This window comes from Cornus florida, unplaced genomic scaffold (genome assembly GCF_030987335.1).
Source record: "Cornus florida cultivar Cherokee Brave unplaced genomic scaffold, ASM3098733v1 CherokeeBrave_3.0.0_Hap2_Chr01, whole genome shotgun sequence".
NCBI classification, from domain to species: Eukaryota; Viridiplantae; Streptophyta; class Magnoliopsida; order Cornales; family Cornaceae; genus Cornus; species Cornus florida.
In genome coordinates this window covers 5,492,859-5,637,037 of record NW_026775571.1, presented here as the reverse complement: position 1 = coordinate 5,637,037, position 144,179 = coordinate 5,492,859, and the positions used below count along the sequence as shown (strand labels likewise).

Sequence of the window (144,179 nt, the reverse complement as noted above, 5' to 3'; positions counted from 1 at the left end):
AAGTGTGTGATTTAGGGAAAAAGATTATTGTCTTAACCCGAATTCTTAACAATGTAAAAAAGTCAATAAAGTTCTACCATTTTTTTAAGAATTGCGTAGGGGCAATTGATGGAACTCATATCCATGCAAACGTGCCTGTGGAGCAACAAATACCATTTTATAGTAGGAAGGGGGATACCACATAAAATGTAATGAATGTTTGTTCATTTGATATAATATTCACATACGTTATAGCAGGATAAGAGAGTTCTGTTAATGATTCTAAGATATTGAACGAGTGCATTAATAATGAGGATATGCAATTCCCACACCTTCCAGAAGGTAAATGTCATACTAGCTACAATTTTTTTAATTTATTTTAAATATAATGATACAATTGTTAATAGTTTGTAAAATGGCAGGAAAATATTATTTGGTGGACTCCGAGTATGCCAATCAACCCCTACAGGTGTCAACGGTACCACTTACAAGAGTAATGTAGGTCTTCTAGGCTACCCCGAGGTAAAGAGTAAATATATAATTATAACCACTCGTCTTTGCAAAATGTCATTTAGTGTTGTTTTGGGATGCTTAAGATGAGATTCCCCATCTTGAAGCAAATGCCCCCATTTAAGTTTGAAACTCAAGTTGATATTGTTTTAGCCTGCTGTACACTTCACAAATTTATAAGAATGGAAGCGCAAATAGATGAAATATTTGATGATGAAACTATGGAGGCATTGATAGATGAAATATTTGAAGATGAGGATGATGATGTTCAGGTTAATGTGCCGCAGTCTCAGTCGCGACCAATGGATAATCTACGTGATCATATTGCTAATACTATATGGAATACAATTCTACACCCTTGATATTGCATTTAGATGTTTAACATGTTTGGATAACTGTAATAACTATTTCATTTTAACTCTTTTTTATGATTTGGATAACTTTAATAACTACTTTATTTTAACTCTCTTTTAGAATTTAAAAACTGTAATAACTTGTGCCAAATATACATTACACATTTTACCACTTGTATATGCAGTCATGTATGAGATATAGGGTGACGGGCCACCTTATGCATGTGGAAGGGGTCGAATGAATCTTTGTACTGCTGGAACTTCAAATAATTATGGACGTTCAGCCTATAGATGTCCAGCTTGGGGGGATACAATCCTTTACATTAATAATTTTTTATACATACATGTGATTATCACAGGGGCATTGTGATACCCCTGGATTTTCGAATGCGGGTTAGCCAGGTCCACGCCCGAATACCCGAGGATATAAAAAACAAATTGGTAATAATCAAATACATAATACAAATATGATAAAATAAGAATAACTAAAATGTTGATAAGAAACTAAAATGATAAATAAATCCTCAGAATAAATTTCCATTAACAGATTCTTCTAATACAAATAATCCTTCAATTTATATAACTCGAGAATCCATTCTATGTGGACCCCTGGAAAACCAAAACTGAATAATCAACGGTCTACAATTAGATACTGAATCATGAAGGAAACGCCTATGTAGACAATCCAGAAGAATGAAGTAGATGATCCCTGTTCAGCACGAACAATCCTTACTCTTGACGAAACTTGAAAAATAATGGTGGGTCAGGCCCACAATCAAGTTTTACTCTACTACAATTCCAGCAGAAATCTGATACACGTATATATCCTAGTCAATCCAACAATAACTAGTAGTCCGTATACATATATAGATACACACTATAGGACGCTCACTGGACTATAGGTCTGTCTCAACCTAAATAGAAGGCAATATACAAATCGCACATAAAGTGGGCATGAGTACCTAGACCTACCAAGGCACCCAGATGTCTACTATATCTAATTATCCATCCTAGGCAATATACGCACCCTAACCATGATCCTGAGACTCAAGCTCATATCATGGTACCATAAGTATATATATATAATCCATCATATCCATCCATAAGTATCCAAATAGGTCATTCAACTTGTTTAGTTGACCTGACACGAATATAAGTAGGACTTAATATTTTAATTAATCCATTCCCTTATACAAAAATGGGTAAGACTTAACTTCTTTGGTTAATCCGTCCCTAGAATTCCACCGTCCCATACCTATGCATTAAACCACACAATTCAATATATGATGTAATAGATAAAGTAGTACATCAAATAATCCAAAATAACATGATAAAAATCATATCTATCATCCTTACACATACTTAAGCAAAATAATAACTCTAAGTAGTATGCATTAAATTTTTACACTAATAAATTAACATGCATCTCAAATAGATTGTTTTAACCTCCAGGACGTAATTAAACTATTTAAATTTGATTAATTGATTAAATTAGTTTAATGCCAATATTCATCCATTTAAATTGCTAAATTAATATTAAGCAATTAAATCCTTAGTTAACAATATGTAAATTTATTTAAAACTTCATATTGTTCAAGTCCATAGCATATAGTCATAAATTGTGCGTTCCGGTTATTAGTCTAATTTATTTAACTAATATAAATCATCCAAACTGAATTAAACATCATTAGAACCACCCTAACAGTCGAACAAAACCTTTAAAAACCAAAATCTACAAGTTCCCAGCAGAGCATGCTCTCGTTTTGAGAGAGTAGGCTCTATCCTCAATGGAGCATGCTCTGTTCTCAATGGAGCATGCTCTCAACCTAATGGAGCATGCTCTTGGCCTGAGGGAGCCGACTCCCTCTTCCATGGAGCCAACTCTCACCCTAAGAGTCGTCACTTTTCATTGGGGAGCCGGCTTCACACCCTTGGGAGCCGACTCTCAATCTGCTTCCACTCATCTTTTTCGTCTCCGACGGCCTTTGATCACTCCGACCACCTCCGTTAAGGGTCCTAAACCTTTATTCTATATCCCAAATCAATCCCAATAATTATAAGAACTCTTTATGCATCTTTTACACGAATTAAAACAAGTTTCTATGCAAGAAATTTCAAGATCAAACCATAACACATATCCACAACTAAAATCAGTTTTAATTTAATTTAAGCATGCATACAATGTCAATTTAATATCTGATTAATCCTGGAATTAACCTAGGCATGTATAGAACACGAAATCTAAGGTAAAGAGTTAGAAGAAGAACTTGCCTCAGAGTTTCGGATTGAAACATTCTCTTCTTCTTCCTTAGTTTTCCAACGATCTTGGTTACCGTCAAACCCTCTCTGTTGCTCCTAGTTTTACCCATGAACAAACCATTTTCTTTCCTTCTTGGTCCAGCCTTCAATCTTTAGCCAAAAATCCTAGCTTCATCTCTCAATTTTCTCTCAAACTCTCTGTTTCTTCAAGAACGTGAATAGGGTTTCTAAACCCTTCGCAGACATAAGGCACATATATATACATATATGCCAAACACTAAAATCCTAATCCTAATTATACCCCAAGATTAATATAATAAAAGGACAAGGAAAATAAAATATAAATATAAATACATATACTAAGTCTGATAAAATGTGACTATATATACATATATAATATAATTATAACTATATATATATATATCACTAACTATCATAATTGTACTATTAGTAATAAATAAATACTAATAATATATATATACACACACACAACCATCCATGAGTAATGATCCTTACCCATCTAGCCTCCTATCCAAGTAGTCCATGGGGCCCATTGGATAGTCCATTAATACTATCCAAATCCAACTCCTTTTTAAATTAAAATTAAAATTAAAAAATATATATAATTAATCATTTAAGACACACAATAAAATCACATATTTCTCATATATTTCAAGTAAACAATTAATCAAATAAACTCAAATAAACTCATAGCCACATAAGCACATAACCACATAATCAATTAAAAATGCACATGAAATAAATAATTAAATTTCAATTATATCCTTTTAAAAATTAGAGGTATTACAGACATTATAATAATATACAAGTGTTTGGTGTTTTAGTCACATGCTTATTCATTTATATGGTTGGATGACATGCACTGACATCTACAAGTGGGTGGTCATGTGGATCAAGGGTTGAAGGATATAGTTGTTGTTATGCAAGCTCAACAAAATAGCCAAAACTACATTATCTATTATGGTTATTGTTGTCTTACTATAACTATATTATTTATGTTATTGCTCATGTTGTTGTTGTTGGTTATTGTAACTGTTGACAAATAATGTAATATATTAGTTCAATTTTACTTAAACACTTTTATTGTAGCTATTGACAAATGATGTAATATTTATGAAACTCATGTCTGTAATATCTTGAAATTCATGTAATGTGTAATATCTTGAAAGTTTATTTCAGTTCGATATTGAAACAGTATCTTCTAGAATTGTCAAAATAATATCCAGCATTCATAAGGTTTTACAATTTATAATATATTTTATTAGTTTTTATAGATTAGTTAAAAAATATTGTAAACTAAAAAAAACTAAAAAAAAAATAAAAATATTAAAAGTTATATCAATTGTATAATAAAATTAATAAATAATAAAATTTTACCAAACATATTTAATGTTTTTGTTTCAGTAATTTTAGCTATAGTTTCACTCTGTCAAACATGTTTTGTTCTCATATTTCTTCAAACGAAATACCATGTCAAACATGTTCTACCATGTTTCTGTTACAAAATTCTTGCTGAAAATTTTCGTCACCAAACATGTTTTCGTTTTCAACTCAGAACACCCCATAACAAAACATTTTTTTTTTTTTGTTTTAAGTTAAAACAAAACGCCCGGAAACACAACGCATACCAAACGGGCCCTTAGTTCCACCTAGGGGTGTTCCCGTAAGAAGGGATAATGGATGCCTGATGGTCCTATAGTTAAGCAATTACGGTTGAATGATATGAAAATTCTTGAACTGGATACATATGCCACGATTGATAGCCTAATTTTCAATAATCATTGGAGGGTACAACCCTCACTACATTATCCATAATTCTTTTAGTCCCAGAGATTCACTAATCAATTGTTTTCTATGCCTCCACCATCTGAGGAACTTGATAAAATTATTTGGTTACCAAGTCCCACAGAATGTTACTCGTTCTCTAACACCATTAGCTACTTCATCCCTCCATCCCCAATCTTTTCCTGACAACATTTAGTATGGTTTAAACACCATATCCTAGCACAATTGCATCTCCTGATTAACTATGAGAGGAAGGTTTTACACTCTGGACTCCAAACTAATGCTCCATAAGCATTATGTCAACATATGTTACCTTTGTCTAGTAGAAAATTAATCTATGGACCATTTGTTCTTTAAGTGCATTTACAGTTCTCATGTATTGGGATTCATTCATAATATTGCTAGGCTTTATATCCTCCCCAACTGTAAGTCAGATTAGATTCAATGGTGCTCAACTCATTCAAACACATCAGATTATAGGATACACAAGCTCCTCTGGTCAACTGCAATCTACTTTATTTGGCAGGAGAGGAATACAAGAGCATTCAGGAATGTTGCATCTCCTCCACATCATAAAATCTCATAGATTTAGTACTGCATCAGACCAAGGTTGTAACGACCTGAACCTGGTGGTTATCGCGGGCACCAACGTTTAAAAATGCACTAAGAGTGTGAGTGTGCAATGTGGCCAAATTTTAAATTTATAAAAGCCACTACTACCTCTAACTAAAAATATAGCTAGGGTGAGTAGGGATCGTCCCAAGAGATTGTGGGCGTGTTTGCAATGGAAACAATGTATAGGGTTAGTAGGTCGAATGATCAAAAGGTTGGTTTGTTTGGTTGATTAAACCACAATGCAATTGAAATTAAAACAAGTAAAAGTAACAATTTAGAAAGTAAGGAAAAAGATATAGAGGAGAGGACTTAAGGTACTAGAGCGCACCATTAAGCTTGACTTCACTAGACACTAGCAATTGTATATCAATGGGGAAATTGAATTGTAACTTGTGTGTGTGTGTCATTAATTAAAACTAAGCATAGATGGCAAATAAGTATAGATTGTCTAGCCAATTCAAATGGAAAGCACAATCTATCAAATGAGACCAAAATCCATTCAATGAAACCACAATTTATGCACACACAACTATCTAGAAGCATACACCATTTGCATTCATAAGTATGGAACACCAAGGAACAAGAATAGATTGTCCACCTATCTATGAATCTAAAGCAACTATATTACAACTACACTAAAGACATGGAAATTAAACTAAGTAAATTAAAGGTGTGGCACAATCCATCAAGAAACAAGTGTGAACCATCAAATAAATTACAAGAGTGTTCAATTAACCACTATGTTTTGATCATCACTAGATTAACTTCATCCATATACATAGACATGCATAAATTCCATTAAATTTAGAGAAATGCACATGAATCATCCATTTTAGCATACATAGACATATGATTAGAAATAGACAATCAATTGAAAGCATTAATCCATACACGTCAAGTAGAAACCACAAGATATATATATATAAATCCAAGATAAAACATTTGTTACAAGTAAATCCCCTAAAATCTACAAAACACTAGGTCTAGGAAGCAAACTTAGGGGCTACTCTAGCCCCAAGTAGATGTCTAGCCACTCATTGAAGTAGTCATCCAACCCTCAAGGGCTATCTCCATGGTAGGAATGACCTCCTTCTTGATGGAAACCCTAGAAGAATGGAAGAACTACCAAAGATGTGTAAAAGCTCTCTAGTCTCTAGCCTCCTCTCCAAGATATGAGATATGATATGTGTAATGTTCAATCTTTTTCTTAAAATGACTCCAAATCCTTATATAGGAGGCTCAAGTGTCACACCTAATGTTCAGGATTCGTGCACTAGGGTCCTTGCAATGATTGCACCATGAGCCAACTTTTAATGAGCTGGAATTTGTTTCAACTTGAACTTGAGGGGGTTCGATCGATCGAACATTGGTGAGATCCATCGAATGCTGTAGAGATCGATCATCCTTGGCGGCGCCTTTTTGAATAAAGACAAATCTATGATATATTTTGGAATATTTTGGGAAAGAGATAAGAGTGCTAGGTGGGGTGGTAGGTGTGGATAAGATCGAATAATTTCGATCGATCTGAGGAAGGTTAGATCGATCGAAGATGGTGAGATCTTTTGGATAAGGACTTTTGCTTGGATCCATCTTGATATGTCTAAATCGATCTTGCTCTGATCGATCGAAGGAATGTTGAGATCGATCGAACTTATTATTTTTCCACACTTTGCTTCCACTTTGATCCTTTCTTCCATTCAGCTTGAGATTGCTTCTTTTAAGCTCTTATTTGGCTGAATTAACTTATTTTTGGGATACGTGCCTGAAAAGGGCAATAACACAAAATTAGTCTAAGACGGAAAAATAAAATAGATAAAGGTTCTAGAATACCTAAGCTTAAAGGGTTTAAATGCGCACTTTTCGACGCTCAACACACCCCTAAACTTAAATATTGCTAGTCCCTAACAATGAACTACGAAGTAAAGGAATGAAATGAACGACTATACAACTATGAATCTAGAAAGCAATAAATGGATAACACCACTTTCGTAGGGAACGCGATTGCATTTAGCACATGTAACAAGCTTTTTAAACCCCTAGGTTACCTCTAGTGGACGAGTGAAGTCCCGTGAGGGTTTCCAGAAATGATACCCACAAACATTAAGCTCATTATCACAAAAGAGGCACCAATATTACAAACAAGCATTGGGAGAAAACTACCTCAAATATGCAATTTTTCAACTATTTTGAAGCAATCTCCCAAAATTTCAACATCAAACAAACAAGTATGGTCCTCCACACATCAAGAAAATGATCATGCAAATCAAAATAACTCTAGAATCCTTTTTGAGTGGACCGGCATCAAATATGTTGCTATCTAAGTTAACTAAAGAAATGATCACATCCTTACCCTCAAACTAGCACACAAAACTAGTACCGATCATCAAGACATAGAGTGGACCTTTTATTAAAGCTTTATTGATTTAGGTGCACTTATTCTTTTCACTCGATATTTATTTATTTATTTATTTTTCCTAATCCTAAGGATCAAAGATGGAAGCATAGTGCAATGCGTTGACCTATTAAGCTTTCTAGCGATCCATGAGGTCGAGCGTTAAGTCAATGACTCCCAAACCGGACGGCTTTAGGGCATTAGGTGTTGAAACACCCCTAAGGACTTACGAGCTCAAATTAACTAGGCTACAAATCAAAATAACCTCCATCTAATCATTTCCCACTTCTCACCTTTTGGGAGAAGTCCTCACTTTTTTTATTTGCTTTTGCAATAACTTCTTCTTCTTCTTCTTCTTTTTGTCAAGTTATTAACTTAGAGTTTGGGCCTTCCACCTTTCGGTGCGAGAAATTCAGTGCTTAATAAGGCTAGAATCCCGGCTACTTAACGAAAAGGATTTGTTATCCACCTTTATCAAAATGAAAGCTTTCAATGCATTACTAGCTCAATTGGGATATAACCAATTCAATAATCAACAAAGCATGTAGCACACAAATGAATGCTAGTGTACGCCTATGCTAGTGTAAAATCCTAGAGTGAATCTTAAAATAATCACAAAATTAGGATGATGTAAACCACAAGTGCAAGCATGATATCAATCTTTCGAAAAATTTACTCCTAAATGGCATCCACAAGGCATACAAGGAGTATTGGACTCTTAAGTCGAGCAATTTTTAAATTTTAAGCAATATAGTCCTCAAAAGATCAAAATTACAGCTAGTTATGGACCAATCATAGAAAATCCCTCAAATACACAAGTCATGCTTAAAATTTTGAATTGAATGCAAACACTGCAATTAACACCCATTACCCCCAAACATAAATGGCACAGTGTCCTCAATGTGCAAAGAGAATAAAAGGAAAGAGTATACTAGTGCAACTAAGGCAAAGAATGGCCAGGACACAAATATCAAAAGTGGGTGGTACAATCCCCCCAAACTTGGAATTGACTACAGTCATGAAATTATGGCACTTGGATAAAACTCATTATATAGCAAAGGGATAATAACAGTGCACAGTGGACATACAAGTGTAAATGGGATAGTAAATGAAGTAAAGAGAGGGGAATAAGGATGTTCTTGAAAGAAAAATTTGGGAAGCACTCTCTCTTACTGAAGTCACTGGGATGTACCTGATAAATGGAGTCAATCATAGATAAATGTATCAATATAAAATCCAGACATCCAAAAATATTATGCATAGAAAAAGAGAAACAATGTACAGCACATCACAGTATTAGGGCCAACAAACTGGCCGCAAAAATATCATAACAGTAGCAAAAGAACAGTCAGATATCACAGATATATATAATAGATAAAAGAGAGATAAAAATATTAGGCAAAGGAGGTAGGGCGAGCGGGGCATAATCCCCGGATATCTTTGGATATGTCACCCAGCACAGCTAAAACATCCGCACGGAGAGTAGAAATGTCTGCTCTGAGAGAGACTACTGCATCCCCCAATGACTGGACACGCTCTCCTAGGCCGGGTGTCGAAACTGGAGCCTCAGGTATGACTGGTCATGAAACTGTAGTATATCCTAACCCTGCTCCTGGAAATGAACTGGTGACCCAACTGGAGAGTAATGTTGTAACTCCTCTAGAGGCTGCTGCTCCAGGTCTATATCCATATGTGCTGCAGCCACTGGTGCGTCTTCTAGATCGTCCGCTGCTGCTGCTATCTCTGCCTTCTCAGCTTCTGCAGCCTCCTCTGCTGCTAAGATAGCGTCCTGCTCCAAGCTCTTGATAAGAGCATTGTAGCTCTTGTTCCAGTCCTTCTTATCGTAGTGACAAACCCCTGACTCAGAATACTCTTGTGGATGGAAAGGGTAGCGCTGGTCCCGGAGGATCTGAGTAATAAGATGAACGAAAGGGAGATGCTTAACCTATTTGGGCTTGGCCTTGTTGATATAATCTGTATAAAGCTTCATCATGACACTCCAATAGAGTGTAGGAATGGAGAACCAGTACCCGGTATAAAATGCATAAAGAGCTGCCAGAAAGTCTGAACGTCTCTGGATCTTATGGCCCGCCATGAATACATTTCGGTATAATACCGAATCGAAAAACCATAAGTTATTTGGCAGATAAGTCCTGGTGGCGAAAGTCTCACCATCTGCGTAATGGCCAGTAAGGGCAACAACCATGTCTGCATTAGAAGGCCTCCTTAAAATAGGATAATCAAGACCTGGAGGGCAGACTTGGGGGCACCGAGAAGATGTGGCCAATGTATCAATTGTAATGCAGATGGGATAGCCATCGATGGTAGTCTGCAGCTCTGATAGGTTACCCAGGGCCGGCCGGAGATTCTGGTAGAACATCCGAACAAGCCGCTGGAAAACAGGATAAGTAACTAGCACCAGCTAAAATGCCGCGCCGCTCAATATCGTCAAAAGTTGCCCGAGTCAAGACTGACTGGGAGAAGAAAGTTATGTCAAATACAAACTCATGTGACACTGAAAGGCATCTGAACTTCCAAATAAGTCTATCTCGGACCTGGTCTGGCTGTGCTGGTGGTGGAAAAGGAGAAGATATATGCTCATCCTCATCAGAATGGGATAAAGATGCAGAGGCGGTAGAGCCAGAGTGGTCAGACTAAGCCGGAGCTGGCTCCTCATACTCCTGTAACTTCTCAGCCTGCTCAGCCTGCTCTGGAGCTGGATCCTAGGCATAAGAAGGCTCAGCTGGATCCTCTCCTTTCTGTCGCACTCTCCGCTCATACTGTCGATGGGCGACTGTCTTAACCCGTGCAATGGCCTGCAAAACAGAAAAGAAACACTTGCAATAAAAGTCAGTAACAAATAATAGAGAATTGAAGCACAGTATATAGAAACATGTATGTTAAGTAAGATAGACAGCTCAGAATAATCGACATGAATCTATAGAAGTGATGACACAGCCAAGTAAACAGTGACTAAGTGAAACATGCAAAATATGACAAGTATGGAATGCATCCAATGTGGAAAACACAGGCATTGGGCATAAATAAAATAGCATGGAACACAAAAGATGGTGTGTGAAGTATGCATATACAAATCTGTGAAGTTCGATCGATCATGACTTGAGTGAGATCGATCTCTCTCAAATCGATCAAGACTAAGTTCGATCGATTTTTCTCTGATCGATCAAAGAAAAATTCGATCAATCGAACTGCTATGAAGAATTTGAAAAGTCACAAATCTGTGACGTGGATGACACGGGGGGCACCCAAGCAATTTTGGGTCCCTCTACACCTCAACAACACAAGAATGGTCACTTGAATAGGCACGTGACCCCCAAAATCTAAATTGAAATCAATATATATATATATATATATATACATACATACATATATAGACATGCTCAAAATCATCAAAAATGGTAACAAATCCAACATAGAATCTCAGATTTGGCATGGAAACATGGAAAATATCAAGATGAAGCACGGGATCTAAAATAAAACTCAAACTTACCAAATCGGGGAGAGAAGTGGATCGAGAGAGAGAGAGCTAAGATCTGAGATGAGGAAGAGGGATTCGAAGCTCTGGAAGCTCGCCGAAGGTTGGGAAGAAGGTGTGCAACGGCGAAAGGGAGCTAGGGTTTGATATCGATGTGTAAATCGATTAAAATGACCCTTGACTTCTATTTTTAAAAACTATTTTCGACATGTTCGATCGATCTGGAAAAATCTCATATCGATTGAACATAAATCGATCTTAAAGGAACGTAAATCGATCTAAGCTTCAAAACGACATAGTATTTTTTTGAAAATTTTTGAATTTTAAAAATATTTTTGGATTTTTGAAAATAAAAATAAAATATTTTTGGATTTTTTTTTAAAATAAAATAAAAATAAAGGGAAAATATTTTTATATTTTTGAAAAATTCCTTAAAACTAAAAAAAATATTTTTGAAATTTTTTTTGAGAAATAAAATAAAAATTGAAAATATTATTTATTATTATTATTATTATTTTGAATAAATTCAAAATTCAAAAAGGACAGTCAAAGTCAAAGTCAAAGTCAACAAAAGGACACAGATCGATCATCCAAGATTGATTTGGAAAAGACTTTGATCAATTCAACAGGTGAAAACTTGCAGACAAATTCAACCGATACACAGAGAGGCCTTTTTCATGGATTTCAGAAAATTTTCTAAGTATAGAATGAAGATCGATCTGAGGAAAATCTCAATCGATCTTGGAGCACTCAGATCGATCTGAACTGAAGTTCGCTCGATACACAGAGAGCTGAAAATATGCAGAAAATTCTCGATCGATGGAACTGAAAGATAATTGGATGCAGAGATGGATGTTCGATCTATCGAACATCTTCTGAGATCGATCGAACAAGTGCAAAATGCCTATTTTCATAAGGGAAGTGCATGCATTCTCAATCACAGTTCCTAGCTATGTGTATAAACCAAGAGTATATCTAGACAACGCAAGAAATGAAAGGTAAAATAGAAATGAGGAAGGAATAGGGTTGTAAACCCTACGAATTCACTAGTCTTTAATGACTCTAGCAAGACGTTGGGCTTTTCTAGCCTGGATCAAATATCTTGTTATGCATCCCCTCCTTGACAGGGTGAATGGATTTTTGAATCCCACCCAACAAATAGTTCTCTAGAGAATTTATTGGATTTGATTCAAAAGACGTTGATGGTCCTTGGTCTATGCAACTCATGGGCTTCCATGCCCTTAGAAACTTTGCTTTTGAAACAACATTCTTTGCTTTCAAGTTTAAAGATTGATCTTTTGAAGTTTTATGTTCAAGCAAAGACTCGACTTTATCAAATTCATTGGCTATGCATTTTTCAACAACACACACTTCTTCATATTTGTCTGTTGAATTCGGGGTTGGATTAAAGATGTTCAACTTCACCTTCATATAGCTAAATGAGATTTTCATTATCCCCGTCCTACAATTGATGTTGGCATTTCCGGTTGCCAAGAAGTGGCGGCTAAGGATTACTGGAATTTGGCTCTTGGGATTCGGAACCGGTTCCGTGTCTATGACAACGAAATCAACGGGGAAGAAGAACTTATCAATCTTAATCAAAACATCCTCAATGATACCCCAGGGCTTTTTGATGGATCCGCCGGCAAGTTGTAATACCACCGACGTCGGTTTCAAGTCTCCTAAGCCCAATTTGACATACACTGAATATGGAAGAAGGTTGACACTTGTTCCTAAATCTAAAAGAGCCTGATTAATGACATGGTTACCTATGATGCAAGAAGCAGTAGGTAAACCAGGGTCTTTAAACTTTGGGAGAGTGTTGTGTTGCAAAATGGAGCTCACTTGCTCGGTTAAGACCACTTTTCTTGGTGTTTGGCTCTTGTCCTTCCTCTTTTGGGTGCAAAGATCTTTTAAGAACTTAGCATAAGCCGAAATTTGCTTAATTGCATCCAAAAGCGGAAGATTGATCTTCACTTGCCTAAACATTTCAATGATTTCATTGGTCTTGGTCTTTTGTTGGTCAAGAGAAATGGATCATTTCAAGGCATCCGGAAATGGAGCTTTAGGCTCAAAAGTTTTTTCAAAATCTTTCTTGGAAGAATCTTCAACAGAAGAATTTTTAGAATCATTTTTCAAATCATGCTTCAAATCATCATTTTTCAAAACTTTCTCAATAAGATGATCATCCACATGCAATGAAGGAGGAATAAAATGTGAAACAGTACGGGTGTCAACTTTGGGTTGCACCGGTTCACTCTCTTCATTGGAAATACCTACTTGGTTATCAACAATTCTCCCACTTCTCAAGGTTGTCACCCCATTGACATGCTCAATTGTGTGACCTTCCGATAAGGAATGAGTCTCCACAACATATTGTTGCTTTGGTGGGGCATTCAAAGGCATCTTCCCTTTCTCTCTAGCATTCAAAGTACTAGCTATTTGCCCGACTTGGGTTTCTAGCTTAGCAATAGATTGAGAATGAGAATGAAGTAATTGAGTCTTCGCCTCTAAAATGCCTAGAGCGGCCAACACTTTCTCCTCAAAAGGCGGAACTCCTTGAGTTTCCTTGAGAATTCGATGATTGGTTAGGGAAATGAGAATTAGCGAATTGATTACCATGTGATGATTGAAAAGAAATCTATAACCTTGGGAACCTTGGTTTTGCATTGGAGGTGGAACATACTTGTTTTGAAAACCACCTTGGGGAGGGTTTGCTCCTTCCCCTTGGCTTTTCCAAGAGAATTTTGGATGGTTGGTCCACCCTGGATTATAATGAGTGCCATAGGGATTATTCCCTTGGTTAACAAAGACAGCATTTGCTTGTTCATGGTTCTTGCTTTGCGCATGTCTATGGGGACAATTGCAAAGAATGCAAGACACTTGAATAAGTCATACATGATTCATTAGATGCATGATGATGAACATGATTAGGGGAGGAAGATACTTGATTCGCCAAATTTTGGTTGATCAAGAATTGATCAAACCTTTGAGATAAAGATTTCATCTCGGCGGCTATGTCATTGGAATTGTCAACTTGATATAAGCCAACATTCTTCATTCCACCTAGGTTTCTACCAGTTTTAGAGGACAAAGATCTATGCATTGAATTCTCACTCATGCTTTCATACAATTGCCACACATCATTTTCATGCTTGTCAAGATAAGAACCACCCATAGATGCATCAACCATACCCTTGTGATTATCCGGTAAACTTTTAACGAAATATTGCACTAGTTGCCACTTAGGTATGTCATGATGTGGGTACTTCCTAAGCAAGTCATTAAACCTTTCCCATGCCTCATGAAACATTTCCCCATCCCCTTGAGAAAATTCACGAATGGAAGTTCTCATGCCATTGGTCTTTGATACCGGATAGTACTTTTTCAAGAACTCTTGTTGCATTTCTGCCCAAGAAGTTATCGAAAAAGGTCTAAGATTGTTGAACCAATATTTTGCCTTGTCCTTAAGGATAAAAGGAAAAAGTTTAAGTCTTAACACTTCTTTTGGCATGTCCGTGTATTTCACGGTGGAACACACTTTAAGAAACTCATCCAAATGCTTGTAAGGTTCTTCACTTGGAAGTCCATGATAGTTGGGAAGCATTTGAATGTTTTGTGGTTTAATCTCATAATGATGTGCTCTAAATGGGGGCAATTGAATGCATGTAGGTGCATTGTATTCATTAGGCACATAATGGTCTCTTAAAGTAATGGGAGGATTCATAACCGGTAGTGCTACATAAGCACCTTGATTGCATTGAATTATGGGAGGTTGTGGAGAAAAAATTGGCCTAGGCATTCCTAGTGGAATTTGGCCTTGCTGTTGTGGTGGGATGAATGTCTTGGCATGCCCAATGGTACTTAAATATTTTCATAATACAGATTAAGGTGGAGGATGCCTTGTTGGTCTATGTGACCAAGGTCCTCCACATGTTCGTCATTCAATTCCTCCATTGGTGAAATTGAGTGATGCTAACTACCTCTTCCCCTAGGATTACGCACAACCAATTCAAGATGCAAATTATGAGGGACAAGAGTAGGATTCAATAACCTACGACCATGCATGCACTAGCAAACCAATTAATAAGTAAATAGCAATCACGTCACCCCCACAACAAATCAATCAACAAACATTCTCCACATACATTGGTCCCATACTCCCATGTTTGATCAATATGCTTAGAAAAAGTAATTTGCCTCCACACAGGCTCATGATTTATCTATGAAATGAAAAACTTGCCACCACGCGGGCCGACGATTTAACTAGAGATTGAGTTAGAAAGATCTCACAAAGGGTCCTTAAGCAACTTCAATTCATTTTCAATTTTCAAGCCTTGCTATGCTTTGCAAATTTTAGATTTTAGCTCCTTTTTGCTTTTGCTTAGCTTTACTTGGCTTCCTTGCTTCCTTTGCTCTACTTCCTTTTGCTTGACTCTCTTAGCTCAATGCACCTAGCCAATCAAGAACAAACACAATAAGTATCTAAAAAGAAAATAAAGTAAAGACACAATCAAAAGAATATTAATTCCTATTTGTTTCCAAAACACGGCGTTGCTAATTCAATCCAAGGCAATGGCGCCAAAAACTTGGTGGTTATCGCGGGCACCAACGTTTAAAAATGCACTAAGAGTGTGAGTGTGCAATGTAACCAACTTTAAAATTTATAAAAGCCACTACTACCTCTAACTAAAAATATAGCTAGGGTGAGTAAGGATCGTCCCAAGGGATTGTAAGCGTGTTTGCAATGGAAACAATGTATAGGGTTAGTAGGTCGAATGATCAAAAGGTTGGTTTGTTTGGTTGATTAAACCACAATGCAATTGAAATTAAAACAAGTAAAAGTAACAATTTAGAAAGTTTGGAAAAAGATATAGAGGAGAGGACTTAGGGTACTGGAGTTCACCACTAAGCTTAACTTCACTAGACACTAGCAATTGTGTATCAATAGGGAAATTGAATTGTAACTTGTGTATGTGTGTGTCATTAATTGAAACTAAGCATAGATGGAAAATAAGTATAGATTGCCTAGCCAATTCAAATGGAAAGCATAACCTATCAAATGAGACCAAAATCCATTCAATGAAACCACAAATTATGCACACACAACTATCTATAAGCATACACCCTTTGCATTCATAAGTATGGAACACCAAGGAACAAGAATAGATTGTCCACCTATCTATGAATCTAAAGCAACTGCACTACAACTATACTAAAGACATGAAAATTAAACTAAGTAAGCTAAAGGTGTGGCACAATCCATCAAGAAACAAGTGTGAACCATCAAATAAATTACAAGAGTGTTCAATTAAGCATATGCTTTGATCATCACTAGATTAACTTCAACCATACACATAGACATGTATAAATTCCATTAAATCTAGAGAAAAGCACATGAATCATCCATTCTAGCATACATAGACATACGCTTAGAAATAGACAATCATTTGAAAGCATTAATCCATACACATCAAATAGAAACCACAAGATATATATATAAATCCAAGATCAAAACATTTGTTACAAGTAAATCCCCAAAAATATACAAAACACTAGTCTAGGAAGCAAACTTAGGGGCTATTCTAGCCCCAAGTAGATGTCTACCCACCAATTGAAGTAGTCATCCAACCCTCAAGGGCTATCTCCATGGTAGGAATGACCTCCTCTCCAAGATATGAGATATGATATGTGTAATGTTCAATCGTCTTCTTAAAATGGCTCCAAATCCTTATATAGGAGGCTCAAGTGTCACACCCAATGGTCTAGATTCGTGTACTAGGGTCCTTGCAATGATTGCACCATGAGCTAACTTTTAATGACCTGGAATTTGTTTTAACTCGAACTTGAGGAGGTTCGATCGATCGAATTGTGTTGAGATCAATCGAACATTGGTGAGATCCATCGAATGCTGCAGAGATCGATCATCCTTGGCAGCACCTTTTTGAATAAAGACAAATCTCTGAGATATTTTGGGATATTTTGGGAAAGAGACAAGAGTGGTAGGTGGGGTGATAGGTGTGGATAAGATCGAATAATTTTGATCGATCTGAAGAAGATTGGATTGATCGAAGATGGTGAGATCTTTTGGATAAGGACAATTGCTTGGATCCATCTTAATATGTCTAGATCGATCTTGCTCTGATCGATCGAAAGAATGTTAAGATCAATCGAACTTGCTGTTTTTCCACACTTTACTTCCACTTTGCTCCTTTCTTCCATTCAACTTGAGATTGCTTCTTTTAAGCTCTTAATTGGCTAAATTAACTTATTTTTAGGATAAGTGCCTGAAATGGGCAATAACACGAAATTAGTCTAAGACGGAAAAATAAGATAGATAAAGGTTCTAGAATACCTAAGCTTAAGGGGTTTAAATGCGCACTTTTCGGTGCTCATCAGAACCCGTAGGTCCGAACCGATAACCGGGTCCCTACCCGAACCCAAGGTAATCTGAGTTAATCCACATCATGTCTAGTGTCCACGCATTATCCTTACGTCATAAATACACTTCAAAAGGGGTCAAGTAACTTTTCAAGGCTCAAGGTTTATTCATACAAGAAGAGAAACAAAGTGCACAAAATAGCTTCATTTCGGTCGACTGAAATGTAGCTTCGGTCGGCCGGAATGAAGTTTGTACCGGTCAACCAAAATGGCCATTCTGGCCAACCGGTTGTGGCCCAAACAGTAAATACAGCTACTGGAATGATCGGCCGACCGAAATGCCCATTTTGGTCAGCCGAAATAGCCCTGCGAACTGGGAACTTGCTACTAAATAGTTATGAATGTGGAAAAATGAAGAAACTTTGGTAGGGACTTTTATAAAAAAACTGATTTAAAACCTGTCCCAATGCATTATAAAATGACTTTCTACATTCCGTGGTTACATACATCAACAATTGGATATAATACAACATCATTCTTTTCAAAAAAATACATCATTTCCCTTTCGTAGCTAGACTTCCATCATAGTTTCAAGTTTACAACAATTAGTGTCATGAAGTTATGTTTACAACCCACAAGCTACAAAAAAAAAAAAAAAAAAAAAAAAAAAAAAAAAAACCATACATGCTTCACAAGACTTTACTAATGGGATCTAATTATAGACGAAAACCAAAAGCAGTCTTTTAATCCAAGCTAAGGCTGTGGTGGATTGTCGTCCGCTACTTCTTTTTTCGAACCTGAAAAATGTTAAATAATGGGGTAAGCTAAAAGCTCAGTAGGAAGTGTCTAAGACACACCTTTTATGAACCCGTGAATCCACATACAGAATAGAAATCAAGAGAACGGGATCATACTATACCAGGGATGTAATCCATAACTACAACGTCAAATATAAACACAAATGTCATCCAAGTCACAATTACACCATATATGCCAATGAAGTGCAATACCATGCCCATGTCGTTCCTCATTTCCGAAACATTTCCATTTCAACTTTCAAACCGTTAGTGTAATTCGACCTAATGCACCTTTAAGGCGTCACGAAAGGAGGATTGGCTAACCATCCACGACCACAAGGCACATCCAAGGTGTCGTATCCGGCCTAGTTAGCTCAACCACACTAGGGTCTCTCCCTAGTCCTCTCTAGACCACACTAACACCACGGACCACTAGGCGCCTCCTAAGCATCTGGGTTTTCACAAACACTGTTCCAAAGACTTTTTCCCAAAAATAATTTCATTTGTTTTTGAAGATGCAATAATTCTCTCTCTCTAAGTTGACAGAGTTTCATTACACTTCAAATCTTTCGATCCTCTCTCTTCTTCATTTTTCACCTATTTATAGATTATTTACAATGTTCTAGAAGATTCTTAACTAAATTCTTCCGTTAGGCTCATCTTTGAGGCTTTTGCGTCTATGGATCCACTCATCTTTAAGGCCTTCAGCTTCACTCTTCGGCATTGGGCTTGCCTGATGACAGCTTGATTTGGGCCCAGGCCATTTGTCGGGCCCATTCTTCATCATGTGGGTTAGATCCGGCCCATGCCGCCTTTAGTATCCTCAACTGCCCCCATAATCACTCCCTCATTAATTAGGGTGTGATTATCAATTGACCTAATGATGACTTGATGGCTAATGATGATTTGACAGCTCGAGACGATGACGTGGGCCATTGAGCGGTCAGCCTCGGAATTAATGTCTTTGAAATTTGAATCTTCTTAACTCCCTGACGTCTTGGTTAACGGGACCACTTCCCTTTTATATATCACTCCTACACATCCACATCTTCCCTTGTCGTACCCCTCACAAATCACTGTCAATCAATTTCAGTTCGTTCTCTCAAGGTAACTCAGATTTTTTCTAGTCAAACCAAATATTCTCCAGCGAATCCAATGAAAGGTTCTTCTCTCTCAATTCTTTTGCAACATCCCTTGCTGATCTCAATCTTTTCAAGGTTAGTTCTGCTTTTTATTCTTCTTAAAGTATTTGCATATTTTCCCCAAGGACCATAATCGTTGGCATCATGCCTATAGATTTGGATATTCTGCATATGAAACTTCATCTCTCTTTCAATATTTACCTTAGAGAATGTCCCAAAGACATTAATATCAGAACTGGTGCCGGTCTTCTTCCCGGTGACACCTTGTTTTCCCTTCATCACCTCAACATTATTAGATTCCCTCTTCACCCTTTCCTCTGCTATGTGTTCAATAGCTTAAAACTTTCTCCTCTTCAAGTTAACCCCAATTTTTTTAGGGTTCTGTCCGTTCTGCTGCTTCTGAATCGTGATAGAGGCCTAGATCTTGACTTAGTTGACCTTTTCCTCTGTTACAAGGTCAGCAAGATCAGGCTGGAGGACGCATAATACCATTTTTACCCTATTGAAAAAAGATTCATCTGTACGGGCAAACTTAACTCCGAGAAGGGGTGGAAAAAAGGCATTGTTGGCGTTCGGGGGGCTTGGTTTTCTCCGGCTGCCCAGGATTATCCTATTCCAACTGCCATCGGTGAATTCTCAGTGTCTTCTTATAAGAAATTCAAGACCCATAAGACAGATTGTGTAATGACCCAGTCATTTCCTTCCTTTCCTTTTTCCTTAGAATTTTACGGATGAATTTTTTCGTTGAAATTCCTTTTCTAAGTTCGGTTTCTCGTCACTTAGTGTCGTCTTGAGTGCTCGAAAATGGTTTCTAAGACTCTTTCCTTTGGATTGACAACTTTCTTTGAGGACCGAGTCATTTTCACATCTTTCGTTTTTTGACACTATTCACTTTTCGTCCTTTTTCCTGTTTTGTCCTCTTCCCTATTTTGTCTTTTCCCCGTTTGTCACTTTGTTGGCATAACCTCACTCCTTGTGTATGGAGTTGGTTTTTGACTTCACATATCATCATTCTAAGTGGTTTCCACGAAATACGTATCTTTACTTTTGTATAAAAGTACTCTGGTTGCTCTCGGTGTTCATAGGGGCATGGATGCATAGTTCTTTGGAATTATTTTCTTTTCTTGGGGTGTTTTTCATAAATATCTTTTGAAGTATTTTATTTTAGGGGTTTTTAAGAAAATATTTTTGGAAGATATTTTCATTCTGGAGCAGTTGTGCAGTTTTCACTTTTTGGAGGGGCCATTGATTAACAAAAGTTATTACAAAATACCTCGTCTGGAGCCTGGATCCTCGAACGGGATTCATTTTCACATTTCGTCGAGTCGTGTACTCATGAAATTTCCTTCTGATCATTTTTCTCCAGTTTTAGGGTTTCTGGCCCAGGTTGCCGCCGAACTTGTTTGGGGCATATCTTTCTGCTCGGGACTCGTTTTTGACGCTGTTTCTTCCGTTGTTCATATTTTCTTATTTAGAATCCTTTTTGTTCATAGAGTTTTGTCATTTGAGCGCATTTGCTTAAAATTCACTTTTTCGAACCCGGCGGAACCCTCTCGGGGCACTTTTTGAGATTTTCTATAAATAGGGGACTTAAAGAAGAAAAATCAGATTTTCTTCTTCTTCCTCCTCTCTTGGCCGGCAGCTACGAATGCCCTTGGGGCTGCCACCTTTTCTTCTTCTCCTCCACTTGATTTTCTTAATGAAAAGTCTTCGGTCTTAACGTTTGTTGTTCCCCTCAACGTGCTCTACCTTTCCCCCTTATTAGAATTCATTTCTGACCATTTCTTGAGTTTGGGTTTGAAGTCAAGTTGTGATTTTAATGGGGCTTCTTGGGTGTTCATGTAAATCGTGTTGTCTCCGACAAAACCTAGGAGTTTCGTCGGATTCGGAGCAGTTCCATTTTGGTGGCCTTTGAGACTTTCATCTCAAATTGAGGTAGGAGATGTATTAGGATAATATATGTGTTGTATTGATAGTTTTATGAACTTATACAACTTGTATGCATGCCTTGTATAAATTCTAGAATTTAATTTAATTATTTTCTTGTATATGATTTAATTCTAATGGATGCATGTGGCTTAGAATTGAATTGTGGCATGCTTGATATATTGAGTAACATATAATAAATTTGGATTATTTGAATAAGAATTACAAAACTTATTTAATATTTATCTTTTATGAAAGTTTAATTCATATAGTTGAAACAAGCATAAAATCAACTTATAATGTGAGATTAAAATAGGCATTGGCATGTTCTCTAACCTATGTTATATTGAGAGCATTTGGATAAGTTTAAAAATCTAGAGATTTTGAATTAAACGAATTAATTAAAGTCTAATTAATGGTTCCACTAGTTTGATTGAGTTTTAACTTGACAATGGTAGTGACTTGGGCTTGTTCAATTGTATACATCCATTTGGGGCCATTTGGGGTTGTTTTAGAAAATCAAGAGATTTAATTACCATGTTTCAATTAAACTCTATTTTGTTGTCTCAATGATCCAATTTAGTTTTTGAGTTGGTTTGTGTAGTGACCATACCATGTTGTTTAACATAATTGAATTAGGAATCGTTTGGATGAGATTGCATTTTAGTGTTGAAATGAAATTGTCATAGCGTGTAACGAATCGCACACTGAAGATTCGACAATGTGAATGTCATTGTAGACTTGAACTCTATGACATGGTTTGTGTGGATTCAACCTTACTTGTGCATGTAAATTGATTCCTAGACATTATTTGAAATGTTTAAGTTTGGTTTAACTTATTATTTTTGGAGGCTTGTAAGGATCATGTTCATGTGATGGCTAGGGTCTGGCCCTAGTATGGATTCGTGAGTCTCCTAAGTCATATAAAGTGCGCAGTAGGTAGTACCTTGTGGGTCGTAATTACCCGGAATAACTTATACATGTGCGCACTAGGTAGTACCTTACGGGCTAGTAACCCGGAATAACTTGATTGGTCTGCAGCCAAGGATCCTAGCCTTTCCACTATTTGATTTCGCATTTAATTTCAAGTTGTTAATCATGGATTACTTGTAGCTTGAGAATTGATGCTTACTTGTGTATTTAGATCATATTTAGTATACTTGAAACTATATACTTGTTTTGGGTATTTAGACCTCATTTAGTATACTTGAACTAGTATCCTTGTTGGAATGTCTAAACTCTATTTAGTATACTTACGCTTAGTATGCTTGTTTTATGTATTCGGATTTCATTTTTTTATACTTGTGCCATGTATACCTGTCTTGTGCATAATTGTTTAGCTTAGTATACTCATGTTTGTATACTTGATTTATGAGTACTCTATATGTATATCGAATACTTATGTAGGTATGTTGGATATTGTTTTTCTTATTTAACATGATTTAGAGTACTTGAACATATATGCTTGTATGTCGTGTATCATGTTTCATTACGGTTTAGTGTATTTGAGCATGTATACTTCTATGCCGTTGTTCAATTCAATTGCATGAGTAGCTTAGGATGCTTCCTGAGTCTCATTTTGGCATAAACGTTATGTGACATGAGCCCCTTTAACAAGTTTCACCTTAAGGTGATAGAATTGTAAAATGCTAGGTCGATGCATGCTCATCTCCTACGAGTAGCTTTATGTTACTCACCCACGTAGTGGGGACATTTTTCAGGTACCAGGATCAAGATTCGGGATTCACATCATGCTTGGATGATTTGTAGACTTGAAGTTCTCATTTCTTGTAAATGTTGGCTTGGAATGCCATTTATAGCTTTATATGTCCAAATGTGTAAATTTGATTCTATTTTTGTAAAGTGTACATAAGTACACTCTTTTCAATGTATTTGACATGCATGAGATGAGATCGGAGGCCAATGACATTTATATTGTATACTATGTAACTTTTAACTTTATGAAATATTATGAAAATATTAGAAAATGTCAAGTCATTGCTTCACTATGCTTGCATCAGGTGTGGGAATTCCATTTTTATTCTTTCATAGGGTCTCATTAATCATGTTTGAAGTGTGGCCAAGGGTCAAACGGTAATTTAAAATTATTTGATAATTTTGGTTTTCAAATTTCCCTTTTTTTGTTCATTTTTGCCTTTTTGCCCGTTGGGTGATCGGATTTTGCATCAGGGGTATTTTTAAGCCATGGAACATTGTAGCGCGTCCAAATAGGTAAGTTGCGTTTGCGTGCATGGTCATTTCTAGGCAAACCTTCTTCTTTGGTGAAATGAGCCTCCTATGGACTCATTTTAAAACTTTGTTGCATAATCTGATCTAGGGGCATTATAGACTTTTCACAGTGGTTTTATCTTCTTCTTTTGATATGTTCGCTTAGAAAATGTGATTTTAGGGGGGGTTTCTTCTTCGTATTTTTCCAGAAAATGTCATCTTGGTATCAGAAATCGATTGTAAAGTTCAGCTTTCTATTTTTCAATTTAGCAGCTTTTTGGACCTTCAGGACTAGATTTCATGGAAGGGCATTTTGGGCATTTTACAGTGAGTTTTTTTTTTTTTAATTCTCTCAAGATTCACATAGAAAACTCAATTTTGAGGGGGGTTTCTTCTTTCCATAAAATGTCATCTAGGGTCTCAAAAACTCATTTTTTTGCCGAAAAACCCCCGCTGCCAGGTTTTTGGGTTGAGCGTTCTGGTCTTTGCCATCTAACCAGTTAGAAAAGGTCATCTAAACGGTTAGATGAGTGTGGGCAGTGTTTTGCTCATCATTTTTGGCCTTCTAATTGGTTAGAAAGGCTTGGTAACCGGTTAGATGACCTAGGGTTGACTATTTTGACCGTTTTACCCCTGTTTCTTCCGTTAGCCATATCTTTCTCATTCGGACTCCGAATCAAGTGATTCTTGAGTCTAAAGTCATTAATTTTTCGTTATTTTCCAATGGTGTGCTCGGTAGTACCTACCTTTACCTTAGAAATGACCATTTTGCCCCTAGGTTCCTTTTTGTCCGTTTTTAAAACGTCACTTCCACATTTGTTTTTCTTTGGGTTCCGTGACCTCATTGAGGGTCACATTGGTGTCTTAGAGACGCATTGTATCTCTAGAGACCATTGTTTCACCTTTTACTTTCGCATCTGGATCCGTTATCGAGTCAATCTTCGGTTCATTACAGGACACTGGGTTGAAAAAAATCCAGGGTCAAGACAGATTGCCCTTGTGAAACTTGCATTCCTCGATTCTATTCGTTTCTTTGCAATTCTTTGGATATCCCGTAGGATAACGAACTTAGTTATAACATTTGCAGGGATAGGTTCAATTATCTGAAGGACTACGTTCTGAATGACATCCCTTCTTGTTCGGAACTCCTCACATCCGAGAATTTAAGTGATATCTCTCTCTTCGGCACCACAATGAGTCAGCCTTGGATTCCATCCTTCAGCAGGAGGAATGATCCTCCCAGGGTCATCGCTACTTCCGCGGATTCTTCTTCCCCAGCTTCGGCGTCTTCATCTACCACCACTTCCAGCACTACCCCGAATATGGTGACTGTTCGTCCAATTGTCACCGCTCTACCTATCAACCAGAACTCCGTCCCTCAAGCTCGGAGTACCATTACCCCCATTGCATTCGTTCAAGATAAAGAATGGGGAAAAAGGCCTCAGCCTGAAAGCGAAGGCAGCCCTGATAACATTCCTCTAACCCGAAGGATTCGAACCTCCAGGCCAGGTTTGCCTATCCCTCCTCAGGTTAGGCCAACTGCTCCTTCCAGGTCCGGCAATGCCACCGGTTCCTCCTCTGGAGCGGCTCCGTGGACCCCCAAATTGGTTCGAGCTAACGGATCGGAAGTGAAGCCAAGCGAAACCATGTTCAAGAAAGGCCCAACAACCATGGCTTACTACAAGAACATGTGGTCTCCAAAAGACATTGAGGTTGCCAAATCTCTGTATTAGAAGGAGGTCTTCAGCCGTTTTCTCCTTGCGGTTATGGAGGTAATTCCCTACCCTCCTCCTTATTGCATTTGAAATGTTTTTATATTATAATTCCTCCAGACATGCGTTCGGCTTAATTAGTACTCATGTGTTGTTTTACAGACTCTCTTTGGCATGATGGCCATGCAAAAGCATGTCGAGGCTGCCAACGCCAAGGCGCGCAAGTTCGCCAACAGCCTTGAAGCATCCACCAAGGAGAATAACATCATTGGCTCCAAGAATGCCGAACTAATGGTGCAGCTGATCGAACCTTGGACTTAGATCACTACATTGCACCATGCTTCCATCTTTGATCCTATTAAAAAAATAATAATAATAAAAAAATAAAATAAAATAAAATAAAGAATAAGCGCACCTAGAATAATGAAGTTTTAATAAAAGGTCCACTTTTTGTCTTCATAATCGATACTAGATTTGTGTGCGAGTTGAGGGTAAGGATGTGATCATTTCTTTAGTTGGCTAAGATAGCAACACATTTGATGCCGGTCCACTCAAAAAGGATTCTAGAGTTGTTTTGATTTTCTTGATCATTTTCTTGATGTGTGGAGGACCATACTTGTTTACTTGATGTTAAGATTTTGAGAGATTGCTTGGAAATGTTTGAAAAATTGCATACTTAAGGTAGTTTTCTCCCAATGCTTGTTTGCAATATTGGTGCCTCTTTTGAAAGAATGAGCTTAATGTTTGTGGGTATCATTTCTGGAAACCCTCACGAGACTTCACTCGTCCACTAGAGGTAACTTAGGGGTTTAAAAGGCTTGTTGCATATGCTAAGTGCAATCGTGTTCCCTACGAAAGTGGCATTATCCATTTATTGTTTTCTAGATTCATACTTGTATAGTTGTTCATTTCATTCCTTTACTTTCTAATTCATTGCTAGGGACTAGCAATATTTAAGTTTGGGGGTGTGATGAGCGTTGAAAAGTGCGTATTTAAACCCCTTAAGCTTAAGCATTCTAGTACCTTTATCTATCTTACTTTACCATTTTAGATTAATTTCGTATTATTTCCATTTTCAGGCATTTATCCCAAAAATTAGCTAACTCAGCCAAATAAGAGCTTAATTGAAGCAATTCTGGGATTAAACAAAGAAAAGAGCAAAGTGGAGAAAGAAAGAAGAAAATGAAGCCAAAGGTGGGAAGCAGCAAAGTTCGATCGATCCAACTTCAAGGTTAGATCGATCGAACAATGATCGATCTCAGTACTTCAAGATAGATCCAAACCTTGACCCAAAGCAAAAAGTCCAAAGTTCGATTGATCCAACACCACCCTTCGATCGATCAAACACTTTTGTCTTTATCCAAATGATTGATCTTATCCACAGCTGTACCACCCACTAACCACTTTTGTCCTTTTCCCAAAAATATCTCTCAAAATATCTCGGATTTGTCTTTTCCCAAAAAGCTCAACCAGTTGGATCGATCCAGCCTCAGTTCGATGGATCTCAGCAAGTTTGATCGATCCAAGTCCAAGGTTCGATCGATCGAACTTCCTCCAGTGTGAAAAAGTTAAAAAGCCAGCTTGTGCAATCCGTCCTCTATCTAATCATTAGAGAATATTCTTTGCACGACCTCAGCTCATTTGGTATGTCACTTGACCTACCTATAAAAGGAATATGATGCACTTTTTAAGAGGAGGAAAAGATTTTAGCATTTGGTATATACAATTCTAGGGATTATTCTCAAAGGAGGCAAGCTTAGAGGAGGAGGAGGCTAGAGACACCATTGTAGACTCTTCATCAACAAGGAGCAGATTTCAACTATGGAGTTAGCCCTTGAGGGTTGGAGGAGCATTACCATGAGTGGCTAGACATCCTCTTGGGGCTAGAGTTGGCCCCAATCATGCTTTTTATATCTTAATCTTGTGTATTATTAAGGGATTAGTGTTGTAATTAATGTTTTGACACTTTTACATATATAGATCTTGTTTATTCAATGATTTATGTGGTTTAATGCTTCCAATTGATCATTTCATTCTATCCATATGTCTATGTATGCTAGAATAGATGTTCATGTGCTTGTCTCTAGATTTAGTGTTATTGATGCATGTCTATGTGAATTGATATTATAGATTTAGAGATTGTCAAAACATAGTGCTTAAAAGAATGCTCTTGTGATTTTCTTGATGGTTCATACTTATTCCTTGATGGATTGTGCCTCTCCCCCAATTTATTTTCATGCTAGTAGTGTAGATGTAGTGTAGTGGTAGTGTAGTGTTAAATGGGAGGACAATCCATGCTTGTTGTTTGATGATCCATGCTTTTGAATGCAAGTAGCATATGTCTCTAACCTTGTGTTGTATTTGGATTGTGAGCTTAATGAAAGGATTAATGACTTGTTTTGATCTATTGTGCCTTTCACATGTTATTTAGACAATATATGCTTCATTGCTTTGATATATTGTGCCTTTCACATGATGTTTAGACAATATATGCTTAACTAGTCATCCTTTCTTGTTGAATTAACCAAACACACACACACATCATTATTGCAACACACCATTTGCCCTCATTAGTCACTTGTCAATGGTATAGAAATGCATTGCTTGGTGGTGATCTCTAAACCCCAAGATCTCTCTCTCTCTTATTTACTCTTATTTGTATTCTTTTGTTATCACTTAGTTTAATTTAGTTGTTCTCTAATCAGCCAACCAACCAATTGTTTGATCACTCGACCTACTAACCCTAATAGCGATTCCACAACCTTGTTCGACCCTCACAATCCATTGGGACGATCGCTACTCGCCCTAGCTATATTTATAGTGAAAGGTAGTAGTGGCTTTTATAAATGTAAAACTCTTGGCCCTTGCCTTAAATTTCACACTCTCAAACTTGGTGGTAGTGCGACCTCCGAACCCATCATTAGCAAAATGAAGTGGTGATCCAGCTTGACTCCCCCTCTCACAGAGATGCCGCGACCAATGATGGGGAGGTGAATGCTAACAATCCTGGGGAGGTTACCGAGGGTGAGCAAGTGAATGAGGAGACAAACAGAACTTGATTGTACTTATCTTATGATATTCTTTGTAATCTTTCAACTTATAATGAATGAAAGGATAATTTTTTACTACATCTGATCTCAATCTTTACATCACTTGGTAGTACTAATAATAATTCTTTTTTCTTTTTCTTAAATAAGTGTGTAGCCTTCGGCTAATAATACCAACCACTTGGCTTTCATTACTTTTAGCAAGTGCCTGGCGCTCGGCTAGAACGCCACTTGCCACTTGGCTTTTCATCACTTTTTTAGCAAGTGTTTGGCGTTCGGCTCATGGTGCCAGTTGCTATTTACTTTGCTTAAGTGTCTGGTGATTGGCTAGAATGCCACTTGCCACTTGGCTTTTCATCATTTTTTAGCAAGTGTTTGGCGTTCGGCTCGTAGTGTCAGTTGCCACTTATTTTGCTTAAGTGCCTGGCGCTCGGCTAGAATGTCACTTGCCACTTGGCTTTTTATCATTTTTTAGCAAATGTTTGGCGTTCGGCTCGTAATGTCAGTTGCCACTTACTTTTCTTAAGTGTCTGGCACTCAGCTAGAATGCCACTTGCCACTTGCCACTTAGCTTTTCATCATTTTTTAACAAGTGCTTAGTGTTCGGCTCGTAGTGCCAGTTGCCACTTACTTTGCTTAAGTGCCTGGCGCTCGGCTAGAATGCCACTTGCCACTTGGCTTTTCATCATTTTTTAACAAGTGTTTGGCGTTCGGCTCGTAGTGCCAGTTGCCACTTACTTTGCTCAAGTGTTTGGCGTTCGGCAAAAATGCCATTTGCCAATTGGCTTTGCTTATACTCAGTCACCTTATTGGAAGAAAATGATACTTTTTATAAATCTTTCAAAGTTTTGCCCTCTCGCAAGTATACAATTGAAGGTAGACATTGGTTAAACTGAAACTCAATTTTCATTGATAATACCTTTTTAAAGAAGTGGCGTTCCAAGGCTTGTTTACCAGCCTTCCAACCATGGTCTCCAAGACATATGCCCCCTTTCTGATAACCTCTGCAACTCTATACGGACCTTCCCATAGTGACACCATTTTCTTGATAATACCAACTTTTCTTTTTAGAACCAAATCACCAGGTGCAAAACCTCTATGCCTCACCTTTCTGTTGTCACTGTTCATGAGCCTTTGCTGATATGATGCAAGCCTTATTGCTGCAGCATTCCTCTTCTCTTCAAGCAAGTTGAGGTTGAATTTCAACATTTAATCATTCTGCTCCTTATTCCACGCTAAGCTCCGAACGGTAGGAACTTGGTACTCTACCGGTATTACTGCCTCAATACCATACGCCATGGCAAATGGGCTTTCTCCGGTCGGTCACCTTGGAGTCGTTCTATACGCCCACAGGACGTTCAGGAGTTCATCCAACCACTTCCGTTTCTCTTTTTCAAGCTTCTTCTTTATGCAAGCAAAGATCATTCTGTTTATGATTTCAGCCTGACCATTCGTCTGTGGATGGCTGACCGCTGCTAACTTTTGATTAATTCCATATTCTTTCAGCGGCTCCCTCACCTGTTTGCTATCAAGGTTAGTCCCATTATCCGTGACGATTGACCTCGGCACCCCAAATCGACAAATGATATTATTCCAGATAAAGCGTCTTACATGGGTTTGAGTCACACTGGGATCCAGTTCTGCCTCCACCCATTTGGTAAAGTAGTCTGTTACAAGCAGAACGTACTTATTTTGCGATCTGGCGGTCGGTAATGGGCCAACCACATCCATCCCCCATTGCACGAAAGGCCATGGTTTGGCCATTACGTGCAAATCTTCTGGTGGTTGGTGGATCAGTGGTCCGAACCGTTGACACTTATTGCACCTTCTTGAAAATTCCTCTGCGTCTCGTGACATGTTTGGCCAAAAGTACCCCTGTGTCATCACTTTGTGTGCTAGAGACCTTCCTCCTAAATGATTGCCACAAACCCCTTCACAGTTAGTTTGTAGTATCTGCTGAGCTTCTGCAAGGGTTACACATTTTAAGTAGGGTCCCAAATAAGACCTCCTGTACAGTTGGTTGTGCACTAGGGCATATTTTGCAGCATTCGATCTGATCCTTCTTGCTTCATCCCTCTGTTCGGGCAAAACACGATCTCGTATATACGCAATAATTGGATCTATCCAGCTCGGCTCATATGGTATGACATTCACCTTTCAGGAATCCGAGCTTGACGGTTCCTCAAGGATAGATGGCTGGAATAACACCCCAATTGGAATCACCCTTGCCAATGTTCCACCTGAACTTGATGCACTGCAGGCCAACCGATCGGCATCTTCATTACACTCCCTCGGCAATTGAATGAACTTGATCTGATCGAAGCTTCAAGCCTCTTGCATAACAGCGGAACGGTATGCCTCCATTGTCTCATCCTTTGTTCCATATTCCCCAGTCACTTGCTGAATTATTAACTGCAAATCACTGAAGGCAACTAAACTTTTGACCTTTAGCTCCTTGGCCAACCTTAATCTAGCCAACAGCGCTTCATACTCTACTTCATTGTTGGTTGCGCTGAATTCAAGCCTGATCGTTTGGCTCAACGTAGTACCTTCTGGCGTTTGTAACTTTACCCCGATTCCTGCCCCCATCTGATTTGAGGAGCTGTCAACAAAGAGCTTCCATGAAGATTCTTCAAAACATTCATCTGGCTCATCCACATCACATTCCAGTAAGAAATCAGCCACAGTTTTCCTTTTAATAGCTGTTCGGGGTTCATACGTTATGTCGAAAGAACTAAGCTCTATTGCCCACTTCGTCATTCGTCCGGACAAAGGGCTTATACAGGATTACCCTTATAGGAAATGTGGTCAGGACGACTATAGGATAAGACTCGAAGTAATGTTTAAGTTTCCTCTTTGCGTTTACCAAGGATAAGAATACTCGTTTGGCCTTTGAATACCTTCTCTCTAGCTCAGTTAACATTTTGCTTACATAAAAAATTGGGAATTGCTTATCCTCGGCACATCATATTAGCATACCACTGGTTGCAATGTTAGAAACTCCAAGGTACAAGAAAAGTTTTTTGCCTAGTACTGGGGTGTTCAAGACTGGTGGGTTCCGCATATATTCTTTCGCTTACCTATGTTCATCCCCCAAGGACTGTTTTTCATGACCCCTGATTGTATCGAAGAATGGTTTGCATCGGTCAGATAACTTAGAGATGAATCGACTTAGTGCCGCTATGCGTCTGGTGGAGCTTGGACTTCTTTGATAATGCTTGGTTCAGCATTTTTTAGTAGAGCTTCCGCTTAGGCTGGACTAACCTCAATTCCTCTGTTGTTGACCACATGGCCAAGGAATTGCCCGGATCCTACACCGAACGAGCATTTAGTTAGATTCAGCCTCGTTCCATACTTTCTTAGTACGCCGAACACCTCCTGTAAATGTTGTAAGTGATGGTCTTTCTATCTGCTTTTTACCACCATGTCGTCGATGTAAGCCTCTACTGTCTTGCTCAATTGATCGTTAAAAATCTTACTAACTAACCTCTGGTACGTGGCTCCGACATTCTTCAGTCCGAACGGCATGACCTTGAAGCAATAGATCCCTCGTTTAGTGACAAAAGAGGTCTTTTCCTCATCACTTGGGTCTATTGGGATTTGATTGTAGCCTGAATATGCATCCAGAAAGGTCAGCCGCTCATACCCGGTTGTTGCATCCACTATTTGATCAATATTTGGAAGTGGAAAGCGATCCTTCGGGCAGGCTTTGTTCAGATTAGTGAAATCAATGTAAACTCTCCATTTTCCATTCTTCTTTTGCACTACAACGACGTTCAACAACCAGACCGGGTACTGTACTTCTTTAATGAACCCAGCCTCCAACAATCGATTAACTTCGTCTACAATGATCTGGTTGCGCTCCGGGGCAAACCTTCTCTGTTTCTGCCTCACTGGCTTGAAGTTCAGATCTACATTAAGAGAATGGCAAGAGACTGAGGGGTCGATCCCTGGCATGTTTAGATGGCTCCAAGCGAATACATCGGCGTTCTAGGAGAAGAAATCAATCAATTGACGTTTTTCTTCCTCGGCAAGTCCTGAACCTACCTTTGTGGTTCGATCTGGCCTTAAATAATCAATATGAACTTCAACTAGGGGTTCCTTGGTTTGCACTGGAAGCTCCTCCCCGTTCGTGCTGGGGAGAGGTTTCTTTAATTTCTATTGTGTGCTAGCTAGGTGAATGGGAGCATTCCCCTTCCCTGCAGCTTTCAAAGTCACTGAGTAACATTCCTTTGCGGCAACCTGATCCCCAAGGATGTCAATCACCTTGCTCCCGTCCGGTCCCAAACATCTCATCACTTGGTGCAAGGTCGATGGGACTCCTTGTACCCTATGAATCCACCCTCTCCCCATCAACAGATTGTAAGAAGGTTGGATCTCCACCACCACAAAGCTCTCGACAAGCTCCCTTTCGGCTGCCCTGACAAGCAATTCTACTGTCCCGATCGGTTCAACTCATTTTCCATTAAATCCCAACAATGGATTCCCAGTACATTTGAGCTCCCCTGGCTTGATTTCCAGTCAATCGAAGGTGACTCTAGGCATGATATTGGCACTGCTCCCTGGATTAATTAGCACTCTTCGTACCAAACACTCTGCCACTGTCAAACTAACGACCAGGGGGTCTTCATGAGGAATCTGAACTCGCAACAAGTCCGTCTCATCGAATCTTATCTGCATTGATGCACTCTGCTAGTGCAGAGTGTTGACATTACCTATTCTTCTCTTCATTTGTGCTTGTTGAAGACGCGTTCAGGTCAATTCTTCGGACTCTTCGGCTCGTTCAGGTTGACTATGAATTGCATTTATAATCCGAACGGGCTGAGTGTTATGGTGGTTCGGCTTTTGATTTCTTTTGACTTACTCAATTGGTCGATTCTGCTCTTGGGTTGGTCCTTGAACATATCCTGCAAACTCTCCCCTGCTGATCAGCATCTCCACTTGTCTTCTTAAGTTCCTGCATTCATTAGTCTGATAACCAAAATCACTATGAAAAGCACAATGTTTAGACTGATCCCTCTGTTCAAGAGGTTGTCTAATTGGCAAAGGTGGACGGAACTTATCTTTGTTTTCTTGGTATAGCCTTGCCAATGTAACTTTGAGTGGAGTGATCAAATCATCCTCCTTAGGCCTCTTCTCTGCCTTCCAGGTCTGACGCTGCGGAGGAACTTGCTTCTGCCATATCTTGGCTTTGGACTTCTCTTCTATGGAGATGATAGATGTCTTCCTAGCATTAGCTGCTTCCTCCTCTTCCAGACGCACGAAACCATCAACTCTCTCATTCAGCTCGTCCATTGTCTTCGGCGTGTTCACCACCAAACTTATATGGAACGGTGTCCCTCAGGTCATTGCTAACTTGAATGCCTGAACTGCTATGGAAGAGTGGCACTCTATCACCATGCTCTTAGTTAGGTTGAACCTGGTAAGAAAACTTGGAGACGCTCATCGTCATGTTATTTCATGGTGAACAAGCTAGAGATGTCTTTTGCCGGGCGCTTATTCCCATAATACTGGCTTATGAACCGATCACACAAACTACGGAAACTGTCCACTGAGCCCCTCGGCAGGTTCTTAAACCAGTTGAGCGCCGGTCCAGCTAAGCTTGTAAAAAAACATTTGCACATCAAAGGATCATTCTCTGTGTTCAGTGCCATCTTCAATTGAATGTGATATACATGATCAATCGGATCGGTCATTCCGTCGAACAGAATGAAAACAGGCATGGAAAAATTCCTCGGGCTTGGAGCATTCAGGATCTCATCAGTAAACGGCGAATCAATCGTCCGTGCTGCCCAACGGAAGGCCTCATTCTCTCTTTCAAACCTCATGACGATTCTTTGATCTGTAGATCTTCTTTTCAAACTCCTATAATCATATGTGGCCATTGAAGGCCAATAAGGTGGATCGAACAACCTTTCCTCAGTGAGCTCTTTCTGCCATGGCGAGTTAATCTTGTGACAATCAAACTCCATATCATGTTCGCGATTGTGCCTTTCCTGATGCGGATTGAAAGCTGTGTTTTCTTCCCGCCTGATATGCTCACGATGTGGATCGAGATGTACAGATCCTTCTCGATCCTCAACTCGACGAGCGTTTGGCAGTAAATTCTCCATCCTAACCTCCTCGCGGTGGAGATCTACGTGGTTATCTCCTTCTTGCTCGCCTTGATGTGCTTCATCAGGTCGCACGCCTCTTTCACCCACCGGAGGCGGTCGCGGCGCAACCGGAACCTCTCGGCGTTCCATTCCACCTCTCAACTCTGCATTTTCTTTTCTCAGAGCCTCGATCATGTTCATCAGTTCATCAAGCTTCATTTGCTGGCTATTCTCCACTGGATTCGAACTCTCTCCTCCGATCATCATTCCGGATCGTAGCAAAGTCATTAACCGCAAATTTCTGATCAAATCTGAACTATGCCAATGTAGACGCTCTAGATCTGGATTCTAGCTTAGCTAAATTTCGATCGTGATTAACCAGATCTAAGTTGCTCCGGCGACGAACTTGCCAAATTCAGCAGTCTCAGCAACTTTCCATCGCACAACTCACCAAAACAAGCATAAATCAGAATTGCGTAGATCGAACGCCAACTTCTTCGATCGCAACTTCTCCGATCTCGATTCCGCCTTCAACAATTAGGCTTCGCCTTCACACACTACACTGGATCGACTCAATCTGAATCAAACATCAATTAATCGTCATCGTTCCCATAGACGGCGCCATTGAAGATGCAATAAATCTCTCTCTCTAAGTTGACAGAGTTTCATTACACTTCAAATCTTTCGATCCTCTCTCTCCTTCATTTTTCACCTATTTATAGATTGTTTACAATGTTCTAGAAGATCCTTAACTAACTTCTTCTGTTGGGCTCATCTTTGAGGCTTTTGCGTCCATGGATCCACTTATCTTTAAGGCCTCCAGCTTCACTCTTCGGCATTGGGCTTGCCTGATGACAGCTTGATTGGGCCCAGACCATTTGCCGGGCCCATTCTTCATCATGTGGGTTTGATCCGACCCATGCCGCCTTTGGTATCCTCAGTTTTTAAAACAAACTTTCCCCTTTTTCTTTTCCCAATGAATGCATGAATGCTTCATGCTTCCAAATATCAAATTCAACAACTAAATTCCATACATTCCACCTATATCATAATCACATTATTAAAGAAAATTCTAACATTTACTTTCATAATTTCAACAATCACTTTTCTTAGCAAATTGAAAATCATAGGGCATCTAAATGTCAACATTAAACATGTATCTTCACTACCAAGTATGTAATCATAATTATAAGCTCAATTAACACATATAACACTTCCATCACCTTAAACATATACAACCACAACCACATAGACAAAATTACTAAAAATTAAAAGTGCTTAGAATCATATTAAAAGGAAAACTCATAAAAGATCAAAGAAAACATGAATTAGAACACCGCTACTTTAATAGATGAGAAAAGCCCCAAAATCCCTAGATTTTTTAAAATCCAATAGTTGGCAAAAAATAAATTGCTTACATCAAAGTGACGGCCTTGACGAGCTCTTCGATTTGCCGCAAACGACACTCAAAAACTCCAAATGGTCAGAGAGAAATTAAAGCTTGAAATCTTGAGAAAAAGAAAAAGAAATAAAGAGAGGATGAGAGAGAACTGCCAGGGAGAGAGAGAATTTGAGGCCAAAATGTGGCCTCTTGGCCACTAAAACAATGGATAAGTGGTGGGGGGTCCCACCACTAAGAATATCCACCTTTTTGCTTTTATTTCCCACCACACACACATATGCATACAAACTATATTATAACCACATAAAAATTAAATAAAAATGAATGAAGGGCAAATGGACCCAAACAAAACCCTTGTACGCGACAATAGTTCCACCCAAGACCTTCCGGCCCGAAAATAGAAAAGTGCCGAAATAGCAACCATTACATTTCTAAGAGTCCTAAACTCAAGGAAATGCTCTAACCAACTCTCAGACATTCTCGGTACACCCCAAGGTGTCTAGCGCGCAAAACGAGAAAAGATAAAAATACCCTCAAGGTTCAGAAAAATTCCAGAAAATGAAAAATGACAAAAAAGTTCAGACCGTCAACTCATTTGAAGTGAAACAAATCTTCATACTCTCTTTGTGCAGGCATGTTCCAACACATGTGGACACTCTTGGCTAGTGTCATAATGTTATTCGGTCTATCAAATGTGCTATATTTAGGTCCGGTTTGGCTAATTTTTTGTTTCGTGTTTTTTACTTTTGCTAGTGTACTGTAGTAAAACAAAAGCACGAAGTATGTTTGACAACCTTTGTTTTCATTTGAATAGTACTGAAGCGCTTCCAAAATTGAGGCCATAATCAGAAGTATAAAAATGATACTTTTGTTAGCTTCCACACTATATTAAAGTACTGTTCAAATATATATATATAATTACAAAAATAAGGATTTTGATTTTTTTACTTCCAAAAATCTTACAACAAATTTACGTTACCAAACAAGTTTTGAAATAGTATTGAACACACTCAAAGTAAAAACACGAAATAAAAGCGGTTGCCAAACAAGCCCCTAATGGATTATAAAAGGATCAGTTATGTTCAAAAATGTTCTTTGTTTATAAATTTGCTTTTCTCTGTTGGGGCTGATTTGGAAAAGTTTAGTTCGTACTTTGTTTGGTAGTATTTAGTGGGTTCATAAGAAGCCAACTGTTTTTGTTGTTTTCATGTTTTCTTCTCTATCCCCTGCTGGGGCTCCATGTACATTATCTTCTATATATACACAAGCTTGCCCTTTAATTATAAAAATATATATTAAAAAAAAAGTGTAACATTTTCCAACTAGGATATATATGTTTTTTTTTTGGGTAAGTGATTTTTTTTTGGTAAGTGATTTATTATGCATATGTTCATGGCTAAAACATATGGACTATAATTTTTATCTGTTTATTTTTATTTTGGTAACAAAACACACTCAACAACTTGCTATAGAGATCATATGGACTCTAATTTTATCTGTTTATTTTTATTTTGGTAACAAAACACACTTAACAACTTGCTACAGAGAGTTGAACCTTTGACCTTGTATTTTAGAAGGCAAGAAAGTATTAGTATACTAATGTCTTTGGTCGTATCTATTTAATTTATTCATAAAGGGAGAGGGAGGCCATATTCGCACTCTCTTTTTCTTTGCATTTTAATTTTAAATCAAATGACACTTTTAACCATAACTTTACAAATTAATAATTATTTCTCTCTAAAACCACAACTACCATTTCATTATATAAGATATTTTTGTCGCCCCTCTTTCCTCAATTAACTTTTTTGGGATCCAAGTTTTTGATAACCCTTCTTTTTCTCTTGCTTCCAAGCTCTCCCAACTCCTCCTTTACTTTCAATTAACTTTTTCTTCTATCTCATTAGGGTTTTGATATTAATCTTTGTAAGTAACAATGAAAGATCTCACAAGTGAATAAATAACAGAGTTAAACGAAGTAATTGATCTTGTTAGCATAAGAGCATTAAATAACTATCAAAATTTCATGACCCGTTAAACTCTTTAATTTGATGTTAATGGTGATGGGACTGGTAATTTTATCTTTTATTTTTCTTTTCTGTTTTTTTTTTTTTTTTTTTTTTTACTTGATGTGATTTTTAAGAATTAATTTGGATGGTGATGAGAATGGTAATTTTATTTTTCTTTTCTGTTTCATGAGTTGAGTTTAGTTTGAATTTTTTTTTCTCCGAATGTGATTTTTAATAATTACTTTGAAATTTCATTGAATCTTTGATAAAAAATTTTTTAACTATTTTAACAATAAAATTACGAAAATAAGGATTTTGTAAATAGAAAAAAAAAAAAAAAAAAAAAAGATGTGTATTTTATACAACCATGACATGATATGATTCATTTAAAATATAGTGTTAAGTAAATATCATAAATCAATAATTTCTAAATTTTATTACTTTGAATAGTTGTAATTGATTTTAACATTGACCATCATTCTAATAATTTCAGTTGAATAAATTTCTCAGCCTCCAAAAAAAAAAAATGTAGTAGAGGACGTAAATAAGGTAAGAGAGATGATGCACTAATGAACTTACGTACTTTCTTATTATTTTCTTTAAAAAAAAAAAAAAACAGTGAAGTGATTGTACAAGTCATAAAATCATAATTTTGACATAATAATTTTATTGCTTTGAATAGTTGTAATTGATTTTAACATTGACCATTATTCTAATAAAATTAGTTGAATAAATTTCTCAGCCTCACCAAAAAGAAAAAAATAAAATAAAATAAAAAGAGAGGTAGTAGAGGAAGTAAATAAGGTAAGAGAGATGATGCATTAATGAACTTATGAAAGGCGATGACGGCGGTGGTGGTGGAAGGTGGTGAAAGGTAATGACAGTGGTGGTGGAGGAGGTAGTGAAAGGCGGCGGTGGTGGTTGCGGCAAACGGTGATGGTAGCGGTGGTGAAAGGCAGTGACGGTGGTGGTGGTGGAAAGCGGTTGGTTATGGAAAGTCGGTGGTGGTGGAAGGCAGTGGTAGTGGTGGTGGTGGTGAAAGGCGGAGATGATTTTGGTGGAAGGTGATGGTGGTTTTTAGACTTGGAATATGATGGTGTTTTGGGAAGTCGATATTTTTAAATAAATTACTTGGGAATGGAATGGCCATTCCATAGGTTTAGTTGTGGAATGGATTTTCATTCACAGAAATGGATTTTCATTCCAATAGAATGGCCATTCCCACCTTAAGTTGCATACCAGACAAAGGAATGGTTGGAATGGACATTCCATCCATTCCATTCCTGCACACCAAACGTAGCATTAGGGATTTTCTTATTATTATTATTATTATTTTAAACAAAAATGAAGTGCAATTGTACAAGTCATAAAATCATAAATTTGACATATTTTAAAAAAAAAAAAATTAATGAAAAAAGTGGAAGATTATTCAATATTGTTTAATAACTTAATTTAACATTTAATTCTAAACGAATTAAGTATTTATTCAATTAAGTGCGTTTGATAATGCAATTTGAATATCACTAAATTCTGAACCCTAAAAAATTTTAAAGTATAAAAAATATTTATTTATTAATTAATTATCATCTAAAACTTTAACACTTTACATTTTGAGTGTATTTTGAGTATTAGACCCAACCCAAAAGTTGTGTTTTGACACAAATAACAATGGGTGTGAATGTACCTTCCGATAAAATTAAAAAAAACAAATGGTGTGAATGTGGTGCTTTTTTTCAAAAAACCAAACATAAGATAATGTGCAAATGCCAAAAGGCAAATCAATCAAATGATAGCCGCGTACTTTTCACTCTTTTTTCAACATGTGGAACCCACACCAGGCTGTCAAACGGTCAAAAGTCATTGTAACAATGGAGAAAATCACGGAGACCCGTTGATTATTCCCCATTCCGAAGATCCATCAATCCAACGGTCAGAATCAAATTACCCCCACCTCCTAAACACCAATAACCAAACATCCCATCAAAAGCAATAGCTCTTTTTGCCCTTTCCACCATCTCCACAATCCTTTTACCTCTGAAATCCCATGAAACCTAAAAACCATCAAAAACAATGTCTACACTCAACCTCCTCTTATGCTTAACTCTCTCACTCCACCCACTCCTTACTCTCTCTCTATGCCGCACTTCCTGCGGCAGCATCACCGTGAACTACCCGTTCGGAGTGGACGACGGCTGCGGCGCCCCACAGTACCGGAAAATGCTGAACTGCTCAACCGACCTCTTCTTCCAAACTCCCTCCGGTAACTACAAAGTCCAGTCCATCGACTACGAGAAGAAGAAAATGGTTATCTACGACCCGGCCATGTCCACCTGCTCCATTCTACAACCTCACCACGACTTCATCATGTCCGACATTCAGTCCGCCATCATTCCTCCGTCTCCGGACACAGTCTTCGCCCTCATGAACTGCTCCATCGACTCCCCGGTGCTCAACCACTACAAATCTCTCTGCTTCAACTTCTCCGGCCACTCGTGTGACGAGCTGTACGGAGCATGCACTTCGTTCCGGCTGTTTCATCTCGTGTCCAACACTTCTTCGCCGGCTTGTTGCTTTACTGGGTATGATACTGTGAGGTATATGAGCATGAATATCTTGGATTGTACTCACTACACCACTGTTTATGATAGTGATGGTTTGAAGGGCATTGCACCAGTGGACTGGTTGTATGGGATCAAGTTGTCCTATAGTATGCCGGATACTGGGTGTGACCGCTGCACCAAGTCCGGTGGCGCGTGCGGGTATGATGTTGAGACTGAAGGGATGCACTGCATATGTTCGAGCACCATGAATTCTACCAGAGAATGTGGTAAGTTGATACTGCAATACAGTAGCTTGAGTCATTAAATACTCTTTCCGTCCCAAAATAATTAGGTACATTAGCTCCGGTCACAGTTTTCAAAGTACTTAATTATTTTGGGATCGAAATGTGAGTAACAGTTCTCAAAGTATCTAATTATTTTGGGACAGAAGCAATAATTACTTTGTATAAAATAATACTGATATTTAAACTTGTTTTTTATATATTTTTTAAGACCCTCAAATAAACAGTGTGTAAAAATAAAAAATAAAAAATAAAAATATAAGTTTATGTAAAAAAACTTTATAAGCAAAATGTTCCACTTATTTTTAATTTTGGGTGCTAAAAATGTGATTATAAAATTAATTTATGTCAAGAAGTTTATTTGTGTACGTGTTTCAGCTGCAGGTAGTGTGGCAAACTTAGGGAAGAGCCATACAGTAGCATCTTTATCACTAGAGACATTGGTTTTGGTTTGGGGTGCAGTTCTTTGTATAATTTTGTAGTGATGCCTCTTTGTATGTAGCTAATGATGATTGTGTTTCGAGATCTGATGAATATGTTAACAGATTTTGCATCTTTTTATTTTTTATTTTTTGGTTTGTTTTGAATGGTAAAGCAAATTCATTTATTTATTTTTTTTCCTAAAGCAAATTTATTGAAAGAGAAGAATTTAGACAGAAAATGGCCCAATACGAAATTAGGCCCAAATTAAACCACAAAGCTACAAACGTACCTAAGCTCAAACTGTGCTGTTCTTTTCTTTTTCTTTTTCTTTTTCTTTTTTCTTTTTTTCCCTTTGTCTAGCAGGAGCAAAGGGGAGGGAGGGGTTTAACAGTACAAAATCTAACAGTTATATTTCTCTTTTATTCACTTCTTTATACACAAAATAATTGGAATTACAATATGTTTGTTTACAAAAAACTGCAAAAACACAAAATTAGTGGCTTATTTAATATAAATTCAGGTGTACCAACATCGAATGTGACATCAAATGGGTCCCTTTGATTTCCTTAATTTTCTGTTGTTTCAACATTTTTTTGAAACATTAGGGGTTAAAAGTGCAAAAAATCTCCTATGGTGCAAAAAAATTCATATGTGGTATAAAACATCTCTTTACTTTTAATTTGGTGCAAATACTCCCCTTGTCTACATAAAAAGACTATAATACCTTCTTGCCAGTAAAATGAAATAATATTAAAAAAAATAAAGTAAGGTAAAATTATCATTTTAGAAAGGACACATGTCTTTCAACCCTGATTGGTTAGGAAGCCCAAAAAAAAAAAAAAAAAAAAAAAAACATGTGTACAAAAATTTATGTAATATTAAAAAAATAAAAAAAATTGGAGAAGACCCATTGTTAAACGAGTGAAGCCCAACTGATAAAAAAAAAGGCAGGATAGGAAGAGAAGGGCAAATTAGGATTTTTAAATTTATTTTATGTAAATTTTGACCAAAAAATGACCAGAGAGGCTTATTTGCACATTTTTTAAATTTTATGGATTAAAATGCACATTTTCAAAATAAAGGGACTATTTGTGTACAATACTTATATTACATGAGGATTTTCTACACTTAACCGAAACATTAACAACACTGGACAATGTCAATTTTCCCCTTGTATTTTACACTTTACAACCAAATATCATCAATTTCTGACCAAATCAAATTAAAATTTAATTTTCCCGTAAATTTACTCTGTATATCTCTTATCTAACTCTAGATGGAAAACTTACCCACACTGAGTCTTCCTTTACAAGAAGTAGATAAAAATAATACAAGTTTTATTGTGATTACCTTCGAAGAACTTAAGATAGGAATTCATGAATTTAAGAAGTAGAGAAATATATATATATATATATAATGGATTTAAATGTTTTATGACCAATATGTGTGAAGCCCATTGAGCGTTGTTCACGTTGCATGGAATCGAACACCATCGTCGAAAATATAAAAGCCCGTTTCCTAATTACTAAACCATTTGAAATAGTAATGCACTCTGGACTGGTAATGTCTTTTGCTTAATTTTATTTTCACCATTCTATCTTAAATTTCAGTTTTTATAATGCATGGTGAAATGGTTTGATAATCAAACCTAATTTCACTTGTTTTTTGAGTTATGATGAATTGTTGATAATATATTTTAAAATTGATATTTTGTTTGGTTTAGCCAACGCAATATGTTTGATATTGGCCTAAATATTATAAGCAAAACGAATTGATAAAAAAAATATCATTTGAAAAATTAATCTCATGGTAACTTTTATCTCACTGTCAATCGCTTATTTTATGAAAATATACTTTTATCTTACTATGTCCAACTTTATCTCACCCTTGTATTACTAAATGGTGAACATTAATACGAGAATCTAATCGAATTCAAGTTTGAAAAAAAGTTAACTTTGTTAAATAAATTATTTATTTTGATTGGACTCAAAAATAAAAAAATAAAAAATAATGTTATATAAAGGGTAGTTTTGACGTTATAAAATAAGGAATTATGCATTAACGAATTCAGAGAAGTTATTATTATTTCTTTAAAAGAAAAAAGTAAGTGGAGTGCAATCGAGAAAAGTAAATGCCCTCTCATTTGAAAAAATGTATATAATTGACTGAGAATTTTTAAAAAATTTCCTATAAAAAATGCTCCTGCAGTCAATTTAATACACTTTTTTCCACTTCAAAAACACTCTAGCGGCTGGATTTGCCGACTTCTTGTTTCCAAAGGCCAAAACTAGCATAAAAACTTAAGTTCGAAATAATTGGTGAGTTTAGAAATTCGGAACTTTTTTGCTTGAATTTAACTTATGCATTTTATTTCTTTGTAGATTTCATAATTAGTACGTGATTCAAACTTGAGGATCTAGCAATTTCTAAAGTTTTGGGTCCCTTTTTCAAAAGAGAGATATTTATCTTTGATGAAGAATTAGAAATGATAGTTTTGTGTTAAAGAGCATGTTATACATTCTATTATAAATTAAATATTCATTTTACTACCTACTTTATTTTAGTTTTCAAATTTATTTATCTTATTTACTGCTTTTTTAAATTTTCACTCACAAATGGTAACTTTTTTGTGATATACCTCTTATATATTTATATATATTCTGTTAGGATTTAGAACTCATGAATTAGTCATTAAATTTTTTAAATGGTCTTAAAAAAAATAATAAAAATTACTAAATATTTACTTTTATTGAATTAAATTATAAAAATAAGTTTATCAATATATTTTGGACACCATATGCAAAGTCACAAAAGAAAAAAAAAAAATATTTAAATTGAATATCCGTTACCACGCTTCAAATACTAAAGAAAATGTATCATTCCTCTTTTCTTTTAATTATACGGCCAGAGGCGGAGCCAGGATCTTGAGGTTGGGGGTGCTAAAATTATAAATAATATTACCTAGCTAGAACTTTTGAAAAAAAAAAAAAATTATTACGTAGGCAAAATGTTTTACTATTTATTATATTCATACAAAAATATATCTATCTAAATTTTTCCCAATTTATTTAAATAAAAAAACTAATTATTTAAAGAAATTTTTTATCAAACTTTCTAAACAAACACAAATAAGATTTGGCATTTATAAAAAAAATTCAATTGAATAACTCTCTCTATTTACCGAAAAGACAAAAAACAAAAAATAACTTAAAAAAATAAAAGTAACAATTGAAAATTTAACAAAACAATAACAGTGATAAAAAAAAAAAAACACAAACAAATTAATAAAATAAGAATTTAAATTCTTAAATCATCAATTTTTGTTGATATTCAAAACTTCAAATGAAATTTTTGTTCTAGATTTTGTAAATATTAATTTCTTATAGAATTCTTATAAAAGCATTCTAATAAAAATAAATAAATAAATAAAAAAAAAATAAATAAATAAATAAAAAGTGATGGAAAGAATCATGTATGAGAGGGAATTGTAGGATAATAAGGTTATGGAAAGAATCGTGCTTGACTTGGAAGGATTTTAAGATAGTTACATTATGGAAAGAACAGTGTTTGAGTTGAAATTTTAAGATAGTCACATTAAATATTAAATTTTTATACGAATCAGTTTTTATCGAGTTTAATAGTTGTCAATTAAAGATATTTTTTTTTTAGAAGGGAGCCAAGGATAGATTTTATACTATATATGCTATATTATTTTATTTTTGCCTATGCGAAAAAAAAAATAAATAAATAAAAAAATTAGGGGGGCCATGGCTCCTCCAGCCCCCCTCTCCTCCGCCCCTGTATACGGGTAAACAGTAGTTATTGAGCAGGAGACCCATATTTGTCACTTTTAGTTGGATTGCTTTATAAACACATCATTCACGTAAGAAAGCAGAAAGAGTGCCCACCTGAGTATAATATCTTGCAAACTTTTAGATACCAAGATCGATCATGACCACAGATGGACTAAGAAACTCAGACGTATGCTTGGGAAGAGCGTAATGAAAGGATATTAAAAAAAAGAAAGCTACTCAGAGGATTGTGCTTCAAAAGATTTGCTCCACAGTGACTTTAATTTTGAAATTGAATTTTCTCCAAGATTGAAATTTGTCCACCTCTTGTTGTTGTCCCCCTCCAAGGTCGCTTAAGTCTCGCCGGCGGCAATGCTACTGACTGGGTTTCACTAGAATTGTGCTCTTACACCATCCATTAACGGTTCTCCAAAACCGTTAACGTAGGTTGTTTGTTTTGGCTGAACTTATCTCTTGTAGGCTTTTTTTGGGCTTGTTTGTTTGGCCTAATGGCCCCTTTTGTAATTACCACCATTTTTCATATATATATATATTTATTTCGGTGGCTTTAAAATCCAAAAAAAAACTCAGACGCATGCTCAGTTTATTTGTCTAAACCAACCTTTTTGTCGTAAATTAAATATGTGCAATAATTTGTAAATCAAACATATTATTTAGATTATACATATTATTTAGATTTGGTGCGTTTTCTGAGAGTTGAATTCATGACGTCCGAATTTACGAGTCTAATTAACTCACACAGTGTATTTAGAATATGGGTGGACAAATAATCCGCAAATTTGATCCGATCCAATTCATGCAAATCGGATCACGGATCGTTGACGGATTCCAAAAAATTAAATTCGTACCTCATGGGTCGGATCATGGATTGGACTGTAAAAATCCGATCCGATCCGCAAAATTTATATAAGTATATATATATTCAAAGAATGTATTAATTAATAATTATTTAATATATTCTAAGAATATTATATATATATATATATATATATATAAATGGATTGAAAAAATCTTAATCCACTATCAATATGAGAATTGGAGTTTTTTCCAAATTATCTAATATTGTTTATTTTTTAATTATAGTCCAATAAATAAAATTTTAATTTATCAACATTAATTAATATATATATATATATCAATTAAGATTTTTTCTCAGATTGAGAGTGGATTAAGATTTTTTCAATTCATTTAAGAGCAAATCAAATTAGAATTAATACTTAATCCAATTTCATCCGAGGCACCCCTAACTTGAAAGACATTTTTTTTTTTTTTTCACCTAACTTGAAAGACTTGAAGCATTTACTTTTGCAATTTAAAAAGCCGCGAAATACCAATGACCTTTGTTTTTTTTTTTTTTTTTTGGAAGCTCACTTATTCTTCTACCACTTTTTATTTTTATTGGCTGCCGTCTTTTCTTCAAGTGCTAATTCAAAATAAGTTTGCCCGTTTTGGTGTGTTGCTATTTTGCCTTGGGCCCATCACGTTTGAATTCTACTCCAACCCAAGCACCAACTTAGTGTGCTCTCTCCTTTATCGTTGGATTCTCATTTTTGTGCCAAGAGTGTGCATCACTTGTCTCCATTTTTTACATTTTAATCAACTTTTTCATATCTATGGTCTCTTTATCGGTCCAAAAAACAAAGCAAAAAATTAAAAAATAAATAAAGCATTGTTTATACCCATAATTATCTACTTTATTCTAAATCACATAAAAAAGGAGTGGGAGCGAGAGTGAATTCGAGAGCCGGAGCGGGAGAGCGGCAGAATTAAGTCATAAATAGTGAGAATTTGAACCAAAACGCGCACGGAGCGTAAGCGCGCTTCCGCTCTCGGAGCATAAAAGCGACACCCGTTAAGAATAATTATATGATTTAGGCTTTATTTAATCTCCATTTTTGCACCCCACATTAAAAGAATCAAATTTTACCCACTTCCCTTAATTTTCTCAAATAATAATGCCACTTACTTGGAAATAGCAAAATAGATTTCAATATTGTAAGGTCAATTGGCTTCTTGCCCTATAACTTGCCAATCAAGCTCAATTCACAAAACTCCTCCGCCTTCTTTACATCATTTTATGAAAAAATCAGGATATACCATGTAATTGGCATACCCAGCCAATGATCATGCACTATTTTAATTGGTTAAGAGTAATTTTTATGTGTAGACGAGACTAATTTGATTGAATTATGCATATTGATTGGTTGGGCATACCAATGACATGACCAGGAGCGGAGCCACGATCTTGGAGTTGAAAAAAAAAAAAAATAAGCCAAAATAACATTACTATTCATTATATTCATACAAAAAATTTTAGGCAAACTTGATTTTTAATTTTTTGGAAAATAATATTGGTGAAAATTGATTACCTATTCCGCTATTGGGTCCTTGAACAAGAGCAATTTGATTTTTTATTTTTTTGGAAAATAATATTGTACTTTCAGTGATTGAAAACGAAGAGAGCCACCATTTGGTGTGATTTTTGAGATCCATCAAGTTCAAAATCATAGATCTGAAAATAGAAAAATCAAAATGTAAAGTGATTTGGAAACAAAAAAATCAAAATGTAAAGTGAGAGAATTTTGAATCTGAAGTGTTTGATTTGATGAAAATAATATAAACTTTGATTAATTGAGATGCCATATTCAAAAATCAAAATCATACAATTTGAAAATAGAAAAAACAAAGTGGAGAGAGAGAATGGGATTGACATTGTTACGGAGGGAAAGAATTACGTCCCCCCATTTTGTGAAAAAAAAAAAGTAAAATAAAAAATAGCCCAAAATTGAGCCATATTTCAAGGAATGATTGAAAAAAAAAAAGATTTAAAATAAGTTAAAAGAAGTAAAGATCCGATGTATGTAATAGATTATATATATATAACTAAAAAAATTTGGGGGGACACTTATACTTTTTACCTATACAGGCAATATTAAATTTTTTTTTTTTTTTTTTTTTTTTTTTACCTATACTAAAAAAAATTTCCATAATTTTAGGGAGGCCATGGCCCCCTCCAGCCCCCCTTGGCATGTCATGTCCAGATCCCTGTCTGGACATGACATGCCTTACTAACCTGAAATCTACTGAAAAATCAAATATCCTTCTTCATCTCCCACTAACGGAAATTATTTTTTTCAAAGAATCCATCAAAGCATTAAAGCAAGGGTAGTAAAATAACAAACAAAGAACATGATAGGATCACTTTAAACCCAAAACCCAACACTTCAAAAAGCGACGAAGTAGGAAAATTGAAATCTCAAAGAAGATTATAGTTAGGAGGACTTATTGTTTGTGATGAGGAGAGAACTACCACAATAAAATTGGGAGGAAATGGTTTTTTCTTTTGTGTTCTAATATGTTTTTAACTTGCTTTCAATTTAATTTTTTTTGATGAGAACAAATATTTTAAGCAAAAATTCAATAATAGAAAAAATTACTCAATAATTACTTAATTACATTTTAGTCACACCTGTCGATTCTTAAAACTTCTCAATTATATCTTAATATTGATTCCAACTTTAGGAAATTGAGTTTTGAATTTTTGTAAAACAAGCCAATAAAAAAACTAATAAAAACAAAAAGAAAATCAGTACAACTACATTGGGGCCACTTTTAATAATCACAAGACTTGGAGGTGTATCCCACAAATATCACAATTCAATTTGAAAACGGGCGGGCCTATACTGTCACTCATAAATCATAATCCACTGCTCTATTCTATCTCTGGGGTTTCAGCTTTTTAAGCGTTTCAAAATTCACTCACTCCCAATTCGAAAACCTCTCAGTTATGGCAGACAATCATCATTTCATCATCACAGTCCCATTGGTCAACCCCAAACCCTAATTTCATCAAACACCTCTTTGATTCAACTACACAACCCTAGGGTTTTGAATTCTCCATTTCTGACTAGCTCTGAGCTTCTTCTTCTTCTTCTCAAAATCAAAGCTGATCCATGTCGAAGGACACATCCTCTTTGCGATTCATCGCTCGAAACACTTTGAGAAATGTACAATTCGTGGCTAACGAGAACGAGTTCGAAAATTCATCCAATCCAATCCATTTTCCTCCTCCGAGAACACCTCTGGACACAATATCAGATCCATCACAGCACCAGAGAGAACTTCAAGAACTCGATTTCAATTCTCAAATCAAGTTGAAGGTAGCTGAGTTAGTTGATCATCCGATAAAAGAATTTGAAAATTCCGAGAGTCAATTGACAGTGAATAAGGGAACTGGAAACCTAGGGCTCAATTACGGCACTCCTAGGATTTTGAGTCGAGGAAAATCTCATTCGGAACCAAACTCGGCGCAGAGTACTCCGGCAAGGTGTTCTTCAAGGACTTCAAATGTTGGAACATTGGGGGCTTGTACTGGGCCTAGACCTCCTCAATCTGGAGCTAGATTAGGGAGCTCTTCTAGGGTTTCTAGAGGGATTCCGCTTGTAAATTCTGAACCTTCTGTTGAAGTCCCACATTTTGAGCTCGTGGAGGACAATTCGTTTTGGAAGGATCACAATGTGCAGGTAGGTTGGTCTTGTGTATTATTTCAAATTTGGTGACTATTTATTGTTCTAAGCTCTTAAGTTGATATGCTGAATGTTGGTATATAGGTTTTGATACGAATTAGGCCGATAAGTAATACACCGAGTGAATTCCGAGGATATGGTCGATGCTTGAGGCAAGAGAATGAACAGACCTTACTGTGGCTTGGCCATCCTGAAACCAGATTTACCTTTGATCATATAGCTTGTGAAACAATATCACAGGTAATTAATAATACCGCATGATTGTCTTTTGCACTTACATTATATTATATTATGGTACATCAAATCATGATTTACATGAACACTTATTTGATTTACTGCATGTAGGAAAAGCTTTTTAGGGTTGCTGGATTACCCATGGTGGATAATTGCATGTCTGGGTATAACAGCTGCATGTTTGCTTACGGTCAGGTATTTCTTGCCATAGGTTTTGTGTCATTATACGGTTATAGTCTTTTATGGGATTGATTTTGAGGTCTTAAATACTTTCCTGCAGACTGGTAGTGGTAAAACATATACTATGATGGGTGAGATATCTCAGATGAATGGGAATCTTGGTGAAGATTGTGGGATAACTCCCCGTGTTTTCGAATATCTATTTGCAAGGATTAGAGAGGTTAGATGCATAAAATTCTCCGGGTGTTCTAGTACCATATTATTTACATGTATTTGATATGCTCTTTACTTAATGCTGCATCTCCTCTCCGAATATCATTTGTGTAGGAAGAGGAGAACAGGAGGGATGAACGACTAAAGTACAGCTGCAAATGTTCTTTCCTTGAGATATACAATGAGCAGATAACTGACCTCTTGGAGCCTTCATCAACTAATTTGCAAGTAATATCAAAATATTATTTTGTTCATGCTGATTGCTGGTGTTAATGATACATATCTGTTTGATGAGTTATACAAGTGGTTTTCGTGTTTTAGCTCAGAGAAGACTTGAAGAAAGGCGTTTATGTTGAAAACCTTACAGAACATAATGTGAGAACTGTTAGTGATGTTCTAAAGCTACTGTTACAGGTCTGACTCAATGGTGAACTTTTTGTGCTTGATTATAATGGATAAGAGTTTATGCTTGACTAGTCTGTTTTTACCTTGCACAGGGTGCTGCAAATAGGAAGATTGCGGCAACCCATATGAACAGTGAGAGCAGTCGGTCCCATAGTGTTTTCACATGCATCATTGAAAGCCATTGGGAGAAAGATTCTATGACCCACCTTAGGTTTGGCCGATTAAATTTAGTGGATCTAGCTGGTTCTGAAAGGTGAATATTATTTCCATGATCACCTATCTTAGTTCATTGTGCTTCATGGTTGAACTCATGTTTCTGATATAATTAGGCAGAAGAGCTCTGGTGCAGAAGGGAACCGCTTGAAAGAAGCAGCAAATATAAACAGATCCTTATCAATCCTCGGGTAACTAGATTAGATGCCTGTTTTCGAGTTATGTTGCTCTGAGAATACTGCAGTACTTTCCAACGATTGCTTTTCATTTTTCCACATGCATTTTTCAAGCTATCTAGATTTTTGTGGACCCACTGCATGTCATACCTTCCAGAGCTGGGAGATCACAATTAAAGGAATATTCTCAATATCGTTCTTGGTTATGTGTTATTGTCTTCTATAGGGCATGGAGAAATAGCTCAAGATGGTGAATGAGAAGCTACATTGTTAGAATCAGCATTTTAGATTGGATTGCTGGGGGTTATCGAAAGAGGATTGTAGGAATAAATCAAGAACTGTAAGATTATTTGAAACCTGAAAAAAGATAAAGGACAAGAAGAATAAGAAGAAGAAATATCCACCCTTCAAATTTTGGAAATGCAGCTTAAAGGGCATAACAGTTACTTCCTAGTCAAAAGTTGGAAGTTACATCTCGTGTGTATAAAGACCAGGGATTTAATCCATTCATCTTTATGTGTAAGTCTGAGTTTTATTCGTTAGCTTTAAAATCAAGTTGTTGTTAAGTCTGTTAGACTACCAATTGCCCTAAAAGCTTAAATTGTTAAGAAATGGGCCTACCAATGTACATTAACTCTGACACACTCCAAACAAGAAAGTGGAACAAATGCAGAGGTGGAGAATTGAATTCAACATCTCTGAAAACTAAAGCTCTAAGATTATGCTAGTCCACCAATTGCCTAAAAAACTTAAGTTGTTAAGTGTTGGGGAGCGGAAGCACGCGAAGAATGAGGATCCAATAAAAGCCAACAAAGCAATCACTCACACACACTAGATATACAAGGTTCAGCCAAAACTGGCCTACGCCCATGGATGAGAATGGATTCCACTATGATTCGTAGAGATATTACAACAATAGAGTACCAACACTAGCACTCCACGAGTATATTTCCTCGCTACCAGCATCACCGGTGTTTTTCCTACTTTACCAACCCGCATACTACCTCTGCACATCAACTCCTTCATGAGACTACATCTCTCTCAATCTCACAAGTCTCAACCTGTAACGACCCGAATCTGTAGATCCGGACCGTTACCCGGGTCCTTACCCGAATCCGAGGTCAACTAGGTCACACCGTCAATTTCTTGAGTCCTTAACCATTATACAAGGTAATCCAAGGTCCAAAAAATGTCCCAAGTCAAGCTTACAAGGAGGTCCATACAATACAGGTCAAAGAGGGGTTGTCAGCCCGCTGATGGCCCATGGTCGGCCGGCTGACAAGGCAAGATCAGTCGACTGACAAGGCAGGGTCGGTCGGCCGAAACGGTGGTGAAGAAATAGGCTCTTGGGACTTTCACTGTTTTCAACTGTCGGTCAGCTGACGATGGGGGTTCGGTCGGTCGACCCTGGGGTTTCGGCCGGCTGATGAGGAGGTTCAGCCGGCCGAAACATGCTTTCCTGTGCTTCAACCCACTGGAATGGCTACTGCTTGTATTTTCAACTTACCAAACCTATATTGCACCTGAATAGCAACCTATTCCCAATCCACGGCAATGAACTAGGGCACTACACAATTAAATGGTCTCAAAAATAGATCAAAATATAGTTTCCATACCCATTCATCAACTAGTGTTTACATAACCATGATCTCTCTCAGAATGCTAACATAAATTATGGTTTACAATACATGATCATTACATAAAAAGAAACGAATTTACAACATTCTAGCTTTTGAGACTATACAAATAAATGAACCAAGATATAAAATAAATATCAAATTACAACTTCTAATCTTCTTCAAGCTAATGGGGGAATGCCATCCACCACTTCCTTTCTGAGTCCTGAAAAATGTTAAATAATAGGGTGAGCATAAAGCTTAGTAGGTAGTGCCTAAGACACACCTCTTGTAACCCTGTGAATCCAAACAAAGCATAGACCAATAGGGAGTGGGGTCATACTAAACCGGGAAAATACAATATACATTCTCCAGTTCAAAACACATGAATATCGTGCCATCCATCACTTTCCAAACTGTTAATATAACCCGCCCTTTGGTGACCCCGCAGCGACACGAGAGAAGGATTGGCTAGTGTCCCTGACCCTTGGTACCCCCGCGGCGTCATTTTGGGCCCAGCTAGCTCAACCACGCTAGGGCGGTCTCCCTAGTTCCCTCTAGGCTATATTAACACGCCTTTTGGTACCCCCGCGGCGACCGGGTTTTCTAAAAAATCTCTTTAACCAAAACATTTTCCCAAAATCTCTTTTTTTCATTTGTTCAAAACCATTTCCCTTCATTTATGCCCCATAATATGCATGCATGTCTCATGTATACATTACTAGGGCATTAAAGAATTTATACAACACAATAAGCATGTTTACAAATAATTCTAGGAAAATTTCCATAAATTTCCAAGTATCATTTCTAGTAATCTTGTCAACACAATAGCATAGGGAAATCAATAATTAAGCATGCCCTCCGTACAAATCAACAATTACACATAATCACATGCTTCATATACCATATCAAGTCATTTAAGAAACAAGTAATTCAAATTAAATCATGCTTAACAACAATTTAAGTAGAAGGCTCACAAAGGTGCAAGAAAAATGTGAATTAGAAACCCCTACCTCTAATTGGATGAAAAGCCCCAAATTTACTCGCAAACCCTAGAATTAGAGATCCTCCAAATGGTGGCCAAATGAAGATTGGCTCCGATCAATTCGTAGACCTCGTCGTGGGCTTCAATTTGCCACAAACAGCATCTAAAAACTCTAAGAAATGAGAGAGAGATCTAGGATTGAAGCTTGGAAAAGAAAAAAGAAAAAAAAATAAAGAATGAGAGGGGAAGAGAGAGCTACGGGAGAGATAGAGAGAATTGAGACCCAAAGTGGTCTCTAGACCACTTAAATGGGGTGAGGTGGGTCCCACCCGATTTTCTTTTCTTTTCTCTTTTACTTTGCTTTTAATTTACACCACAAATACATATATACACTTAACAATTTGCACTCACATAAGATACATTAATAAAATGCATATGATGCAAATGGACTCAACTAAAATTCCCGTACCCGACAGTTCTGGTAGCGGGTCCCACACGGAACCGTCCGGCCCGAAAAACTGAAAAATGTGAAAATGGTCATCCTTGCATTTCAAAGAGTCCTGGACTCAATGAATATCCCAAACAACTCTAGGACATAACTAGCACACCCCATAGTGCCCGGTACACAAAACGGTAAAAGATGGAAATGCCCTTGCGGCGACAAAATTCCCAGAAAAAGAGAAATGCCAAAAATTGAAAACATTACACAACCCAAAGCCTATGTATCTATTTATAGAGTTCCAAACCCAATTCCTTGTTGGACAAGGATTGCAATTTCTTAGAGGTCAAGACTTGTCAAATAGGAAATTACCAAACATAATACAACTCTAAAATAGAAACATAATTAGAATAGGAATTTGAGATACAATTTCCAACAATCTCCACTTTGGCTCAAAATTCCATCCAACCAATCATTGCTTCCCATGGCATTGATCAGGACAATTCTTTTGCAGCTTCAATCTTGAAGATACTCCTGTAAAACTCCGATTGTCCAAGTTATACATTGCTCGCGATCAGTCAAACCTCTAAGGCTCCACCTTGACTACTCGAACTCCATGCGATGTAACCAAGTTGATTGACTCCACCTCCAACTAAAGCCCGTTGCACTACATGTTGAGACTTCTTGTATTTTCTGAATCTCCTTCACCTTTGGCTCTAATACCAATTTGTTGGGCGCAGAAGAAGCGCGCAAATAACTATGTTTCAATGACAAATCAAAGCCAACAAAGCAATCACACACAAACACAAGATATACATGGTTCAGCCAAAACCGGCATACGTCCATGGATGAGAAGAGATTCCACTATGATTCGTAGAGATATTACAACAATAGAGTACCGAAGCCACCACTCCACAAGTCTATTCCCTCGCTACCAGCATCATCAGTGTTTTTCCTACTCTACTCCCACATACTACCTCTACCCACCAACTCCCTCATGGGACTACATCTATTTTGTTGTAAAGTATAAAACAGAAGTGAGGAGAGAAATGAAACATGAAGAACACAAAGATATTACGTGGTTTAGCCACTAAGACCTACATCCACGACACAAAGAGCCCAAAGGGTTACATCACTTTATAATATATTCTCTTTTAATCTTTGTATACAATGATCACCTCTATTTATAGGTGAAAGAATAGAGGTGATAAATATGGAAAATACATTAATGGAAGATTCCTAAAATCAATACCATAAATCACTCCAATCAATATTCTATCATAGGCTAAAATCTCTCCTATGATCTTCTCATATCAAATATTCTGTCAAGGAGTAATTTAGGGGTTCCTATAATAATATTTTCCAAATATAACATCTTCTAACACTCCCCCTCAAGCTGAAGGGTGTATGGAAATAACGCTCAGCTTGCATATCAAATCATGAAACAGATCATTTTCCAACGATTTGGAAACAGACAATAAAACTGCTAGAGACACGGTGAATGCGAAGAATAATGCTACCGAACACACCGGTAGCCCAAATAAGTCCACATAGCACCGAACACATGGCGAAGGTTACGAACAATGTTACCGAACACACCGGTAGCCCAAACAAGTCAAAAAAACCTGCCGGAGACACGGCAAAGGCGAGGAACATTACTGCCGAACAAACCGACAGCCCAAACAAGTCATAAATAGCACCGAGAAACCCTTAGCAACATTTCAGATGCTAAGGGAATACACCAAAATAGGGGTCCGAACCTAGGAAAATAAATTAGGCTCTGATACCATGTTGTAAAGCATAAAATAGAAGTGGAGAGAAATGAAACACGGAGAACACAAAGATATTACATGGTTTAGCCACTAGGACCTACATCCACGGCACAAAGAGCCCAAAGGGTTACATCACTTTATAATATATTCTCTCTTAATCTTTGTATACAATGGTCACCTCTATTTATAGGTGAAAGAATAGAGGTGATAAATATGGAAAATACATTAATGGAAGATTCCTAAAATCAATACCATAAATCACTCCAATCAATATTCTATCATAGGCTAAAATCTCTCCTATGATATTCTCATGTCAAATATTCTGTCAAGGTGTAATTTAATCCTATAATAATATTTTCCAAATATAACATCTTCTAACATCTCTCAATCTCATAAGTCTCAACCCAAAACCTATGTATCTATTTATAGAGTTCCAAACCCAATTCCTTGTTGGACAAGGATTACAATTTCTTAGAGGTTAAGACTTGCCAAATAAGAAATTACCAAACAGAATCCAACTCTAAAATAGAAACATAATTAGAATAGGAATTTGAGACACAATTTCCAACATTAAGGAATGAGCCCAACAATGTATATCAAGCTCTATAAAAGTTGATACCTTTAGAGTCATAAATAAAATTTTCAGAAAAATATTATTGTGCAAATTGTGGACATGTATATTCTTACAATTTAACTGCTGATTCTATGACAATTTTACTGAATGGTGATTCAGCTCAGCCATGGAGTTGAATTGAGATAGTATCCAACCAAGAATCTTATGATACTGCAACGTGAATTTCTCTTATGATAAATGTAATGGCAAGGAACATTCCTCGATACCACTATCTTCATAAGCTGTTTTTTTTTTTTCTTGAGGAGATCATCTCTGATTTTTTATTTTTTATCTTCTCTTAAATTTACTGTGCTTTATAAGTTAATATTGATCCTCTGTTTTTGAAAATTTCCCTCGTGTGTTTTTTTATGAGCAGTTACATAAATGCTTTTTACCTGATAGATTCTTGAAAGTTAAATTCTAATAAGAACACCTTCAAAACAATGATATTTGACAGCATAATTTGAGCATTAGATACTGAATTCAGCAACCTTCACATGATTGGATATCTCTTGGTGGGATTTATTACCGTGGATGAGAGTTGGGTATTGCATTTGTTTTACTGTAACTTCTCTGTATACTGTGGTTGCAGTCTGGTGATAATGTCTCTGGTAGATTTAGCACATGGCAAACAAAGACATATACCTTACAGGGACTCTAGGCTCACGTTTCTCCTTCAGGTCAGAAAATTAAAGCTTTAAAGCATAAGATGACTCCTAACAAATCGATAATCACGTAGGTTCACTTATTTCATGGTAACTCCTAAACTGCAGGTTATTATGGTTTTCTTCTTTGGTTGCAGGATTCTCTTGGTGGGAATTCAAAAACAACAATGATTGCAAATGTCAGTCCATCTTTTTGGTCTGTGTTAAAACAAGTCTCTGTTTGAAGTTTAAAATTAATTTTCTTTTGCATTCTTTTTCATTAATTTATTTTTGTTTCCTCTTCAGCTCTGCAAATGAGACATTAAGCACTTTGAAGTTTGCTCAGCGAGCCAAACTTATTCAGAACAATGTACTAACTTTGAAATTGTTCACTTTATTTCAATAAGAGTTAGAATTCTGATAGAATTTTTTCTTTCTAATTTCCTCTCGATTTTTCCAGGCTAAAGTAAATGAAGGAGCTTCAGGTGACGTAACAGCATTGCAGCAGCAAATCCAACAATTAAAGGTCTGAACTAGCTGCAGATTTTTTCATGTTTCATGTTGGATTCACACAAGCTAATAGAATCAAGGCCCTTATCTATTTCAAACAGGGCCAGTTGTCCTTTCTGATGCAGCAGCATAACATTTCCAGGTCTCTTTCACAGTTTGAGCCAAGTGTTCAACAATCTAGCTTGGGGGATTCTCCTGTGGGGTACAACTTGTCTGGGGAAAGAAATATAAGTGATGATCATAAAATACCAAATGTTCGAAATAGGACGGTAATCATTTTGGCGATGTTAACTTATTTCTTCATGTCGCAACTCCTAACTGTTGTGTAATACAATGACATCCTAATATATATATATATATACACTCACACACACATATGCATGTATATATCAGACAAAATGTTCGGAAGCTATTATGCTTGGTGCTCTGAGGAGAGAGAAATTGGCTGAGACTGTAGTAAGGAGATTAGAGGCTGAAATTGCACAAATGAGCCATTTGGTATGTCTAATTATAACAACCATCCGAATATTCTTCAACTTATTCCCACAATTTTTTGGTAAATATTAGTAGCCACAATTCGTAACTGCTATATAAGTCTGTTAATAGCTGAATATTAGAACAAGCAACAGTACTGTCATATGATTTGATTAAATTGAAGTAGTGGCATCTGTTTCAGGCTCAGCAAATGGAAGAAGATGTGCACCGTAATAAAACGATGCTAAGGTTCCATGAGGAAGAAAATAAACGATTAGAATTGTTCGAAGACGGCTTAGTCTCTATCGATAAGTATCTCGTGGATGAAAATAATGTTTTAAAAGAAGAAATTCAACTGCTTCGAGCAAGTATTGATAGAAACCCAGAATTGACCAGACTTGCATTGGAGAATAGTAGACTCCTCGACCAGCTCAGATTGTAATTCTCATGAATAATTTCTCTAATGCTTTTAGTGACTGCTATTTCTTTACCCAAAAATTGGTATCGGTTATAATTTTTGTAGGTGTCACTCATAGCTCTTCCAATCAGGTTTCAAAATTTCTATGAACAAGGAGAGCGAGAAACATTGCTAGCTGAAGTTTCAGAATTGCGTGATCAGGTTTAGGAAGATCCTATTCTTGTCTTCTCTATTACAATTTACAATCCAGTCCTTGTGGGCATTCTGAAAGTAAATTCAATGTGCAGCTTCTGGAAACACTTGAAGGAAACTATGCACAACATAAATTCCCTCCAGGAACAGAAAAGCAGGTTCACATTGCAATTTCTGGTCATGACTGTTTGTAGGATTTTAAAAGTTTTCCATCTTTAATATCTAAGTCTCCCAAAAAAAATGATGCAGGATAATGATGCCGTGAAGGAATTGGAAGTTTGCAGGAAAATGAATTCCGAACTGATAAAGTAACTGCTGTTTAATCAATTTCCATTGTCTTTAGCATATTTTTGCCAATGCTTAACCAAATACTCTACTTACATTTTGCCACTTAAACTCATGGGTGAAGGAGAGAGGAGGGGTGCGTCATAAAACGCATCTGTCATTGTTTTTCGATGCCTTCCTTAGCTTTCCTTTTTTTATTGATATATTCTATAAAATTGTTTCATTATCTTCATCGTTTTGGAAACATGTGTATTCCTTTCAATTAATTGACTAAAACATCCAAATTTTGAATGAACCCTTGGTATTTATGTGAACGATCACTTGTGTCAGTTTGTCTACATTAGTAATCTCCAATCTCTATGCTGTCGTTTTAATAGGCATCAAATACATCAATACTGCAATAAAAATGGACATTGTTCAGTTTGGTCTGCCCATCTGGACATGCTATCATATATTTCCCCTTTTAATTTGTTTAGCTATAAATGCCTCGATCTTTCGAGGGGATTGTTTGATGCTTGGAGAGGGTGTCATGTGGGGTCCCACGCTGTGATTTTTGGAGGGTGGCGCCCTTTTGTGTTTGGCGGTGTCTTTGGAAGGAGCGGAATAGAAGATCCTTTGATGGAGAGGAATCTTCTGTTGGGGTTGTTAAATTTCTTGTTGTTAGCCCTCTTTTTAGTTGGTTATGGGGAGAAATTGTAAATATATAGAGGCGATAGTTGATTTATTTGGGTTTCTTTGGTCCTTAGGGTCCTTTTTGGCCTTGGCCTTTGTGTAGTTCCTGGGATGCGTTTCCCTTTTGAACACTTTCTAATACATTTTTACTTATCCAAGAAAAAAAAAATTTGTTGAGCTATAAATGAGCAGGTGCAAAGCTATGCCATTTACCAGTTTCTATTTTTGTTTCTATAGAGTTGAACTTGAAACTGAAGCAATATGATATTGGATGCTGGCAATGACAGATTTTGCAGTCGCTTCTTTCCATCTTATCCAATGTATGTTTTATGTTTGCAGGGAAATTGATAGATTACGGAGGGAACTGAATAGATGTGTGAAGTACCAAGCTGCTTTCGGTTCTGTGAGGATACTTATCAACTCCTTGTAGATGAGGTTCTTGAAATAAGTTAATCTTTGTCCTTTGGTGGTTTACCTATATTACATTCTTCGCAGGTTAAAGATTTCTCAACCAAGGATCCAGAAAAGTTCAAACAAACAGATAAATATTCAATGGTGAGAAGATATAGTACCTGCCAGGGAGCAATTTATTTATCATGGCTTGCATTGCATAACAATAAATCTTAAGCTTTGATATTATGATCCATTTCCTAACTTTAAGTTGTCTTTGATTATTTTACTTGAACAACTCATGGTCATGGGGATAGGATGCTAAAATCAACAACATCCTAAACGCAAGGATATGGAATATAGAAGATGAAAGTAATATAATTTTGAATAGAATGGCAAGAAATTAAAAATGAATAGTACAAAGGTTATTGGAGAATTAGAAAGAAGAAGGTCATTATCATAAAAAATGTTGGCAAAAATAACTAAAAATGAAAAAACCTTTGACAAATATAAATATGCAAAGAAAGAGTTTTAAAAAAGTAGTGGGAGAAGTTAAGTATAGAGTATATGAGGAAATTATTCTAAATTAGATACGAAGGATCTGGAGAATAATGATATAGACTTGCTAAGTTAAGGTAGGGGAAAAGTAGAGATTTGAATAATATTAAGGCTTCGTTTGTTTGGACGTAAAATGTTTTCCTTCTAAAATATTTTCTAAACAAAACATTTTCATCTAAAATGTTTTTTTATTTTTATTTTCCAGTGTTTGGCAACGGTCCAAAAAATATTTTCTAGATTAGCTTTTGTGCACAATTAACTCTCTTTTTCAGTGTTACTCACCAACAGGAAATAGTACCCACAATTAACTCTCTCTCTCCCTCTCTCTTTCTTCAGTGTTCCTCACCAACAGGGAATAGTACCCCCTAAACCATCCCCCCCTCTCCTTGTTACTCTCTCTCTCTCTCTCTCTCTCTCTCTATGCTAAACCATTCCTCCCTCTCCTTCTTGTTACTTTCTCTCTCTAGAACATGCTCAACCCAAATTTGTGTACCTCTTTCTCTCTCCTCTCACTTTATGTATACATATATAGAGAGATGACTGAAGATTGGATTTTTAGATTGGCAGAACTGAAAAAGATTAGCTGTTAAAGGGACATAGGGGTTTAACAAGAATACGGATGGTTAGATGACCTAAGGTAGCCTGTGGAAAATGACTTATGGAAACTTTTTTGGTAAATCATTTTCAGTCATTTGGGGGTAAAATGATTTACATGGAAAATAATTTCCTAACCTTGGAGTCTTTCAAACACCGGAAAATGAGGAAAATGATTTCCAAAAAATATTTTACGGTGAAACAAACGGAACCTAAGTGTATCAAAAGTGAGGACCTATGGGTCCTAGTATAAAAAGATGTTGAAACTAAAAAATGTGGAAAAGTTACATTAAGAAGTTAAATGAAAATCGAGTATGAGTCTTAGATTTTGAAGAATATGGTAATCTAAGGGGATTGGAGATAACACACTTTTTTGTAGGATCAAGGTGTGCAAGGTAACAAATACATTTAGGGCCTGTTTGGTACCCATTTTGTTTTTGGTGTTTTTATTTTTGTCGGGTACTGTAGCAGTGAATATTGGAAAAAATGCGTTTGGTAAAAACTATTTTGTTTTGTACAGTGCAAAAACGTTTCGTTAATAGTGGCCAAAAGTCAACAACAATTTGGTGTTTTTACATATTTCCGTACTATAACAACGGGTAATGTAGCCATTATGTTTTTTAAACTTGAGACACTTTTACCAAACATGTTTTTATGTTTTTGCTTCCAAAATTTTGGCAACAAATAGGCATTACCAAACATGCTTCTGATTACCATTCAAAACACCTACAACAAAACACTTGTTTTATTTCGGGTTAAAAGAAAAATGCAAAAACAAAATGCGTACCAAACAGGCCCTTAGTAAGATGAAAGCAAGAAAGGTTTTAGGACCAGATTATATTCCTATTGAGACTTGGAAGTGTTTAGATGATGATGGTTTGTTTTAACTAATAAAGTTATTCAATAAGATAATAACAACAAAAAAATAATTTATGAGTGGTGTGAGGTATTTCAGTTTCTATAAAAATAATGGGGATATTCCAAGTTATACAAATTATTGTGGTATTAAATTGACAAGTCATGCTTTGAAACTTTGGGAGAGATTCATTGAACATTATAAAATGTGCAATTGTAGTGTTTAATAATCCACTCGGAAGATATAGAGAGAATAAAAAGGGTTATCATGGTTTAAAATATTTAGAGAAACCCTGTGAGAGGGTCCCTAGGGATATAGTTTGAGAAAAGAAAGGCGTTCTCAACATGTTAAAGGACATGTACTACAGAATTGTGGCTTTAGAAAAAACAATTGTGAGAGGAACAAGTTAATTTCCAATTATTATAGGTGTACATCAAGTATCAGTATTAATCCCATATATTTTTGTCTTAGTTATGAATGAAATAACAAATCATATTCAGGGATGGTAACGATGTTGATTGAATTGACAAAACTAGGACATGTATAAATGCTAACTAATTAGAGTTTGAAGAGAAGCTCTAGAATCGAAAGGGTTTTAGATATTTAGGACTAAAACTGAATATATGAAACCGGAGATGTTAGGCTCAATTATGCACAAAGAGGGGAAATCAGAGAAGATGTTATTTTTGGAACTAAAGCAGACGGGGTGAAATAGAGGATGCTTCTGACATATAGTGTGAATGTGCGATCAATGCATACCTTGAAAGAAATTCTAGAAAATAGCTATTAGATTAGGCATACTTCACAGTACAGGATACTGTGCAGCTAAGAAACAATATATGTATAAAATGAGTATATTGAAAATGTTAATGTTAAGATGGATGCTTGGTAAGACAAGAATGTATAAAACTAGAAATGAAAACATTGGTAAGATTGTTGGAGTAGCATCAATTGGAGATTATACAAAGGGAAAATCGATTAGGATGGTTGACCATGTACAGTGACACTTACTAACAGTACCATTAAGGAATACCGACATGGTCCTTGCTGAGGGAAAAGCGAGGAGAAGGGGAGGACCAAAACTTACATAAGTTTACACAGTTAGGAAAGATATGATAGCAAATTATATAATTGAGGATACGACATAGATAGAGATCATGGAGTTGAATCACAAAATAGAATTTAGTTAGCTCACCCCAAATAGTTGGGAAAAGACTGCTGAGTTTAGTTGAGCATATTTCAAGGGGAAGATTACCACATTTATATTCTAGCATTCTCATGTTTAGCATACTTGTGCTTGTAACTTCCTATAGATGTATGCATATTTGTGCTCACACACACACATGTACAGCCATGAGCTTTTCTTTCAAACACTAGTTTTTGTCACAAAGATTTTATAAGTTCCATGGATTTGTTTTTCAGTACTTATGAGGCAACAAGATTACTTTCTTTTGGACACCCAAAAATATGTTGACAAGTTAAATATCTAGTGGTAGGTGGGAAATCAGGACAGATGTTATGGGTCGATTTTAATTTCTTTTTTTTTTTTTCCAAAATTTTGGGATTATTTCTGTGGTTGAATAGCTACCTATTTCGCAGGCTGAAACGGTATCAATGAGAAGTGATTCAGGAGATGAGATGGCATCCTATAGCCAGCCAGAGGATGAGGTTCTACAGCATATAAATGAGCAGAAGAAGGGTGATGCCTTAATTATACAGTCTAGTGGCATTCAGAAAGAGCTGATAGATGCAAGATTCTTGATTGAAGCATTGGAATCTGAGCAGGTCCACCTAATTGAAGAGCTGGAGTTTATGCAGGAGAAGAATCAAAGATACATGGGAATCTTATGTGATAAAGACAAGATAGGGAGAGAATCTGTGCTTAAACTTGAAAGGCACTTCACAGAAACGTGTGACTTACAAAATCAGAGCCAGACCTTGGTGAGAGGGAGTAGCAAAAATACCAGCACAATGGTTTTGCAAGCCAAGTTGGATAGGATGACTAAGGAACTTGAGGAGGCTCAATTGCTTAATTTCCAATATCAAGTGGATAAGGCATCACAGTTATCTCAGGAACAGCAAGTTGAATTAGTTCATGAGCAAGTTGAGATGGAAACAACTAAAACAATTATTCATTTGGAGGAAGAGGTTGCTGCTCTCCAATCAGAACTTCAGGGGAGATTATGTTACATGGCTGAAGATAATATTACATTGAGAAACACAATAGCTGCTAAAGAGGAGGAAATGAAGACATTGTGTGTTGAGTGGGAAAGAGCAACTTTGGATCTAACAAGCTTCCTTATAGATGGTTCTAAATCTCTTAGAGATGCCTCCAGTCATATACAAAGTATTGCTTCTTCATTTCCTCATGTTAATGTCTGGATTGGTGAACATGTTGAGAGGGCTGCTAAACTTTGTATTGAGAAGGAAGAAACAATTCTGCTACTACAAAAGAGTCTGGAAGATGCACAAACGGTGGTAGTGGAAATGGAGCTGAAGTTAAATTCCTTGAAGGGTGCAACAATTGCTTTAACTGAAGGTCAGCAGCTAGAAAATTATGCAAGCACCAAAGCAGCGATTCAGTTAACTACGCTGTTGAATGATAAGATCAACATGATGGAGTTGCTAGAGAATAGACTGAAGTGGAGAGAGGATCAAATCACTGAAGCTGAAAATCGTGCTGATGCCGCACTCCTAGTAGTTAAAAGGCTATCAGAATGTCCCAAGGCTGCTCTCAGAAACGATGGTGAAGGATATATTCCCATGTCAAAACTGGCTGTTCCCTCTGAAGTGGGAAGCGACAATATTTCTGAGATAAAAGCTAATGCTAATGCCTTGTTACCTGCAGATAACGGAATTAAAGTTGCCTTAGCAAGGCTGGGAATGTTGGAGACTGAGAATATTATTAATGTATCTTGTACTGATACATTTACATCTATATCTGCTCTCCAAACTGACATTCATGAAGCTTTTTCTTTATTCAGGGAGTTGGTTCATGATTTGTTGAATGATATTCATGAGATGAGGAAGAACTTTGTGGAGTTCAGAGAGAATCAAAGAAAATTTCAAGTTTGTGCTCTATCATTGGAAGGTGAAGATAAGTTCCCAAAGCATGAAAACCAGTGTTACATGCTGTATCAAATAAGGGATCAACTTGCTGAAACAAATGGCAGACTTAACGTTATAAATGTTTGCATTAGCAAAACACTGAATAGGTATGGCTGCCAGGACACAGCTGAAGATTTAGTTGAAGTTGATGAAAGGACTGCCGATTGCTCTAATTGTGGCTCTAATCTTTCGGTTGAAAGTGTTGATTTGGAAGACAGATTTGATGAATTTTCATCCTCTTGCTGTTCTGGACACCCTGAAACTTCGGATCTAGAGTTTGAAAGGGACTCGAATTTGTATTCTAATAGGCAAGAATCTGGAAATTCGAAAAGGTTCATCAATACATCAATTCATAATGAAACAAGAATAATGCATTTGAAGGAGGAACTTAAGATGGCAAACGATGCTTTCAGTAAATTAAATGTCTGGTTTGCTGTGCTTTTTGATGAGAAAGAAATTGAAGATTGGTCTTACAAAGAAGGTGCAGGTTTACCAGGATCACGTACATTTGTGAATAAGAGTGAGCAAAATATTTTTAAGAACAGGCTTAATCAGCTCAAAATATCGGAGAAAACTCTTCAACCTGTTGACCTGATGATGCAGGAGGATGAAGCAGGCTGTCATAAGACGAGAGAGGTAAAAGTTCATATCAAACTTGCACTTGAAATATTCTGGCCGAAACTGTTAACACAATTAGTTTTTAATGGCATAGTTGTTACTTGTACCGTTTCAGAACTGTTATTTTTATTTTTATTTTTTTCATAAAAAAGAATGATCACTCATATATGTGTTTTTGTGTGGTGCAAAATTTTGTTATGTGCAGTTAATTGTTGATGGGAATACTAGTCGAGCCAATAGCTTCTTCATGAAAATTGAGGAGGCTCATGCAACTATGAAGGAAGCTGATTTTATGCTAAATTCGTTGCTGAAAGCAAATGAAAACGCAAAACAATTGACTGGCATGTGGAAACGAGCAGGTGAGGAATTGATGGTGGAGAAAGCAAGCTTATTTGAAGAAATCGAACAACTTAGATCCTCAATTCGTTTGAAGGATGGAGAAAATGCACTGCTGTGGGATCAAATCAATTACACTTTCCTTGAAATAGCGAACTTGATGGCTTTGTTTGAAGGGTTTTTTCTGGAGACTCAAAGAGATGTGGAGCAAATGTTCAAGACAATTTATTCTGATGCCTTAGCAATGGTACAGGATATGCTGCACTGCATTTGCAACTCAAGGTCATCGCTGGAAGATATTTTCTCCAAGACAATGGAGAAAGGATTTGCTTCTTTGGTGCTTTTCCAGTGCCACATTGAAAATTTTATCCAAAAGCTCCCAAGTGTCAATGTAGATCTCAGTCACCGTCAATCCATACTCCACAAAGGCTATTTGGTAACGAATAATAGTGTAAAAAATGACACTGTGATTGATGGTGTGAAGGCCGAAGTGGTAGGAGATGAAAGTCCAGTTCCCTCAAGATTGGAAGAGAAAGAGTGTGATAATCCAATATATGAAAATTTGTTACTCGACAAAGAATTAGAATGGAAAGAAGTTGCATTGAAAAGGTTGCCTTCTGCTTTTAGCTTGTCTCAAGAATCAACTTCTAGCACGAATGACGTCAAAGATGACACTGTGATTACTGGTGCAAAGGGCAAAGAGGAAGGAGAGCAAATTCCAGTTGCCACAAGATTGGAAGAGAAAGGGTCTGCCAGTGATAATCTGATATATGAAAATTTAATACTAAAGAAGGAATTAAACCGGAAAGATGTTATATTGAAAGGTTTGCTTTTTGATTTTAGCTTGCTGCAAGAATCAGCCTCCAGCAAAAAGGACATCAAAGATGGAACTGAAAAGTTGATGATGGCTTTGGGCCAAGTTCGGCATGAACTCGATACAAAAATCAGTCAGTTTGATGACATGTTGGCTCAGCATGGAAAACTTGAAGGTCGCTTGGCTGATGCTGAAACTGCTCTGTCTATCTCAAATTCTGATCTCGAGGAGGCTAGAAGAACATTAGATATCTTGTCAGACCAAAATGCTGAGTTGAGAGTGCTGTTAAAGGATATTTATATCAGCAAATCAGAAGCTGAAGAGCAACTGGAAGAGAAAAGTGAGGCAGTCAAAAGTTTAGAGAAAGAGATTGTCCGCATGACTTCTTCAGCAGAAAAAAACATACTCTCTTCAATTGAAGAAATTGAGAATGATTTGAAAAGGGTCACCAGTGAGAGAGACCAACTTCGTGAACAAGTTGGCTCCCTTCAAGATAAGCTCGGTATAGCATATGCATTAGCTGATGAAAATGAAGCTATCGCTGTTGAATCCCGCCAGGTATGTACATATAAAGAACTGTTATAATTCTAGATAATTGCTGGATCTTTTGTATGTGAAACTTGGAAATCTTCTTCTAGGAGTCAGAGGCAAGTAAAATGTATGCTGAACAAAAGGAAGAGGAGGTTAAGATTTTAGAACATTCTGTTGAAGAGCTTGAATTCACCATAAATGTGTTGGAGAAAAAGGTTAGTTGCTCTTATAATCCTTTAAATGTGGGATTTACAGATATTGATGGAAATAAAAGTGTCAGTAAGTTGATATTTTTTATTTTCAGGACTGAATTTTTGCATAATGTGAACCATATATGACTTCTGTTGAGTGTCTGAATTTCATGTTTACTTATTTCAAATCATTTTATGTATGTCTATTTTTTTTTTGGTTTCCGGTTTTGGGGGGGTGTCAGGTGTCCGAAATGGAAGGCGAGGTAGAAAGACATCAATTTATAAGAGATTCATTGGAACTAGAACTTCAAGACCTGAGAAGGAGAATGTTGACAGTTGAAAACTTTACTGAAAACCAGGAGAACTACACTGTCGAACTACCTGAAGATCAACCTCCAAGGTAGAAGGGTCCACCTGCTATCTTTGCACTAAATATTAGTTAATACTTGTAACTATTATTTTTATTTGTAATTAATTAAATGATTCTATTGCAGACAGCTGCATAATAGAGCCCTGGAACTTCATGAGGCACATAATCGGATAAGAGTTCTTGAAGAAGAAAGAGCAGAACACGCAAAAGAGGTGGAGCAAATTTTCGTGTTATAGAATTACTTTCATCAACTGCTATTTCTCTGTTTGAAGCATAAATTGTTGTTTATCTTCTGTAGATGAAACAATGCAAGGAGTACATCTCTGAACTTGTATTGCATGCTGAAGCTCAGGCATCACAGTACCAACAGAAGGTACAACGTCTCATAATTTGTTTCTCTAACCGATTTGTGATGTGAATCCTTATGAATCAGTATGTAAGAATGATTTGTTTAGATGCACCCTTTTAGTTGGAGTACAAAAGGTCTTTAGATGAGTAGCTCTCACTGATCATAAAATCATGGTGAACCACTAATTTTCTAAGATTTATAGTCAGCAAGATCCGAAATTATTTGTTTTGGTATATAAGCTTCTAGTTGAGTGCTAGTCATGGTGGGGCCTAACTCTCGAAGTCCTTGGTCACATTGAACAATGGGTGTAAACCGTGTAATTAATTGGTTGGCTTCCAATATTCCCTTTCATTAGCAACCAGTATGCCTAATATTTTATGTTATAGTACTGCATTTGATCCATACCCTTTGGACAGTACAAGTCCTTGGAGGCAATGGTTCGTGAAGTAAAGACAAATCCATCAACTTTAACATCAACAACACCAGCATTAGATAAAACAGAGAAAAGTTCAATGAGAACCAGGGGTTCTAGCTCCCCATTCAGATGCATTGCAAGTTTGGTTCAGCAAATGAATTTGGAGAAGGATCAGGAATTGTCATTGGCTAGGCTTCGGATAGAAGAGCTAGAAGCCTTGGCAGCTGGTCAACAAAAAGAGGTAAAGTAGCCTACCTCACTTAATTTCCTGTCTGGAGTAATCTGAGGGCCCTATTGTGTTTGCCATATTATTTTGGCAGGGATGAAGATGACTTACTTTCTCTTACTGAACAAAATTCTTGACCTTTTCCATATTTGTTTAATTGCTTCTCATGGTCTTCTCTCGTGTATCATAATTCTCTCTCTCTCTCTTTCTCTCTTTCTACCCTTAAACATTGGTATCTAAATACTTTCACTGGTTGTTGTGTCTATAGTACAACATACTGACAATCCGTAGTGCATCAGGTTTATATGCTGACCACTAGACTGGCTGCAGCAGAAAGCATGACCCATGACGTCATTCGGGATTTACTTGGTGTCAAGATGGACATGACAAACTACGCAGTAAGGTTTAGAATAGTATCTCAAAAACAAGATTCTTTTGAACTGCAATTTCTTATTTATTTGTGTGCATTTTTCTTTTGGCACATCCTAGAATTTGATAGACCAGTATCAGCTTCAAAGATTTGTAGAAGGGGCACAGGAACAAACACAGAAGTCTGCTGAAATGGTATATTGACAGATCTTTGATATAACACTTGCTGCTTCAACTTTTTTTTTGGTAAGTTTATTGCTTTAACTTTAGGCCTTCTATTTTTTTTTTATTTTTATTTTTTTCATATTTATTGAACTAGGAGCAAGAAATTCTGAATCTAAGGAGGCAGATTAGCGATTTAATCGAAGAACGAGAGAGGTGAGTCCTTTTCACCAAATTCCACAACTGAATATGTTTCTGTCTGTTTCATCCTTGTAATTAGGTGCTAAATGAATTCAAAATTGGAATTGTAAATTAGGTTGAGATTTTCCAAATATGATGACAGTATTGATAAGACAAATTAATGGAAAAGTAGAGGAATAGCAATTTATGTAATATTGGTGTAAGGTCAATAGGACTTTGATTGGTAAATTTCGTGCAACCAGTCTGTAATCTTGATTTTTAGTTTTTACTTATGTTTTATGAGTTAGTTTGGGTAGTTGAATTACTTCTGTCAATAAGGGCATATCAGAAAATTTGATGTTCAACTAGGGCAAAAAGGTAAATTCAACTCTCAAATTGTGCACTTACCAAATTACAGTTCATATTCACACATTCATTCAGTTAAATATGTTACGGTTTTTTTAATTTACATGTTTTGATCCACAAAAACATGTTTTAGAATGCATGAAATTGTTTTCAGAATGTATCTATTTTCAAAATCCTAAAGGAACAAGGACTGGAATTTCAATCCATCAATGAATCAAATCCAAACTCACTGGATCAATTTCAACCGGTCGAGCTTAATTTTGATTGAGCAAAATCAGCTGTAAAAGGTTTTCGAAATAGTTTTCATATTAAGATCCTATGCTTTTATAAAAGCTATTCAAGCACATAAACGTATGGAGCATATACTGAGCATCATATATTTTTGTGAGGCAATTGTAGAGTGCATCCTAGCCATTCAATTGGTAGATCTTTGTTTCATTCATCACTCATATAGAATATAGATGGTGACTAGCAGCAACCGAAAATCGTGTTGGCTCATCTGGCATGAATCTGGGTTAGAGGTAACTATGGGATTCTTGGGTTTAGACTATTCTAGTCTAGTACACTTCTATTCTGATAATGGATTTGATCTGCCTGTACCAGGTCTTGGGATTTTCGGTTTCCACGTAAAATTGGTGTTCATGGGTGGATGATTTTATGCTATTTTTATTTCCAAACTCTTACCTTTTATTATATGCTCCTTCATTAATAGTTGAATTTCAGTTACTTGATATAGTTGGAAGTTAAAAATGGGTTAAAAGTTCATCATTTAGTTTTCAAGATCTATTCACCCCACCTTTAGGTGTACTTTTCCTAACAAACCATCTTTTGAAGTGCTCCACCTAAAATATCTCTTACTAGTAATATCAAATGAAATTTATTGATAATCTGTTGCAGAAATAACTTGCTGGCAGTCTTATACCTAATATGGCATATGCACTCAACATATTCATTGGATTTTCTAGTCACATTTAACATCATATGGATTATATAATTTGTCCTCACTGACCCTCACCGTATATCTTGCATCGATATCTAATAGTTTTTTGATCCTGCATGGATTTCTTGTTCAATAGATGCATTTCAGAAGTAAATAAAAGAGGACAAGAAATACTGTGTGTCCAGATGACTGTTGAACAACTAAACGAGCGGGATCAGTTGCTGACTGCACAAAATGAAATGTTGAAGGTGTGAATATGTTCTTAGGCACATTAGTCCTTCCAACTCTCAGATATCTTAATTCTCGACTTTTCAATTTTGCCATCAAGAGGTTCCTTTAAAGTACACCGCTGCTACCTTTTTTTTCTACAGAAGGACAAGACCAATTTGAATCGAAAAATTGCTGAACTGGATGATATGGTGAGAAAACTAATTGGGACCCAAAATGTCCAACCACGAGTTCAAAAGCAGGTGAAGTAATTCGTTGAACCTCCCCTCCCCTGCCCTAAAATCTCCAATGTTAGTTTTCTGTTTCTCATGTGCCAAAGTTTTCTTGGTCGTAACAGGTGAACAGCAGCATTTTGAGGCCTACTAATGCCGATCTTAGCAGGAGGTTGTCACGTTCGGGAAATCAGCTTTTGCGGGTAAATGATGAACTGGCTCAGTACCGTAAAATTCATGGCAGCCATTCACGTGATGAAAATGGACGGAAATGATGATATAGAAAGAAAAATCAGGCAAGTGAGCAATTGAGATCAAACAACGGCTGACAGGATGAAGATGACAGACCTCGAGGCTCATCAACTTTCCCCTACCATTCATAAAAGAGATGGGAAAGCATGAAGTTTGGAGCCCTGGAGATATATATATTCCTTTTTCTTTTGTTTGCTTGCAGTTAGATTCGAACAATTCATATGTTGAGCCGTAAGAGATGTATCTATAAGATATAAACGCTTCGGAAGTCGACACGTAATCTTAGCTTATTGCATTGTGTTGAATTTGTTGTGGCATGTAAATAATCTTTACTTCGGATGTGATTTATGAAAGCTATTATGTTATTTATCAGAATAAGTGAGATTTGTTTCCTGAATTGATTCATTGATCTCATGCACTGAACATCAAGTTTCAGAGCCTGTCTAGAAACAAAGAAAAAACAGAGATGAAGCTCATCTGTTTCTTACCATTTGGTCAACTTCTCAGTTCTCAGCCACCAACATAATGCCAAATGAGCTCCTTTTTCATGTGAGGGGGTGATGTCATCCTCCTTGCATTAATCCCAGAACGCGCAGCAGTCGACTTAAGGCACTGTTTTTGGTGCAGGCCGCGAGAGCCGTATCAAATCAAGGCAAACTCTGAATATTAGATATGACTTCAAAATAAAAATAACAGGAGTGAAGGTAGGCCAGTGAGACAATTGGAATAAGCTTCATTGTCGAGAGAGGGAAACAGCCCGTAACCCTGTATCACAATTCTTAAAAAATAAATAAAGCAAGCACAAAAAGATATACAACTTACAGCAGCACGCATGGGCTTTATGCACCATATTTCTGCTTGGAAACGCCAAACAAAAAATAATAATAATAATAAAAATTAGACACTGCATCTTCCCTGCTGCTCGGTTTCTTCTAGACTACCTACCCAAAACAAATTCTTATATGCCATGATAAATTTTGGTACTGCTTGCCAGTTGAAAAGGCACAAAAGAACAATTAATGATGAATGTAATAAAACAGATTATTATAGGAGGAAGCTATTGGAGACTTCTGCTTTCTGGAAACATAAAAAATCACAGGAACATTGAGCTTGCACAACTGAGGTCATTCTACTTTGCAGAAGTAGAGAATGCTTTAATGAAGCTAATACAATACACTAATTGTCGTAAATCCATTGTTACCAGTTAATCAAAACAGAGTTTATAGTCATATTAAATATGAAGGCAGAAATTTCCTTTCGTGCAAAATACTTCTACATCTATGTGCGGAGAAAGGCAAAAATTGCATTTGCTATGCACTGAACAGTTAATATCACAATTTGTTATTGCAAAAAAGCTACACAGCATTAGTTCCCAGTACTCAACCAGAGAACTTCATCCCATTATCAACAGCACTAGACTCCAGTTTACAAGGAAAAACAGAAACATGTACATCCCCACCACTCTTGCTTTTTTGATGATGAATATCCTCAGAAATAAGACGTGTTAGCCAATACTTACAAGTATCACCAGTACACCTGATGAGCCATACTACCATATGTTGAGTCATCAATCTATACTATGCTCTATTTAAATATTCCTCTTTGATTTTCTTTCAAGAACGCCATACAGCCATATGTTGAATCGTCCATCCATACTATAACGTGGGTATATTTCCTCTTTAATTTGCTATTCAGAACCTTTGACTTGCTGCGACACACTGCTTCCTTCATTGCCTAACTGTTAAAAAAAATAATATATATATATTGTGGGATACAGAGATAAGCAGAGAGCTCGTTAACCAACTCGATGAACGAATTTGTAGCAAAACCCTAAAATCCACTTAAAAGGAGACGACCAATTCAATGATGCATTGCAATAATTATTTCAGAAACTATAGTTCTGTACATATTCTCTCTCTCTCTCTCACACACACACACATATACCTTTTTTTTTTTCACAAATAAACAGCAAATATCATGAGAAGTTCCAATCTTCAAGTGGAAGTTAGAGCAGCGTTTGTAACTAGAAACAATGTATAATATCCAAGTGCTTAAACAGAAACAGCTTCATAACAAAAAAAAGGAGCACCATAATCGTTAACTTTGAACAATATATTTTGTCCACTGATGGAAACTCATAAGGAAAATTTTCTACCTACTTTGGTTCCATGGTGAATAACTAATAATTCTAATTGCTACCAAATATTTTTTTTCCCAAAACTCCACAAATGTTTTTAATTCAATTACTAAACATGTTAATTACTATAACTTAGGACAAATATAGTACATTTTATTGTACTATTTTACATATTTATTATGAAAAAGAAAAAAAATACTAACCAAAACATTTGTCATATTAAACTGACAGTCAAACATGAGGACTCAATTGTGTCGACAGTTGCTAGTCTGTTACTGAATTTACGACATTATACACCCATTAAATTTGTACGATGGAAAAGTTATCCCGGAGTGATGAAATAGACTCGGTTGTTCTATTAAAGCCATTAACCAATAAATTCTGGACAGCATCATCATCATCCTTGCCTTGATCGCATATGAATGAGGCTGACAACATGAATTTCTTTTTCCATTCAAGCCAAATCTCCTAATATATGTAACTTTCAAAATTTTTGGAAAGTCCCATATGATTTTTACTTATTGATTGACTTAAAAGGACAAATTACATAAAGATACCTGTTACTTCAAAACATTTTTGTTAATAGTTGCAACGGTTTGAAGCCACAACTACACATTGTTTCTTCAAACTTAAATTTTTTCATCCCATTTGTTAACAACCATCTACTACAAAAGCTTAAGTTGTTAAAGAGGGTTAACTTTAATATTTAAATCCTTCAACACGCCTCCACACGTGTGACCATCTTTTGGTCCAACACACGTGCTACAATTTTAAATATCAAGGTGATGGTGAGGTTTGAACATAGGACATTGCCTCCTTTGATATCATGCTAGCAATCATCTATTCCAAAAGCTTAACCTCTTAATAGAGGCGGACCCAAAAATATTACTTTGTGGGGGCCAAAGTAAAAAATATAAAATGAGATCTTAAAAAGAAAATAAATGTAACAAATTTTATTTTAGTGCACTTTTAAAAGCATTTCTATAACTGATGAGAAGAATAAATGAAGAGAAGATTAGTTAACAAATCAATAAATGAGGTTGTCAATTGTGGAGCATTTTTATCCTTCTCCGGTAAAATCAGAACAAATATATAAACATGTGTGCGTGTGTGATATATAAATAGAGTTCTGATATGTTGTAACAAGGATTACAACCCTTTTTATTACATTTGAAATTTTAAAAGCAAGACTGAAGCTTTTGAAAGCATCACAAGTAATTCATTTCACAAACCACCTTTAATTACCATATATAGGTAAATTATAAATGGGAATTTATCAAAAATTTGGGAGGCCAACATTAATTTTCCCTATACAAAATCCTCCCCAAAACTTTCCCTTTGATGAACGAGCACTTTGTCGAGCCTCCCTACTTATTTCCTTTCTCTTTTTCAGATTCCTTCTTCCGTGGTTGAAAGGATTTAGAGGTTGCAGCGGAACTTTCTATGGGGGAAGGAAGGGGAGGAGTTTAAGTATCATTTGGTCAACTGGGAGTAGGTGTGTAGCCCTATTCGAAAGGGTGGATTGGGTATCAAAAGACTAGCGCCTTTCAATAAGGCCCTCTTCGGGAAGTGGTTATGAAGGTCTGGGGTGGAGAGAGACAGACTACGGAGGAGGGTGATTGCGAGTAAATTTGGGGAGGATATAGGTGGATGGTGCTTTCTTGAGGTGAGAATCCCAGTGGGAGTTAGGGTTTGGAAGTTCATCCAAGAGTGTTGGGATAGAATTTTCTAAACACATCATGTTTCGAGTCAAGTATGGCAGCACAATATGTTTTTGGGAGGATGTCTGGTGTGGTTATCGTCCTCTTGCCCTCTCTTTTCCTAGACTCTTCAGGATTGCCACGGACAAATGCGCCTTGGTGTTTGACTGCTATCACCTTGATAACAGAAGAACATCCTGGGAAGTGCATTTTACGAGGAACTTTCAGAATTGGGAGATTGAGGACGTCATTGGTTTTTTGGAGCAGTTGTATTGCCAGGAGATTGTGGACGGAGTTCTTGATTCCGTGGTGTGGGTTCCTTTTTCCCAGGGTCGCTTTGAGGTTCGGTCTTTCCATAGGTGTCTTACGGATGCTCTAGGGACTGTGTTCTTGTGAAGGCTATTTGGCATTCCAAGGCTTGTCTTAAAGTGGCCTTCTTTGCTTGGACATCGGTGTTGGGGAAGATTTTGACCCAAGATAATCAAAAGGAGGAGACAAGTTGCGGTCAATTGTTCTAGCATGTACTTGAAATGAGGAAATAGTTGATGATCATCTTCTTTTGCGTTGCCCAGCTTGGGACTGCTGGGTTTTGATGTTGAGATTGTTCGGGGTATAGTGGGTTATACCCAGGTCTTCCAAAGGCTTGGTTGAGGCTTAGAGAGGTTGAACAATAGGGGTCCAAGCTTGTGATTTATGCAGGGTCACCTTTATGCGTCAGGTGGTGTTTATGGCTTGAAAGACATTAGAGATCTTTTGAAGGACAGGAGAGCCCTATTGACGCGCTGAAGTTCTCCATTATTAGCACTCTTTTTTCATGGGTTCTTAGAAGAAATTATAAATCCATGAAAGAGAGTTGATTTTTTGGACTCATTGAAAGTTTAGAGGACCTATTTGGCATTGTTTAGTTTCTGAGGGACGCGTTCCCTTTTCAACGCTTCTCAATACAATATTTATCGAAGATTTAATGGAAGAATCAGTGGAGGAAAATCCTCCACTAAATGATGTTGTTTACTATTCACTTGTTTGGGCTGCCGGTGCGTTAGGTAGCATTGTTCTTCGCCTTTACCATGTTTCCGACAATTTTTGTACTTGTTTGGGCTGCCGGTGTGTTCGGTAGCATTGTTATTTGCCTTCTCTCTTCTCTCTTCATTATTCGCACTTGTTGCTACTCGTCATCTCAATGGCAAGTTGGGTATTCATGCTCCAACTTGAGAGAGAGTATTAAAGATTTAAATGGAAGAATCAGTGGAGTAAAATCCTCCACTAAATGATGTTGTTTCCTATTATTCAAGATTTAGGATTACTAAAGGAATTAGTGGAGAAAATTTCTCCTTTCCTATTTTCTATCTCTTTCCATTCTCATCATTTCTTCTCAATATACAGAGGAGCCTCCACCATTGTATTGTGTATGAAAGGGAAAATATTATAAAAGTGATGTAGCCCTTTGAACTCTTTGTGATGTGGGTGTAGACCCTAGTGGTTGAAGAACGTAATATCTGTGTGTTCTACTCGTTTTATTTCTCTCGACTTCTATTTTGTTATTTACAACATGGTATCAGAGCCAAATTTCTTTACCTAGGTTCGGAACCCTATTTTGGGGGTATTCCTTAGATGTTGCTAAGGGTTTCTCGGTGCTATTTATGACTTGTTTGGGCTGGTCGTGTGTTCGGTAGCATTGCTCTTCGCCTTTGCTGTGTCTCTGGCAGTTTTTATTTGACTTATTTGGGTTGCCGGTGTGTTCGATAGCATTGTCCTTCGCCTTTGCCGTGTTTCCGGCAGTTTTAGTTGACTTGTGTGGGTTGCCGTTGTGTTCGGTAGCATTGTTCTTTGCCTTCTCTCCCCTCTTCATTATTTGCACTTGTTGCTACTTGTCATCTCAATGGCAAGTTGGGTATTCATGCTCCAACTTGAGGGGGAGTATTGAAGATTTAATGGAATAATTAATGGAGGAAAATTCTCCACTATATGATGATGTTTCCTATTATTGAAATTTTACTGTTAGGAATCAGTGGAGAAAAATCATCCTCCTGTTTTCATTCTCACAATTTCTTCTCATATGTAGAGGAGCCTCCACCATTGTATTGTGTATGAAAAAGGAAAATATTATAAAAGTTATGTAGCCTTTGAGTTCTTTGTGCTGTGGATGTAGGCCCTAGTGGCTGAACAACGTAATATCTGTGTGTTCTACTCGTTTCATTTCTTTTGACATCTATTTTGTTATCTACAACAATATTACTTATCAAAAATTCCATATACAAAATCACTAGAATAACTATAAATAATTACCTTTTGTGGCTAAAATACGTAATATCCGTGTGTTTTACTTGTTTTTTACTTCTATTTTGCTATTTACAACAATATTACTTATCAAAAAAAGAAAATTTCCCTATACAAAATCACTATAATAACTATAAATAATTACCTTCACTAGAGTTTTGAGAGAATTTTGGCGGGGACAAATATAATTTTCCTCTACAAAGTTACCATTAATACTATAAATACTTACTATTAATAGAGTTTGAGAAAAAAGCCAACCACTCCCCCCTCCCGCCCCTTGTTGTTAAAGAGGGTGTAACTCTAATATTTAAATCCTTCAACACCATTAATAAATCTAATATTTAAATCCTTCAACACCATTAGTTGCAGTTGACAGAAGCTTAGAATACAAGGTGAATTATAACAGCTCAGAATACAAACTGCAACAATTCATCCATAGGTTAACCACATTATAAATATGTTTGAAGTTTAATGCAGAAAGGTATGTCAAGTCACCTTAAAATTCTCAAATTTTTTAACCAGCCTCATATACTGATCACGTGCCTCTGGGTGACGAACCATGGATTGCACTCTTGCCAAAGCCTTATCAACACCTGCAGATTTCTGTTTCCGGCCTATTCGTAAAAATTCATACTCATCATTCTTTTCAGTCCCGGGTACTACATTTTGAATTGTTTTCTGTGTCAGAAATCCTCGCAAACCAGGTCTTCTTCGCCTCCAACGCAGTATGGCCTTCTCAACAATACTAACAGACCAAACAACCTTTTTATATTGCATACGAACTTGATGCCCCCTCACATGAGCCTGAAAGCATCGGCAACATGAACAAAAAATTTAAGCGCCTATACTTCCAAGATAGAGAGTGTTTAGTCTAATTTAATCTAAAAGTGGACAAATCCCCATATACTGCAATAACCAACATATTTGTGAATGATAGAGAAACACATTCAGCCTCAGTTTCATCCAAGACTCAAAGAAGCTTCTAAAGAACCTTATAAATTGAATTAAGAATTTAGATTGCAGCTTAATGGTAAGAAAAAGTTGAGAAACAGTCAAGGTTTTGACAAAAATTGTCAATCACAGCCAAAAACTTCATAATGAACTTCTTTGCAATCATGAGAACTAGACAGAACACCAGATGATTATCACCTAACACAATCCCAATGAAGAAAAGAGCACCCCTTAAACTGCAACCCTTAGATTGCTCTACAATTTATTGGCCAACAAATGAATACGGTACATTGTGTTGCCCTACAAATATGTTAAACTGAAAAGCTTTCATGTGCATTGCATGTGACAACTTTAAGAACATGAGTTTCATAGTCAAGTCTAATGTGCATATCATGTGACCACTTAGGCAAAGCATGCAAACACTCTCATGCCATTAGGAAACATCACCAGCTAAACTAAACCCAAATATCGAAGTAACAAAATCAAGATATGAATATAGTAACCACTTCAAAACCGGAAAGCACAAAATAGAAAATTGGATTGGGAAAACACATCTAAAGATGAGATCCAAAGGTACAATACAAAATGTGCAGTGCATGTGACAACTTTAAGAGCAAGTTTCACACTCAAGTCTGGCGTACTAATTGTGTGACAGACCACTTAAGCAGGCATTGCAAATACTCCCACACCATTAGGAAACATCAAATGCTAAACTAAACCCAAATATCAAAGTAAGTTAAACAAGATTTGAATATACTAACAAATTCAAATCAGAAAATCCAACAATAGAAAACTGGATCGGAAAAACCAAAGCTACAACACAAATTGTGAAAGGACATTTATACTCGTACAAATATTGATGTCTTTTTGATTGGATAAACAGGTTGTTGATATGTTAGTATAATTAACAAAATAGAGTATTTAATCAAGGAACAAGATCAAATTTTTTTCAAAAAACTAGTCCCACAAACAAAGCAAGTTATGAGTTGTGTACCTGGATTTTCACAATACGGTTGCGTATCTTCAAAAAATCTTTTCTACCCTTCCAGCCACGGTATTTCTGCTGGATCTTTATAGCTGCAGAGTGCAAATAATCATCAAAGTTCCTAATCTTTTGTGCCTTATAAGAACCAAGAGCAACTAGATTAAGTGAAACTTCAGAAATGTCATTGCTGCTCTTTGTTAACTGCCTCTGATGGAATGAACGAGCCCTAAAAGAAGCTTGGATGAGGGCAGCTGCATGTGCTGATTTTCTAACAGCAGCAAGAGACCCTCTCAAAGAAAGTTCCTCATTTGTTGTCTTCTCTGATTGGACAACATTTTGCTTTGCAGCTTCAAGGGCCTTCTCTGCCAAAATAGTGGCAGCAGAACTGTCCACACCATTCTCATTGACAGTCAAGTTAGAAAGATGACTAGTTAGATCTGCTTCTGCCAAATATCCAGCAAGTCCTTTATGGCCTCTACTTGATGCTAGATCGGCAGCAGTTTGTCCTCCAGGAAATGCTGGTGTAGGGTCATCAACGGAACCTGGAGCTGCACCCAATCTAACTAGTGCAATTACTGTTTCCTCTCTGAAACAATAAACAAAGCATAAATAAACAAACAAAGCACAACATAACTGACAAAATATAAATAAACAAACTAAGCACAACATAACTGAATAAGCAGGATGAATAAAAAAACATCGAACAGACTTGATGTACTGCGAGGATGAATAAACTTGCTGTACTGCGAGGATGAATAAAAAAGAGACACTAACATTTAAAGTTGAAGTTTTTACTGTTCTACCTTACTCCAAAATGCCCAAATGGGATTTGTAGCATATACTAGGCCAAAATGACACTGAACTACCAGATCTTACCGGATTGTCCACGAAAACCAGGCACAAATTTCAAATAAATCCTCTAGAGTCTTTTATGTAGTCAGCAATTTTACAGGGGAACAAGCTTACTAGAAGGGGATGGAAAAAATAGAATAAATGCCGCTGTGAAAGAACGCATATAAGCTCTTCATGTAGTGTTATCTCCGGTTTGAAGTTAATACGTGTTACTTTTAAGATCTTAGTACTATCATGCTAGGATTGAATTGCCATGCATTTGGCTACAGGGTAAAGACATATATATGTGTATATATGTATATATATATATATATATATCTTTTTTTTTTTATAAGTAAAATGTATTAGAAAGTGTTCAAACGGGGAACGTGTCCCAATAGCTATACAAAGGCCGAAGCCAGAGACAAGGTCCTAAGGACCCACCGAACCCAAAAAATCAATAGACTCATCAACGGATATACAATTTCTCCCCAAAACCCAACTAAAAAGAGAGCTAATAATATAAAACTTCAAAGCCCCAAAGGAAGATTCCTCCCCTTCAAAAGATCTTCCATTCCGCTCCTTTCATAAGCATCACCAAACACAAAGGGGAACCACCCTCCAACACTCACAGGCGTGGGCTCCCACACTACAGCCTTGCCAAGCTTCAATCAACTCGAGGACTGAGGCATAACCCAATGGACGCTGAAAAGGCCAAAGATAAGGCTCCAATAGTCGTGAGCTACAAGGGAATGCAAAAAAAGGTGATCCACAGACTCGCCACTCCTCTTGCACAAACAACACCAATTGATTGTAATCTATCTTCTCTTTCTCTAATTATCCAGGGTCAAAATCTTGCCCCAAACAACAATCCAGACAAAAAAGGCCACTTTGAGGGGAGTCTTGGAACGCCTTATCGTCTTCTAACGGAAATTAGAACCATGAAATTCAGAGAAACAACAGAATAGGGAACGAACCTCGAATCTCCCCTGAGAGGAAGGCACCCAAACCAGAGAATTCGTGCCCCTACCATCTACTTCCTCTCCGTACAACAAGCCGATAACAGTCGGCCACCAAAGCATGTCTATCCAAGGAATCCGGAAAAGTTTGGGAAAGGAACGAGCCAACGGGCGATCACCACACCATAAATCCTCCCAGAACCGATCTCCCTTGCCATCCCGTACTCTAAATCTAATATGCTTAGAAAATTCATCCCTTCCCTTACGAATGAATTTCCAAACACCCACACCTCTAGCGAATCTGACCGGATCTAAGGGCCAACCGCCTCTCTCCTCCCCAAACGATGATGATCACTTCCGAAAGTGTGGCCAACGAGGAATAAGGTCAACCTCTCTCCACAACCACTTTCCCAAAATTGGCCTGTTGAAAAGGGCCAAACTCCTAATACAGGGTAAAGACATATCAGTATCCACAACTTTTTTGTCCTTACACTTTTGACTCTTTGCTCCTCAGTACACAAGAAAATTTTCCAAAAGGCTTTTATAGCCCTATAAGAAAGGACACAAGGATGCTTAATGCCAATTTACATAATTGGGCAACATTAAAGCATCAAAATGTCTCTTAAATAGTATAGTGAATTGCAATTTTAAATAAATGAGCTGATGTATATTTCTACAGACATCAGTTTTAGTTATTTTTCACTTATGCTCTGCTCAGTAGGAAGGAAGAAAAAGGGGTGGAAAGAAAATAAGAAGGAAGGAACAAAATTCCTTCGTTCGGTAGGAAGGAGACACGGAGGGAAAGGATAATAGGAGGGATGTCTTATCCCTCTTTCTTTATAAATTTTCATCTGCCCAAATTTGGGCGAAAGACAGGAGAGAAAACAAGTGGAGCTATTATAAAACTATTAAATTACAATATTATGCTTTCCAAATATAAAAAATTAAACCCTACACATCTCATCTCACCTCACGCACAAAAAAAAAAAAAAAAAAAAAAAAAATTCCTTAACCTTGTAATCCTTGTTTGGTCGAGATCTGGATATTATATATATATATATATATATATATATGGATTGTTCTTTATATAATTTCCTTATTAGTAAAAAAGAGGATTCAGAAGAAAAAATACACATTTTACATAAAGAACCATACAATGCCATAAAGCATTTTTTTAGAACATATTTAGAACCAAAAAAAAAAAAACTCCATATTCACACCTAGTTCAAAAAACAGTAGTTACTTCACTAGTATTGTCATATATTGTAAGACTACAACTAGTGGTACAAATAATTTTGAGTGTTCAGATCTCATATTGTAATGCAAGTTAAATACAACGCAAATGGCTGAATATAAGAATTTTAGTTTGACATGACTCTACTGGGATAATATTTATCAAAGAAGTATGTACATAGTGGGATACATTTTTTTATATTATTATTATTCATGATGAAATATGGTATTATATATATATATATATATATATATATATATATATATATAATTAAAGCAAACAATAAATTAGAGTGAAATTAATGGTACTATTTAAATGAGTAAAGATGATGGCTATTTACCGGGAAAAAAAAAATAACGAAAGGTATAATGATAAAAATAATTTTAAATTCTCCCTTCTCTTCTCTCACAACGAAGAAAGGAATTTGATAGGTTCTTCTCTTCTCTTCCATTCAACAGAACAAAATGAGGGAAGTCCATAATCTCTTTCCTACGGATATCTCATCCTTCCCTTCTTCTCTCCCTTTCATTCAATTTACTTCCTTCCTAACAAACGGAGCCTTAGTCAAATGGTCATCTGAATTTAATGACATGACACTCCACATGAAAAAACTTTAAAAAGAACAATGACATGGTGAAATATATGCAACAAAACAATATATATATTTACATAGAAAAATTATACAACATACGATAAGCAGTTAAGCACCACCTTTTTTTCATTTTGATAAGTTAAGATAGTATAAAAGGTGTTCAAAAGAGGAATCCATCCCTCAAAAGCTACACCAGGCCAAATAGGGCCTCTACATCCTCAATGAGTCCAAACAATCTACAAGCTCCTCCCAAGGATTTACAAATTCTCCCTAGAACCCAACAAAAAAGGGTACTAATAATGGAGAGCTCCAACTACCTATAGGATTATCCTTTCCTTAAAAAGATCTATTTATTTCAAAACACAGACACCACCAGACACAACGGCATAACCGTCCAGAAATCACAAGCTCGGCCTCCACTATAAAACCTCTCTAAGCCTCAACCAAGCCTCTGGAGACCTAGGCATAGACATAACCCACTGAACCCCAAACAAGCCCAAGAATAAAATCCAGTAATCTCGAGCCACTGGGCAATGCATAAGAAGGTGATCGACCATTTCTTTGTCATTCTTACACATACAACACCAATTGACTACAATCTGATGCCTCCCCTTAAGGTGTTTATCTTGGCTAAAGATCTTCCCAAAAATGGATGTCCATGAAAAAAATGTCACTTTGAGAGGGGCCTTCAAACGAAAAATAGCTTTCCAAGGAAAGGGCGGGCTCGGGGCATCCGAGAGACACCTAAAAAAGGCCTAACATCAAATTGACTTTGTGAAGAGGGAACCTACACCCAAGAGTCAAGAACCCCTCCCACAATCTCTAGGCGATACAGCAACTCCAAAAAACCAATGGCATCCTGAATCTGCTAATCCTAGAAATTCCTTAAGAAGCACACATCCCAAGCCGTACTCTCACTATCAAGACGATAGCAATCGACCACCAAGGCATGTCTATATGTAGCAATCCAAAAAAGTCTATGAAAGGTAGGGCAAGAGAACGATCTCCGCACCAAATTTCCTCCCAAAAGCAGATTCCCCTGACATTATTGACTCGAAACCTAATGTGTGTGGAAAATTCATCCCACCCCTTCCGAATGAATTTCCAAACCCCATCTCAACTAGGGAGTCTCCTCTCAAAAGAGCAACAACCTCCTCTCGCTCCCCATATACGCCCACAATCACCCTCCTCCAAAGTTTGTTACAATTAAGACTAATGCTTTATGATATGTGAAACTTTCGACACATAAATCATTAAATTATTTTGTATCACATGAATTTTCAACCTAGTCATAAAATTATACAAAGGCAAAGCTTGTAACCACAAGGCATCTAATGCTTAAGACAGCAAAAAAGGTCAAAGTCTGTACAATCCTTCTATTGAGATCCAAGAACTGTTGTTGCCTACCTTTGACAATGTGTCACACTAAAATTTAAGGGTGAATTAGCTTACTCAGTGAACTAGGATCACAGACTTCAAGTTTGCTTGCACAAGAGAAAACCTAAGGGAACGGACTGGCACCCTAAGCTCTGATACATTGTATGAAAGGTTCAATTTAGACCTAGAGAGGGGTGAATAGGTCCATAGACACATTTTATTTTATTTTTTATTTATTTTTTTTTTGTGAAAAACACCATGAAGGAAAAAAATACAGGACCATTCAAGCACGGACAGATTACATCAGTAGGTTACTAGATTCTAATCCCAATTCCTAACAATCCCCTAATTACCTTCGACTTGGGTTCATGCCAAACAATTTTCCCCTTATTACGCTGCTGTCAATCAAACAACTTGATCACTCACAAATTTGCTCTCCATGGTTCAAGTTTTCTACGAAATCATCGCATTGATTGATTGTATGATACTTCTCTAATTTGCTCATTGCTTTGAATCACTCAATCACATGAGTATTCTTTATTCTAAAATCCTAAATTAATTCTAAAATCCCTCTCCCTAAAAGAGATACTCTTAAGAATATGTAGGAAGATCCAAAGGATGCTTTGGACTATAATCTCATATTTATAACCAAAACATGAAAAAAGAACCAATTAAAATTCTGATTTTTGAAAGTTTCCAAAATCATTTTGTCCCGTTTGACCAACCAAAGCCAAGTTTGAGACTTTGAGTGATTAAACTTCTATAGCGTTTGAGCAATATGCTCGATGGGTTTGATAAATGGAAGCTCACTAGAGTTAGTTCAAATGATTTTGGGCCGATGCTTCATTCGAAGCTCACTGTTTTCTCAATTAAAACCTATTCAAAATGTTTGGTCAATTGATGGGCTTAGTTTTTGAAATACTAATTTAAACATTAATTGAGCCTATCAAACCTAGGTCACGGGAAGTCCGACCATCTAATTCAACAATCCAACCTAGATTCCTCCGCTAATGTCTAATTTCACCTTGAGACTTGGGGCTAAGACTTAGGCTTAGCAACACATAACAGAGTCTGTCTAAGGGTTGTTTGTGTGATTGCCGAAAGCTCACTACAGATTTCCTCTCAAAAGATAGATATAAAATGAAGCACACCCAATCTCTAGAGTAATGGATGAGGGCCATGAGGCATATTATTGAAGCCCAACTTCTAGAGATAGATAATCAAAGGCTGCTTCTGATTTTCAATAAATAATGGAAGTCAGTGATTTCTAAGGTTTTCCTCTAATCTGTTTCTTTGCTTCTTCTTTTTTTTCTTTTTCTTTTTTTTTTTTTTTTTTTTTTTTCTTAAAAATGATTCATTCTCTAATGTGCTTTAGATCAAACAATTTGTGTAGAGGGTTGGCCCCCCTTGAACTCAATAGTAGCAATTATGAGATTCCTTCCTTGGGGCACAATTTGTTAATGGGCCTTTATGGCTATGGATTATTATAGGCCATTGTCATTTTTAATGCTAATGTCCGCCCGCATCTTGTGTAACCACAAGCCATTTGAGTGACGATGGGACACAACAATCAAACTTAATAATTTGGGTTTTGATTTTTCAAGGATGGCACACTTAGTTTGACACCCGATCGTCAGAGATTTTGCATCAATTTTTCTTGTGATGGTAATTCCTTTGTTAGGTATATGTGTTGGTCCCAGAATTCTGCACAGATTGCTCTTTTAATGTCAAATGCATGATCTTAGGGTCTATTCCCTTGTTACTTCACTGATTCTGGCGTGCTCAGGTTGATTCAGATATATACAGGGGTAGTATGGTCATTTTCTATATGTGAGAACTCAATTTAAATTGATTGAGGAAGGTACAATGTATTACAGATCAGATTTACAGGCCTTCACAGCTTATTTTCTAGTGCAGCACGTGATTTCTTGTCACACTCGGGCATCTGTCTTTTACACGTGTGTGATCATTTTACAGTTGTTGTGCATGCCACATTGCATTATAGAGCTCAGGAATTAATTTGGTTAGCATGTACACAGGCTGCAGTACAGGTTTCTGTTATTTTGAGATAAGTGTCCTACCAGGGGTATTTTGGTCTTTTTGTGAACATGAGCACATTAGTGACATGTGCACTGTGGTCCTTGTGAGAGAGTACTGATGATCCTTAATTCATTCCTTTGGCTCCAAGTTTCCATTCTCTCTCTAACCTACAACTGGTGTGAGCATACATACTGAAAATGTGAGTGCACTAGTGGACAAAACTGTAGAGTTGGCAAGGGCTATGTGGTCTATTCACTCAAGGGAATGTCAGAATATTCCCTCTCCAATGATTGAATGATCTCATCATTCTAATCCTGAAATAGGGCTATATCAGCACCTTGGTCACTATCACGGGGGTCGATTTTGAATACGAATCTCCTAACCTATGATGGCACTAAGCCAAAAATAAAAACAACTTTTCTCTGATTTCTGACTTTGAGCAGCCAACTCACACTTGCTGCCTAGGACACCCAGCAAGTAAAACACTCTCACACACAGTTATAGTTGCAAGAATGTAAGGAATCCACCTAGGGTCGTGCTCGCACAATCTCAAAGTGCTAGCACTACATTTGCAGTTGACAAGCTCAACTGCTAGTTTGCTGGCATGCCCAACACATGCCATCTGTCCACAGGAGATTGCCCATTATCTGCCACATATCTATATAACTCTATATATCAGCATAATGGAGTAAAGTTGACCCCAACCATCTGTGTGTTATCACCTCAGAATTGTGCCACGTGCATGGGAGGTTACTCAGCACACCCCCACTCCCCATAATATATGCACATGAGTGGGAAGTACTAGTAACCGCCCCCAACCGACTGAGCCCACCTAGCCATTTTTTGTAACCATAAACCTTGTCTAAGTCCCCTGAGCCACCCTTGCATGCTGAGCCTTGTTTACGCCCACTGCCTTGTGCCCATGTCCCTGACTTGACAATGCCACATGTCCATGAATTGTGGTCCATGCTTTAAGCAACATCTGAGTCAACCTTGTGAACCTAGCCTGTTCCAAGCCCACTGAATTAAACTAAGCCAACCCATGCTCATGAGTTCTCTTGTGCTTTGGTCTATTAGGGCATAGTGCTGAGCCATGCCCACACTTCGGTCCTTCCAAGCCACAACCTTGCTCAAGGCAAGTTAGCACAATCCAAGGACCCACATGTGCTGGTTTGTCGAACCATGCCACAAGGCTTGGGGCTTGCTTGAGCACGCATGTGGGCATGGCGCGCACACCACGTGTACGCCCAAATCATGCCCAAGTACGCGCTGCCCGTCCTTGGTGTCACCAACGCGCCACCGAGTGTCTCCTTCTCTAGCCACCACCTTCGGGTGGTGCGTGCCATGCCTAAGCATCCAAGCTCCCAATGCGTGTTACATGCAAGGCGTGCCACGGCCTTGCTGAGGCGCATGGGTGCCTGAGGAGTGCTTCCCTACATTTGAATAAGGGAAAACCACAGCTCTGACATGAGTAAACATTGCATATATTTGAGTCATAATGGGAAAAATAAACTATCTGGACCTCCAAATCCAAATCCGTCTTCAACAATAGACTTCTTAGACTTCAAGAAAGCTCCCCTAACTTTTCCAAACCCAAACTCCAAACTTAATTTTTCAGCATATTTACGAAAATGCCACTGTACACACTAACAACACCCCATGGCTATTAGGGGATTTGTCAAAGTCCGACCCCGTAACAGTTGTACACTATAAATATGTGCTATTATAGCAAATAGCCAAAGGTCAAGTCTTGTGAGCAAATTTTGAGTGTCTAAGAGAGCTACATTGTGTATGTGTCTCGAGAGTAAAAGATAGCATGATTTTCTGAGTTTTAGATCCATGATTTGAGCTTCAATTCACCTCAGAATCCTAGTATGAGTGCATACATCTTTGTTCATCATCAAGAAGGATTCATGGTGCTGTTTTCTTTTATCCATCTGAGCTGTTTCTGGTGCACTATGAAGACCGAAGCAAGTTTGTTTTACCATTTTACATTTGCAAAAACCATGTTTGTACTCAATTTCTTACTGCAGTAGCATTTGATGTCTCATACCTCAGTTTATGTATGCTTTTATTGGTTTATGCTTCTGATCTAAGTATATAGTGTTGATATCTTGCATGAGTTTTTGAGCATGATTATATAGTTGATTTGAGGCTGTTCCAGTTGAGTTTTGCCTAAAGAAATGACCATTTCAGGTTTTGATCTCATGAACCTCATTAGTTAGGGTTTTCTACAGAAATTAGGCCTGTTTGAGCACTGTCTTTGCTATACCTTGCTATTCTCATTGAGTTCGTCATCTGAGCATGTGTATATTGTTGATATAAGGCTGCGGGAACCAAGTTCTGGTCTGTATTGATGCCGCATCCCATTTTTTACCCTTCAGACCATTGATACTGCAGAAACCAATTGAGCACTTGATGTTGTTTGATACTTCAAGCTACTTATTCACTCTGATCTTGTGTAATAGCTCAAGCATATTTGTTATACATCTTTTATAATGTATTTGAGATGCTGTGAGAGCTTATTTGGTCCAAGCAGGGTTGCTTAGGACAGGGGGAGTGCTGTGAGCACATGTTTGTGAGCTAGGGTGTGTGCAAAGTGTGAGACAGCTGAGTGTGTATCAACCTGCATTACAACTACTGGATATACATTGGGTGAGCCCAAGAATCAATGTTTTTGATCCCTATTGAGAAAGGGTCCTTGTAAATTCCTTATGTCTCTGTGGTTCACTTTGTAGCCACAGCCTTTCATTACACTTGTTGAAACAGAAAATTTGGCTAAGTTCATCAATATGAATCATGTGTTGGTTATTTCCTACTCAAAACTTGTGGTGTAATGTGTCAAAGTGTATTGTTTTTGTTCCTCCCCAGAGGAGATGATTGATTTTATTTCTTCTTTGGGACCATAGGATCCCTTTGTTGTTTATGGGACACGTTCCCCTTTTGAACGTTTTTTTAATGAATTTGCTTATTTATCAAAAAAAAAGTTGTTTGTACAATCACTGAAGACAAGGCAGAGACATTTGTGAAGAAAAGGGGGATAAATCTGCATCCTCTGCACAGGTAAAATGACCACAGAAAGACCTTAAAATGACCCAGATTGATCCTAGAGAGGCTCAAAGATTTAGATTGAATGTGCTATTGGAAAATGAATTTTCTAAGTTGAGAAAATTAAACATTTTTCAAAACTATGTTTTTACTTAAGAGTATAGTACATCGATCAAATGGTAATTGATTGAATGGTCGAAGCTTGTCGTGAGGATGTCGAACCTCGACATATACTTTTGGAAACTCTCAAATCAGGATCCTAAAAAGATTCCACTTACCATCCTTCAAGGTTCTCCTATATTAGCTATAAATATGGGGTCACAAGTCAGTCCTAAGGTATTCCTCTAAAGGAACTTTCAACTATTTACGTATTACTAAGAGAATGTATAATTGTAGAGAGAGAACTTTGAGAATCAATCTAGGATTTTATTTTTAAAATACCATATTATATGTGATTGAGAGAATCAAAGCTAGGAGCATCAACCAAGTGGTTCACAAAGAACAAGTTTGATGGGCGTCACTAATCGAGATCAAAAATGGTGAATTTTGATCTACCTGGACTAGGTTCCATGATGCAAAAAGTTAATTACAAATAGATATTCATAAGACCTATTCACTTTCCCCTAGGTCTAAGTCATCGCTCACACATTTGAATGATTAAATGTTGTTGACAGTTCATCGTCCTCCATATATAAAGCGTGATCCTCACTGCTCTCTCTTGACTCCTAAAAAGTAAAAATCCTATCACCATAATCGATTTTAATGATGACATGGACCATGGCAAGCTTTGATTGCTTTCCTCTTGGTTTCATGCAATGGCCCATTGCCTCCTTCGGATTCAGGTCCTTGGACCTAATTGCCTTTCCTCTTACTAGCATGATCCGTTCCCACCACTCCAATCTAGCTTTTGATCTGTGCATACAGCACAAGTGCCTCACATTATTATTATTATTATTATTATTATTATTATTATTATCAATGGTGGTTGTGACATCCCAAATCGCCTTGGGGAGAAGTTGCACTCTTAGGGCATACCGAAACAACATATTGTACTCCCCACTCAAGCAACGCCTTATTCGCTCGTTTATGGTATTGAAGCAGTTTTCCCATTTGAGTAACAGATTCCTTCATTAATAATTGCCATCCAAAAAGGACTGACAAATGAAGAGAATGCATAATTGCGTCTTCAAGAGTTGGAGGCATTAGATGAAAGAAGAATTGAAGCCTAACAACAATTAGAGTGTTATCAAGCTATGCTCTCGAATGCTTTCAACAAGAGAGTTTGTCCTCTATCCTTTCAAATTGGTGACTTAGTGCTTGTTGTACAAAGACCCATTATCATGACTCATTGAATGGATAAGAAATTAACCTCCAAATGGGATGGACCATATGTGGTGCAAGAAATCTACACCAATGGTGCCTACAAGATTATTGATGAAGATGGAGTAAAAGTTACCTGTGTAGACACATTTTAAAATTGAGTGCCACAAAGGTGTAAATCTGCAGAGTGTGAGGCAGGTCATGACCAATGACATCAGAGTCAATCTCTAGAAGGAATATGGGGGAGCATGCACGAGCGAATGAAAGTTGTACGAAGGAGGGCACTGAGTTCCAACAGGAGGTGATCCCACATCGTTTGGGGGAAGAATGAGCTGGCGGTTATAAGGAAGGATGCCTACTACCTATGTAGACATATTTTAAAACCATGACACCAAGTGGGTGCAAAGCAGACAAAATTTGTATACTTTAAAACCACCAGTCCCTTATGTACCGTGCTACTATCTGGAATTTTTTGTGGGAGTTCCGAAAGGATTTAAACTCCCAACCTCCAAGATGAGATGTGAGAATCTTACTATTAAGCTATCCCCTTGGGAGTCGGTTAAGTCTTCTTGAGAATGTCCAATCTCTGTTTGGCTTGTGTAAGATCGGGTTTCTTCTTGAGAAAGTCCAACCTGTATCAAATTCAGTTCGCTTCTAAGAGAAGCGATTTTTGGTGTTGAATCAAATATTCTCTAAAGTAGGACCAGTCAGATTATGTTCACTTATAGAAGAAGCTCTACCTCCTAAGGGTTGGCTTAAGTCTACTATAGGAAATTATGTTTGTTACTTACAGGCGATTCTTCACCTCTGCATAGTCTAAAACCTTATCTCAGAAGCTTATGCCTCGAACAAAACACCTAACTCCCTGCCCTAGAATTCAACAAGAAAAGATAGCGAGTAGTTCACTTGTTGGACATCTCTTTTGCCTGGGCAAAACTTTTGAATGCATAGTTATTCATATTTTATTTTTATATTTATTTTTGCAAAAACAGAGGCTATTAGGTGCTCGACTGCTCGCTTCCCTCTGCCAAGTTAGTGGCAGCTATGCGTCTAGCTGTCCTCTTTTAGGGCATTTCTTCTACCGGAGCAGAGGTTGTTAAGTGCCCAGCCATTCCTTGGCAGGTCTTATCCTTCTAGGATAGGTGGGGCTTAGGGTGCTTGGCCAAGCTAGGACTTTCCTTTTTGCAAGAGCAGGAAAGGTCGGGTCATGCATGTCCATGTCTCGTTTCCCATTCTGCCAAAGTAGGAAGGTTTAGAAAGGGCGCCAGGCACGCCAGGACTTATTTCTCCCAAACAAATAAACGAAGGGGAACTCAGGTGATGGAGCAAACTCCTTTTTTATTCCCAAAATTCTATATAGGAAATAGTAATTTTTTTTAGCATTTTCAGGGCCATTAAATCTTAGAAAACGGTTTTGGTGCCCTGCAAGCACTGGGGCAACGTAGTATCATATCAAGGAGATAAAAGCCAGAACTCCCCAGTATGGAGATTGTATATGGCCCCCTCCCAGTAAAGCACATACTTTCTAGCACCCTTTTCCTCGGTTTTCTGGAAAATTTTCCTCAGAACAGATTGCCCACTTTGAAGGTCCAATTACAAACCTATTGTTGATGTATCAAGCTAGCTGTTGCTGGTATTCTGCATACCTAATTCCAGCTTGCTCTCTTCTCTCCTCAACAAGGACCAATTCCCATGAAACACAGCTTTCGATCTCTGTTTGAATCACAACATTCAATAGGCCAGAGGAATGGTTTTACCAAATTAAGATGTTACAAACAGCGACAACAAACTCAAGGAAGTGCTAAAAATTGAAGTCGACCCCCTTTATTACTCCATCCACAACTGTTGTAGTAAAAGAAGCTAACATGAGAAACCCAAAAAAGGACTTCCAACCCTACACCTAGGATAAATTGAATGAAATTCCAACTCAAAGGACTTCCAACCCTACACCTTGGATAAACTGAAAGAGATTCCAGATCCTCCTCAATACCCAAAGGCCAATATCACTCTTCCCAAACTTCAACTTTAAACCCAAGACATCTTCAGCACATTACACACATTTGCAAATCGTCGATAAAACACATATTATTTATTTATTTAGAAGATCCACCAAGTTCCATTAGAATGGTGAAACATGGTTAGCAAGGCTACAATTGCCTTCTAGATGAAAACTCCTACAAGTGTGCTTGTGTAATAGATAGACAAAGTAATACAAGCGCATAAAATGACTTTCCCATTAGAACTGGTACCAAACTGATACAAGTTAACAGTAGAACATTGTGATAGTCCTGCAAATGACAAGATATAGTGGGTGAAGGTTGGGAATGCTTTATAACCATAGATGAAAGGAGGTTGGGATTTGACTATGTTTGAAAGTATAAGTTGAGGTTGGGATTTTACATAGTTTGAAAGTTCAAGTTGATGAAACACACACGATTAGTTGCAGGAAATCCAGTAAAGGGGCAGTTTGGTGAAAACTCATGCATCCATTTATCTACGAATGTGTCTGGGTACGAGTGCACAAGTGTGAATGAATTTCAGGTTCTCAATTCATTAAGAAAACTAAGGAAAATCATTTCAAACATACACTGGAAAATGAGTAAAATCACATCGTAGAAGAGAATTTCACCAACAAGTTTCAATAGGAGAACAATCAGAAACAATACATTAGGTCAAGAAAATGATTCACAAAATATGTAATGTAGCATAATACAAAAGAATTTCCACGAAGTACTGTAATTCATCACAAATTAGGTTCATGTATTGCTGCCATCCATACGGGCATGTGACATAACGAAAATAAGAAAAAAAAACAATTACTTTAAAAAAATTACCATAAGTTCATTACTAAGAAACGCTCGCTGCTGAAGGTATATTTAGAAACTTCAAAATAAAATTTGAGAGTAACCTCACCTCCCATAATATGATGCCCAGTGAAGCGCCGTCCTTCCCCGTGCATCTCTGAAATTAGGACCAACACCAGCAGCAACTATGAGACCCATTGCCCAATCATAACCAAGAGCAGCTGCCAAGTGAATAACACCATGACCTTCAGTATCCAAAATATGTGGTCCTTTACCTCCTCCATGTACTTTACAGAATAGCCACACACAAAGTTTGTCCTTCATAAAATTCTCAATCAACAGATCTATGGAGTCCACATTATTCCCACCAGATGCCATAAGCGCCTCCTTAATTCTTTCCCAATCAAATTTACTGTCACTTTTAACTGAACATATATCATTCTTCAGCTTACATTTGTCACACTCAACAGTTGAACAATTCAACCAATTGGTCTCTAGGCCTAAATCTAGCATTTTAGCCAGTTGTATAAGAAAATGCACTTCATCTTCTGTTGTTCTTTTAACATGGGTACGAAGTGAAACTCCTGATGGTTTTTCTCGAAATTCAAAGTCCCGCACCTCACTGCAGGCTAGCCTGTTACTGCACGTTACATAGAAGGGCACACGCCCAGGAGAATGGAAAGGAACTTGGCATCGAATGACATTGTCTGTCAGAACTTCAGCAGAAGCTTCAATCTCACCAAACATGCAACACCATTTTAAACCAGTAGAATGCTTCTTGTCTCCCAGAAAAGTACCTGTGATCATAACCTAAGCAAAAAAGACCATTATGGACCACCTCTGTCTAGCATCTATTATTGAAGTAACAAGTTCCTATGTAATTTTGTGGTGTAAGAGAGAGATCATTCTTTAAAAAAATAAAAAATAATAATAAAAAAAAGCCTACCTTTGTTTCAACACCTGAATAAGCCCAGTCCGGTGCAAAATCACAGATGCTAAATAGTTGCTCTTGGGAAAGAAAAGGGCCCAGAGAAACAATGTCCAACTGCATATGATGTGACAAACTAGATACTTCTTTGTTGTCATTCTCAGTATCAAGTGTGCTCCAATAATTGCCAGAATCAGAGGCCATCAAGGAATCATCACAATCTCCACCAATTTCTTTATCCATCCATCTCCCAAAGCTGTCAAGTTTCTTCAGCTCCCCAGGTTCATCATTATTTGCTCCAACTACTTGAACATTGTTTTCAACTTTGGCAGTGGATGTGACTAATCCCTGGGAACCAGAACAACTCACAAACTGGGGCTGAACTAGATGGAAATAATTCTCCTGTGTCACCACAACATGATATTAGTATCACAAAGTGTTTGATTTAACTACGAGACAATCTCCACGAACCCTATATATAAGGAGTAACCAGAGTGGCTAATCTGAATACCACCAAAACCAATCGACAGAACAAGAATGGGTATTCAAGTTCACACCCATAAAAAGGAATACTGCGAACTCAACAAAACACATGAACCAGTATATTGAATAATTCCATGACATATGCAATATCAATTTCATAAAGAACTGGACACTGCTATTGTCTGCCATGCAATGGCATTGTCCAGTTCTCCATGCTCTCTCTCTCTCTCTCTCTCTCTCTCTCTCTCTCTCACACACACACACACACACACACACACACAAATGATAATATATTATGTGAGTGTACCGATTACGTAATTATAGAGTTCTTCATTATTTATCTAATAATGCCACAAACAATTATATTAGCTACATCACTTAGAGAAAGAGTATGTCATACACTAAAAAAACACAATAAATAACTTCAATGATGCATTTACAAAACGAGGAAATTCTTAAATATATCACTTAGAGAAAGAGTATGTCATACACTAAAAAAACACAATAAATAACTTCAATGATGCATTTACAAAACAAGGAAATTCTTAAATATATAAGTTTTTTTTTTTTTAAAGTTATGTAGTAACCACACACGCCCCCAAGCGCCTCCACTGAGGTTTGAACTCTAGACCTCTGCTTTAGGGAGTAAGAGCCAAACCATGTTTAAATATACAAGTTCTAGGAAAGATGAAGGAAAAAAAAAAGTTAGTGCATGTGGTTCGAAGTGAAAGTTGGGAGAAGTAAGGTAGATGCTACTTTATCCTCTCTGACAGAATTCAATGGGAAGAGCTCTAGTTGGAATAACTTGAATCTTGCCCTTGCTGGTAGGATTGAGCTTTGTAAGACTGCTCAACTCTTTCCAGTATTATTGGTGCTCTGCAAGTACCCTTCCCTCTGTTGTGATACATATCTTAGAGAAGAAGCTGAAAGCTTTTCTTTGGGGTGATAGGGATGTCAATAAGAAGATGCACCTTCTTAATTGGTCCACAGTTTCCATGCCAAAATAAGGGGGTTGTTTTGGGTTAACAAAAGTAGTGAGATCAGTAGATCTGCCCAATGTATTTTAGCTTGGGATTATGTCCAAGATAAGGACATAAACTGGATTAATTGGTGCAAGAGAAGGTATGCCTCCTATTGGGATGCCATTCCTTCCAATGTTCTTCACCTTTATGGAAGGCATTACTGGAGGTAAGAGAAGATTTGCTTCTACACTCCACATTCAGAATTGGTACCGCTGATGCATTCAGATTATTCACTAACCCTTGTTTAGATAGACAATCCTTGGTCGGCAGATTTGGTCACAGAATTTTAAGAGATTTTGGCCTTAGGAAAGACTCAACAGTTGCAGAAATTCTTAATAAGACGAACTGGGTTGAACCACAAAATCTAACCAACACGGAGGCATGGAATTTGATTAATGATTTCCCATTTCAAACAGAGAGAATACTATTTGTTGGGCAAGTGGTAGATGCTCTTTTAAGGCTGTTTGGGAGAAATTGGAGTTAAAAATCCCAAGGTTCCTTGGTTTTCTCTTGTTTGGAATAAAGGAAAGCCAAGAACTTCTGTTACCACAGTTTTGGCCATTCTTGACAGATTGCCAAGCTTCATTAATCTTCAAAACAGGGGGATCCATTTGACTGCAATTTGTCATAACTCTATGGGGGAACCTTATCTTTGGTTTGTTCGGAGTCCAATGGGTTATGCGTCTGTCTTCGAAGGGTTTGATTGATGCTTGGAGATGTTTCAGAGTGGGGGCCCACGCCTGGGATTTTTGGAGGGCGGCACCCCATTGCGTTTGGTGGTGTATTTGGAAGCAGTGGAATAGTATATCTTTTGATGGGGACGAATCTTCCATTGGGGCTTTGAAATTTCATATTATTAGTTCTCTTTATAGTTGGGTGATGGGGAGAAATTGGAAATCTATAGACGAAATTATTGATTTTGTTGGGTTCCTTGGGACCTTTTCTTTGGCTTTGGCCTTTGTATAGTCTTTGGGATGCGTTCCCCTATTGAATATATTCTTACTTATCGAAAAAAAAAAAAAAAAAAAACCCTGTATGGGAGATCTGATTCAGCGAACCACCTTTTCTGGTCTTGCACCTTTGCCAATGAGGTTTGGGCTTGGATTTCTGAGTTTGCAGGCTGGAATATCTCTGAAATCTCTTCCTTCGATCAGTTTATCATCTGGTGTGTCAATTCATTCAGACAGAGCTCTAAAAGACATAGTTATCTTTAAAATGTTCTCTACTACTACTGTGAGTGGATTGTGGACAGCTAGAAATCATAGGTTACATGATGGTTGTCACATTCCTGCTGTTGTTGTCGCCAGAATACCTGTTTGTGAGGTCTTGGATCTTGCTTCAGTTTCTTTAGATGATTCAAAAGTCTTGCAGTTGGTTGATTGTATTTAGCCTTTTAGTTTTTCTTTTTCTTCTTATAGGAAATGGACCTATTTCACTTCCATTGGTATGTAGAGTGGGAGTACGCCTCCACTTTAACCCTGTACTTTATTGTTTTATCCTTTTAATACAAAGCCATTTAGGAATATATATATATATATAATAATCATTACATTATTTGTACAGATTCATCTTCTAATTTATACAATATAGAAATTAAAAGTTAATTAATGTTCTATTAATTGTTTTTCTCAATAAATTGTATAAATAAAAATAATGTAACATCGTGTTCCATTGGTATGTAGAGTAGGGGTATGCCTCCACTTTAACCCTGTACTTTATTGCTTTATCCTTTTAATACAAAGCCAATTAGGAATATATATATATATAATAATCTTATGTTATTTGTACAGCTTCATCTTGTAATTTATACAATATAGAAATTAAAAGTTAATTAATGTTCTATTAATTGTTTACTCAATAAATTGTATAAATAAAAATAATGTAACATCGTGTTCCATTGGTATGTAGAGTGGGGGTATGCCTCCACTTTAACCCTGTACTTTATTGTTTTATCCTTTTAATACAAAGCCATTTAGGAATATATATATAAAATAATCATTACGTTATTTGTACAGCTTCATCTTCTAATTTATACAATATAGAAATTAAAATTTAATTAATGTTCTATTAATTGTTTTACTCAATAAATTGTATAAATAAAAATAATGTAACATTGTGTTCTTCCCCTACTTTTTAAATACTGGACGTGTCAATTCAATATATCTGTGTCTTTCTGCGCCCCTTTCTCATGTTCGTATGTGTTACTAAACTAAAACGGTACAATTTTAGTGGAATATCATCATGATGCCTAGTTACCTACCCACCTATTGAAGTAAAAAAAAAAAAAAAAAGAATTGGACCAATTCATTTAAGAATATACCTTATTTCATGACATTGTGAATCCTTTTGGGAGAGTAAACGAATATCAAGAGTCTATTTAAAAGCAACTTGAAAAATAGTCATTCAATGTCACTTATATTTAAAAATTAATGTAACTAATTACAGCAGAAAAATCGAGCATTGGAACTCAATAACCTCCTCACAAGTGAACTAATAAAACACGAATTCTATACATCAGAAAGAAATAGGAGATCCTTTGATGGTGAGGAGACTCCTATTGGGGCTAAAGTTCTTTATTATTTGTTCTCTTTTTTGTGGTGTTTTTGGGAGAAATTGTAATTCCATGGGAGAGATGGTTGATTTTGTGGACTCTTTGAGAGTTTAGAGACCCTTTTTTGGCCTTGGGAGCTTTTATGGGATGTGTTCCCCGTTTGAATGCTTTCTAATACAATCTTACTTATCAGTATATATCAGAAAACAAAAATTCAATCTGAACTGTTTTTCCCGTTTTCTGTTCCAGTCACCAACGTTCTTTACATGTATGATTTTCAGTCATCTGACTCTCTAGCCCCAAGATGGTGTTACCTGCATTTCATTGATGTTTTGATTTCTCACTCTTCCTTTCTTTTATTTTCTTTTTTGATAAGTAAATATTGTATGAGACAGTGTTCATAAAGGGGAACGCAACCCGCGAAAGCTACACAAGGCCATATAGGGCCCCTAAACCTCACTCTTCCTTACCACCCAACCCCCCCCCCCCCCCCCACACACACACACACACCAAAAAAAAAAAAATATATATATATATATATGTATATATGAAAAAGAAAAAGAAAGAGGACTGACATGTAAAAAGTCTTGCACACAGTGCAGAAGACATACCTGAACAACTCTCCGAGAATCAGGAAAGAACGTATCTCCACAGCTCGCATCCTGCACTTTGCTATCAGCATCCAATCTGGCATCTACTAGCTTATGAGTTAAAAAATCAGCTGCACTCGGTTGCTCAAAGCAAAATTTTTGGTCACACATATTATTTACATGTCTGCTCAAGCCATGAATATCATCCCATGCAGATGAACTAGTGCCATGATTAAGAAATCCTGAAAAGCAGCAAGGCAATCAATATTTTAAATCTTAAAAAAGTAAATTCAATAAATCATACATATACATACAACATTGTTGAAATTGAATTAACCCCTCAACTTTTTTGAGCAGTTATGGTCAATTTTTTCTGCTTCTTCAAAGATTAAATTAAAAAACATTACAAAAAATTCAAAAAAACAAAAGATATATACATTATTCATTATAGCCAGTTTTCCAACTAAACATGTACCACAGACCATCTATTATACCTGAGGAAGAAGGGATGCAGATAATTTAGAAAAAGAGAGAAGAAATTAATATTTAACAGATCTCGTAGAGAAAGAAAAGTAAACTGGAAGGAAGGAGGTGCCTTTCAACCAATGGTGGAATACTGGAATATGTTAGGAGAACAAAGAATGTACCCCTTTAGAAAGGCTAAAATAAAATTGTTTTCAGCAGGTTCGATAAACTTTGTCAATATATTTCATCTAAAAATTACACAATGAAGTTGAATAAGTCCCAAATAAGATGACTTGGAATAGAATTGCTGTGACATCCATCACGTCTTTCAGATCCTCCTTAGTCTTTTTTTCCTTTTTTTATTTTATTTGATTTGTGAGAAGGAAGAACTCAGCTCCTACTAACCAACCAGAATGACAAACAGAAAATGTTTTTGTGAACCAAACATCACTGATAATGAAATTGCCGTAAAACTGGATTCCTTTACATATTCAAAGAAATAAGAATAGATGACATCAGAATTCAGAAAATCCTTCTAATGCTCACTAACATGTTTATGGCCTAATCATTTACAAAACAGAAGAAGTACTCAACATTTTGCAGTAACTGAAACTTATGGTAGTGTAGTTTCTGTGTTACAGGGATAAGGAAGAGCATGCAAACGTTGCAAGGCAATTTTACCTGTAGCTTTTTCTGCATGCAAAGTAATATTATGTGATACAGAACCAAGCATTGGTCGAACACGAGAAGAGGTCCCTGGATCTTCTCCAGGATCTCCATCCTCAAATTCCGAAATCAATGATTGTTCATTCCATTCAACTGCATTTGGACTTGATGCATAAGATGTTTGACCTGTAGGAGTAGGAGAATATGTTTGCACCAAGCAATGTGCTGAACTAGTTTGAGAACTTCCGAGCAGTGATCCTGGATCTGCATTTAGCAAACGCGAGACATTTAATTTGTACCCCTGCATAGCATGTTTAAAATAAAATCAGCGTATGCCACGTGAGATATAAATTAGGAATTTACATGAAAGTCAACTAATCTGTTCCACATTCAACCAATGGATAACATAATTGCAAGTCCTTACACACTGAAAATAACAACCACAAGTTTACAAGCATGTATAAAGAGGCAATAGAAGCTAAAGAATGGGAAGTTTTGTGTCAAATTTATGGCCTTTCAATGAATATGGAACAATTAGGCAACATGACCTCATAAATATAGTGCCTTTGGGTTTACAACTTCAAAGAATTTGATTTAATCCAAAATACTATTACACGATCTTCTTCCATTAATTAACTAGCTAAAATCTATTATTTGTTGCACTTACGCAGCATAATAAGACCATTTAGCTGGTTATAAGAATCATCTTTTAATGCCAAGTTGGAAATGTAGAATAGGCTACCTAACCAAATAAGTGAATTAAAAACTATAAAAAAACTTCAAAAAAGAAAAACAAAATGCATAGCAACTCAGACTGTAATAGCCGTATTGCAAAGCCAATTAGTTGCAATAACAGTTGAGAACAATGATATACACATACATATAAATATATCATGCTGCATCTCCATACACCACACACAAACAGATACATGTGCATATATTGTCTAGGTGTGAGTATATGCTAGTATGAAATTGAACATGCAATATTAACATATAAGCATTCTCACTTGCACAAAAGCAAAACAGAGTTTCTTTATCACTCCCAAAATTAAAATAACTCTGATTTGGTTTTAGAATTCCAAATGAGGCTGAAAATTAACAAAAGCATGAAGGTCATGCCTAGAACTTTGTGCCGAGATCTACCTCTTTCACTTCTCTGTAATGGACGAGAACAATGTTCTCTAACTTCCTGAAACAGGGAAAATAAAGCAAAGAATGAGAATTAGTGCTGAAAAAAAGAATAGTCCTATACAAGTGGAAAACCAGGATATGGAAAAACAATTCAACTAGTATTCATCATATTTTATAGACCTACAAACTTAAAATGTAAAACTCATCTAGTGAGTACAGGGCAGAATGCAAGTTTTCAAGCCAATAATTAGAGAAAATCACATCACAGGGTTGCTAAAGCTGAATAGAAGATAGTTTCTGATGAGAAGATTCAAAGTTTATACCCATAGGTTTCTCAAAGCCTATATTCCACAGGTTTCTCTCTCTCTCTCTCTCTCAATTTATTTCACTTCCCTTTTCTCCTTTGGGAATACTTGAATGGACTGCGGAGGTGGAAAATCAGATCATTCCACCAGTTCAGGTTTGCTTAAGCAACATGATGCTGCCTCTGGCAATCCATAAAGAACTACCAACACCAACAAAAATAAATAAATAAATAATTAAATGTGACATCTTAACAGATCGACCAATCATTATTTAACCATAAATGGTTTCATTAACCGCTATGCCTACATAACCCCTGATAGATAATGTCATCCAGGCCACCTCATAGGCTCATATAATAAAGAGAAAAATAACATCTAGACCATCTCAAATTAAAAAAAAATGCCTATTCAAATGTGCTGGTCCCCTCAGGCTACTAAAGTGACATTAAGAGCAGTTAAAAGAAACAGCAGTTCAAATTATTACAGCTTAAACACAAGGAAACAGCAGCACTCACTCCTCCAGCATCCAATAACTTCGTCGCTGAAAGTTCTCATTATCCTCTCCATGGGCATAGTAGCAATGGAGAACATCAACACTGCCAACCTATAGAAACCAGATGAGAAAAATAAGCATAGCAACAGAGAGTGAAGATTATATAGCATGTCCAAAAATGATCTAATCCATAACATGTTTCAATGTGAACAGTCATTAAAAAGTAGAATAACACGAGGCCTTGCTATCAAAATCAAAATGAACTACAAGGACGACCTCAGCACTAAGAATGCAGAAAATGGAATGCCATTAGCAAAACACCAACCACATGGTTATTATGATATGCTACAATTAGTATAGTCAAAGAACATAGGCAATTAGACCGGTGGCTAAGTTAATGCGGATATAGACCATGTGACAAAATAATTAATTCATATTCTACCTTCATATAACCTCTGAATGTCCATAAAAATTTAGACATGTAAAAAGTGTCACATATAGCTAATAAATTTTGAAATTCATCCACAGCATACTTTTGACCTTTGTACCCACTTAAAGAAATTATAGAGAATGACATTAGAAAATAGTGTGAAGCATCCGTGAAATCCCTGCAATCCTATACCTACTAACATAAAATACGCAAAAAGAAGCAAATAGAAAGTAAATACTCATCAGATGCCAATTTGAAGATGAAAACGGATAATTAGTCCTGGATTCAAAACAAATTATTAGTCAAAATATACTATTTCCATATGACATCCCAATTTGAAGGTCCATCTTTCATTTCGTATTGCCGTAATATTTGTCCATTTTAAAAAGTCAATGAACAAGGTTTGTGTTCAAACAAAAGCTACAAGTGAATTGCCAAGTATAATAAGTTAGTTTCAGAAACTATGAACGCATTGAAGAGCGGCCCCACATCCCAACTTTAAGGTCCATCTTTCATTTCGTATTGCCATAATACTTGTCCATTTAAAAAAGTCAATGAACAAGGTTTGTGTTCAAACACAAGCTACAAGTGAATTGCCAAGTATAATAAGTTAGTTTCAGAAACTATGAACGCATTGAAGAGCCGCCCCCCAAACTAGATCACTCCACCACTACTTAGATAAGAGGCTCAGCTAGGTGTGGAAATACCTTGAAACCTTTCACTACATTGCTTATGGCTAAAATAAAAACATCAACTTGCAAAAAAAACAAAGAATGAACAGCACACCTTCAACTTCTCGTGAGCTTCTTTGACAGTTTTCCCATCCTTTTTCTTCCTCCAACGATGACCATCTTTACGGAAATATCGTAGTACTTTACGATCAAACAGGAACAAAGAGCCAGCTGAAAACAGACAATGTTTGGTTGCTCTTTGTAAATTAAAGGGAATGTTAATGCACCATCAGAAATGGTGGGAGCTAGTGATATATCAGACATCAACAGTGTATAAGAAAGCATCAGTCTACCTTCTATAAATGATTCGGAATAAAAATATGAATTTAATACCATATGCATATAAAAGCAAAAGATAAAATATCAAAAACAGGAAGTGTTGAAGGCATTAAGATTTAAACCAAGTTAACTGTTACCAGCATCATTGCCCTGTACATGGAATAGATAATACCAACATGCAAAACAAGTGCCATTATGATTTATTAATAGGAAAACTGATGATGTAAAATTTAATGTTTAAAAATGAAAAAAGAAAAGTAATGATATGATTACTTTTGGAACATTTTCTAGTATTCTTCAATTAGAAGCTACTAACTCATTACAATAAAGCAAGGATGATGAACAAATCATTCACCCATCATTAAGAAACCATGCTTCAATGGCTGAAGGAGGGGATAGAAAAACGAAATCCTTTCATCGGCTTGCAAATGCCCACAGAAGAGGTAACCATATTGGGAGGATTGTGGTGGATGGGATGCTTTTGTCTGGAAGAGGTTCGTGGGGGGATTGTCTCTTTTTACCAGAAGTTGTTCACAGAAACGTCGAGTTGGTGTCTTTTGCTTGGGGGACTCCATTTTGACGCTATTTCAGGGGAAGATAGAGATGGGTTGGAAAGGCTTTTTTCTGAAGAAGTGTTGAAGGCGTTGAAGAGTTGCAACGCCGACAAAGCTCTGGACCCCTATGGTTTTTCTATGAGATTCTTTCTCAAGTTGGGAGGTGGTTGGGGGGGAGGTGATGGGCACTTTTCATGCTTTTCATCACCAGGGGCGTTTTGAGAGAAGCCTAAATGCCACATTTATTGCCCTTATTCCAAAAAAAGGGAGGAGCGACAGACGTGAAGGACTTTAGACCTATTAGTTTGGTGGGGTGTATCTATAAACTAATTGCAAAGGTCCAGACTCTGAAATTAAGGGCTGTTTTGGATGGGGGCATTTAGGAGTCTCAAAATGCGTTTTTTGGAGGTCGTCAGATTTTAGATTCTGTGCTTATTGTTGGTGAGTGTGTCGACTCTAGACGAAGTGCCGGGATTCTAGGCGTGCAAGTTGGATATCGAGAAGGCATACGATCATGTTAGTTGGAGTTTCCTCCTCTATATTCTAGAGAGGATGGGATTTGGCGAGAGATGGAGGAAATGGATTGAGTTTTGTATTTCTAGTGCTCGTTTCTCGGTCCCTGTGAATGGAGTTCCGACGGGCTTCTTTGGCAGTTCGAGGGGGTTGAGACGGGATCTGCTTTCCCCCTTTTTGTTCCTTATTGTGATGGAGGCTTTCAGCAGAATGATGATTTAAGGGCAGTAGATTTGGGTTTTTTGAGAGGTTTTAGGGTGGGAAGGAAAGTTGCTAGTCAGTTGGAGATCTCTCATTTGATATTTGCGGATGACACTTCCATTTTCTGTGATGCGGACGTGTCTCAGATGAACTGAGGTGTGTTTTGACTAGGTTTCAAATTGTTTCTAGTTTGAAGGTGAATGTGGGTAAGAGTGTTATAGTTCCGGTTGGGGAGGTTCCTGAGATTCCCACCTTAGCTCAAATCTTGAGGTGCAGTGTTGGTTCTCTTCCCATTTCCTATTTGGGTATGCCGCTTGGGACTTCTTCTAGAAGAGTGGGTAGCAGTATCTTTCTAAAGATTGACCGGTTGGAAGAAGTAGTATATTTCTAAAGGCAGGAGAGTTACTCTTATGAAGAGCACTCTATCTTGTCTTCATACTTATTTCCTTTCTATTTTCTGGATTCCATCTTCAGTGGCTGAGAGGATTAAAAGATTGCAACGGAACGTCTTGTGGGCAGCAAAGGGGAGGAGTTTAAGTTTCACTTGGTTAGTTGGGAGAGGGTCTGCACTCCGATTCAGAAGACTGGTGCATTTCAATAAAGCTCTTTTGGGAAAGTTGCTGTGGAGATTTGGGGTGGAAAGGCAAAGACTTTAGAGGAGGGTGATTGCATGCAGGTTTGGGGTAGCACGTGGAGGTTGGTGTTCCTCTGTGGTGAGAGCTCCAAGTGGAGTTGGGGTTTTCATCCGTAAGGGATGGAATCAATTTTCCAAACACATCAGATTTCAAGTTAGGGATGATAAGTGCATTAGTTTTTGGGAGGACGCATAGTGTGGTGATCGCCCTCTCGCTCTCATCTTCCCTAGACTTTTTCGGATTGCTACAAATAGACATGCCTTAGTGGTTGACTGCTATTGTCTTGATAGTGAGTGTACGGTTTGGGATGTTCGTTTTTTTGAGGCATTTTCAAGATTGGGAGGTTGAGGATGCCATTGGTTTTTGGAAAATGATTTTTGCACCGAATAGTTGTAGTGAATTACTAAGGGCCCATTTACAAACGCTTTCACTTTCTTACTTTTACTTTCTTCAAACGTAAAATCATGATTTTACTTTTTTTTAGATGAAATAGAAAGTAAAATGATGTTTAATAAGCAGATTTTACTTTTAATATTTTAAAAGTAAAAAACAGAAAGTTTAATAATTTTGATTTTAATTTTACTTTTCTGTTATCTTCCTCTCTCTAATTTTTTTTTTTTTTTTTTTTTTGGGTTTGATGTAATAGCTGCTCATGGCACTGGTCTAGGTCTATCTAGGTCCATGAACTTTTCCCACTTGCTTGGGGAGGCACCAAGTCATTTATTGCAAACAAGTTTCTCTACAACAGTGAATAAGATGGGGCTATTCAATTGTACAGGGAGCCGAATTCACTTTCCTTCTCTTCCTCTGCCACATCCCTTCAAGTCAAGGGGATCCGTTTCGGGTTCTTAAGAAATCCATTAATTATACATATATTCACTACCGCTTGCTACGCCCTAGCTAAACAACAAGAAATCGAAGCCCTATGAGTACAGAGTGTGTGTGTGTGTGTGTGTAAGAGAAGGAGTGAGTTTCATACATGGCACAGGGATGGGTAAATTGTTGATGGGTTTAGAGAGGAGAAAGATGGTTGTGGGCAGTGAGAGGAGGTGGTAGGAGGCGGCGGCCATGGCGGGGAGGAGGTGGCGGATGGGCAATGGGAGGATTTTGGGATTTTTTTTTTTTTTTTGGATAAATAGTGCTACAGTAATACTACTACAGTAAGGAAAGTAATTCCTATGTACAGTGGAGAAATCACAGAAATCATCATTTTCTCACTTTCTCTTTCCTTCATTAAATTTGAAATTACTTTCTAAAAGTGAAAAAGTAAGAGTATATTAATAAATATAATTTTTACTTTTACTTCACATTTTTAGGAATTGGCAGTAAAAAACAGAAAGTAAAAGCGTTAGGAAACGGGCCCTAAACCTACTGCTTTTAATTGGTCATTTATGCAATAAATAAGGAAGTGGGGCCCTCCACTTACTTGTATTTAGCATAAATAACCAATCAAAAACCATTCGATTAGGCAATTCACTATAAGTCTACGGTGTGAGTATCACTACTCTTGGTTTTTGGGGTTGCTTTATCGACATGACATTGTGGGGGAGGTTTCTGACTTTTTTTTTTTTGTTGATAAATAAGCAATTCATTAAAACCGATCAAAAGGGGAACTTGTCCCTACAAGACCACAAAAACCTGGGTACCATAAGGCTCCAGGGAAACCAAAAACTCAATAGTCTCCTCAGCAGAGGAACACAGTCTACCCGAACCCCCCAAAAATAAAGAGCTAATAACATAAGATTTGAGAACAATAACCGAAGATTCCTCTCCTTCAAAGGATCTTCTATTCTACTCCCTCCACATACACCACCAAAGACACAAGGGCGCCATCCTCCAAAACCCTCGAGCCTGTGCTCCCACCCTACCCCCTCTCCAGGTGTCCATCACACCTCTCGTAGATCTAGCCATGACCCAGTGAACTCCAAATAATCCTAACAAGAGATTCCAACATTCGACCGCTATTGGACAATACAAAAGAAGATGGCCAACCGATTCGCCATTAAGCTTACACATGCAACACCAATTCACCATGATATGCTTTCTCCTCCTTAAATTATCCAGTGTCAATATTTTACCCCACACAACCGTCCAAGCAAATAAAGCCACTTTCAACGACGCCTTGGTTTTCCACACTGCCTTCCAAGGGAATACCACCCCAGCTAGGTCCAAAAGACATCCGAAGAAAGATCTCACACTAAACATTCCCCTAGAAGAAGGAATCCAAACAAGAGAATCCCTACCTCCTCCACAGACCACCTAGCTGTACAACAACTCTAAGAAACCAAAGAAATCATCCATCTCCAAATTCTGAAAAGATAGTTGAAAAAGCACGTCCTAAACCGGTCTCTCGTTATCAAGGCGATAGCAGTCAGCCATCGAGACATGCCTATTAGCCGCAATCCTAAAAAGTTTGGGGAAAGAACATGCTAAAGTGCGATCTCCACACCACAAATCCTCCCAAAACTGCATCTCCGTACCATCATGAACTCTGAATCTGATATGCCTAGAAAACTCATTCCATCCCTTCTGAATGGCTTTCCAAACACCAACGCCTCCAAGAATAGACACCACAACAGAACCCCCCACCCCCCTCCTCCCTCTTCTCCCCCAAAGCGACACAAGATAACCCTTCTCCACAACCTATCCCGCTCAATACCAAACTTCCACAACCACTTACCTAAAAGGGCCCTATTAAAAGGCAGCAGTCTCCTAATCCCAATTCTTCCGAACTTAACAAGCTTACACACCTGCTCCTAACGAACCAGATGATACTTAAAACTCATCCCCCCAACCTCCCCATAAAAAGTTTGTCTGAAGTCTTTCAATAGAAGGAGCAACCGAGGACGGAATCTGGAAAAGGGATAAAAAATATGTAGGAATGCTCGACAAACTGCTTTTCAACAAGGTAACCCTCCCACCTTTTGATAAATATTGCTTCTTCCACCTCGCAAGCCTCCTCTCCACCCTCTCCACCACCGGATCCCAAGCACCTATAATCCTCGAAGAAACCCCTAGAGGCAAACCCAAGTAAGAAATCGGAAAAGAATAGACTCCCCATCCAAGAACAGAAGCTAATTCCTCAATATTCTAAACCTCCCCCACTAGAATCAAAGCGCTCTTCCCCACATTCACTTTCAAGCCCAAGACTGCCTGAAAACAGAGCAACACCGACCTCAAATATCTCATCTAAGACACCTCAGCCTTGCAAAAAACCAAAGTATTATCTGCAAATAAAAGATGGGAAATCTCCAACTGTTGCATATCATCCCTTCCCACCCTAAAACTCCTGATAAAACCCACCTCCACAGCACTCCCCATCAATCTAATAAGCCCCTCCATAACAATGAAGAATAGAAGTGGGGACAACGGGTCTCCCTGACGCAAACCTCGAGAACTACCAAAGAAAAAAGTCGGAGCCCCATTCACCAACACCAAGAATCTCGCTGAAGAAATGCAGAACTCAATCCATTTCCTCCATTTATCCCCGAAACCCATCCTTACCATCATATATAGCAAGAATCTCCAATTAACATAGTCATAAGCTTTCTCCACATCCAACTTACATAACACCCCTGGAACCCCACTCCTCAACCTATCATCCACACACTCCCTGGCAATAAGGGCAGAATCCAAAATCTGGCGCCCACCTATGATAGCATTCTAAGATTCTGAAATAACCTCATCCAAGACCACCCTCAATCTTAAGGAAAGAACTTTGGCTATTAGTTTATAAATGCATCCCAACAAACTAACAAGTCTAAAGTCCTTCACATCGGTGGGTCCACCCTCCTTCGGAATGAGGACTATGCACGATGCATTCAGGGATTTCTCAAATCGCCCACTTTTGTGTATGAGTTCCTTCTTCTCAAGGCCGCTTTGATGTTCAGTCTTTCAAATGTTTCAGGACCACCCTTCCCGTGGAAGGCTATTTGGCATTCAAAGGCTCCTCTCAAATTGGCCTTCTTTGTGCCTTAGAAGGAGAAATTAGATTGTGGTCAATTGGTGTTTCATGCGCAAGAATGACGAGGAAACGATTGATCATCCTCTTTTACATTGTCTTGTGGCTAGAGATTGCTGGAAGTTGATGTTGGGTTTGTTTGGGGTTCTGGGTTATGCCTAGATCTTCTAGAGACTTGGTTAGGGCTTGGAGAGGTTGTAAAGTGGGGGCCAAAGTTCGTGATTTCTTGAGGGTTACACCTTTTTGTGTCTAGTGGTACTTATGGCTTGAAAGAAAGAGGAGATCCTTCGAAGGAAAGAAGAATCCTATTGGGAATTTGAAGTTTTCTATTATTAATACTCTTTTTTGTTAGGTTCTAGGGAGATATTGTAAATCCTTGGAGGAGCTTGTAGATTTTTTTGGAGTCTTTGAGGGTTTAGAGGCCTTTTTTGGCCTTATGTAGCTTTTGAGGGACGCGTTCCCCTTTTGAACACTTTTTATACAATCTTTACTAATCAAGAAAAAGAAACCACGCTTCATAAGGTAACATAGCAATTTAGTGAAGGTTCATTTAAATTGTCCGTCTTTCTGGACAGTACTGAACCAAACTAATAGATACAACCAACAAGACACCAAGAATTGTTAGTTCCTCCAACTTGGCATGTAGAATTTACAATTTAGTAAACCCAGAAAAACCATATGTCAAATAGTTAAGATTGGCTACATACATCCTTTTTCACCATTTAGCTCTAACTAGGGCGGTCAGACCACATCTTTTGTTAACTAATGGGCCATTATGTTCTGACCAGCATAATCTTGGTCCTCATCTCCTTGCAAGACGATCTACTTGGCATAATTTTTTCTCAACAACCATTCTTCTCAAAATGCTCAGTTTATAGATATAAATCTCCATAGCCAAGCAATACTTTAACATATCAAAATGATGGCAGGAGAGTCATCCTATTAAATTTTCTTTTCAGCTTCTTGACTATATGTGTTGCAACATAACAGCTCCATAAGCATCTCTCTTCAGCCATACTATACCATATATAAAAGTGAATTCCTGTTTAATATCCTCCAAATGGAAGGAATGATCCAACATAAATAACATAATTGATATATCATGATGCAGCAGCATCTACTAGGCTCTCCAAGACTAATCGGGCCTACTAGCCAACTATGCTTGGGTTCTAGTTATCATAGGGCTTTAGTTATTTTCTTATTTTCTATGTGTCTTATTTGATTTTATGTTTTATGTTATTTGATAGATAATAGTTACAGTCCTAGTCTTTTTAAATAGTCATGTGACTGTCATGTGAGTTTTTAAGTACTTCGGAGGGTTCAGATTTATTAGTCATTGAAGTATTCAAGGGCTAGGATGCTAGGGCTGCTGTAACCCTCGTATAAATAGTCTAATAAGAGACTTTGTATGTAGTTTTTATTCCATAAGATCAGATTTAGAGTTTCTCTCGTGTCTCTTAGCCCTAGAACTCACCTATCTGCGTTCCAACTTCGATTCTAGTACTTTATCTCTCTGTTTGTTCTGCTTGTTTATTACTGGAAATCCTTTTCTTTCGTGATTTTACACTGTTACAGCTGCCGGACAACAGCTTATCACTACTGTCCTGCACCAAATTGGTATCAGAGCCGGAAAAAACCCTGGGTCTAAACCATGATTGGACGTGGTAGAGGTCGTGGAAGAGGAAACCAAGCCCAACAAACAAAGATGACGGAGATGCGGCATATGATTGAAGATCTGTCAAGAGCGGTGCAAGCTCTTCAACATCAGGAACGTGCGGAACCCCGTATGGAGATTCCGGAAGGCAACCACGGCCCCTTGGACGTACCGGATGATAGTCTTGAGGATGAATATTTTGAGGAAGAAGAGAGCCCCCCTTTGATGATGCTAGAAATAGAGAAAATCTGGATCACGGCAGATTGGAAGAGTGGTCGATTCGTGTTTCTGCCTGCTTATTCAATGGAGTTATATGAAAGGTTTCATAGTTTGAAGCAAAAAGACATGTCCGTTGAAGAATATACATTTGAGTTTAATAATCTCTCAATTCGAGTTGGGTTATACGACAATTGACATCTTGTTATCGGTCTGGTTTGCATCAGTCCATTAGAGATGAGATAGGGGTGGTCTGTTTGTTCAGTGGTCTGTTTGTTCAGCCTAGATGATGCTCGACAATATGCCTTAATGATGGAAAAAAGAGTGTTGCGTCGTGGCGGCAGAAGAGTTGTTTCTGGTCGCCCAGATGCTATTTGGCAGAGTAGTACAGCTGCTGTTCAAGGTGCTCAGGGTCTATCCCAAGCGGCCAAACAGGAGGTAGGAACATTTGGGGTGCTGCTAGGAGTGAAAAGGGGAAGGAAATAGTAAGATTTGAGCAACAAAACAGTGCTGGTGTAAGCCATTCAAAGAGTGGCAGCATTTCACAAGTTCATTGTTTCACTTGTGGAGAGAAGGGGCACACATCTTACACTTGTCCACAACGAAGGGTGAACTTAGCAGAGTTTAAAGATGAAAAAACAGAATTACATGAACCAGTATTTGATGAGTATGACAACGGAGAGGAAATTATTGAGAAGAGTGATGACAACACCCAAATTCGAGGAAGAAGAGCGGAGACAACACAATATATTCCAGACATGAGTCCTTTGTGGTAGAAAGGTGTGTAACACGGTTCTTGATGGAGGAAGTAGTGAAAACATTATTTCGCAGGAGGCATTAGACAAACTCAAGTTACAAACTGAGGAGCATCCTAATCCCTACAAGGTTGCATGGTTCCAAAAGAGGAACAAGGTGCCGGTCACTTCACAGCGTTTGGTTAAATTTACTATGGGTAATACGGTTAATGATGAAGCTTGGTGTGATATTGTTCGTATGGATGCCTGTCATATCTTATTAGGAAGGCCATGGTTGTTTGACAAAGACATAATCCATTGTACGAGAACCAATACCTACTCGTTTTATAAAGATGGGAAAAAGTTGACTTTGCAGCCACCTAAAGAAGAAATCACCGACACTCCCAAGGCTGCCAAAGTTAATGGGGTTTTTGTCGGCCCGCAAGTTTGAACTTGAGAGCAATGAGATGGGACTTATGTACGCACTTGTTGCTAAGAAAGTACAAGAGGACCAGCCTTTAAAATTTGATGAGTATCCAAGTGAAATTCAGCATATACTGATGGAGTTCCAAGGGCTGGTTGGTGATGATTTACCACAAGGGTTGCCACCAATGAGGAGTATTGGTGTCTGGTGCAGCTTTACCAAACCTTCCTTCTTATAGAATGCCACCCACACAACGAGCTGAAATTCAAAGGCAAGTGGAAGACTTGATTGTTAAGTGTTTTGTGCGTGAGAGAGCAAGAGTTCTTGCGTTGTTCCAGCATTGCTAACACCAAAAAAAAGATGGATCATGGAGGATGTGCGTGGACAGTCGTGCAATCAACAAATTACAGTAAAATACCGGTTTCCAAAATACCGGTTTCCCATCCCTTGATTAAAGGATACACTTAATATGTTAGTGGGGTCCAAGGTGTTCTACAAAATAGACTTGAGAAGCGGGTATCATCAGATTCGTATGAGTGGTGATGAATGGAAGACGGCCTTTAAAACTCCAAATGGACTTTACGAGTGGTTCGTGATGCCATTCGGACTATCCAATGCTCCTAGCAAATTTATGCGTGTTATGACAGAGGTACTCAAACCTTTCTTGGGCTCATTTGTGATTGTTTATTTTGATGACATATTAATATATAATCATACAAGTAAAGATCATTTAGTTCATTTACGACAAGTCATGGAGGTTCTCCGTAAGGAAAAGTTGTATGTAAACTTGAAAAGTGCTCTTTTTTGTGCGACAAAGTTGTGTTTCTTGGCTTTATTGTTTCAGCTGATGGTTTGCAAGCTGATCCTGAGAAAGTAAGAGCTATTAAGGAGTGGCGAGTACCACAATCTGTAGGTGACGTTCGCAGTTTCCATGGATTTGTTTCATGCTACAGGAGGTTCATTTGCAATTTCAGCTCCATTATCAGTTTTGAACGCCTTTTTATTTAATTTTTACTTATCAAAAAAAAAAAAAAAAAATCAGCACAAAGTGCCTTTGAACAAATAAAAAGATTGAAGTCAGAAGCTCCGGAACTCACGCTATCAAATTTTGAGAAGCTATTCAGTATTGAGTGTGATGCATCGCATGCAAGAATAGGGGCCATGATAGTATTTAATTATTCAGCAAGCTGAATTTGTATACAATAATTCCGTGAATAGATCTACAAAGAAGACACCTTTTAAAGCTGCTTATGGATCTAGTTCCACTATGACAAAAGGTAAAAGTGAGTGATGATGGAGAGGCATTTGCAGATCACCTCAAAAGAGTGCACGAAAAAGTAAGGGCAGCAATAAAGGCTAGTAATGAATACTATTCAACAGCAGCCAATCAACACCGAAAAGTCAAAGATGTTGAAGAGGGTGACATGGTTTTGGTGCATTTGAGGCGAGACAGATTCCCAAAGGTACTTATCATAAACTGAAGTCAAAGAAGTTTGGGCCATGAAAGGTGCTGAAGAAAATTAGCTCAAATGCGTACATGATAGAGCTGCCACCTGACCTCAAATACGCCCAATCTTCAACGTGTCTGATCTGTCTAATCTGTATTAGTTCGAAGGATTTGATGTGAACCAGTTTCAACAGAGGCATAACTCAAGTACAAATCAAGGAGGGGCAATCAATATAGGTGGTTTCTAGTGAAATGGTTGGGTTGCTAGTAACAGTACATGGATTGCTGAAGAAGAGCTAAAAAAAATAATCCAGAAATATATGCCAAAGTTGTGGAGGCTTTCTCGCCAGAATCGAGTTTTTCCCAACCGGGAGGACTTGATGCTAAAGCATCTACTAGGCTCTCCAAGACTAATCGGGCCCACTAGCCAACTAGGCTTAGGTTTTAGTTATCTTAGGGTTTTAGTTATTTGCTTATTTTCTATATGTCTTATTTGATTTTTATGTTTTATGTTATTTGGTAGATGATAGTTATAGTCCAAGTCTTTTTAAATAGTCATTTGAAGTACTTTGGAGGTTTAAGATTTATTAGTTATTGAAGTAATCAAAGGCTAGGATGCTAGGCCAGCTGTAACCCTAGTATAAATAGTCTATTAAGAGACTTTGTATGCAGTTTTTATTCCAGAAAATCAGATTTAGAGTCTCTGTCGGGTCTCTTTGCCCTAGAACTATCTAGGTTCCAACTTCGATTCTATTGTTTTATCTCTCTGTTTTCCTGCTTGTTTATTGCTAGAAATCCTTTTCTTTCATGGTTTTACATTGTTACAGCTACCGGACAGCAGCTTATCGCTCCTGTCCTGCACCAAATCACTTTGTGCGTCTCCTAGAATGAAAAGTTTTTACTATCAATATATCATGTCTTCATTTCACTTGTCCAAAATAGTTCAAACTTTACGCAAGCCATATTGTAAAGACTAAAGACATCAGGAGATCTATTCCGACCATCTAGTTGACCCGATCGCAAATCTGTCACATGTTACCAGCTAGTTACAGCACCCTCATTTGTGTCTTATGATTTCATCACATAGAAACCCATTGGATATTTATCTATAGGTATTGTTTTCATTTTCTATGCTATCATCAATTTCTAATGTAAGAAAAAGATGCGAAAATTTATTCTGCATTCTAAGGGGTACCATCTTTTCATACCTTCTTTGCATGCCAGAACAACTTATAACAAATCCGACTTATACATCATCAGGGGATAATTATATGGGTAGCAACTGCAATTTAAACAGCTCAATGATGGTTGTTGAGCAAATATGAATGTCCGGAGCATGGAACTTTAGACAAATAGAAAAAGAAGTAATTCCATAAGTTCGCAAAAAAAAAAAAATCATCAATAATTCCAATTCCAAAAAATTGAAAAATGTGTTTGACAACCATAAATATACAAGAAATATAGAACTCACAGAGGATAGCAAGTCAACAAAAGTTAGAAAGAAGAAAAGAAAAATACTCTGGTAAGACAACCATTTAATATATATGTTGTTATCCAATAAATTCAACTTTACATACACATATATGATAATGTGACTTTAGCTTAAGCATATGTAGAAAATGATTCAGTCATATAACCTGGTGGCCTAACAGGTGGGTCTGGTCTCAAGCAAAACTTTTGGTTGTTGCGAAGAATTTCACAAATTTCAGACGGTCGGAGCCAGCGGTGTTGTGCTTCTTGCTGTATCTGTTCAAGGTCTACAAAATCCAATTACAAGTTTAAGATATGAAGTATAATAAGAATAAAAAATAATATTTAACGGTAAACAGCAATGTTTTGATTACTAGGCCTTCACACAGTTAATTTTTTTTTTTTTTTTTTTTAATATCAAGTCCACTTAATTGAGAGTACTAAACAAGTTGACACTCTTGATTTGAAATTTTTGATCATAGAAAGAGGCATCCCCACAAGGCTAAAAGATAATTTTATAATCCCATTAAACCGAATTATAATGAATTAAGATATTAGTAACTAATATCCATATTAGTTCCAACCAAATTCAAAAACAAATATATAGATGCATCCATGCAATTGAATCTAAAACTTATCCCGGCAGGATAAGTAAAATATGTGTGCAATGGAGAAATTCACTCAATGATTATATAGAGAGACGATTATATAGAGAGATACAGATGAAGATATAGAGAGATTCAGAAATGAAAGCATAGACAAATGAACATGAACTCAAAATAGATAGAAGGATTATTATATTTATATATAGACATCTAATGCTACCTAGAATTGGTTGAACAGCAATGTTACGTCTGATGTCAGCCATATGGAAGAGATACTCCGACAATAACCCAAAGTTTCATCAGCGAGAGAAACTCCGATTACGACTTCAATGCCAGCAGAAAACAATCAAAATGAACTAATTACTCATTAATCAATCAAAAAAACAAAGCAACCAACGTCAATCGATGATTCAATTCGCACAAGAGAAGTGCAGGCGAAGTGTGAGATCGGAGAGGAGAATGGCAGAATCAAGAATCAGAAAAACCCTACCAGTGTGACTCCAATTGGCTTCAGATAACTAGAGAGAGAGAAGAGAGAAAGAGGGGGCCTTAAACAAGAAACGTAAAGACCAAAAGTCTATATAAAAAAGCGAAAGGAGGGTTTTGAAGTCAAGGTTCGCGTCCACACTCTGATTCAAGCACAGAGAGATATGGAATTGGAAGAGAGGGCTTTTATTTTTTTAATTTACTCACATACCTATCCGACGTGGCACGGGTTGCTTTCACGGGAAGCTAACGTCAAGGTGGGGTATTGGGAATCTCGATCGCCTCCGTTCAGTTATCCTACGGTACAGTGCCACGTCAGAACTTGGTCAATTTTAATAGAATGGACCCAATATTGTACCCTTGCTTTTTATTTTATTTTTTCGAAAACCTAAATGAATAATTCCTCTATCTCAATTTAAGTGTGACACATGGTGATGGTGGGTAATAATTTTTAAAAAGGCATGTAAGATTATTAACTTACTTTTTTAAGTTTTAAATATTTAAATTTGAAATTTTAAACTCAAAAAGCATATATAAAAAAATATAAAATATATTGTTTGAAAAAAAAAAATGAATTATTATTTTGAGACAAATAAAAAATATATATATATATTGACACTTATCCTGAGACGGAAAGAGTATTTTTAAAATAAATAAAAAAAAAGATTAATAACACTTTTAATTAATTTGTCACAGTTCCTTTTTCATGCAACCTTTGTCGACTTTGGCAAATAAAAATTCGAATTTGTTTGATGTGATAATGCAATTTTATAAACTAGATAAAACTAAAGATTACAAAGAGTTATCACGGGGACAATCCACACGCACAAAAACACAATCAAACATATCTAAGATTACTCTTGATTTTGTGAAAGGTCATTTGGTGTTTTACTCTTCTTCTCTTTAAAAAAAGAGTAAATTATAGTGACCAATTAAATTGCAAAACCTACATATGGTACCCTTCAATTTAGAAAAAAAAATACTCAGATCTCCCTGATATTTATGTTCTCGCTCACTTTCCCCCTTGGTTGTTGTTGACTATATTAGTCAAAATATGGAGTATGATGTTAGCCAAAAAAATAAATAAATTTAAATGGTATAGAGTCTAGTACCCTCTCCTTTTGATATGAAATGGTAACATCTTTGACCATATTCGAATATAAAGAAACCGCTAAATTACCCTTTGTCCATTTCCTTTAATCAATTGCTTGGTTGTGCTTAAAAAATAATTTGTCTTCAACAATTTTGGTTTGGAGATTCTGCTAGAGTTTCATTCCAGCAGGTTAGTTTATATCTACATACACAAAAATACATACATAAATATGTATGTATAAAGGTTAAGTGTGTTCCATACCCTTCGCGTGCATATAAATCTCAGCTGGCATGATATGTTCAAATTAAGGTTACTGACATATCTTACATGTATTATTTTAAAGGGTCATTTTGTGAAATGACAAAAAAGACCAAAAATGAAAAGGTTTAAGTGCATAAAACAACCTTCTATTATCCTTACAGTGCCTATCACACCCTTCATGTGCACAAAACACCCCAAAATATTGATTTGGTGCAAATAAGTCCCACTTGACATGATATACCCAAATTACCCTTGCTGAGACATTTTATATATGATTTAAAAAAATGTCATTTGTGTATATTTTGTTCGATGCACACAATGATATGTAATTTGCATATATTTTGTTTGATTTGTTGTTTGATTTATATAAGTATAAATTTACAAGGGAATATGAGCTTATAGACGTGATTGTGAAGGGAGATGGACTATCGATCAACATAGACTTCAAATCAAAATAAAATGTTGTTAAATCAATCTTATTTGTTATACACACAAATTTTGTATTCTGCAAATAAGAACAAAATAGGGAGCAAAAATAATATTTTATTAAATTAAGAAAATTGGAGTACAGTCCTCTGTAATATTCTTTACAAAGAATAAGGTCCTCTGATTCGATCTCCTTTTTGTTAGTTGGATCCAAGAGCTACACGAGTTTGATCTTGAATCACCGTAGAATTTAGATGAAGAACGGCGTGATTTGATGTGCTTGTTGTTAGTCACCGTGAAATTTGATAAAGAACGGCACGATTTGATGTGCTTAGTGTTCTTCACTTTTGGGTTTGAATGTTGGGGATGAGTATTGACAGAGTTTCTATATTTTTTTCTGGAATTCTGGATTTCTGAATTCTTGTACCACTTTCCTTCTTCCTCCAGGTCTCTATTTATAGGCTTCTTGAATTAATAGGATGATGACATGTGTCATCTCCTGATAAGGATAAAATTATAACTGGGCGGGGCAGGTTACATTATCATAATTATCCTTAAAAATAATTATTTCAAATATATTTTATTAGGACTAATTATCTTTTCATTTAATCATCTGGGCTAGACTAATTAAATAATTTAAGGGGACCAAACTTCAGCCAATTAAATAATTTAATTAAACATTAAACCCATATTTAATGGATCAATTTGTCAAAACAAAAGTCCATTAAAATCTTAGTGTCTACATTTGTAATCAGGATCTATCCAAAATGTTTCAGCATAAGAAAGTGAGAAACAATGCATATGAGATACGTATCTTTTAAATTTTATTTTATCTATATTTTTGTTCTTTTATTATACTCCATATAATATATATTATTTTTGGAAAATGTAGAGATAAAAAACACTAAAGTTGTAGAGGAAATATATATATAGAGAAAAAAAAATAAAAAATAAAAAAGAAACCATCAAAAATGGGTTAAATATGGTTGATGTGCACATAACACCCGTCTACTATGAGGATATAAAGGATAAAAGGGCAAAACAGGCAATAAATAATTAGTTTATGTCAAAACCCTTAAAATTCTAAAGAGTGTTTTTGGACATTTTTGAAAGATTAAGTGAGATAATAGCACACTTTTTAAAATAGAGAGTAAAAGTGATATGCGGGGTATACTTTAGGGATATTTTATGCACTTAACCCTATTTATAAATGAATGTAAGATTTAATGAAAAGAATAATAGGCCATCTTAATTTTCTAACACCCGTCCAATCATCGACACATTTTTACCCACTTCCACAATGTTCGCACTTTAACAAGCACTCGATAATGCTCTCTTTATTTGTCTAACTCCATTGAATTGTGATATGGAAAATTGAAAAGATAAGTCGTGTGACGACCTATGTGGGTGGGTGTAAGACATTGGACGAGCTATCACATTGGTAAGCTACAAGATATCATCATCCCATATCGAATAAGGAAGGTGAAGTACTATATATAAGGTTCAACACCATTCTATGACACAATGCGTTTTAAAGTCGTGATAACCATGAGCTCATCAGAACTCCAAAGTTAAGCGTGCTTATTGTGGAATAGTACGGTGACCTCCTGGGAAGTCTCTGATTTGGAGGGATCGAAAGCGGACAATATTATATATAGGGTAGGGTAAGGGTTGTTACATGTTGAATATAATGTAATCAATTAGCCTTTAATAAAGAAAGGTTAGTGTAATTTGGAAAATAACAAGTATTGTGTAAGTTTTCACAATGTAGATGGGAGGTTAGTGTAATTTACCATTTTATAGTTAAAAATAAAAACGAGAAGGTCATTTGGTATGGCTTAATCAAATTCCATATCCCCTTCTTCAATTTTCATATTCAGGTCCGGCTTGATGCAGTTTGAGGCCTAAAGCGAAATCACTAAATTAGGCTTTCTCACATTGATTCTAGTAATACAGTTCTAATATTTTTTATATGAAACTTATTCTCTTTACTTAATTTGCAATAAGTCAAGGAAATATTAAAAAAAAAGTAATAATAATATTTACATTTTTTTAACTTAATAGATAGTGATTTAATTGTACTAGAAATCTACCTAAAAGGGGGTCATAAATTACAAAGTACAAACTTTTAACAAGTATTGCTATGCAAGAGAATTTAAAAATTAGAAGAAATCCAAAAGGTGTGAAATTGTTGAGGGGAAAAAAGAGAGGTAATGAATAGATAAAACTAGAAGAAACTTGTATCGATATATATATATATATATATATATATATATATATATATATATATATATATATAAAATAAACGTGTATTGACCAATAAATGAGTAGCTATATTTTTTGGTAATTAATATAATACATGACACATAATTAATTCATTAAAATAAATACATAACTAATATAATGAGACCTGTGGCCTCTTCTCCTATTGAAGGCCTTATGCGACAATCTTAATTGTCTTATAGTTGACTTGTTCCTGACAACATGATTAAACGAAATATATAACTAATATAATGAGATATGATCCTCTTCTCCTATTAGGAGTCATAGGCGATGCCTTAATTGTCTTATAGTTGAGCCGCTCCTGTTGATATTTCTATTAAATAAAAAGTAAAAAATGTATATAAAAAATCAAATATCATGCTTTTATAAGCAGTTATAGAAAAAATATTAAAAACTGAATTGGGAAGGTTATTAGGTGTTGCCTCTTCAAATTCCATATCAATTGCCCTCTTCAAATCCCATATTTCGATCAATAAAAAAGCAGTTTTATTTATTTGGTAAATAATAAAATACACGAAGCATAATTAATTCATTAAAAATATATATAACTAATATAATGTGGCCTCTTCTCCTATTAAAGGACCACCTTAATTGTCTTACAACATGCTTAATAGAGATGTTTAACAAATGTAATGAGATATAGGTCGCTTCTCCTATTGGTGGCCTTAGGCGATCACCTTATAGTTGAGTCACCCTATTTATATTTAGATTTAAAAAATCAAATTATATACAAAAAACCAAATCTCTTTAAACTTTTTTAAGTAGTTATAAATATATATATATATATATATGTATATATATATATATATATTGTGAAAACTAAATTGGGAAGGTTATTTGGTGTTGCTTATTCAAATTCCATATCAGTTGCCCTCTTCAACTGTCATATTTTGACCAATAAAAGAGCATTTGTATTTATTTGGTAATTAATATAATACACAAAGCATAATTAATTTATTCAAAAATATATAGTTAATGTAATGAGACATAGGGCATCTTCTCCTATTAAAGGCTTTAGGTGACAACCTTAACCGGCTTATGGTTGAGTTGGCCTGACAACACGCTTAAATATATATATATATATATATATATATATATATATATATATATATATATATATATATAACTAATTAATGTAATGAGATATAGGCCTCTTCTCCTATTGGTGGCCTTATGCAATTGTCTTAATTGCTTTATAATTGAGCTACCCTGTTCATATTTCGATTAAAAAGAGTAAAAATTGTATATAAAAATTAAATATCTTTAGACTTTTATAAGTAGTTAAATATATATATATATATATATATATATATATATATATATATATATATATATATTTGTAGAAACTGAATTAGGAAGGTTATTTGGTGTTGCCTCCTCAAATTTCATATCCTTTTCCTTCTTCAAATTTGATATTTTGACAAATAAAAAGAGCAATTGTATTTATTTGATAATTATTATAAAAGAAGACACAGGACTCTTATCCTATTAAAGGTCTTAGGCGACCACCTTAATTGTCTTATGATTGAACTTTCTAACAATACGCTTAAAAAAATATATAACTAATGTAATGAGATATGGGTCTCTTATCCTATTGGTGGCCTTAGGTGACTGCCTTAATTGCTTTATAGTTGAGCCACTCTGTCTTATTTTGATTAAAAAAAGTGAAAATGTATATAAAAGTCAAATGTCTTTAGAATTTTAAAAGTAGTTATAGAAAAATAGTAAAAACTAAATTGAGAAGGTTATTTGGTGTTGCCTCTCTAAATTGCATATTAAACGCCGTCTTTAGATGTGGTGTGAAAGCCCAGTGGTAGGGCATGTGCTACTTGTGGCCAAATGCCCATGTTTGAATCCCCACTCCATCAGTCAGTCGCTTTAACTTCCAAAAAAAAAAAAAAAATGATCGTCGTCTTCAAATTTCATATTTTGACCAATTTAAAATATATATAACTAATTTATTGAGACAAGTGGCCTCTTCTCATATTAAAGGCCTTAAGCGACCACTTTAATTGTCTTATGGTTTAGTTTCCCCTTACAACATGCTTAAAAGAAATATATTGGTGTCGGCCTTTCGATACAACCAAATTTGTGTAAAATAGTGTGGCCAAGTTTTAAATTTATAAATGCCACTACTGCCTCTAACTAAAAATATAGTTAGGATGATTAGGGATCGTCCCAAGGGATTTAGAGGCAACGTGATAAGGAAATGAGGTTGGATTAATATGTCAAGTGATCAAAAGTGGATTGTTTGGTTGATTAAACTATAATGCAATTGAAATTAAAGTAAGTAAAAGTAACAATTTAGAAAGTAGGGAAAAAGATATAGAGGAGAGGACATGGGGTACTACAGCTCACCACTAAGCTTGACTTCACTAGACACTAGCAATTGTATATCAATAGGGAAATTGAATTGTAACTTGTAGGTGTGTGTGATATTAATTGAAATTAGGCATGAATGACAGATAAGTATAGATTGTCTAGCCAATCAAATGGAAAGCACAACCTATCAAATGAGACCAAAATCCATTCAATGAAACCACAATTTATGCACACACAACTATCTAGAAACATACACCCTTTGTATTTATAAGTATGGAACACCAAGGAACAAGAATAGATTGTCCACCTATTTATGAATCTAAAGCAACTACACTACATCTAGACTAAAGATATGGAAATTAAACTAAGTAAGCTAAAGGTGTGGCACAATCCATCAAGAAACAAGTATGAACCATCAAATAAATTACAAGAGTGTTCAATTAAGCACTATGTTTTGATCATTACAAGATTAACTTCATCCATACACATAGACATGCATAAATTCCATTAAATCTAGAGAAAATCACATGAATCATCCATTCTAGTATACATAGACACATGATTAGAAATAGACAATCAATTGAAAGTATTAATTCATACACATCAAGTAGAAACCACAAGATATATATATATAAATCCAAGATCAAAACATTTATTACAAGTAAATCCCCAAAAATATACAAAGCACTAGGTCTAAGAAGCAAACTTAGGGGCTACTCTAGCCCCAAGTAGATTTCTAGCCACTCATTGAAGTAGTCATCCAACCCTCAAGGGCTATCTCCATGGTAGGAATGACCTTTTTCTTGATGGAAACCTTAGAAGAATGGAAGAACTCCCAAAGATGTGTAAAAGCTCTCTAGTCTCTAGCCTTCTCTCCAAGATATGGGATGTGTTATGAATTAAATCCTTCTTTATGATGTAAAAGAGGCTCAAAATCCTTATATAAGAAGCTCAAGTGTCACACCCAATGGTCTGGATTCGTGCACTAGGTCCTTGCAATGATTGCACCATGAGCTAACTTTTAATGAGCTGGACTTTGTTTTAATTTGGACTTGAGGAAGTTCGATCGATCAAACTGTGTTGAGAACGATCAAACATTGGTGAGATCCATCGAATGCTGCAGAGATTGATCATCCTTGGCGGTGCCTTTTTAAATAAAGACAAATCTCCGAGATATTTTGAGATATTTTGGGAAAGAGACAAAAGTGGTAGGTGGGGTGGTAGGTAAGGATAAGATCAAGCAATTTCGATCGATCGAAGGAAGGTTGGATCGATCGAAGATGATGGATTCTTTTGGATAAGGACAAAGGCTTGGATCCATTCGAGTGAAGTGAGATCGATCAATATGAGATCGATCGAAAATATTCCTGATCGATCGAAGATACTGTTTTTCCACACTTTGCTTCCACTTTGCTCCTTTCTTCCATCCAGCTTGAATTAGCTTCTTTAATACTCTTATTTGGCTGAATTAACTTGTTTTGGGGATAAGTGTCTGAAAAAGGTAATAACATGAAATTAGTCTAAAACGGGAAAGTAAGATAGATAAAGGTCCTAGAATATCTAAGCTAAAGGGGTTTAAATGCGCACTTTTCAACGCTCATCACACCCCCAAACTTAAATATTGCTAGTCCTTAGCAATGAATTACAAAGTAAAGGAATGAAATGAACAACTATACAACTATGAATCTAGAAAGTAATAAATGGATAACACCACTTTCGTAGGGAACACGATTGCATTTAGCACATGTAACAAGCCTTTTAAACCCCTAGGTTACCCCTAGTGGATGAGTGAAGTCTCGTGAGGGTTTCCAGAAATGATACCCACAAACATTAAACTCATTCTTCCAAAAGAGGAACCAATATTGCAAACAAGCATTGGGAGAAAACTACCTCAAGTATGCAATTTTTCAACCATTTCCAAACAATCTCCCAAAATTTCAACATCAAGCAAGCAAGTATGGTCTTCCACACATCAAGAAAATGATCATGCAAATCAAAACAACACTAGAATCCTTTTGAGTGGACCAAGATCAAATATGTTGCTATCTAAGCCAATTAAAGAAATGATCACATCCTTACCCTCAAACTAGCACACAAATCTAGTCCCAATCATTAAAATAAAGAGTTGACCTTTTATTAAAGCTTTATTGATATAGGTGCGCTTATTCTTTTTACTCGATTTTTTTTTAGCTATCCTAGAGGATCAAAGATGGAAGCATAGTGCAATGTAGTGATCTATTAAGTTTTCTAGCGATCCATGAGGTTGAACGTTAGGTCAATGACTCCCAAACCGGACGGCTTTAGGGAATTAGGTATTTAAACATCGCTAAGGACTTACAAGCTCAAATCAACTAGGTTACAAATCAAAACAACCTCCATCTAATCGTTTCCCACTTCTCACCTTTTGGGTGAAGTTCTCACTTTTTATTACATTTGCAACTTCTTCTGTTTTATTTTTTTTTTTTTTTTATTTTTTTTTTTTTTTTATTTTTTTTTTTTTCAGATAAGTTATTAACCTAGAGTTTGGGCCCTCCACCTTTTGACACGATAAGTTTAGTACTTGATGAGGCTAGAATTCCGGCTACTCAATGAAAAGGGATTATTTTCCACTTTTGTCAAAATAAAAGTTTTCAATGCACTTCTAGCCCAATTGGGATATAACCAATTCAATAATCAACAAAGCGTGTACCCCACAAATGAATGCTAGTGTGCGCCTGTGCTAGTGTAGAATCATAGAGTGAATCTCAAAACAATCACAAAATCAGGATGATGTGGACCACAAGTGCAAGCAAGATATCAATCTTCCGAAAAATTTACTCCTAAATGGTATCCACAAGGCATACAAGGAGTATTGGACTCTCAAGTCAAGCAATTTTAAAATTCTAAGTATTATGGTCCTCAAAAGATCAAAATCATCACTAACAAGGATCTCACATCTCAATCATGCAATTAAGTCTCAAACTTAAGTAGAATGCAACAAAGTCACCTTACCCCCAAACTTAAACCACACATTATCCTCAATGTATAATGAGAACAATGGAAAAAATGGAAAGAATATACCGTGGTGGCAAAAACATGAAGCTTAGTAGTGATCCAATTCGAAAGACGTCTCCCCCAAACTTTGAATCAACAACCTACTTGAATAAGCACACTAGCAAACTCACATCAAATATCAAATGCGATAAAAATAACCAAGGCATGCAATCTAAGGTAATATAGCACAAAATGAAAGAGAGATATGAGATCAAGCCCAAGATAAATCATAAAGTATGCATGAGTACACAAAATGGCACAATGATATATATATATATATATATATATATATATATATATATATTTAAATACGCAAAGGAAAACGAAAAATGCAAGTAATATACAAAATGGGTGCTAAGTTTAACGTCTCTAGCAAGATGGAACGCTGTTTTGAAAAACAATCATCATCCATTTCTTTCTTCTCCTTCATTTTTTTATTTTTTTATTTTTTATTTTTTATTTTAAGAAACCATCCTGATCGATCGAGTATAGATCGATCTAACTTCGATCGATCCAACCTCTGAAATTCTGCAGATATCATTGAATGATGGGACAGAGAGCTGAAATATGCAGGGTTCCAAAAATTTTCTAAGTATAGAACTTTGATCGATCCAAGAGAAACCAGATCGATCTTGGAATTCTCAGATTGATCGAGCATGAAGTTCGCACGATGGGACAGAGAGGTGAAATATGCAGGAAATTTTTGCACGATGGGACAGAGAGCTAATTTATACAGGTATGACTGTTCGATCGATAGAACTGCTTGTGAGATTGATCGAAAATTCAAGAATATGCAGGAAATTGAACTTTCTCTTAAAACCAATGAATGCATCACTATATCTCTTTATAGATTGGATCTACCAAAAGGTTAGCTTCCATATGCCTTTGAAAAACTTGTCCCTCAATGTAGGGTTTCAACCTTTGCCCATTCACCTTGAATGTGTTGCCATTCCTTAAACTTTGAATTTCAACCGCCCCATGAGGCGCAACAGAAATGATTTCATAAGGACCTTCCCATTTAGTCTGCAACTTTCCAGGGAAGAGTTTTAATCTAGAGTTGAAAAGCCAAGCTTTTTGACCAGGCTCAAAAGATTTCTTCCTAATGTGTTTGTCATGAAAAGCTTTGGTCCTCTCTTTGTAGAGTTTGGCATTGTCATAAGTATTGTGTCTCAACTCTTCCAACTCATTCAATTGGAGTAATCGATTTTCTCTGGCTTTGTCAAGGTTAAGATTGAGCTTTTTAATTGCCCATATAGCCTTGTGTTCTAGCTCAACCGGAGATGGCAAGGCTTTCCATAAACAAGTCTATAAGGAGACATGCCGATAGGAGTTTTATATGCCGTTCGGTAAGCCCATAAAGCATCATTCAACTTACGTGACCAATCCTTCCGGGTTGTGTTAACCGTTTTCTCAAGAATATGTTTGATTTCCCGGTTTAAAACTTCTACTTGCCCACTTGTTTGAGGATGGTAGGGAGTGGCGACTTTATGAGTGACGGAGTACTTAAGAAATAATTGCTTTAAGAATTGATTGCAAAAATGCTTTCCTCTATCACTAATCATAGTTCTTGGCATACCAAAATGAGTGAATATGTTGGATTTAATGAATTGCACAACCACGGAGTGGTCATTGGTTTTGGTAGCACAAGCCTCCACCCACTTAGAAATATAATCAACGGCAAACAAAATGTATTGATATCCATAAGACATAGGGAAAGGACCCATAAAATCAATGCCCTGAATATCAAAGATTTCAACAACAAGAATATTTGTTAAGGGCATCATATCTCTTCTCGACATTGACCCCATTTTTTGACATCTCTCACACTTCTTGCAAAAATTGTAGGCATTTCTATTAATGGTGGGCCAAAATAACCCACTTTGAAGCGCCTTCAAGGCGGTCTTCTTTGCACTAAAATGCCCACCGCATGCAAGAGTATGGCAAAACACAAGCACACTTGGAATTTCACTCTCCGGAATGCATCTTCTCACAATTTGATCTGGACAATATTGAAACAAACAGGATCTTCCCAATAGTAATTCCAGATGTTAGCAAAGAAATGCTTCTTCGCTTACTTTGACCAATTGGTCGGAAATTTGCTAATTGCCAGAAAATTCAAAATGTTGGCAAACCAAGGCATTTGTCCATTAGAAACTTGGAATAGTTGTTCATCCGGAAATGAATCATGTATTGACGGGCTCGAGGAAGATTCTACCACTAATTTTGAAAGATGATTGGCAACCACATTTTCGGTGCCTTTCTTATCTTTGATTTCAAAATCGAATTCTTGAAGAAGCAAAATCCACCTTATTGAACGAGGCTTTGTTTCCTTCTTAATTAAAAGATGCCTCAAAGCAGCATGATCAGAATAGACAATGACTTTTGACTCTAAGAGATAGGACCGAAATTTGTCAAGAGCATACACTACGACAAGTAATTCCTTCTCAGTAGTGGAGTAATTCAATTGAGCTCCCGAGAGGGTCTTACTTGCATAGTATACAGTACTTGGAAGTTTTTCTACTCTTTGCCCCAAAACTGCTCCCATGGCATAATCAGAAGCATCACACATGATTTCAAAATGATAATGACCAATTGGGAGGTTGCATAATGGGAGCAGATGACAATAAGTCACGCAATTTATGAAAAGCATCAAGGCATGCTTGATCAAAGACAAAAAGAGTTTCCTTGGCGAGAAGATTGCACAAGGGTCTAGCAATTTTGCTAAAGTTTTTCATGAAACGGCGATAGAAGCCGGCATGACCTAGAAATGAGCGAACCTCTCTCACCGTAGAAGGTGGAGGCAATTCAGAAATGAACTCAATTTTCGCTTTATCCAACTCAATTCCCCTTTTGAGATGATGTGACCCAAAATAATACATTCTTGAACCATGAAATGACTCTTTTCCCAACTAAGAACAAGGTTTGTTTCACAATATCTTTTAAGCACCAAATTTGGATTTTTGAGGCATGCATCAAATAAAGACCCAAAGACAGAAAAATCATCCATAAAGACCTCTAGATACTCTTCCACCATGTCCGAAAAAATTGACATCATACACCTTTGAAATGTGGCAGGGGCATTACACAAACCAAATAACATCCATCTATAAGCAAATGTGCCGAAAGGATAAGTAAATGTGGTTTTCTCTTGGTCTAAGGGGTCAAGGGCTACTTGATTGTAACCCGAATAGCCATCAAGAAAGCAATAATATTGTTGCCCAGCCAATCTCTAGGATTTGATCAATAAATGGCAAAGGGAAGTGATCTTTCCTAGTGGTAGCATTCAATTTTCAGTAGTCAATGCATACACGCCATGAATTGCAGTACGCTTAGAAATTACCTCACCTTTTGCATTTTCAACCACCGTAATCCCTGATTTCTTGGGAACTACTTGAGTTGGACTCACCCATTTGCTATCAGAGATTGGATAGATTATGCCGACATCTAAAAGCTTCACCACTTCCTTTTTAACAATTTCTTTCATGTTTGGATTCAATCTCCTTTGGGCGTCCCTAAAAGGTTTTGCATCTTCTTCCATAAGAATGCAATGCATACAAATGGAGGGGTGAATTCCCTTTAGATCCGCCACACTCCACCCAATAACTTCCTTATTTTCCTTAAGCACATTTAAAAGAGAATTCTCTTGATGTTTTTCAAGATTTGAAGAGATGAAGGCACACTTAAGATCGGGAGGGAGAGTTTTAAGCTTAAGAGTGGGTGGAAAGACTAGAGATGGGACTGGTAGAGAGTGGAGGAAGAGGCTCTTTTGGAGCTTTCCAAGGTGGAAAATCCAAACTTGCAACAGATTCCATTAGATCATTAACCTCATTCATTGACCCTTCATTATCAAATCCACAATTACCATACATTTCAAGAAGACAAGATGCAAGGGGGTCCTCAGAAAGAAGAGATGAAAGATTATCCTCGGTTGGTTATTTCATGACCATGGTAGGAATAGATTTCTCAATAACCTCATCTAAGACATCTATGAGACAACACTCGTCTTCATCTATGGGATGTCGACTTGCATTGAAAATATTAAGCTTAACCATCATATTACCAAAAGAAAGGTCCATGATATCGGATCTACAATTATTGGTAGCATTTGCGGTAGCAAGAAATGGCCTTCCTAAGATGATTGGGACGTGATTGGTGGGATTAGCAACCGGTTCGGTATCAAGAACCACAAAATCGACCGGAAAATAGAATTTGTCAACCTTGATGAGTATGTCCTCAATCATGCCTCTAGGTGTTTTGATAGATCTATCGGCTAATTGAAGCACCACCGAAGTTGGCTTCAATTCATTCAATCCTAGTTGGATATACACGGAGTAAGGAATCAAATTAACAGTCGCTCCTAAGTCAAGAAGAGCTCTACGAACTTCATAGTTTCCAATCACACATGAAATAGTAGGAGCACAGGGATCTTTGAACTTACGAGGAGTGTTATGTTGGATAATAGAGCTCACTTGCTCCGCGAGAAACATTTTTTTACGACTTTAGCCCTTGCTCTTCCTCTTTTATGTGCAAAGATCTTTAAAGAATTTTGCATAAGGCGGAATTTGCCTAATTGGATCCAAGAGAGGAAGATTTATGTTGACTTGTTTGAAGACTTCCATTATGTCATAGATTTTTCCTTCTTGCCTCCTAAAAGGCGAAGCTTCTTTTAAAGCATAAGGAAATGGAGCTTTTGGCTCATAAGACTTTGCAACTTGAGGGGGTGATGAAGAAGGTTGAGAATTCCCTCTAGGGCCATTTTCATCCAAGGAAATAGGAATAGATTAGAAATGGGACGGGTGTCAACTTTTGGTTGCACCGGTTCACTATCTTCACTTAGTTATTCAACCCTATTGTCAACTTGCTTGCCACTTCTCAGAGTGGTGATTACTTGCACTTGCTCTTGGGAGGGGCACCCTAATATAGAGTTTGCTTCCACAAGGTATTAGGTTTTTGGGTTTCTTTTGGGTTGGCTAGGCAATTTACCAATTTCTCTCACATTCAATGCATTAGCTATCATCTCGATTTGAGATTCAAGCTTTGATATCGATTGAGAATGAGAATGCAACAAATTGGTGTTCATTTCCAAACTATCCAAAGCCACTAAGACCTTATCTTCAAATGTGGAGTTACTAGAAAGTGCATGAGGATGATTAGAGCTACTTTGAGAATTATAAGCTTGATGATAAGAGAAATGATTCATTCTTTAATGAAAAGAAGAAGGTGAGACAAATCCTTTTGAACCTTTATTTCTTTGATGAGGAGGAATATATCGGTTTTGAAAATTTTTAGCTTGAAAAGGATTTGAATGTTCACTCCACACCGGAACATAAGCATTTGGAAGAGGGTGAGCAAATGTGGCATTGACTTGTTCATAATGCTCATCAAGTATATGTCCATGGGGACAATTGGAAGTAGTATGCAATACACTTGAATAAGTCATGCATGGCTCACAAGAATGATGAAGATGATGATTAAGAAGAGGAGATGATTAATTTGCCGGTTTTTAACTCAATAAAAATTGATCAAGTTTTTGAGTGAAAGTTTTGATCTCGGCAACAATCTCCATTGGATTTCTAATTTGACATACTTTCAAATTTTTCTTTCTGTTCTTAGAATCATGACTCACCCGAGAAATGTGACACTTATGGAATGAATTTTCACTCATTTTCTCAAAAAGGTGCCAAACATCATCTTCATTTTTCCCAAAATATGATCCTCCACATGAGGTATCAATTATGTCCTTGTGAATATCGGATAGACTTTTATAGAAATATTGAACTACTTGCCATTTTGGAATACTATGGTGTGGGCATTTCCTTAACAAGTCATTTAATCTTTCCCAAGCCTCATGCAAAAGTTCTCCTTCCCTTTGAGAAAATTCACGAATAGAAGTTCGCATAACATTGGTCAAACTTACGGGGTAAAATTTCTTTAAAAATTCATTTTGCATTTGTACCCAAGAAGTTATTGAATTTGCTCCCAAGTTGTTGAACCAATGCTAAACCTTATTTTTAAGAGTGAAAGGGAAGAGAAGTAACCTAAGAACTTCTTCGGGACATTCATGTACCTCACAGTAAAGCATATTTCAAGGAATTCATCAAGATGTTTATATGGTTCCTCATCATCAAAGCCATAGAAGAGTGGAAACATTTGAATAGTCTCGGTCTTAATCTCATATTGATCGGCTCCAAAATTGGGAAGCATGATGCAAGTTGGTGCATGGTATTCACAAAGGATCGTTAGAGGAATTGGAGCTTGAACTCTGGGAGGAAATTGGTTGAAAGGCGGGTGTTCCATGAAATTCGGGTCTAAATAACCAAGATGACCCTCTAGATTTTCCATTAAGATGATGAAGGGTTGGTTAAGACAGCATAAAAATCAAAACAATCACTTTGCCGCCGCAACAAATCTGTTACTCAAGAATTGACTCTAGAGGGGGGGTGAATAGAGTCAATGGCCAATTTTCGTAAATTATTGAAATACAATTTCTAATCAACAGTATAACCAATTATGCAATAAACAAGATATGAATGTAATCAATTTAGCACAATTGTAAATGAGATAAGGGAAGAGAGATTGCAAACAACAACACAGCGATTTTTGCGAGGTTCGGAAACTCCTACTCCTCGGCTCAAGATCCCTCTTGAGACTTCCCAAATTCCTTAGAGCTTCTCCTTAATGGTGGAGAGCAAACCTTCAATTGAAGCAAGACCTTACTTCTCTTTCTTGCTTGCTAGGAGAACACCCTTCTCCTAGGCTTCCTTTTGGGTCACACCAACCCTTTACAGTATCCTTGCTAAGAGACCACCTCTCTTAGTTTTACATAGGCCACACCAGCCCTTATAATTTCTTTGCTAAGAGAAACTCTTCCTCCTAGTCTTACAGCAGATTTGTAGATAGAATTTGTAGTACAAGAAATCCTCTCAAGAACTGATACAAATCAAACCTCACAATAGAGTATATATGAAATCAAGTGAAGCTCAAACTCTAAGTATGAAATGTATGAGAGATGAGAAAAACTACAGAACAAAAGCTCTGATGAAATACTAGAACAAAAGTTCAGCAAAGGCTCACTAAATGCTCTCTGAAGTTCACTCTGATTCAACTATGGAAGCTTGTATATGAGACAAAGATCGATGTCTGAATAGAGGCTCTATGAGTGAGTAAAACCAGAACAAAAGCTCTGTATAAAGATAGAGCCAAGAGCTCTCTTTGATGCACTTGAATGAATGTTCTTGAATGCTCTCTCAAGAAGTATAATAGAGCAAAAACTCTATGAAGATTAAAACAAGAGCAACAGCCCTTTCAATCTTTACTGGAATCTCTCAAGATAGAATAAGAGTGAAATGAGAGAGATGATGAGAAGATTGAGAACAAAAGCTCTCTTTGCAATGTGATATGATGTCTCTTAAAAAATCGTATATGCTTTTCAAACAAGCCCTCTATATATATAAAGAAATTCATAGCTCAATATAGCTGTTAGAAGTGGTTAGAGGAAATAAATGCAGAAAAATTGCCGTTGTAATTCAAAACCGTCAAAGGAGCCGGCTCTTTGCAAAAGTGGAGGCGGCTCAATTTCAAATGGAGGCGGCTCCATTAGAAAAGTGGAGCAGGCTCTTTTTCTGAAAAGGAGACGGCTCAATGGAAAAGTGGAGCCTTCCCTAGATTTTTAGAGCCTTCTCTACTTTCGTAGAGCTTTCTCTACTTTTTGGTAGAGCCCTCTCTAGTTTTTCATTGAGCCTTCTCTACTTTCCTGAGCCGTCTCTAATTTTGTAGAGCCTTCTCTAGTCTTTGAGAGAGCTAGCTCTATTTCTTATAGAGGCTGCTCTTGCTTCATGAAGGCTGCTGCTAAATTGGACAGAAAAAAGTGCATGACTTCAAATAGACATAACTCAGTCCATGAAACTCCAAATGAGGTGAAATTTGAGTCTAAATTTATTGTCTTGAAGTCAGCTATCTAAAGCCACTGGCCTTGCTTAAAAATTCCAACCATAGAAAAAGTTATGGCTGTTTAAGTGCAACCTGGTCAGAATTTTCGCAGAGCAGAATCAGGTATTTTGTGAAGCTCATATCTTAGTCATGTCTAAACTCAAGGGCTCGAAGTCAGCTTTCCAATGCCACTGGCCTTGTGTAAAAATTCCAACTACACAAATAGTTATAGCAGTTTTAGTACAATCTGGTCTGAAATTTTCTAAGCTGAAAATAGCTTCTTTTGAGATATCCATCTTTCTAGCACCTAGGACTTTGATGAATGATTCAATTAAGTTCAAGGCCTATTTCTAAGAGTCTTGGGACATATGAAGATGATAAATTTCAAGTGCATTGTGTCCAAGAGTTATTTACCAAATTTTGGCAACAAAGGCTTTAAAGATGAAAAATTAATTCAATGCCTTTTCCTTTTCTTTTTAGAGACCAAAATAAATATAATGATTAATGTGCATGGTCCTAGAATTTCTAGCTTAAAAAATGAGTTCTTTCAAAGCTTATCAAACTTGAACTAACTCTTTCTTAGTAAAGATTTCATATGACAATATATATAAATGAAGTTCCTAGTCTATTGCTAATGGTCATAGGAGCATATGAATGATATATGATATGCATGGTCCTATAATTTTGAGCTTCAAAAAATATTCAAATATACTTTGACATTGAATCTTAAGCTCTCACCATCCTATCTACCCTTTCTTCATTCTTTGACCATGATCGTTTAGGCTTGATGAAGACTTGCTTTCTTTCTTTGAAATGCTTTGTGTGATCTTTGAAGTCCAAGTTTTTCTTTGATTTCTTGCAACTTTGATGCTTCCTTGAATCCATTGCTTGAATGTTTGGAATGCTTTGGAATGCTTGGAATAGATCTTTTAGCTCATCATTGAGGATTGAATGTTGATAAACTATATATCACTCAATTAAAACATTAGTACTTAAACATCATTAATGGTTTGTAATCATCAAAACATAAGATTGACCTTTAGATAAAATCCTTAGGCCAACAATCTCCCCCTTTTTGATGATGACAAAACATTGATGTGTTTATTGTCAAAGTGGAGTTGCATTTGAAAGAATGCTCCCCCTATCAATATGCATATTTTGAGTATCATAGCATGCTTGATTTTACAACAAATATTTTAGACATTAAAGTGTATAAGACTCCCCCTTTCAAGCAATATACGCATAAGCATAACAAACATAATGAATCACACATCGTTCTCCCCCTTTGTCATCTCAAAAAGGTGGGAGGAAAATCTAGTTTCTTGCCATATTTTGAAGTAGTAGAGCATAAGAAACTTGAAAGATTTAAACAAAAAAGAAGAAATTTGAAGCAAATTTTCATTTTACATCTATAGAAGCCATGGATATTTCAGAGTTTAGACTGAAATTACAAAAAGAATTCTCCAAAAAAAAATCCAGTTATCATACAATTAAAATTTCAAGACTCAAATTAGTTTTGACTGAAGATTAACAAAGGTACTTAAAAGGATTTTGAAACAATGAACCCATCTAGTTTAAATTTCACATTCAGTCAATTTGAGTGCTAGGACAAATTTATACTTGAAAACCCCAACATAAAATTTTATGTAACAAGATTTAAAGATTGAAATGGATAAATTCAGCCTAAAAGTGGAAATCTAGTAGAATCTTGAAATATTCTGTCCAATTGAACCATAGACAACACATGTTGAAAATTTATTCAAAGATAACTTCAAAACGAATGGGGTTTGATAACAAAATTTGTGCAATATATCTCTAAGATTTGATCTATATATAATGGATCAATAGATTAATTAAAGGACAAATGATAGTTTGTGCATAAATTTTGAATTTGCAAACCATAGACTAAGCAATTCTTACCAGAATAAGTCTTTTACATGTGAAAGAAAAAGGCTACATTGCAATCAAGGGTCTCATGGAATGATGAATTAAAGGTGATGAGTTTAGAAATTAATTACTAGAAATTAATTACTAAAAATCATTTAGAAAGCAAGAGTTACATGAACTTTAAAGAGAATTGTGATGAAGAGAGCTTACTTATGAAGATGCCCAATCAACATGAAGTAGTCCTAGAGTTCTTAGTTCATGTCTCTGGAAGTTTCAACTGAAATGCTCAATATAGAAAATGCCGAGACTAATATAACAACAAAGATGGAGCCGGCACATAGCATTGTTGGAGCCTACTCTTGTGCTCTTCTTGAGATGCTGAGAGACTGATGCTTATAACCATCATGGGAGCCGGCTCTTATGTTGTATAGAGCCGGCTCTATAAATTCTTAGAGCCTGCTCTTGTTTTATAAGGAGCCTGCTCTATTGTTCCATTAGAGGCGGCTCAACATTGGATAGAGCCTGCTCCGTTTATGCTTAGAACACAATGCCCAAATCGCAAGTGATGGCTGCCTTGAGGTGTCTCTGGAATATTCAGCATAGAATGCCTCAAATGGAAGATGCTCAAATGGAAGATGCCGAGACTTTAAAAACATGTAGACAGCAGATGTGAGAGCCGGCTCATAGAAAATTTGGAGTCGGCTCTGTAAAGGATCTTGGAGCCGGCTCTTAGGAATTTTGGAGCCAGCTCTTACATGCTGCAGGGAGATGCCGAGAGCTTGAATTTGGCCAAAAATAGGAGCCGGCTATTTAATTATCTTGGAGTCGGCTCTTGAATTTTACTTGGAGACGGCTTTTTATATTTTTGGAGACGGCTAAAGAAAAATTTGGAGCCGGCTCTTCCTTTTTGTTGAGCAGGCTCAATTGTCTGCAGAGGAGATCCCGAGAGTAAGCAATTTGATATCATCTGTGGAGACTGCTCTGCCTTGTGTAGAGACGGCTCTTTTTCTTCAAAGAGACGGCTCTATTCTGAATGGAGCTGGCTCTGCTGCAGTTTATTGGTTCATCTTCTCACAAAAGCTCAGAGGTTAAGCAATTCATTTCATAATTTAATTTCAGCCTCAAAATCTGTTATAGACCAGTTTCTGTAGAAACTCTGCACTCAGGGACAAAGCTGTAAAATCACTACACCACTGCATTGAATTCGAACCTCTCAGATATATTTCATGTAAATACACTTGCTCAGACAATAATTACATCAAGATAAGCATGGTAAACAATTTTCATAGTTTGAATCCCAGATTTTCAGGCCTTAAACCTTAACAGCTTAGGTTTACTAGGCCAAACTTCAAGTTGGTCAGTTTTGATGTAACTTCTGAACTTCACTAGTCTCTATTCAACCACAGACACTTGCTAGAATGATTGGCAGATGAATCACAACAAGATATTAACACTTCCTTTCATAAATCAGAGGCTGAACCAGAAAATAAGCTTAAATGAGGGTTAGGGATATGAAAAACTTACATCAGCTCAACTTTATTCAAGTGAGCACCTCCTGCAGATGTAAACATGATATAAGAGCTTATTTAAACCTTCTTCAAGCTAAGATAGTGATTCCAGCAAATTTAAGTCCTTCCAGACACCTTTTGCACCAGATTTTCAGTTTATTAAGCATCCATCATCACTTCAATGTATTTTACATTTGCTCACTGATTTCTGAGAATGTATTCAGCTTTCATTCTTGATTAAGAACTCAGGAAATCATGTGTTCATGTGGCCTCTCGAGACACTCTCATTTAGCTTTCTTTTCTAGGGTTTCTTTTTACTTTGAGACTTACCCTTTCAATTTACTATAACAGCCTTTGTATAGACAACACACTTCCAACCCTTAGGAAAGCAATATACATTCTCATTCTTCATTTTAATGAGATGGCTCTTCCAATGAGATTTGTTCCTCAAGTTGAACAACCTCATTTACTGTATGCATAGAAGTGACACAAATAAGTAGATAAAACATTTAAGATCACAAAAGCATATAGATGACTTTTTATACATTGCTACTTTAATACATTTGATAAGGTTCACATGAAATAGAATTGACGGTCTACATTTGATAATGTATGCTTTCATTTGAGGGCATATCTTCCAATAAATCCATCACAAAGATTGGGCATAGTTAATCTAAAGATCATTTGAAAGATAGAAAATCATTTCATATTAGCATATTCATAACTCATATATAAAAAAAAAGCTTTTATGCAAAATATCAAAACATAGACATTTTTACATCTATTAGGAATAAGTAGCATATTAAGAGTGTCATACTTAGAATTTCATGATTGAATACTTCATATAAGAGCATATTAATGAGAAATGAATTATTTATCCATGGTACTAACTTCATTAGCTTGGAAGTTGTTTCTCAAATAGATGTATCATTTATAATCCTTGATTGATGCCATCAAGTAACCCTATAAGAAAGGGTTGCATATTCTTCTTTTGGTACACAAATTTTCTTGGGTCCATATAAGTTAGGCAATGGAACATAAGTTCCTTTTGGAACCCAAACGTTCTTTGACCTCAACTTCTTTCTAAATGGACAATCATGAATTGTGTGTCTTAGCCTCTTACAATAATTGCATTTAAAGGAATAGGTACTACTTTTGACAAAGTGATCATACAAAGGCTTTCTTCTTCTCAACAAGCATGCATCTTTAGTATGAGGATCATGTCTTATCTCATTTTTGAAATAGACAACTCTTTGATTTCCAAGTATAGAACTTAATTTCTCTTTTCCTTTGGTTGTCTTTGCTAAAGTGCCATTTTGATCATCAATGATTTCCTTTGAAAAATTATACTCGGAAACGCAATCAATTGATGGTGGCTCTATAGATAGTACATTATCCTTTTCCTTTTTCAAGGATTCGTTTTCAAGTTGGATCTTTTGTAATTCTTGCACAAGATAATGGTTTTTCATTTTCAAAGAATCATTTTCCATTTGGACTTTTTCATGTCTTTGAGAGAGATTGTGATTTTCCTTTTTAAGAGAAGAACATTTCACAGTCATTTTATCTAGCACACCATGTAACTCTTTAAACGCATCAAGTAATTCATTATGTGCATCAACTAGTTCATTATAAGAGGCTTCTATATCAAAAAATTCATGATTAGAATTTACCTCATCTTCATCGGCCATGAGACAAAGTTTGTCCAACTCTTTAACGTCACTTGCTTCTTTGCTAGAAGCTTGAAGAGCAATACTCTTCTTTTGAGTTGCTTTATTTACTTCACTATAGAAAGAAGAGTAAGTTCTACTAAGAAAATTCAAATGATTAGTAATGTTAGTAGAACTAGAATACATCTCACTAACTAATTCATTTTCATTTATGATGGAAAAAGCATCTTTTTCAATAAACATAGGCATATATGATTCCTCACCATTAATTGATCCTCCATAGGCTAATTCAAGTGAGTTCCAAATTTCTTTAGCCGTTTTACAAAAAATAATCTTATTGAACTCATTTTTGCTTAATGCACAATAAAGATGGCATATGGCTAAAGTATTACACTGTATTAATCTATGATCATTTTCATCCCATTCCCCTCTCGACTTAGGAATTTTATTTCCTTCAAGAATTTTAGTTGGGATATGACCACCATTTTCTATAACTTTCCATACATCACTATCAATACTTTTTAAAAATGCCCTCATTCTAATTTTCCAATAGATATAATCATTTCCATCAAAACAAGGAGGTTTATCAATGGGATAACCTTCTAAGAGTGTCATACTACCATTGTTGGCCATGATCGTGCTCTAAGACGGTTAAGTCCTTTAATAGAGTTTAGGCTCTGATACCAATTGTTACTGAAGAATTGACTCTAGAGGGGGGGTGAATAGAGTCAATGGCCAATTTTCGTAAATTATTGAAATACAATTTCTAATCAACAGTATAACCAATTATGCAATAAACAAGATATGAAAGTAATCAATTTAGCACAATTGTAAATGAGATAAGGGAAGAGAGATTGCAAACAACAACACAGCGATTTTTGCGAGGTTCGGAAACTCCTACTCCTCGGCTCAAGATCCCTTTTGAGACTTCCCAAATTCCTTAGAGCTTCTCCTTAATGGTGGAGAGCAAACCTTCAATTGAAGCAAGACCTTACTTCTCTTTCTTGCTTGCTAGGAGAACACCCTTCTCCTAGGCTTCCTTTTGGGTCACACCAACCCTTTACAGTATCCTTGCTAAGAGACCACCTCTCTTAGTTTTACATAGGCCACACCAGCCCTTATAATTTCTTTGCTAAGAGAAACTCTTCCTCCTAGGCTTACAGCAAATTTGTAGATAGAATTTGTAGTACAAGAAATCCTCTCAAGAACTGATACAAATCAAACCTCACAATAGAGTATATATGAAATCAAGTGAAGCTCAAACTCTAAGTATGAAATGTATGAGAGATGATGAGGAAAACTACAGAACAAAAGCTCTGATGAAATACTAGAACAAAAGTTCAGCAAAGGCTCACTAAATGCTCTCTGAAGTTCACTCTGATTCAACTATGGAAGCTGGTATATGAGACAAAGATCGATGTCTGAATAGAGGCTCTATGAGTGAGTAAAACCAGAACAAAAGCTCTGTATAAAGATAGAGCCAAGAGCTCTCTTTGATGCACTTGAATGAATGTTCTTGAATGCTCTCTCAAGAAGTATAATAGAGCAAAAACTCTATGAAGATTAAAACAAGAGCAACAACCCTTTCAATCTTTACTGGAATCTCTCAAGATAGAATAAGAGTGAAATGAGAGAGATGATGAGAAGATTGAGAACAAAAGCTCTCTTTGCAATGTGATATGATGTCTCTTAAAAAATTGTATATGCTTTTCAGACAAGCCCTCTATATATATAAAGAAATTCATAGCTCAATATAGCTGTTAGAAGTGGTTAGAGGAAATAAATGCAGAAAAATTGCCGTTGTAATTCAAAACCCTCAAAGGAGCCGGCTCTTTGCAAAAGTGGAGGCGGCTCAATTTCAAATGGAGGCGGCTCCATTAGAAAAGTGGAGCAGGCTCTTTTTCTGAAAAGGAGACGGCTCAATGGAAAAGTGGAGCCTTCTCTAGATTTTTAGAGCCTTCTCTACTTTCGTAGAGCCTTCTCTACTTTTTGGTAGAGCCCTCTCTAGTTTTTCATTGAGCCTTCTCTACTTTCCTGAGCCGTCTCTAATTTTGTAGAGCCTTCTCTAGTCTTTGAGAGAGCTGGCTCTATTTCTTATAGAGGCTGCTCTTGCTTCATGAAGGCTGCTGCTAAATTGGACAGAAAAAAGTGCATGACTTCAAATAGACATAACTCAGTCCATGAAACTCCAAATGAGGTGAAATTTGAGTCTAAATTTATTGTCTTGAAGTCAGCTATCTAAAGCCACCGGTCTTGCTCAAAAATTCCAACCATAGAAAAAGTTATGGCTGTTTAAGTGCAACCTAGTCAGAATTTTCGCAGAGCAGAATCAGGTATTTTGTGAAGCTCATATCTCAGTCATTTTTAATCCAATTTAGGTGAAATTTGAGTCTAAACTCAAGGGATCGAAGTCAGCTTTCCAATGCCACTGGCCTTGTGTAAAAATTCCAACTACACAAATAGTTATAGCAGTTTTAGTGCAATCTGGTCTGAAATTTTCTAAGCTGAAAATAGCTTCTTTTGAGATATCCATCTTTCTAGCACCTAGGACTTTGATGAATGATTCAATTAAGTTCAAGGCCTATTTCTAAGAGTCTTGGGACATATGAAGATGATAAATTTCAAGTGCATTGTGTCCAAGAGTTATTTACCAAATTTTGGCAACAAAGGCTTTAAAGATGAAAAATTAATTCAATGCATTTTCCTTTTCTTTTTAGAGACCAAAATAAATATAATGATTAATGTGCATGGTCCTAGAATTTCTAGCTTAAAAAATGAGTTCTTTCAAAGCTTATCAAACTTGAACTAACTCTTTCTTAGCAAAGATTTCATATGACAATATATATAAATGAAGTTCCAAGTCTATTGCTAATGGTCGTAGGAGCATATGAATGATATATGATATGCATGGTCCTATAATTTTGAGCTTCAAAAAATATTCAAATATACTTTGACATTGAATCTTAAGCTCTCACCATCCTATCTACCCTTTTCTTCATTCTTTGACCATGATCGTTTAGGCTTGATGAAGACTTGCTTTCTTTCTTTGAAATGCTTTGTGTGATCTTTGAAGTCCAAGTTTTTCTTTGATTTCTTGCAACTTTGATGCTTCCTTGAATCCATTGCTTGAATGTTTGGAATGCTTTGGAATGCTTGGAATGGATCTTCTAGCTCATCATTGAGGATTGAATGTTGATCAACTATATATCACTCAATTAAAACATTAGTACTTAAACATCATTAATGGTTTGTAATCATCAAAACAAAAGATTGACCTTTAGATAAAATCCTTAGGCCAACAAAATCAATCAACAAATCTCCACATACAATGATCCCATACTCCCATGCTTTCAACAACATGTAAGAAAAGTAATTTGCCTCCACGCAGGCTCACGATTTATCTAAGAATGTAAAAACATGCCTCCACGAGGGCCGAAGATTTAACTAGAGATTGAGTTAGAAAGATCTCACAAGGGTCCTTAAGTAACTTCAATATATTTTTAATTTTCAAGTCTTGCTATGCTTTGTAATTTTTTTTTTATTTTAGCCTTTTTTATGCATAGCTTAGCTCCTTACTTCTCAATTCTCCTTTGTTCAACTTCCTTGTTCAGTTCACCTAGCCAAATAAGAATGAATACAATAAGTAACTAAAAATAAAGTAAAGTAAAGAAAGACACGATCAAAAGAGTATTAATTTTTAATTATTTCCAAAACACGGCGTTGCCAACTTAAATCCCCGGCAACGACGCCAAAAACTTGGTGTCAGTCGCTCGATGCAACCGAATTTATGTAAAATAGTGTGGCCAAGTTTTAAATTTATAAATGCCACTACTATCTCTAACTAAAAATATAGCTAGGGTGAGTAGGGATCATCCCAAGGGATTTAAAGGCAACGTGATAAGGAAACAAGGTTGGATTAGTAGGTCGAGTGATCAAAGGTAGATTGTTTGGTTGATTAAACAATAATGCAATTGAAATTAAAGCAAGTAAAAGTAACAATTTAGAAAGTAGGGAAAAAGATATAGAGGAGAGGACTTGGGGTACTAGAGCTCACCACTAAGTTTGACTTCACTAGACACTAGCAATTGTATATCAATGGGGAAATTGAATTGTAACTTGTGGGTGTGTGTGACATTAATTGAAACTAGGCATGGATGGCAAATAAGTATAGATTGTCTAGCCAATCAAATGGAAAGCACAACCTATCAAATGAGACCAAAATCCATTCAACGAAACCACAATTTATGCACATACACCTATCTAGAAACATACACCCTTTGTATTCATAAGTATGGAACACCAAGGAACAAGAATAGATTGTCCACCTATCTATGAATCTAAAGCAACTACACTACATCTAGACTAAAGATATGGAAATTAAACTAAGTAAGCTAAAGGTGTGGCATAATCCATCAAGAAACAAGTGTGAACCATCAAATAAATTGCAAGAATGTTCAATTAAGTACTATGTTTTGATCATTACTAGATTAACTTCATCCATACACATAGATATGCATAAATTCCATTAAATCTAGAAAAAAGCACATGAATCATCTATTTTAGTATATATAGACATATGATTAGAAATAGACAATCAATTGAAAGCATTAATCCATACACATCAAGTAGAAACCACAAGATACATATATAAATCCATGATCAAAACATTTATTACAAGTAAATCC

General features: G+C 36.6%; 3 protein-coding genes across 3 annotated transcripts; 2 read left to right on the top strand and 1 right to left on the bottom strand.

The window, feature by feature from the left end:
* The first annotated feature begins 40,139 nt into the window (after positions 1–40,139).
* Positions 40,140–41,544, top strand: LOC132295588 (uncharacterized). Its single transcript, XM_059794150.1, has 2 exons — positions 40,140–40,974; positions 41,368–41,544. The coding sequence occupies exons 1-2, from the start codon at positions 40,218–40,220 to the stop codon at positions 41,469–41,471; spliced, it is 861 nt and encodes a 286-aa protein (XP_059650133.1). The 5' UTR covers positions 40,140–40,217; the 3' UTR covers positions 41,472–41,544.
* A 7,093-nt stretch (positions 41,545–48,637) lies between these two features.
* Positions 48,638–72,249, top strand: LOC132283621 (kinesin-like protein KIN-12C). Its single transcript, XM_059785642.1, has 33 exons — positions 48,638–49,747; positions 49,835–49,990; positions 50,096–50,179; positions 50,265–50,384; positions 50,492–50,605; positions 50,699–50,791; positions 50,875–51,035; positions 51,112–51,186; positions 57,189–57,276; positions 57,399–57,457; positions 57,547–57,610; positions 57,701–57,766; positions 57,852–58,019; positions 58,144–58,248; positions 58,427–58,662; positions 58,774–58,843; positions 58,930–58,992; positions 59,084–59,142; positions 60,131–60,194; positions 60,287–60,346; positions 63,789–65,933; positions 66,121–67,623; positions 67,704–67,811; positions 68,030–68,187; positions 68,282–68,369; positions 68,456–68,530; positions 68,923–69,162; positions 69,447–69,545; positions 69,637–69,711; positions 69,836–69,894; positions 71,301–71,412; positions 71,536–71,634; positions 71,730–72,249. Exons 1-33 carry the CDS (start codon positions 49,178–49,180, stop codon positions 71,877–71,879), a joined length of 7,386 nt encoding a protein of 2,461 aa, XP_059641625.1. The 5' UTR covers positions 48,638–49,177; the 3' UTR covers positions 71,880–72,249.
* A 925-nt stretch (positions 72,250–73,174) lies between these two features.
* LOC132283703 (calmodulin-binding transcription activator 3-like) lies at positions 73,175–117,256 on the bottom strand. The gene is made up of 13 exons (XM_059785738.1): positions 117,090–117,256; positions 116,820–116,923; positions 116,162–116,281; positions 103,962–104,077; positions 102,768–102,856; positions 101,960–102,005; positions 100,832–101,117; positions 99,707–99,927; positions 95,058–95,441; positions 94,221–94,921; positions 79,916–80,492; positions 78,466–78,774; positions 73,175–73,594 (listed from the first exon to the last, which is right to left on the bottom strand). Exons 2-13 carry the CDS (start codon positions 116,860–116,862, stop codon positions 73,544–73,546), a joined length of 2,943 nt encoding a protein of 980 aa, XP_059641721.1. The 5' UTR covers positions 116,863–116,923; positions 117,090–117,256; the 3' UTR covers positions 73,175–73,543.
* Between the last annotated feature and the right edge of the window lie 26,923 nt (positions 117,257–144,179).

Bases quoted from the DNA above. Each gene is read 5' to 3' on its own strand.
- LOC132295588 (XM_059794150.1), top strand. From the start codon at position 40,218: ATGTCTACACTCAACCTCCTCTTATGCTTAACTCTCTCACTCCACCCA. The intron at 40,975-41,367 runs GTAAGTTGATAC...TACGTGTTTCAG, and splicing joins GAATTCTACCAGAGAATGTG to CTGCAGGTAGTGTGGCAAAC.
- LOC132283621 (XM_059785642.1), top strand. From the start codon at position 49,178: ATGTCGAAGGACACATCCTCTTTGCGATTCATCGCTCGAAACACTTTG. The intron at 58,020-58,143 runs GTAATCATTTTG...TGTATATATCAG, and splicing joins CAAATGTTCGAAATAGGACG to ACAAAATGTTCGGAAGCTAT. The intron at 60,195-60,286 runs GTGAGGATACTT...CATTCTTCGCAG, and splicing joins ACCAAGCTGCTTTCGGTTCT to GTTAAAGATTTCTCAACCAA.
- LOC132283703 (XM_059785738.1), bottom strand. From the start codon at position 116,862: ATGGCTGACATCAGACGTAACATTGCTGTTCAACCAATTCTAG. The intron at 102,857-103,961 runs GTGTGCTGTTCA...TGGTTTCTATAG, and splicing joins AAGCTCACGAGAAGTTGAAG to GTTGGCAGTGTTGATGTTCT. The intron at 78,775-79,915 runs GTACACAACTCA...CGATGCTTTCAG, and splicing joins ACCGTATTGTGAAAATCCAG to GCTCATGTGAGGGGGCATCA.